Below are 144,179 nucleotides of genomic sequence, written 5' to 3' on the forward strand. Positions count from 1 at the left end.
TTATCTGGTTCCAAGAGAACAAAATTCATGGCCGTATATGCTCTTAAGAAGCCAGCACTAATTTATCTTTCAGCCGGGATTTGTCTCGGAAGCATTTTTTATCATGTTTACATCCTCTGTAACTTGTGCCCACAAAACAGTCCTTCCAGATAGAACTCATTAGAATTGGTATTTTACCCTGGAGTCCACTTTGCTATTTCCCTGGATAATTAATGTATTGTGGGCCCCATTAGCCTTGTTACATAGGTTCCAACTCTACCTGCTGGAGAAAAACGCGGTATTTCCTCACATGCTCTCTGCACTGTGGCAAGTTTTATGTTCAACTGATAACTACAGCCCGAGCCTACTAAATTTATCAAGTTAAAAGTTTTACGTAGGCTAAAAAGGGATAGTGGGACACAAGTCTGAAGAATGGATACTTGATGGTTAAAAACCTATTTCTCCAAAGACCTTTAAAAAAAAAATTAATTAAACTGTAGGCTATTCCTTGAAGTACTAATTTGTAACTATAGAGCTTAAGGGTAATTTTTAAAGATTTTACCAAAATCAACTAATATTAATTTTAAAGCATTCTCAGCTGCGCGCTGTGATCTGTTCTCCACTCTTCTGTATTTCGGCTTGTCTGGTTTTTGCATCTCACATTACTTTTCTCTAAGTCCTCTCAAAACCTGTTATTCAGGGGATAGCAGACAGATCTACTTGGGGGCTTAGGCCACCAGGGTTGGAAGAGAGAAATAATAAAGGGCAATGGAATATAAGATTACTGGTAGTTGCCAGTTGTTATCAGGGGTGGAACGAAGCAAAGAGCCAGGCAAATGTAGAAATGTATAGAATATTTTTTCCAACATAAAAATAGCTTTATTATTTTCTGGTAACAAAAACGATAAATGCTCACTATAAAAATTTCATATACGTAAAAGTCTAAAGAAACTAAAGATCAACCAGATACCATAGCCTGGAAAAAGACATCATTTTTGGCAAAGATCTCTGCATGAAACATATACTATTTTAGTACAGCCTGCTTTTTCATTCAATAATATTTCAAGAACAAATTTCCATAGCAATAAACAAGATCTAAATAATTTTTAATGACAGTCATATATGACTCAATGGTATATATGCACTAGAATTTATTTAACCCATTTTTCTACTAAAGGATATTTAGGCTGTTTCCAAAGTTTTCTGTTGTTGTTGTTGTTGTTGTTGTTGTTGTTTTAAGATGTATTTATTTATTTGAGAGAGAGAAAACAAGAAGGAGGGGCAAAGGGAGAGGGAGAGAGAATCTCAAGCGGACTCCACACTGAGAATGGCGCTTGACACAGGGATCAAACTCACAGCCCTGAGATCATGACTGCAGCCAAAATCAGGAGTCAGATGCTTAACCGACTGTGCCACCCAGGTGCTCCCCCCAAGTTTTAGTATCATAAACATCATATAGTACTTCTTTACCCTCATATTTACATACTTGTGCAATTTTTATTCATTAAGATAAAGTCTAAACAAACTGCTGGGTAAAAGTGTATCATTTAAAGTTTTGATACATATTGTCAAATTTGATACATATTGTCTTCTAGAAAAGTTGTATCAATTTTCACTCCTGCCAGGAATGAACAAGAATGCCCCTTTGCTCATATTCTTGTCAATTACTTTAATATTTGCCAACCTGGGAGGATACAATTAAAACAAATGAAATAATAAACACATATTTATTGCTATTTTTATTTTCAAATGGGGGATACCTTTAATTTTTAAGTCACCCCTTTTCAGAGCAGATATTTCCCTGGATTTGAATAAAAAGTTTTCAGTTTGCATCCTCATTCCAATATTGGTGTGACTCCGGAGAAGAGTCATTTTTTAAAAAAATATCATTTTCCTTGATCTTATAGTAACAGAACTTATAGTAATGCCGTATAGTAGGCATTCAAAGCATAAGTGATGAATGCATCTACCACACTATTAGACACCTCAGTGTTGACTGAGTTTGAATCTCCCACAAGTGGCTCTTTCCACCTGCTTACCCTCCATTGCAATCAGTGTTGCTCTACAGGAAATTTTAAAATTAAGGAGCCAATAAAACAAACTTTGGAAATATTCCCTTGCTATTTATAGAGATAACCGCAAACTTTTCAATGAGACAGATGACATCAATAAGAAGGCTCTGAAGTGAAGGTTTGGTAGGCAATGTAGATCTTTGGAGGAAAAATGTTTCCCAAGAAAATACTTGCATGTCAATTTCAATAGACCATCAAATATATATAAATAATATGACAGAAAGATGGAAACAAACTATTACAAATACCAGTTTATCCTCTGTCAAAATATTGGTTTACCATTGCTTAGAAATGGTTTGGGAATTTTTCCACCATGAGGCAAATTTATAAGCAATGTACACAATGTCTAATTCTTCTTTTCCAAGATATCTCAGACATTACTATTTGACATTAATAACTTTTTATCTGCGAATAGCAGGATGGAACCATCTAAGCTAATGAATGCTGGTAGTATGGGTATTAGAAAGATGCACTTTGGGGGCACCTGGGGGCTCAGTTGGTTAAGCAACTGCCTTCAACTCAGGTCATGATCCCAGGATCCTGGGATCAAGCTCCGAATTGGGCTCCCTGCTCAGCGGGAAGCCTGCTTCTCCCTCTCCCATTCCGCTGCTTGTGTTCCCTCTTTCACTGTGTGTGTCTCTCTCTGTCAAATAAATAAATAAAATCTTAAAAAAAAAAAAAGAAAGATGCACTTTGGATGAAAGGTAGATGACCATCTTGATATCTTGATGCCAATGATTTGAAGATGTTTTAAAGGACTGTTTGGTTCATTCATTTTACAACTTCTTAATTGAGTCATGTCATGTGCCAGGTACCATGCTAGTTGTTAGAGATACAAAAAGAAGCAGGATATAGCCCCTGCCTTCAAGGAAGTCTCAGTTTTGTGGAGAAGAGAGAAGTCAACAATTAACATGATGGGGTGATAGGGAGGCGAGGTACATGAAGGTACTTCAGAGTCCTTAAAAGAGGGCAGTGGAAGACGCCATTAGAAGCCAAATAAATATCCTGAAGAAACCCCACATCAGTAGAAGAATCAGGTCTGTTATGATTGCCACAAGGCACGAGTGTGCCTAGTGCACACTATTAGCAAAGCAGCCAGCTACCATGGAGACATCAGCTGTACGATAGGATAAGGAGGAACCTCTGTGAATACCTAGAAAGAGCTGGCGAAGAAGCCAGAGTCTAATTCCAGACAACACCTTGACAGAGCTCAGTGAGGCTGGTCTCCGAGAGCCACCAGTGAGCATTAGAACCAAAATTAAAACTCTCCCATGATAGTTTCCTTTCACGCATTCATTCATTTATTCACTGGGACATAAGCTCCCTGAGGGCAGGGATCTTTGTCGGGTGTGATCTTCACTGTGTCCCCAGCTCCCAGAACAGCCCTGACACAAAGGAAGCAGTCCATAAACATTCATTCAATCAATGAATGGTTGGATCAGTGAGTATATTTAGCTCACATCTAATGACTATAGATGTGGGTAACTTTAATAGAGGAGCAGGACAGTGAAAAAGGCCAAAGACCTGGCAAGACTTGTATGCTTATGAACACTGTGGAATCAACGAATGACTTTTCACATCCATCCCTTTTCGTCAGGGCTTCTTTGTACCATGTGGAGTATGAGAAAGAGTGTGGGCCGTGAAATCAGACAGATGTGCATTCAAATCGTGGCTCTTCCAGATCTGGGAGGACCTCAGTCACGTTCCTTAACCTAAGTCAGTCTTCTCCGCCCTAAAATGGGATTTGGACCTCCGGGGTGACTGTGAAGGATAAACAGGAAAAAAATACAGAAAGCTCTGGACCCAGCTTCCTCTGCCCTCACTATCCTTCCAGCCTCAGAGCTGTTGTTGTGCAGAACTCTGCAATAGCACTGGGCCCCCAATCCCCGGATGTCCACCCTGGGCCCCCTTTGTTATTTTTTCTCTTCCCTCTGTCTCTCCAGTAAGCTTCTCCAAAAGCCTTCCTTCCCCTCTTGAAAGTGCACAGTAACCGCCTCACCATTTTACTTTCAGTTCCATAGGTATGTGGTTCGAAAGACAGATGTCACCAAACTGTTGAGTGGGCCAGTTGCCTTCTCCTTCTTTGGTGTATCCCAGGAGCCAATACAGTGCCTTGATCTGGCCGATGTTTAATAGATGCTACTCGTGATAACCGTCACTTCCTACCCTCACCACACCTCAGGTCCTAAAAGCTGTTTTTACACAGGCTAACGTATCACCCCATGAAACTACGCCATTATGCCGTGAGTCACGGATCATTATAACAATTCTCAAGAAGTCAATAAAAGTGACTGTGCCAGAAATCCCATACCTATTTTCAAAAACAACAAAGTATTTTTCTCTATGCTTTGGGGCCTTATAAAATGGGACAAAAACCTAACAAGCAAATGGGATAGGCCTGGGGGATTGCCCATAGTACATTATAAGGATGAAAATGAGTGACATTCCTTATTAATTCATGTTTGCTGACCGAAGGGAACACTGGGAGTTCATTCTCAGTTTCTTCATGTACCTGAGTCTCCACCTCCTGAAGCCATGGGGGTACCTTCTTATTGCCCAAAGTGGGATGAAAGATTGAATTCCTATCAATTAACATTTATTGACACACCCACCAGAAGGCAAATCAAGGTCTAGATCACTCAAATTTTTCTAGATTTTTAGAGCTCCTCCTCCAATTAAGCAAAATATTTCTAGAGCTCCTCCTCCAATTAAACAAAATCCTAATAGGTTAAATACAAAAGAATTTTTAAAAATGATTACTCTCTCAAAAAACGTACACCTAAATGGAAAGGTAGAAGCTACTGATTTATAAAGATATGAGAACACTTTCAAGTGGTGTATCTCCAAGAGTATACACAACAGCAGCACGAGCAGCCGCTGGGAACTTGTCAGAAAGCCCAATTCCTAACCCCAGAACTCAAGTATCAGAAACGGGGCAGGCTCCAGCAATCTGTGTTCTTAACAAGGCTTCCACATCATTTGGATGCACACTAAAGTTTGAGAAACACTGCTTTAAGTCAAATAAGCACATTCAGATCAACATAATTCCAACAGCCTCCACATGGGCTGAGTCATGGGCGGGATTGTGTTCACCCCAGCTTCCTTTATGACCTCTCACGGAAGGTTCTGGGAGGCCCATATTCAAAGTGAAAAGCAGTTTAACATAAAGTCAATCCTTGATTGTCTTGATTACCACTTTTGTGTTATTAATGGCAACTGCACACAGTCCCAGGCTAATTCCCCAGTTCAGCCAAAAGACTTTCAGACTATATTTCTAAGATAAGCTAAATCAGTCTTGTAATGGCTTACATAAATAAAGCCAAACATCAAAGGCTTTTAGGTTTCCTTTCATTAACATGGATAATCAAGAGTTTCCAAACGAGGACAGGTCACAGGAATTGAAATCATCCAAAGTCTAGTCCAACCCTTTTGCCCCTGCTGGTTTGGGGACATGGGCAATTTGGGAGCATTGTTAAAGGGTGCCATGAACATATAAGAGCAAGGGGTAGTCAGGGTCCCTGAGGACCAGCCTGAGCATGACCTCTCCCAACTACTTACCTGGGTCTTTATGTGGCCCGCCAATCAGACTCAATCAGACTAAGGCTTATTGTGTTTCAACCTCACCATGAGGCCCTTTTTCCCAAATTGTAGCTTCATGTTTCTGACCTTGGTCTGTTCACTTGACCCTGATTCCTGATGACTTCCTTCTTTAATCATTTGTTCTTAAATCTGGACTCCAATCTATGATTAACCCAACCCTAATAACTCACAAAAAAAAAAAAAGGGAAAGAAAAAATGTGTGAGCCTATTCCTTTGATGCACAGAAGGCTACAGGTCTACCCTTTTATTATAAGTGTTCTAGACAGGGAAATTCCATTAACCCCGTGGCAATGGTTTTCTTGAAATGTTTCTATCCATCATCATAAAGACAGTTCTTATCCCCACTTCACTCAGCAATGTTTACTATGGCTGAATTTTTTAGTATGTGGGTTCTTAGAGATAATTTAATACAACCTCACTTGTAAGGAAACAACAGCTTGGTACAGACTCACATACTAGGCCTTGAAGAGTTGGCTCCTACACACTCGGGAAATCTAATAGAGTAATGCCCTCTCCCCTGCCACTTCTCCCGCCACCCCCCTTGCAAGATATCCATGTCCTAATCCCAGAAATCTGTGAATTATGTGATTAAATTAAGGGTCTTGAGAAGCAGAGATTTCTTTGGATTATCTGAGTGAACCCAACACAATCACAAAGATCTTTATGAGAGGCAGGAGAGCCAAACTAAGAGAAAGAGGTGATGAAGAAAAGGTCAAAGAGAGAAAGAAAGAGAAATCTAGATTCAGAGATGCCAAAATGCTGGATTTGAGGATGGAGAAAGACAACACAGGTAGTCTCTAGAAGCTAGAAAAGGCAAGGGAACGAATTCTCCCCTAGAGCCTCCAGAAAGAATGCCAAGGACTTCTGACCTCCAGAACTGTAAAATAACTAATATATATATATATATACATATATATACATATATATATGTATATATATATATCTTTAAAATATATACATATATATATTTTAAACTGTAAACTGTAAAATTATATATATTACTTAAAAATTATATATATTACTTAAAAATAATATATATATAATTATATATGTATATATAATATTGTATATAATATTATATATATATAATATTATATATACATATATAAATATATATATATATATTTTTAAGTAATCTCTACACTCAATGTGGGCCTCGAACTCATGACCCTGAGGTCAGGAGCTAGATGCTCTACTGAATGAACCAGTCAGGCACCCCAACTTACATTGTTTTAACCCACTAAGTTTGTCAAAATTTATTATAGCAACAATAGGACATGAGTACAGGTAGTTTATAATCTAGTAAGAGGGAGAAGGTGGCACAGGCAGCTTTGCTATAATTCAGAAAGTAACAAGTATAAAATAGAAACACAAAACCATGCTATGGGAATGCTGATGAAGTGTGTGTACTTCTGGCTGGAGAGATCAGCGAAGCTTCCTGGAGGAGGCAGTTCTGCTGGGCCTTGATGGACTGAGTAGGATTTCAATAGGGGGAGACCCAATAAACGGGAGGAGTAAAGGCACAGAGTTGGCAGATAGAGGATCAAACAAAAAGCTGATGCAGACCTTGTGACCAGCCATTTTTCTCAGAAACAAAAATTACTTGAGTAAGATTTCATACATTCTTCTCAGGATATAATAGGTCTCTCAGTTAGTTTAAAAAAAATGTAGTAATAGCCAACAACATATGATATGTGATAAACTATCCTAAGAATTTAAATACAGAAATCCAGATCTTGGGCAAGAATCCCCATTCTACGGCGAACATGTCATAGGCAAGAGCGAATCTGGCTCATTTTCAGGCAGGCAGGCTTGACAGGGATGAACAGAAAACATACTAAGAGTTAATTAGAACAAACCAAAAGGTAATTCTTCAAAAAGGCATCTGTTAACATTTACAAATTAGACACTTCCTAAACCTTATCAAGCAAGCTACACCAGACAATGGGATCTAACTGAACTGAACCCACTTAGCAGACTGTAGGCTCCGAGGGCTCATGGCGCTGATGATGAAGCAGCCAGTAGAACCCAGTCCCCTTTTGGTAGGTTTTGTTCGTCTGAAGTCAGAGCTCATGATCTGAAGTAATTTTGAATGGCTCTAATTTAGCCTAGGGATTGGGAAGAAAGGAATAGCATTGTCCAGACTGTTGATCTCCATCACCTAAACTCAGCATTGATGGTCCTCTTAGCATGACTTATGGTGACAATATTTTCCCAAGACGGCACCTGTACTCAGGTGCCTTAGCAATACTTGCTTCCTTCTTTATCTTCTGGTGAAATGGATTCCTTTTTGCATGGTTCATATTCGTTGCGGGAAAATTCACAGGAACTGCTGGTCTCCACGGGCCTGCTCCTGCACGAATGGCCTGCTGCTTCTGCCGAAGGTTCCATATCTGTAACATAGGTCTTTGGGTCCTGGGATGGAGCTGCTGTGTGCTTAGGAGACCAGCTTTCTGGACAAGAAGAACTGGGCCTGTTGCAAGCGTCCTCATTTCTCTTGCTGCCTGTCGTTCTGTCAAAGCCCAGAAACGTCACCTCAGACTGGCTACATTCAAATGGAACTCTCTGAGCCATTCCATCTTTTCTCAAACCTTTATCATGAGGCAATGAATGATTATTCTGGTTTTCATCATCTTCCACTGGGATACTCGGTACGTTCTCCAAGAACAGAGGAGAGGGACACCTGAAGGACTTCAGGGAGGTGGGCGGGTCCTCGGCAAAATACAAGCCAGCCTGAGCACTTTCAAGAGTGGTTAGCACCTAATTCACCAGGAAGCAAAGAAATATCTACGTTAAGCTTCCATAGCCTCTCCTTTTACCTTCTTTTCCCATCTACCTATTCCGGAATATTCTCTTATTTTCATGAATTAAGTTCAACTATAGAGTTCTGGATGGGAAGGTATTAAAAATAAGCTAAACCCTTTCAGTTTAATGAGTAAATTAAAAGATTTAAAGCCAAATCTAAAAGACACCCGCCTGAAGTAAATACCAAGAGACTTGAGTTGAGGCTCAGATTTGCCACCGACTAATGTGTGACCTGGGGTGAGTCTCTGTACGTTTTTTACTTCAACCTTAATATCTGGAGTACTGGAAAGGGTCTTGGTCCCCTGTAGTTGTCAAATGCCAGAATTACCTATAGGAGTCTTCTTAAAATACAGATGCCTTGGCCCCAACCTAAAGATCGTCACCAACAACATATGAAGATAGGGGCCCAGGAATCTGTATTTTAAAAGCTTCTCAGTTGATTTGGATGTGCAGCCCAAGTTGAGAAAACTGCTGACCTTGTCTGGAAGAACATGTAACATCTCTTCACACACACGTGTAATTTTTAAAAATACCTTTAGAGAACTTCACTACTTACAAAGTGATTCCATACATATCACCTCATTTAATCTGCACAAACAATATTATTGTTCCCATTTCACAGATAATAAAGCTAAGGCTCAGATAAAGGGAATGAGTATCACTGGCCAGTAAGGAGCAGATCTGTTGCTTGACCTCAGATCTGGCTCCCAATTCCATGTTTCTTTTACTATATATCTCATAGCTCTTTTGGGGCCCAACACAGTAAGGTCTCATAGCTCTTACTGGTGGTGCTAAGCCCAAAATGTAGCTCTGACTCCCAGGCCAGTGCTCCTTACATTTAGATTCTGTTGACCTCTTGTTTAAAACCCTTTCATAGCTCTACGATAGACTCAGGGTAAAACCCCAAATCCCGGAATGGAATTCATGTCCCTCTATCACCTGAAACTTTCTATCATTTTAAGCACCCCAGCTTTTCCGTCACCATATCCCATGTCCATGAACTGCCTGCCTCATCATCTCTGAGCTGGATTCTCCCTGACGAACATGTCTTTCTGTCCTTACTGTTGCCTAAATTCACCGTTCTTTAGACTAGAGCTCAGCCGTCACCTCCATCGACAGGCTTCCGTGACTTGGTATGTGTTCCGACTCTACGCTCTCATATTGACCTGGGCTTTCACCTACAATCACGCTTATCTCTCCATCCTGGAATGCCATGTTAAGTAAACTGACTCTCACTTTGGACTGTGAGTTTGAGGGCAGCAACTGTCTCTTGATTACTGTTGTACCCTCAGCACCCAGAACCAAGTCTGGCACATGTCAAGTAAGCACTAGCTAAATATTTGTTGAACAAATAAGCAAATCAATGAATGGATGATTAAATTGATGAGTAAATTTAAAAAATCAATAGAGGAAATATATAATGCGTTTTTAATGGACCAGATCTCTAAACAAGTGTTGAATAAAATTCTCTTCGGACTACTCACTTAAGTGTTTTCATTAAATTTTTGTGGTGCCCTGGTCTCACCCAGCAATGACCTCTGCCAGAGTACCAAATACTGTGACTTGGTGACTTGCAAAAACTATGAGGCTAGAATTCTCTGTTAGGGGCTGGATTTGCCCCATTGATAAAGAATTTATCGCAAATTGTGTCACTTAGACACAATTTATCCAGCTCAGATTTTCTATGGTTCTGTGGGCTTGGTTTTGAATAAAACCATGTGTACGCACTTCATCCATTGATGGTCTTAACTTTGCCCGCGAGAGAGCACACTGGCCTGCCAAAGAGAAGAGCTTGGCAGAGAAATTCCGAGGACAGGGATGCACTTTCTTATCTAGAAATGAAAGGCATGAATCGAGGCCTCTCTTCTCCATCAATTCCATAAGGAGGTCCCTCTAGGAAGAGAAGAAGACAACTTTATCTTTCAGAACTCTACCCCCGAAATGACGGGGAGATAGGAACAGAAATAAAGACAATTCTCACCAGCTGGATATGCTTTGGATCATCTAACACCACTTTACAACCTGTCAGGACTTCCATTATTACCTAGGGGAAACATATAATAAAATGAGTTACATATGTTAAACACCTCCATAGAGTCAGTTGCAGTGATTAACCTTGACAATAGATAACGTTCACTCTACTCAATGAATACGTTTTACTATTTGACTGATTACATAACATTAACATATAAGACAAGAGCAACAGGAAATCAATAGGTCTAAAAGTGAAAGCCCTTAAAAAAAAATTCTTAGAATTTAGAGCATTCCTGGCCGTCAGCTTTCCTCCTTGGTTGACTGGGAGCTGGTACTCACAATTCCAAAGCTGTAGATGTCCGTCTTAATGGAAAGTTTGCCCTGTCTGATGTACTCTTCAGGCATATACCACAGATGTTTACTGCTGCTGCTGGTCATGCTTATGGTCGAGCTCTGATGTTCCAGGTGGGGTCGGAAGTGTGCCATGCCAAAATCAGTTAGTTTGGGTTGGAACTGATCATCCAGAAGTATGTTTGCACTAAAATTGTAATCAAGGACCAACAAGACAAAAACATAAAGGCATTCTGGTGAAAAACAAAACGACAAGCTCAGTTAATTCCAAACGCCAACAACACAAAGACATACATAGTCTTCCATGAACTAGAGGATATTTTCTCATTTTTCTTAAAGTATAAATACAAGTATTATATGAGACTCTACAATGAAAACTGGGGCGCCTGGGGGTCTCCGTCAGTTGAGCGACCGACTCTTGATTTCAGCTTAGGTCGTGATCTCAGGGTCCTGGGATTGAGCCCCCTTGAACTCCATGCTCAGTGGGGCATCTGCTTGGGATTCTTTTTCCCTCCACCCCTTGCCCCATTTGTGCACACGCTGTCTCTCACTCTCTCTCTTTCAAATAAATCAATCAATCCTAAAAACATAAGGTAAGCTGGAAACCTGACTTAGGAACAGTGAGCTTTTCAAATTTATAGATACATATAGGGAATTGCTGGGTAAAGTTGATGCTTTGACAGCAAGAGAAACTAAAGTTAAACCAAAGCAGCTTTCCTTGCGCTCTTCTGATACACAACAAGGACATGAACTGGGTTTTAATCAGCTAATAATCAAGTACCTGTTAGGTGCCCAGAGCCGTGCTGCAGAATGCCCAGCCTATCAGCGGAGAGCCACTAACCTGCCATGAGGTGAGGAATCCTCCTGCCTTAAAGATAACCCTAGTCCACTGTCCCATCTCTACAGACTTTCTATGGAGTAAAGACAAAAATGTGTTTGAGACTTATTTAGAAGATAAACACCTGCAGAGGTAAAGGCGAAGTGTTTAGAGTCAGTTTTAGCTACCTGTCCCATAAAAACCTTAAGAATCACTTAACATCATGGATGACAGTAAAGTAAGCCTCAGCTGACTTTTACCCTCCAAGGACTGCCGTAGCAGGGATGGGAAAGGCTAAGCCCGTGCATTTCACACGGCCCACACCTGCTGGGAGACCCAGCTCTGCCCTTCCCTGGCTCCTTGACTGTGGCTGGCTTACTTCGCCCCATTCAAGTCAGTGTCGTTTTCCTTGCTAGTGAAATGAGGCGAACAAGGGGACTCACAGACCTGAATATAAACAGCCCACTACCCAGCATACAATAATGCCCAATAAATGGTAAAGAAGATGAAAATTAGTAACAAATCATAAGAGGGCAGATGGATGTTGATAAGGGGTGGGTGGGCCAAGAGAAAGTTTCTGTTTCTCCGTTTTGCTTGGGGAGGTCTTCAGAGTTTGCTTTTTGTTCCTGGAAACCAATGCTTCTAATACCAGGCCTGCCCATCTAAAACGACAAGTGGTATATTTACAGTGTTACACATTGTGATAAAAGTGGATGGGGCACCTGGGTGGCTCAGTGGGTTAAGCCTCTGCCTTCAGTTCAGGTCATGATCCCAGAGTCCTGGGATCAAGCCCCACATCGGGCTCTCTGTTTTCTGCTTATTTTTTTTAAATAAAATCTTAAAAAAAAAAAAAAAGGTGGTAACAGTGGGGCACCGGGGTGGCCCCATCAGTGAAGCATCCAACTCTTGATTTCAGCTCAAGCTGTGATCTCAGGGTCGTTGAGATCGAGCCTGGGCTCCACACTCAGTGCAGAATCCGCTTAAGATTCTCTCTTCCTCTCCCTCTGCTCCTCCCACTCCTGTCTCTGACTCTCTAAAATAAATAGATAAATCTTTTTTAAAAAATAGTATCAATAGCTATGGGAAAAGAACAAGAAATTCTTAATCCTGAAAAAATATTGCATCTTACAAAAGTTCTAGAAGTCCCCCACTGGCCCTGTACAGGTAGGCTGATAGGCAGAATCTAGTTTCATAAGTCTGAATTGCAGGTGTTCTAATAATCCAGAGTACTCAGAGTCCTAGTTCTGTTTCAAGGATTCAAAGCTGGGGTCTTTAAGAATTCCAGCCTGGGGACACCTGAGTGGCTCAGTCAGTTGGCTGGCCATCAGCCTTTGGCTCAGGTCATGGTCTCTGGTTCCTGGGATCGATCCCTGTGTCAGGCTCTCTGCTCAGTGGGGAGTCTGCTTCTCTCTCTCTCTCTCTCTCTCTCTCCCTCTGCCTCTTCCCACTGCTTGTTCTCTCTCTTTCTCTCATGTGAATGGATAAAATATTTAAAAAGAAGAAAAAAAAAGATTTCTAGCCTGGACTTTGTCTAGAACTGAGTTGCCAACAGACAGCATGAAGACATTCCACAGGACCCTTTAGGGATCCAGAAGAACACATTCTCAACTTGATGTCACTCTCTGTCCTTTAAGGGTGGCAGGAGAATTGCAAAATCCAAAGAGCCCATCTCATGTATCTGTCCCAGCACCCACACCTGTTGTGGGACCCAGGCATGTGTGAGAACGTTAGAGAGGGTCCAGCCCTCCAGACTTGGATCAGTCCTCAACTATATCAATCCCAGTCCTCATTTTTCTCCTGGCCTTGTCTCTTCTCTATATATGGCAAACCTGGCAGCTCCCAAGGGCAGCCTGGGTTACGTACATCTAGGTCACTCACCTTCTATCTCTTCTGGAAAACAGTGTTGACGATCCTGACAAACCTCTGAAGATGTGGGCCCCCTAGAGGCAGACACTACCTTCTCTCCAGCTCCAGATAAGAATAGACATAAGAATAGACATCGAAAAGACATAGAAAAGACATATGAAAAGACATAGAAAGAGAGAGAATAGACATTGGCCCCCTTCCATAGGTACATGTACACTTCAAGTGTTCCGATCAAGGAGGCAGCTTCTGGAGAGCTCTTGATCATTTCAGAGCACCAGGATATTTAATTTAGGAGTTTGCCACATGTGCCGGGAGGTGAGATGGGCAGAGAGGTTCATTAACTCCCATTACCAGGACCTCATCCTCTGCCCCCCAGCTTCTGCCGCACTGACAGCCTCGCTCTCTTCTGCACACATCCTCTCCCCCTGCACGCACACACTGGATTTCAGCACAGAGGGACAGCAAAGCTCTGAAGGCCAGAGTTTCAGTGTCAAACATCTCGCCCTCTTCCTCCTCATCTCCAGCTCTAAAGAAGGTATAATAAAATCATAACTTAAAATGCTAGACCCATGAGGATGCAAAAGCTGATTTTGTAAAACATTTAGAATTCCTGAAGAATGGGTCTTTTCTAAGCACAAGAGAAAAAAAAAAAAAACCAAGCATCAAAAACAAAATCGTAATCTAATCCCTTTGTTTGGCCCTCAGCAAAGCTAGTGGGAAGCTGTCAGCAACCGACTCATGCTTTCGACAGACTTTGGGAGAACGGGTAACCACAATGTGTGACACAACATCACCTACAGAGGACTTCAGGTCAGTGAGAGGCCGGCAGTAAGAGTGTGAAATTGTCCTAGGGCACCGCATTTACACTTTTAATGATGATATTTGTTGAAAAGACCAGCACACTTTTGAGTGTGTAACATGGATTTTGAGTGCAGTGATTTACTCCATTCTAAACAAGTCAGCAGGAGCTGAGGTAGAAGAATGTTCTGTTTTAAGAAAGTAGGAATTGCAAAAGACCCTTCAACAGTAAGTTCCATCCTAATTCTTTCCCTTACTGCAGCCTTGAATAGAACACGCTATGCCTTCAACTATCAAGTAGGTCAATGGAATATGGGGGTAATATATAATATATAATATCATATAATTATAATTATATATAATTATATATTATATAATAATATGGGGTAATATATAATATATAATATAGTAATAATATGGGGTAAAAACAGACTAATAAAAGAAAGACAACATAAACTAACTGCAATCATATAACCCTATGATTAATTGAACAAAAGGACAGCTTGCTAGCTATCATGCTTACCAAAGAGGCAAACGAGAAATACAGGTAATGGTCCACACCTTCAATTTTGTGTCTCCACAACCTGCTTCTCTATTCTTTCCCATAAAGCTACTTACTATAACACAGATCATCACCTCTCTAGATGATTCTCCTAGGACAAGGATCAGTGGTGGTACACTGAGGAGACAGGGAAAATCCTACACAAGACAGTCAATATGTATCTTCCCTCTGGGGAGTCACATACTTCATCTCTCTATTGCCGGGGATCTCCAGGACAATTCTTTCTGGGGGACTTGAACCTCCCAAAGGCTACAAGATTTGCTTTCTTTGCACACTAGTTTTTCTCCTGATTTAGTCGAAGCCATTGGGCCTAAAATCTAAAGCATGATGATACCTCTAGATTTTAATGCAGATTTTGAATGGAAGTGCAAATATACATTTGACAGGGAAGCACAAAACTGGTTTTTAAAAAGACGTATTTTTAAGGGATTTTAGGGGGAGTTATTGATACAAAGTAGCCCAGTCTCTGAGTGCCTGGCAATTCTCCAGAAAAGTCTGGACTCCCACGAATTGGTCCCAGAGATAAAGAGGACCCACTGCCCTCTTTGTGACAGCCTGAGGCAATAGGACATCTTGCTGTCTGTCACTGCTGTTATGACACCACCATACCCCTCACCATGAGGCAAGATCCAGCTTCTCAGGGAACCTACAGGTTACCGGAAAAGGGCACACACACCCTCTCCCCCACCACTTCAGCAAGCCATACATCTGTCGAAGCTGAAGCCCTTTCTTTCTCCTCCAATTGCACGACCTTCTCTTTCTTTTCCATTGAACCCAGGCAGAACTCAGAGACAGTATTAAAGGTGGTTATTGCTTTTTTGATGACTTAATGAGTCCTAGGCTCTCCATGTAAAGGCCCAGCCAGTGACACATATTCCTGACTTTAATGTGAAATTTTGTCTCTAACCAAACCAGCACAACTTCCCTAAGGCTGAGTTTCCTCCTGGATAAAAGATCTGAGTAGGCTTACCTCTCAGGGTTATTTCAAGGATTAAATGAGAAAATGTAATCAGAAGGCCTGCTACACAGGGAGGGCCCTGAAATATACTCTGAAGGATGTAGGCTTGCCTTTGTCCATCCTACACCCACCCTAAAATCCCAGGAAACTGGTTTGGTAGCTCTAGAAGTTCAAGGCAGCAGTCTGAAGTCACCGCAGTACAGAGGGATGCACGTGACCCTGGAGAGCTGAGGATCATCTGGTGAATTAGTGTCAGGGCATCTGTTGAGTTTCAGAAGAGTTCCAGAGAAGTTCTGACCTGACTAAAGTAACATTTCCAGATACTCTCAGATCGTGGAGAGAAAGAAGAATTGTTTGGCATAAATGCATGCATGCTCATCTGTACACATGTGTATAAGTAAGTGAATGTTGGGGTTTAGAGACAGTAATGGCAAACATAATTAATAGGGCAAATTTAAATTTATGTACTATTTAATTGTGCTGGCAGCCCTGAGAAAAAAATGCACCTATCTGGAAATTTTAGAAGAAGGGAGACACTCGGGGGAAATAGGGAAATCTGAGGAAAAGCAATTGTTTGTGTCTAAAATGGTTCTGAAAAACAAAAGTACGTCTTTGGGGGTGGGGGGAGAGGAGAGGGAGGAGACTCATTAATGAAACAATCAACCAAACAAATGGACTTTGCATTCCTGGCAGGTTTTACATCCCTACCAAATACGAGCTGAGCAGAGTCCTGGCCACACACATCAGGTCTGGGGGGTAAATGTAGGCGGAGCTTGGGTCCTCAGGCAAGGGTGTCATGGTTGTAGGAACGGGCCTATCTGTGGCTTCTGGCCTCCCACCCAGCCACTCGGTGTTTTCTAGTCCCTCACAAAGGGAATTCTCCACGCATTAACTACCACCATACATCTCTGATCATTTTCCCTTTTTAAAGAATTCATTTTTAAGCATATGGCTTTTCCCCTCCTTTCCTTCCTAAACCACCTCCCTGGTATGAAAGGCTGTTTCACTTGGCAGGAGACACATGGCAATAGAGACAGAGAACATGATCTTAGAGGAAACATTAGAAATGTTCACTGAGATTATCTTGGCTTTGGAAACATTAACAGGAATGAATGCCTGGGATGAAAAATGCCGAGGATAAAACGCATTTCACTTTAAAATCATTCATAAATGTGAAAACAATTAAGCCAGCTAAGGGATAGGATGGAAATAACAAGAAGGTTTACTGCTTTCAGATGCTTTTACGTGATTCTGTAAGTCAAAAACATCTTCGTTTCCCGGAGAACAGAGACTTTGCCAAGAACAGAGACTTCAACTCTGCAAGATTCTTTTCTTTAAATCCTTTTCCTCCTTAAATTCCACCATCTGGAAGTGAATTTTGTTTTTATAACATTCTCTTTGAAGAGTTCAAATTACTAAGACATTTTTGGGCTAACTAAACCACCAGACTTCTTGAAAATACCTTTGAAATGTGTGCTTGGCTTCCTCCTTGGGTGTTCTACAGCTATGTCCTCAGTGTCTCCTTAGAAGACTAGTTATTCTCATTGCTTGAACAAGATGAAGATTCCCAAAACAGACTTCCAGGCCTAATCTCCCCTAAAAGTCTGCTGCCTACTGCCATTTTCACTAGGCGCTCAATGTCAACATTTCCCAAGTTTGCACTCATGACAGTTTCTTCTCCTGCCCAGTTTCTCCGTCTGCCCAGAAAACCAACATGCTCCCAGGAATCCTGGCTCAGAACACTTAATTGCTTAATAAGACCGTGATTGTTGGACCCACACAAACCTGGAACCCTACCTCCTTCCCCATCTGAAGACATGGGATAGAGGCCAATTACAAAACTCTCTAAGTCCGCGTTCTCCTCTGTCACACTGAGATAAGACCAATGATACCCAAACTCAGGGCTGTTGGAAGGAGTAAGTTACTCAATGAACTTTTATGTCACGTCTAAAGTCAGGCTGACCTTCACCGAGTTCCTTAATCTGTCTGCAGTTGATCAGCCCCCCTGAATCCATTAGCACTCACCAAGGCAGTCTGCGTAGGCAGTGCTAAGTATTGTCCATCTGGGGACTTTCTTTATACTGTTCCCCTCACCTGCAAGGTACCTATTTTCATATTCATTCAAATGAAATTTTATTTTTCATTCAAATCCTCTTTGCAGCCCAAGATTCACTTCTTCCCTGAATTTTTCACTCTGCTACCCTGAATTCCAGTGGTGTTCCTTTCTCCAACTTCCCACTATGCCGCTCCAACAATACCATTTGGCACTTACTCAGAAACCAGCTTATTTTGTTTACATAAGCATAATGCTGAGTCCATAGGCGATATCAAGCAAACATGTGTTGATCTGATCAATTTGTTCATTAAGAGAATTTGAAACCATAAGCGGACCCACACCACTCCCTCTATGGCGAATAGATGGCCCAAATGTTGCCAAAGCATCTTCCAGGTTCCTTGGCAGACATCACTAATTGAGTTCAGAATGCACCCACCCCAGGTTCTTTTTCAACACTGCAGGTGGGAAGTCATTACCAATCCATCAATGATGGAATGTGGGATGAAACAGATTTGTCTTTTTGTGTGTGTGTGTGTGTGTGTGTGCAAAATAGCTTCTTAATGGCAGAGCCAGGACTAAAGCCTAACCCTCCTTTTTCCATTTGCTACTCTTTCAATTTACCATAGTTGGCTGAAAGAAACCTTTTTATTCAGCTATTCATAAAAGATAAGAAACTCTTGATTACTAAGCAAATGTAAAATGAAATTCATCTTGTGTTTCCTTGGAGTATATACAGATAATCATAGTGGCAGAACAACGGTTAATGGGCAAGTCACAGGAAGCCAGATTTTAGCTCAAAATAAATGAAGTTCCAGGGGTTAGAGCTGCATCCAAATGGAGTACTAATAACGTGCTGTGCAAGGGTCCAAGGACAGGCTGGACGAGATGCTTAGAGACAGTGTCTATGACGTGGGAGGAATGACAGCTTACTGCCAAGCCTGGCCCTGGGCTTCACACTCATTACCTCACTGCCTCCCCCTAACTCTAGGAAGAAATGCAGAAGTCACCTACCCATTTCCAGACAAGGAGTTTTACTTTATTATAACAGTAGAACATAATCCTTAATTTAAAAATTTTAAAACACGATAGAAAAGGAAAAAACAAACCATTCGTGAAAAAGCCATAGTCTCTCCATCTAAATTCATAGTGTGGTATGTTTTAATTTTTTTTTTTTTAAAGCTAGGCTCCACGCCCAGCACAGAGTCCAACACAGGGTTTGAATTCATGGCCCCGAGATCAAGACCCGAGAGCCAAGAGAAAGAGCCAGTGGCTTAACCTGCTGAGCCACCCAGGCACCCTTTATTCTTTTGAAAAATTCATGAATTTGTAGTTCTGCAAAGTCATAACTGTACACCGTATACTAGTTCAATTTGGCTTTTTAAATTTAATTTTACTTTGCGTGCATTGTTCCATGTTATTTCATACTATTAAAAACATTATTTAGTGATGTCAAATGATATACAGCAAACTCTCCTGCGACTTATCAATCTGAGGTCCAAATGAAGAAAAGAAAATAAAGGTAACAATATCTTCCTTTTCTTACTCCATCAAAAACAGAGCCCTGACTTAGTCTTAGAAAAGGTCACTGCCGAACACCTTTTGAGATGTCTTTTTTCGAGCCAATTATCAGGGCTGTGCAATAAAATGACAACTCTCCTAGAAGTGGCCTTTCCTTCCAAAGAATGAGAAAATGTATTTGACACGGGCAGAAGAATAGGAATCTCAGACCTTCCTCAAAGCACTAGCCTGGACCAACAGGGACCAAGAATCGAAGTTTAAAGCAAAGTGAAGAGTTCATTTGAAAGAATCAGGAGGGTAATCTGGGTCAACCAATCCACATCCGGTCAAGACTGCTAGAGGCTGAATGTTGTTACCATCAGATGTTCAGTGCCCCAAATGAAAGAAGTTGATCTCATTCCAGTTTCTAGAGAACAGGTGCACACAAGGAAAGGGGGAGGGGGAGGGTCTACCTATAGTTATAGTTGGTACTAATTAACATTCTCGCTGGCAGGCTCAGCAGAAAGGCCAAGAGTTCATAGGCAGTAGAAGGGACTGATTTGCTCTGGAACAGACAGCGACACACTGATGAGCCCTGTGAAACCACAATCTCAAAAAAATGCCCACAGCCCCGGAACGCCACACCCTGACACATGCCCGAGCGGGCATAATTGATAGATGGTTATGTCTGAGTGCTCGATCCCTTTGGAAAACCCAGAAAGGCAACAACCCTCAGCAGCCCCTTTACCATCTAAAAAACATAAAATATGCTGGTAGCGCATATCCAGTTTGAATCCTGCCTCCTCCATGAAATTCTCTTTCTCTGACCAGATCTCTTTTGTTTGCCTGTATCTGTAACACTGCTGGGCATCTGTCTAGCAGTGTTACTGAAATTATTTTACAGTTGACCACATCCAGACAAGTACCTGAGATACTGGCCAGGAAGAAATAGCCTCCTTCTAAGTGTGAGACATCATAAGAGACTCCAGAATCTTTCTGTTCCCACCTATAGTCCCAGAAACGTCTCAAGAGTCCCTTCAGCCTGCTTAGCATGCAACCCCATTGTCCCCCACATTCCTCATCCCTCCCGGGAGCTCTTTCCTTCTCTAGTCTCATCCCTTCCTCTCCAGTCAACCCATTTTTCTGGCTTTCATTAAACACTCTTTACTTGATCTTTCTGTTGAACAAATTATCGCCTCTGCTAGGAATATTATCTCTTGTTCTTTCAACCAATCCACTGCCATGACCCATCTCCTCAAAGGCTGGGCTTGGAACTCTGCAAGTACAATGACCCTTCCCAGACCAGGCAGGCATTGGGCTTCTCTAGTGTTGTAGCATATATTTTCTGTGTTGGTGTTATCCCTCTGCCCACCAGGTGGAACCTTCAAGGACAATACCATGACCACCAGCATCTACCCAACGTGGTCTAATACAAGGCTCTCCAAATAACAGATGTTCCCTAAATATTTGTAACCTAAAATAAACGTGATGTTCAAGATGTTCAATAAATATAAGTTGACACAGAAGTGGTTTTTCTTAAAACAGAGCTTGGTTTGTGGGTCCTACTTTCCAAACACAGTAAGTGGATGATGGAGGTGAATGCCACGCATAGAATGTTTGTGTTCCCCTCCAAATTCATAAGCTGAAATCCTAATCCCCAGTGTGGTATGTGGAGGTGAGACTTTCAGGAGGGGAGTAGGTCAAGAGGGCAGAGCCCTCATGACTGGGATAAGTAACCCTATAAAAGAAGGCCCGGAGAGATCCCTTGCCCCTTCCACCCTATGAGGACAGAGGAAAGAGGGGCATCTATGAGTCAGAAAGTGGATCTTCACAAGACACAGAATCAGCTGGTGCCATGATCTTGGACTTCAGCCTTCAGAACCGTGAGCAATAAGAGTGTGTTTAAGTCACCCACTTTCTAGTATTTTGATTATAGCATCCTGAACGGATTAAGAGTGGTAAGCAAAAGGACAGATTGGCCATCGTATCTCTTAGCCTTTGCCACCGGCTTCCTACCACATCTCCACCAATTATAAGAGAAGCCACCATTTGACCATTTGATAAGCACAGTCTCTTTGCCAAGCACCATATGTAGTTTATGTCACCTAATCCTAAGAGACAGATGCTGTTAGTCTTCTATTAGCATTTTGCAGAGAGAAACACTGAGGCTTACAGAAATTAAGCAATTTGCTCAGAATCACGTTAAGCAGAAAGTTGGTTTCTTAAATCAGATGTCTCTGAAACATTAGGGGATAGTGAGATAAGAGGAAAGGATGGGAAGAAGGTGGGTAGGAAGGGAAGCAGATGAAAAAGAAAAATCATCTGGGTCCATTCTGCAGAGCACGAGGCAGTCATCTCTCTCTCCAGGACGGCAGTGGCTGCAGGTGTGTGGCCCAGATCCCTCCTTCAGGACCCAGGGAGACAAACCCCAGCCAGGGAGAAGTGGCTGCTGACGGCGCACAGCTAAACCTCTACCTGGAACCTGCCGTTGGCTGAGGGGAGCTACCTTGCCCAAGTCAGAGTCCAAGTCACAGTCCCATGCAGGACTGATCAGATTCTACCACCATATCTCAGCTCAGCTTCTCCAACTGCCCAATTCGGCCTTCCTTCTTCCCTTCTTCAGCCCTGTTGTTCCTGAGAGCACTTGAAAACCCTCCTGCCGCCAAGTCATTCCTTTCTGAACCTACTTCCTGGGAACGTGCCTGAAGACACCTATCCACAATGAAAAAATGGGTGTCAGGACCACTGCCTGAGCTCTCACCTAATCCCTACGGAAAGAGGCTGCAGGACACATCCCCGGCTGCTGAAAACTTTGGCCATGGGCAGGGACTGGATGTGTAGCCCTCCATCCTGATGCTCCCTTTTTCCCGTTGGTGGCCTTCCCCGTCTCCCTCGTCTGTCAAGGACCAGAACCTTGACACTCTTATCTCTTTTCACCCTCTCTTCCATCAAGTTCCACATTCAGGAAAGGATGTGATGAGCTCAGTCACACAAAAGAAAAATTAATACCACTTGGGATGGAAAAGAAGCTAGGCTTACTTTAAGTTTAAACCAAAAGAATATATGCACAGCAATATTCCAGATATTTATTTATCAGGTAAAATACTGGGCTGAGTTGGTGGTGAGGTAGGTGGGTCGTTTCTGGTTGGGGGTGACCACCTCAGCCCTTTGGGACAGACCCCTGATTCCGTTGCTGTGCATCTCTGACCCAGGTCTCCTGAGGGAGCACCCACTCTGTGCTGATTCTCTGGGGTCAGCAGAGTTAATGAATTACTCCAGCACCATGGGAGCAGACACCCGTAAGTGGTTTCCGCACACACCCAGGACTCAGGAAAAATCTAGAGTCTTTTGATATGGAGTTCATTCTACCAGAAAAACAAAGAAGTAAGCAATCGATCCCTCTTTGCTCAACTCAAAAGCACACTAAAAGCTTTTTCAAGATACCGGGAGATGGTTCAGAAGAGGCAGAAGCCTTTTAAATTCAGTCATTCCCGCTACTCAGTCATGGTGTATTTACCTACTTTTGGACAGATTAGAGATGAAGGGCACACAGGAAAAATCCACCAGGGGGATTTTGCTACAGAGTATCTACTCTCTGTCTGAATGATTCTTTAGGTCTCCTGAAAAAAAAAAAGGTGGAAGATGTTGCTTCTAATTTTCTCGTGTCTCAAAAACGAACACCGGGAGTTGCTGCTTTGCTTGTCACAGATGAATACATAAAGCTAAGAGGCTTTAGGCTCAGTGGAATCAGAAAGACACTGGAGACTCAGGGACAGAGAATTTTAATTACCGTCTACTGTCTACTGCTGTTATCTTGCTTGGAATCTCTGTTTAAGTCACTTAACCTTTCCTTCAAACTCACTTAAAAGGAAAAAAGTGAGAGTAATAAGGTTCATTTCAAAGTTTAGTGTCAGGTATAATTACACAAATTACGCTGTTCATTAATAATTCCCAAAGATAAAATAAACTCTCCCTTTGGCCATATAAATGTGGCTTTTTAAATTGGGTAGATGTAATTTTCATTAATAAAAAAAATGTGAGTCACTGTAATGTACACCTGAAACAAATTGGGTACTATATGTCAATTATACTTCACTAAAAAAAAAGTAAGGTTGTAAATACTTAGATGAGAATTTTTTTTTTTTTAAGATTTTATTTATCTTGAGAGAGAGGTTGCACACGCACCCATGGAAGTGGGTGGGGGAGGGGCAGAGGGAGAAGGAGAGAGAGAATCCCAAGCAGACTCCACATGAGGGCAGAGCCTGACATAGGCTGATTCCACGACCCTAACCCACGACCCTGAGACCATCACCCAAACACCATGACCCAAGCCAAAACCACGAGTCAGATGCTTAACCGACGGAGCCACCCAGACACCCTTCTTAGATGAGAATTCTTAATCCTTACACACATACACATACCAGAGAAACTATAGGTAGAAAACAGGGTGAAGTCCGACTCACCCGTGATGATGAAAGAGGCTTTTGGGTGCCACCTAAATCTCTGGGATAATTTACCTTGATACACTGCCACAGATGACCAAGCACGGCTCCGTGTTGTGCAAGTACTGAATGGCTTTGGAGGTTCCGATTAAAACACTGATCCGAATGTGCCAAGGGAGTGGGGCCGTGTTACCCTAAAAAGACAGCAGTAGTTGGTATGGGAGTGAAACGTGTGTCTTCATTACATAGGAGTATGCCAGAAGAAAAGCAGATGATAAGGCGGGAAAAGGCGAGGCAATGAACACTTTGGTTTCCCACAACCTATTTGTAGTTCAAGATACATTTTCCTCTGCTGCCAACGGTACCAGGCCTTTTTATAGCCAATGGAAATACCCAATAATTTTAACATTAGCTTAATCAAAATATGGCCAGTAACTATGTTTAAAAGTTCACTAATAAGGGGCACGACATGGCTCAGTCAGTTAAGCATCTGACTCTTGATCTCAGCTCAGGTCTTGATCTCAGGGTCATGGGTTCAAGCCCCACATTGGGCTCCACACTGGGTGTGAAGCCTACTTTAAAAAAAAAAGTTCATTAAATAAGACTTAAAATTATTTGTGGCCTAATAGTGTGGGTTATCGAGAATAATGTTTTTATTCTTCTCCTAACTGAAATGTAACCTATTCAGAATGAATTTTTAAACTCATCTTTCAAAGACATGAGAAGTCAAGGCATGTATTCAACCTCTTTCTCTTTAAGGAGTCTGTATCACCTTTATGTCTATCCTTTATATTGAATGGTACTTTGTGTGAAGTTACGCGAATAAAAATTATCTAAGAAATAAGAGTAGTTGATGTAAACTCCTTTGAGATATGGAAGCGCTAAGGAGTAAGAACCCAGCAAATCTTTTGGCCACCGCGCTGCACAACACACCACAACTCGGGTATTTAGGCAGTCTTTTTTAAGTGTAAAATATTAATAGATGGAAAAGTCTTCCACTTCCTTGGGAAAGCCACTGGAGGCTATCCCTTCCTGTGAATCCGTGTTGGCCTCCTGGATCCCACAGGACGTTTCAGCAACTTCTTCAGGGCTTCAGGGGGTCAGAGGGCCAGGGAGAGTCACAGGCATGACTTACTATACACTGTAATCTGTCAAAAAGGGATCCATTTCTCATATATGGATAAACCAGGCAGAACTTCTCACTCTCTGTAAAATAGGCAGCCAACTCCAGTATGTTCGGATGATGAAACCTCGAAAGAAAAGATATTCAAATCCATCAGATTGTTTATGCAAATAGGAAATGAACAGCGCTGTGGTTTGGGGGTGATAAGGTGGGATGGGGAATAGGTCTAAAGCAAAACATAAATTTGGCCAAGGGAGAAGTAATCTCATTGGACACACGGCACAGATTTGTTTCCCAAATTGGTCTAAAGAGCTCTAACAAATACTAGCCATTCTGATTGACTGGGACCATGCAACTATAACTAAAATACCCAAATATAAGAGAAACTTTTAAAAAGTAATGATTTCTGAAGATTTGGCAGTCTTAGGAACTTTACAATAAATAGACAACACTATCTGATATTAAATTATGTTTATCAAAATTGTTTATCAATGTAACTTATTTATTAAGTAAAGAAATATGGTACAAATGAGATTATTTATTTCATTGTTTTAGGTACACTGTGTAAGTCACCAAAATAGAAGAGTACAGAAGACTGTTTTCATTCGTCCATTTAGTCATCCATTCTGTCAGATACTGTGCAAGGCACCAGTCACACCGCTAAAGGCTGTGACATCCAGTGTCTTCATAAAGCTGTACAGTTATCTAAAATTCATGTGATTAATAAAGTCTGATGTTGAAGAACATGTCACTGATTCTTAAATGCCAGAGTTCTGTCAGTGTAGCAGACATTTTCAGACTCCTTTCTTTTATAACTCTTTTTTTTTTTTTAAGATTTATTTATTTGAGAGAGAGCGAAAGTGACGGAGAGAGAGAGCATGCAAGAAGGGAAAGGGGTAGAGGGAGAGAGAGAATCTCAAGCAGACTCCCCACTGAGCATGGAGTCAGATGTGGGGCTCAATCTCACAACTCTGAGATCATGACTTGAGCAGAGCCCCAGAGACGGATGCTTAACCAATTGAGCTACTCAGGTGCCCCAAAACTCTATTTTTTAAAAAAGATTTTTATTTATTTATTTGAGACAGACATAGAGAGAACACAAGTAGGGAGCAGGATCAGAGAGAGAAGCATATTCCCCACTGAGCAGGGATCCGGACACAGGGCTTGATCCCATGACCTGAGCTGAGCCACTCAGGCACCAGCCCCCTCAACACTATTTCTTGAATGCCTGTATCATCACTGTGAAAACTAGTAGAACCCAGGTAACAACTATGAAATACAAAATGTGAAATTCACCCATACCGTGAACTCAGTTCAATTTAAGTATTTACTGGATGCCTACTATGTTCCAGACGTGCTCGGGGATATTAAAATAAAGCTTTTTTTTTTTAAAGATTCTATTTATAAACACTTATTATTAGTTTCTTCAATAGCAAAACTTTCCTATAAAACGCATATATGCACACATACACACACACAGCTCCAGATTTCTTTTATTCCTCCCTCCTTAAAAAGTGTGTGTGCGTGTATGTGTGTGTGTGTGTACATACACAAACACAGGCATATTTTTCTTTTAAATATGGCAAAAAAATGTCCGTGACCCAAAATTCCTACACCTACTACAATCCAGACCATCATTATACAATGAAAAGCAAGGGACTGAAAAGGAATTCAGCTGGTGTATTTGGCTGCTGAAACAATGGATCTGTATGACTCTCTGGGAGTCCTGCCCTTAAAATCATTCAAAGAGACAGAAATCTTTTTGGAAAGCAGATAGCAGACCTCATACAGACACAGCCACGGCCAGGTACTCTGCTCTCCTGCTCGCAGAGCAGAAATGACCATTTGCTTATTTTTAGATATTACCAATCCAGCAGAAAATTGGACACTGTACCAGTTAGTGAGGTATGGAAGGTGGGGCAGCCGTAGATTTCTGGCTTTGCATCTACAGACCCTTCTCACCCATCCTTTCACTGTAAGTTTTTAAGTTGATGTCATCTATGATGACATAGATGTGAAGGTCTGCAGATACAAAAGCTTTAAAATCATTTTGCCACACATTTGTGAGTGCCTGCTGCAGAGGAAACATGATGCAGGGCCCCACGGGGTGGGAGAGCAGGCACACTTGAATGACAGACAGACTGGGTTTGAATCTCTGGTCTTCTTTTCATCAGCTGTGAACTTGGCCAAGTGAGTTAGTGTCTGTGAGCCTGTATCTTTGCTGTGGTCGGAATTATGTCTCTCCCCCACATCCCTCCTCTCCTCTCCCACCCAGCTCTAACGTTGAAGCCCTAACCTCCAATGTAAAGGTGTTAGGAGAGGCTTTGGGGAGCTAGTCAGGGTTAGGATGGGATCCCTCATGATGGGATTACAGCCTTTATAAGAAGAAATACTGGAAAATCTGCTCCCTCTCTCTCCACCATGTCAGGACAGAATTAGAGGGCAGACATCTGCAAGAGAGCATCCTCATCCTCACCAGACCGGCCTTGATCTTGGACTTTTCAGCCTCCAGAAATGCGAGAAAATAAATTTTGTTCAAGTCACCCTGTCTCTTTTGTGACGGCAGCCCTAGCAGATGAACATTCTTCAACTTAAACAATAATTAAGACACCCCTTCCCAAGTTTCTTAATTAAATTAAATGAAAAGTTAAATATTTAGCCAAGTACCGGGTCCTCAAAAATTGTTAGCTCCTCCTCTCCCCTTGGGAAAGAAGCGCAAAAAGGAATCAGAAGCCACATCTCAAGGAGTTTACAATTCTGTCTAAGGGACAGGGGTTAAGCGATTCCCTTAATATTTAACTAAAAAAACTCACTTTCAGGTCTCGGCTTGGATGTGACTTTTTCCAAGAAGCCTATTCTATTTCCCAGCCCCCAGGTCACCATGTTCCCCTCCCTCAGCGCCCTCTATGTCTCCATCTTACCCCTTTGTTTACTGAAATTGCCTGTTGACTTATGTACTTCTCTCCTAACTCCACACCACGCAGCATGCTCTGAAAGGAGAGGGCTACACCTGATTTATTCATAAATAAATACCCTGAGAAGGAGACTGAAGCCGATTTAGGAAATGAGTTGGATCAAAAAGGTAGGATCTAATTCATCTTCCTCATCTCCAAAATAGGGATAAGGGCAGTATTTACTTCACAGGATTGTTGTGAGGATTAAAGAATTACTACATGTAATGTAATTGGTATAAAGCCTAAAACTAAATAAATATTAGCAATATAAATAATAATAATAGCACACCAAGAATATTCACCATCATAGAGTTGTTACTTCTCTCTAAAGTCATACATAAACACCTCATCAGAACAAATCCAAATGGATCAGATGTATACATGTAAAAAATGAAACCATAAAAAGACTTGAAAAAACCATGGTAGAATTATTTTATGATCTTTCACTGGGGAAGTTCTTTCAAACTGTGATATAAAATTCAGAATCTGAGGTGCCTGGGTGGCTTAGTCTAAGTGTCTGCCTTTGGCTCAGGTCATGATCTTGGGGTCCTGGGATCAGGCTCCTTGCCCAACGGGGAGCCTGCTTTTCCCTCTCTCTTTGCCTCCCTCTCCCTCTGCTTGCCACTCCCCCTGCTCTCTTGTTCTCTCTCTCTGTCAAATAAATGGGTAGAGTCTTAAAAAAAAAAAAATATATATATATATAAAATATATATATATGTGAAATAAAATCCAGAATCCATAAAAGAAAATATAGATTAAATTCACTACATTACTCTGAAACCAATACTACATTATATATTAATTAATTGAATTTAAATTTAAAAATTCACTACATTAAAACCATTTCCACATAGCAAACACTAGAAAAGGCAAAGACAAGTTGTCAATCTGATAAAAAAATAATTATTTGCATCTCAAAACAAGAATAATGTGAATTTTCTCTAATATGTAAAATGCTCCTACAAATCATTAAGAGAAATGCCAACAACCTAATTTTTTAAAAATATGGGCAAAGAATAGTATCAGATATTTCATAGAAAACAAAGGTCTCTCTTTTTTTTAAGATTTAAAAAATTTATTTATTTGACAGAGAGAGAGGGAGAGAAAGAGAGAACGAGTGCACATGAGCAGGGGCAGAGGGAGAGGGAGAAGCAGGCTCCCCGCTGAGTAAGAAGCCTGACGTGGGACTCGATCCCAGAATCCTGGGATCATGACCAGGGCCGAAGGCAACTGCTTAACCAACTGAGCCACCCAGGCATCGCGGAAGGTGTCTTAATATGTGAAAAGATTCACCCATAATAGAAAAAGAAATTTAAACCACACCATAGAAAAAATGAGAAACCATTTTCCCCGAGCACACTGGCAAAAATTAAAAGTTAAGAATAAACGCTATGTTGCCAAAAACATGGGAAGCCAGGAGCCCTTATATATGTAAATTGGTATGTCTTTTGGAGGACAGTTTGGTATTACGCAATGCATATAACCATTAGACCCTGCAATTGTATTATGGGAACTTAGATAAACTCAAACATGTACAAAATAACATATACGAGCTTTTCTTGTTGCAGCATCATTACTTTCTAATATTAAAAGATTAGAAAAAACCTTAAAAATCCATTGATATGAGAGTGGTTAATTAAATCAAGTACAGCACACCATGAAATACTAAAATAAGCAAAGTGAATAATATATTTGCCACCCCTGGTGTGAAAATAAGAAAACAAAATACATACATGCTTATGCATAAAGTATCTCTGGGAAGAGATGATACAGCAAAGGGGTAACTGTTGCCCTTGGGGAAATTGGTGGGGTGGTTAAAGATAATAGTGCGGAAAAAAAAAATCTGTTCTTGGTTTACCCTTTGGTGCTTTTGGAATTTTGAAATTGTCCAACTTATGACTTATTCATTAGCAAATAAATAAAGCTGAACTATAGAAACCCTCTGCTATTACAATTTGGGTCTTAGTTTTTGGTTGACTAAATAATGCGCATTAAATTTTTATGATCAGACTTTTAATGTGTTGATTTCTGGTCCTGGGGATAAAAGAAGGCTTTAGCACAAAGTCTCCTCCACCACCACCCACTTCACTTATTGCTTTAGAAAACATCTGAAAAGAACATTTTCTTTTCATAAAGGGTGATGAGTGAGCTCTATAGGGTTAAGGGCCTTCGCTGAGCAGATGCACAGCTGCAGATATGAATATATATGAAAATGAAGTCATTTTAGTTTGTCTCCGAGGACTCCCGGCTCATGAATGAATTCCCAGAAAATAATATGCACATCAAAAGCACTTGATTTCTTTGTCTAAACTCTCTTCCTGCAGAGAGTTATACGGATGAAACAGTTTCTGGACTAAAATGCCTCTAAGGAAGGGGGAAATGGTCAAATATATACAATTCTCATGTTCTAGGAGTTACTTGACCTTGAGCCACGTTAGTCACACATGATTTCACCCACTGCCTTGTGACAGTTTCTTGTTAAAATATGTTCAAGTGAATTACGTGAATGGTCTATTTTAAAATGTATTCTAAGGAAAAGACTAAAGCAGATGTCAAAAATGTACCCGGTGTTCTCACGGCCAACCCACATTTATTACATGCCGACCATGCCAAACATGGTGTTCTAGCATCAAAAATGCACAAAGCTGAAAAACAGGCACAGACGGAGAAATTCCAGACAAAATATACTCACAGTAGTAAAACTTCAAGCTCAGATAAAAACCTCTTCCATTGTTTCTTACACTGCATTTTTTTCTCCTAAATATCGTACAGAAAAATGAGAAAAAAAATTAAGGAAAGGTTCTCTATTTCTGGGATTCTTAACCCAGGGCCTATAGCTTTCCTGGAAATTAGCTGCCCTTTTTAATGAAAATGCATATAAATATTTCTCTGGGGAGAGGATCCCTAGCTTTCATCAGATTTTTATTTTATTTATTTATTTATTTTTGTGACAGAAATTCCCCACTTGGTCTCACAAAGAATCCAGTTTGTTGTTGCTGTATTCTGGTTAGAAGTGATTTCACTAATTTGCCATTTCTGGTTTGGGTCATCTGGAGATGGCAACTCCGTTTAGCTTTGTATTAATTTTGAAAAAAAATAAAGAAAGAAAGAAAGAAAGAAAGAAAGAGAGAAAGAAAGAAAGAGGTCTTACTAAGACATTCAGAAATATAACTTCAAAGGAGTTTCAGAAGCTAGCCTAGTATCTGACACATGACATTTATTGACCAGATTGATGAATTCAATATTACTGTATGAGCACCTACTCCCGGTACCGGACATTTTCCTTGATGGCTTACACCTGATGTCACTGCCATGTCTTCCCATCTCCAGTTCCTAACTTCTACCACGCAAGAGTTAAATATTCTTAGGCTCCATCAGCTGTAAGTTTCTAAGACAGGTCAGGGTTTTTAGAGCTCTGTTCTCAGGAAGAAAGGGAGAGAAATCCAACAGGAATTCTGGAAGCTGTTTTCCAAAAGTTAATCCAGGAAGTCAGAAACAATAAACTAGGCTAACAAATCATTTTCCAGGACCACTTTATGAGAATTTACATTTTAAGAAGCCATTGTCCCGGGAGCCAGGTGGATTGGGTCTTGGTCCTATTTCCAACACTCAATATTTGTGACTTTTTGTCACTTAACATCCTTGAGGTGGTTGTTTTCTTAATCTGAAAAATGAAGGGGTTAGTTTTTTTGCGTTCATGCTAATCTAGCACTCTTACGGCTCAAAGTTTGGTCTTCTGTGTGTGTGGAACATTGGCTTCCCTGGGAGCTGGTGAGAAATGCTGAAGCTCAGGTCCTGCCCAGGTGTGCTGAATCAGACTCCGCATTGTAGGATCTCCAGATGATCCGTACGCACCCATCTAACACATCTTGTACATTTCCCCACTTCTGTCCCTCGAAGACGGGTTACTGAAGTTAATGTCCCAATTTTACAAAACCACATTTCTTTAAAAACAAAAGCTCTGTGGCTAAGTGTTCATTACATTATCCCATCTTTCCTGATGTGTGTGTAGGACTTTGTGCAGTCTTTGGTAACTTTGTCAGCTCCTGTCGCTTTACACCTAGAGATTAGCCACTACATTCATGAAAAGGACATACATGCTTCATTCAATTCATCCTAATGAACATTTATTGAGCAACTTCCATGCAAAGATAAGTGAGACTCTTTCAAGAAAACCTTCAAGTTCATTGGGGGAGGTGGGTGAAGAGATTAATATTAGGAGATAATGCTATGATGCTGTGTGGGCACGTCGGAGGGTCACCAAAACTATACTGGAACTCAATCAAGGAAATGAGCATTGTGGGACAGGAATCCTGGGACAGGAAGCAAAGAAGACCTAAAGGCAATGACATTTCATTCTGAAGCCAGACTCCTTGAAGAAAAAAAACCAAAACCCCAAAACCTCCCAAAAGGGAGTGTGAGTTGGTGGCAGCCGCAGAGAGAAGAGGAAAGCAGATGGCTGGAGCCTTTGGGGAGGTGGCCTTGGGGCTCCACCCTGAAAGAACGTACAGATGGGGCGGGGACATGTGGCCCTAGGAAAGAGGCTTCAGTTAGGCCCCCTCTAGAGTAACCTCTTGAATGGTTTTACCAGTAGATGGTTTCATATCTTTTTTCTTTTTAATTTTTTTTTAAGTAAGCTCCATGTCCAACACAGGGATCCGAACTCAAGGCCCCAAGATCACGACCTGAGCTATAATCAAGAGTCAGACCCTCAACTGACTGAGCCACCCAGATGCCCCAATAGTTTCACTCCTTTATTGGTACATTCATCTCCTCAGGAATCTTGAGATGCCCATATAGAATTAGTGGGGTAAAATGCACTTTGGGGAACTGGAAAAATCAGGTTAATAATAAAAGAAAAAGGGGGGCCCATAATCCAAGCTGCAGAGAAGGAATGGCTCAGATCCATCCTCTCCCCTACTTCCCCAGCCCTATCTGACTGGTTATGAGATTTGGTCCATTTCACCTCAGCTCTTAGACATACCTTCTCCTTGCCTCTGCCCTGGCTCCCCAGCCCTGGGTCTCAACACTGGCTACACGTCTGAACCAAAGGAGGGGGAGCTTTTCACCAATGCTGATGCCTGCCACCGTCTCCAGGTCCCCAATACTCTGACCTAACCTGAGGCCGCTCACTTCAGAAAGCTCCCAAGGTGACTCTGCTATAGGGTTGAAGACATTGGCTTAAGCCCCGTTCGTGTCTTCATTACACATCTTAAAAACCCCTCTTTTCTTCATTTCATCTCCCATCCAGCCCTTGTCATCTTTCCTGCAACGCCTCTACCAACTTCCAGCCCATCATCTAACCTGAAATCTAAGTTTTATTTCAAAAACACAATACGTAGTCCTTTCACTCTCCCACTTAGAAGCAAACCACCCACACACTTGACCGGTCATTCCAGGAGCGCCTGCCGCAAGGTTCCCATCCCCCACGCCAAGATCTTCTCCACCGAATGATCTGTTATTCGTAAGACGTATGCCGCCACGCGCACACCTCCAGGCGGCTGCACCTGCTCTTTCTTCCACCCAGAAAGCACCTCCCATCCCTCGCTGCCTGCCAAAGCTCTAGTCATCTTTCAAACTCCAGCTGAAAGGTCACTTCCTTTCACCCACTTTCCCATGTGTGTGTTGCAGAAATGTTTACGGAGTAGTTCCTCTGGGCCAGCCCCTCTTCCAGGTGCTGGGTGCGCCCTGGGCTGGCTGTCTCTCCTGGGCTCCCATGACCTTCTCTACAAATCTCTGCTCAACTACTTCTCACGCTGCAGGCTCACCTTGTCTTTACCTGACCGGTTGTTTGCCCCAGAAGACTGAGCTCCCTGAGGACAGAATTATGCCTTAGCTCTCCCTGCCCAGCACCCAGCCCAGCAAGAGTTTAATAAAGGCTTACTGACCATTGACTAACAATGAGGATGAAGAGCAGCTCTCTGGGGTGTCTGTTTGCGCCCCTATCTCCTCTTGACTCCTGAGTTTGACTCCCCAGTACCCTTTCTGCTTTACTGCCAGTGGCCACTCAGCTTTCTCCTAAGTTCCTACTCTGATCATTGCCTTGCTCCTCCTACCTGAAGTCTCCTTCTTCCAGCCCTCCTGAACTGTGATACGTGACGGTTTATAAATACCAGCCTGTGCCTTAACCTGGGAAGCTACCAGGAGCAGACACCGCCCGTCCTAAAAAGAACAAGAGAACCGGAGCAGACCAGCATGAATGGCCAGCACGAAAGTCCCCCTCCTTTGACACATCTGGGGATGGGAAGAATTTCCCTTCCACATTCCTGTGAGACAGGCATTCATTTCACAGTCTTTTTTCCAGTCACCTGAGCTCATGTATCTTCTTTCCATTTATGAAACTTTATTTTCAAATATACCTCCTTTCAATGTTGATGAAGAGTGACACATTCTAGTATGAAATATGAGCAAATAAATGGAATGGATATCCTGGGATAGTAATTCTTTCCATACCTGTTTAAATAATTTAATGGCATAGGTTCGGTTTTGGATCTCTGCTCTGTAGACCTCAAAAATCTCCCCTTCTCCAATGAGGAAGTCTTTGTGGAAATTTTTGGTTCCATCATTGATGTCTTGAAAGCTGATGGAGGATTTAAACAATATTCCTTAGGAAGGAAAGGAGGGAGAAGAGGTTACTTTTTCTCTTCTTAAGAATCAATGCCTCCAGTAAAAAGAACCAGGACTTCCATACTAGAAATACATCAGAGCCCAACAGAGAGCCAGCAGAGCTAGGCCCAGGAACCAAAACTGAAGCCCACCATGTGCTCTCTGCCCATTTACTCGGGTCTGGCACCCACCATTCCAGAGAGCAAATGGATTTTTAGATATCTGAACAATAGCACTGTGATTCTCTCACCCCTCCAAAGAGGTCACCCAAAGAACTTAGCTGGGGAAAGTTTTCCAAAATTTGGTTTCTTTGTCATTAGATCAATGGGTTGCTTTTGATTCACTATGAACCCAAAACCATGAAGAAAAAAACCCAAAAATCATAGAAGTGGAAATTTTGTTATGACTAAACAATTTTCGCCAAGCATGACTGATGGAAACATTTTTCATGAGCCAAATCCTCTCGCTTCCTAACTTACTTCCTCAGAGTAAATTAGGAAGATGTTTCAGCTTTTCAAAAAATCCTCTAAAGTAGAGATTGGGAGAAAATATTTAAAAGGTAATCAAATACATATCTAAAGGGAAAATCTTAGCTAAATCCTTCCGGGCCCAATTTTGGCTCTATTTCCACATTTGACGTTTGATTTAGATCTTACTGTTAAATCTTAAAGGAGCAAAACCTTATCCAACTTTACTAATTCTCTTCTGAACCAAAGAATGGATGCAGATCTAGTGGTAAAAGAGGAGGCAAAGAGCCTTAACTAGCCATTAAAGTTTATCAGAATGATTCTCTTTGCTAATACAGTAATAAAGTTGATAAGGAAAATAACGGGATTTTCATAATGACCTTCAGCATTGCTCTACAGGCATCTCTAAAGATCTCTGCAAGGGCTATGGAAATTTCTAAAATTATATTAAACCCAGTATAATTTTTAAATGTTTTCCAATGACACATAAAAATGCAAATTTCACTAATGAAAAATATGAAACCCCTCTAAGGGAAGAGACAACCATTATGTTCCCCATTGGCCAATGGATTTTTAAAATATCACCATAATATATCATCCATCAGAGTTCTGTATCAGTCAAAACTGCAAGTATTTCAATATCCATGAAAACTTTACCCTAAACCTGCATATTAATGAATAGTCAATAGGTTTATTGGTTATTTCTCCCTGTAAGTTAACTTAAAGCAAAACATGATTTAAAGTAAAAAAAAAAAAAAAAAAAATTTTTTTTTTTTACCTTTTTCATTACTTTCAGGAATAAGAACATTATTCACTGTGACATGGGCTGTTTCCTAAGAGAGGAAATACATACTGAAGTAATTCCATTTCATAAATCTAGAAAGAACAGAATCTTAACAGAAATCCAAAGCTCCCCCTGGACTATACAGTGCAGTAGAGTAGAATCTAATTTAGAAGAAAGCTAGTGGAAAGAAAAGTTACTTTATTTAATCCAATAGTATTCATTGCCATATACAGTTAAGCCTTCCATACTACTGCAAAAACTCAATGTCATGGTTATAGTCAATTTTAAATGACTTCTAATGCTATAAAAAATGATTACTGCCAATTTATTTGCTCCAATAAAAACTAACAGGAACATGCAAAACGCCAACTAAAAGAGGAAAATTAAAAACTGAATTAAGACAAATGCATAGCTCACGGCACTCTGAATAGTTCCAAGCCTCATCTACGACAGATCACCATGAGGAGAAAGATTTTCACTCTTCAAACATTCACAAATCTCTAATTTCCTCAATCCCCAACCAAACAAAGAGTAATGAGAGAACTAAGGCTTTTCTGGCTTTAGAAAAGTACCTGCAAATCCAGCCTTTTTCTGCCTGACAATTTCATTTCCCATGCTCAATTATACATGCAACCGAGTTCAAGGTTCATTATCTATGCACATACACTCTACCTTGGGTAACATGTTTGGAAATCCATCTCCCTGATGCCTCTGTTCTGAAGGATTCAAGGCTGCTCCTGAAAGAGAAATAAGGAGAGCTAGATGCAGAAAAAATTTATGTCTCTAATAAGCAGGGTTTTTTTTTTTTTTCTGTCTTAGACGGTGAAAATAAATACCTTCCTAGTAATGTTAATTTCTAAAACTCCGTTTCATTCTCCTTGAATGGTAACAAGTATGCATATGTGAATAGCTTTCTAAGGATTAAATATGATACAAACATGCTTTTGTTCACTTAACACACAAAGACCTACCTTAAATTATTGTTAGACATCATTAAATATATTAGAGCATAAAGCAGAAAACAGAAAGGAAAAAGCAACACTGTATCACCTTTTTGCCCATATATTTTAAAGTTTTACAGTCATGGGATTTTATCTCCCAAGATTAGTTTATTTTTTAATCCCATTTTATGCCTTAAGGTGTTAGAGATGTGAGCGTGTGTGTGTGCGTGCACACATGCGTGTGTTCAATCACAAATACCTACCACTCCCTCCCGAATACACACTGTAACTTTTGTTTTGTTTGAATTGAGGCAGTCTATGTAGCTTCCTACGAAAGATGAAAACTCTGAACTACTTTGCTGTCACATCTGACATTTTTATTTAGACTTCAGAATAATTTTATTTCATCTAGTTTTTCTTAGATTGTATTCTAGTGTTTTCAAAATTATTTTGCTTAGAAGACTGACAATAAAATATAATCAGTTAATAACAGACTTCTTGAGCAAACTATAAACCAAATAGACCTGGCAGACATTCTCTAGAACATTCCATCCAGAAGAATATACACATATTTCACAACTGTACATTGAACAAGCCCCAGGATAGACTGTATCCTGTGCAATAAAATGAGCCTCAATAAATTTGGAAGGATCGAAATCATACAAAGCATATTCTCTGACCACGATGGACCTAAATAGAAATTCATAACAGAAGGAAATTTGGGAAATTCACAAATACATGAAAATTAAACAACAAATCCATAAGCAACCAATGAGTTCAGGAAGAAATCACAAGGGAAATTAGAAAATACTTTGAGATAAATGAAAATGAAAACAAAACATACCACAACTTATGGGACGCAGTAGAAGCAGTGCTTAAAGGGAAATTTATAGCTGTAAATGTCTACCTTAAAAAAGAAGAAAAATCTTAAATCAATAACCTGAATTTTCACCTTAAGGAACTAGAAAAGAAAGAGTAAGCTAAACCGAAGGAAGCAGAAGGAAAAAAAGGATTAAGATTACAGTGGAAATAAATGAAATAGACAACAAAAGCAAAAGAGAAAATCAATGCAACCAAAGTGGTTCTTTAGAATTACCACAAAATTGACAATCCTCTAGATAGACTAAACAAGAAAAAAAGAAGGAGATTCAACCTGCTCAAACCAAAAACAAAAGAGGAGACACAACTACCAACCTCATAGAAATAAAAAGAATTATAAGAGAAGGTGATGAATACCTGTACGTAAAAAATCAGATAATTGAAATGACAGATTCCTAGAAAGTCACAAACTGCCAAAACTAACTCAAGAAGATACAATCTGAATGGATGTATTGCAAGGAAAGAAATTGAATTAATAATCCATGATTTCCCACAAACAAAAGCACAGGTGAATCCTACCAAACATTTGAACAAAATTTAACATCGGTTCTTTACAAATTCTTCCAAAATAGAAGAGGAAGTTAACAACACGCAAATCATTCTATGAGACCAAGGACTAAAAATATGACTGGTTGAAAAAGCCCAAAGAATAAGGATGCTGATTCAAAAGAATTTTCAGCCTAAGAGCCCAGAGTCTGTAAGGTAAGACCCAAGATCACTCTTGTTGAAGTCAATAAATCTAAAGGGGAATAAACAGAACAGATGACATTAGAAAATTATTTTATTGGTAAAGATGAACGGAAAGAGCTTCATGAGCTTTACTTATCAGGTTGCTCTAAATGAAAGGCAAGACACAGCATCAGAAGCAGACAGGAGGGAAAGGTTAGGCCACTGTGAAATGGATAGCAGACAAGTATGGTAGAGTTAGAGGCCATGGCATAAACACAGCAGTAAAGATAAAAGATACATCCCAGAGTTAGTCTGCAGGTATCATTTGCACTAAAATACAGTGGGTGGGGTGGGGTGTTTGGGCATGTCTGCGTGGCTCGGTGGGGTAAGCTGCTGACTCTAAGTTTTGACTCAGGTCATGGTCTCAGGGTCCTGGGATGGAGCCCTGGGCCCTGTTCTGTGGGGAGTGGGCTCAAGGACTATCTCCCTCTTTCTCTGTCCCTCTCCCCCTTTGTACCTCGCACATATGTGTGTGTGTGTGTGAGTGCTCTTTCTCTCTCTCAAATGAATAAATAAATCTTCAAACAAAAACAGAATACAGGGAGGAGAACCCAATTATATTTTGACTTCTAATCATATGATAAAACTAATTATAAAAGTATATTTTACTCAAATATTGTGATTCTGGTAATGATTCAGATAGGTTCAGAGTTTTGGATGGAGAGCTGATTCTACATTTTAAAACATATAGTTTCTAAGTAAAAAAATTTAAAAAACTGAACAAGTGGTAGAAAGGAATGTGTTGTATAACTTAGGCAATAAGGAAAGAAAATATCACCAAAAAAAAAAAAAAAAGTAATAAAAGCCTTTGGAGAAAGCCTCAGGTAAGGAATCAAATGACACAACATGACCAGTCAATGTCTTGAATAAAAGGCAATATTTACACTTAAAAATTACATCGCGTATAAAATGGACTGAGAGCCACATGTAAGAATCAAAAATGTTTACCATGGTTCACAATCAAATGGATAGCTCGATGATGCCCCATCTCCTGGAGAATCTCTAAAAGGTCTCCGATGGTCTTGTTTTTCTGTGCCCAGGACCAAAGTAATTCTCTTGTTCCACTTTTACCTTGGTCTACATATTTTTCAATGTGACGAACATCCAGCCAGCTGTTTGAAAGTCGCTCCGCTGTGGAAATTGCAATGGGGAGAACCAAAAATAATAATAATAATAAATAATTATGTTTTACTTTGATTGGGATACTTGTTTGGGGGTATTTTATCTATTTATTTCATATTATTTATACTTTTGATTTTGAACTAATTTTAGCGTCTACTTCCCACCCAACTTCCCCCCATGTTACCATTTTACATTACCTAGTACTATGTTCAGAACCAGTCATAACTCAATTGCAGACCTTATTTTATGTTCACCAGTTCTTTCTACAAATGTCCTTTTCCTGTTCTATGATCCTCCCCAGTTTCCCACAGTGCCATTTGTTAGCACTTCTTAATCCTGATTCTCACGGACTTCAGTCTTTCCTTGTGTTTAAGGACAGCGAAATACTATTACATCTTCTTCAGTGCATAGTATCAAGAGGTTCACAGTGTCCATGTCCTATCACTAGAGATCCTGACTTGTTTGCTTAGTTAAGGTGGTATCTGCCACCTTAATAGGTTTCTCTACTATGACATTAACTTTCCCTGTAAAATTAATAACTATGTTGGGGGATATACTTTGAGACTATGGAAATATGCTGTTTCTCCTCACATTTTACCCATAAACACTTGCATCCACCAGTGGATCATGTATATCATAATAATTTTTGTGGTCTTTGCTTAATGGTGATCTTTTATTTCCCCTTCCTCCTCCTATGTTAACTATAATTCTTCTGCAAGAAAGTGCTCTTCACTCTCCCCCATTTAATTAACTTATTTAAATCAGTAGGGACTCATGAATGTTTATTTTATTCTATAGATTAAAATCCAGTATTATTATTATTAACTTTGGTGCCACAATTATTCCAGCTCTGTCCATTCCGTGGATCCCACATTCTTCTGATAACTGCATGGTTTCTGGAACACTTCCTTATTTTCTGACCCTATGAGATGCTCCAGGCTCATTTTGCATTTCCCCCACCCCAGCCCTGGAATTGATTTTCCTTTCCCAGGAGTCCTGGTTGCTTTTATTAGATAATGTATTTAGAGGACAAGATGCAGGTGCTAGATGCTTTCAATGCAATGAGTTCCATTGCTTCTAGGCCGTCCAAGCAGACAGAGCTAAGAAACTTAGGTACTTAGGTATGTACATGAGCCCACACACATATATTTCTCTGTCTGTACACATCTTGAAAACCATGATTGTATACGGTTACCTGTGATTCTAAATCAATACCACATGGCATATTTTAGCTCTTCCTCATTTGTAACTTTTTCCCAAACAGCAAGAAACTTTGCTCTCATTATTTACAGTGTCTTTACTTCTTTGTTCTTTGTCCCTCTGAGAAACACTTTAACTAAAATACATCATGTACATATCATTCTATTTGCCCTCAGCTTAAGAATATTCAGGTAAGAGCTTATTTTCCCAAAGTTACTAGGTTAGTTCTTTTCTTCATCACTCCCTTTGGTGTGGTTACTCATAGTTAGGTTCATGTGTTGCAGTTTTAATGGAATGCTGTTTTAAATTTTTGTTCAATACTCTCCCGCTGCTGAACATTTTGAGCAATTAAAAGTTAATATCTGGGTAGCATCGGGGGAAACGTTCTACTGGGATATTAGGATTTTAATTGCTCAAAAACAGCATATATGACTTATTTAAGGTGTGGTATAAATATCTTGAATCTGTACTTACTGAGAGTGTATGAGTTTGTATGACACCCCAAGTTAATGGGATTCTCTGCACAACTTCCAAATCTTGGAAGGCACAGGAGGGAGAAAGAAACCAAATGACAGATCAAATGGGTGTCTTTCTTGCCCCTGGGACAATGCTCCCAGATTAACCCAGTCATCTTGAGCACTAAAATTAGCAATGTGATTGGGAGTCGGTGATGGTGATGGCAGCATTCTCTCCTACCTTTATTCTCTGGAAAGTCTAAAAAAGTTAGGAAGTCAGATACACATCAATAGATAAAATCCTATCATCATCTGAGTGTGGTCATGGGGACCCCCAATGTATCACCGTAACTGGTCATGGAAATCAGCCGCACATAAATTTGGAAGCTCCTCTCCAGCAGTAACCAAGGTAACCTCACTGAAGGACGCACCTATTCATCAATGATATTCTCCAAATGTTGCTGTCCTTTTAAAAGATGAACAGGGGCTCAGATCGGAGACACGTAATAAACTCCCTAGGGAACTATCTATGATCTGTCTATTTCAGACTCTGAAGTTTAAAAACAATTTCTTAGGAAGCTACTACACCAGTTACAGTATCTCAATCAAGACATCAGAAAGGCAAACATCTTCTGATCCAATATAGCATCCCTTCTCCCCACATTTTCCATCCTTCCACCTTTTGCTGGGTCCTTCTATTTCCTCTAACTATATGTTTTTGCTGAGAGTATAAGTAAATCCTGAAAGTTGACAGAGATCACAATATGAAATCATAACTGCCCCTCTTTCTGTGAACCCCAAACTGATGTGGTAAGTATTACCAGTGCCCACCAACATTTCCCATCCTCTACCCCACCAGAGAGGAAGGATTAGGTCTTGGGTTAGTTAGCCTGGGTCCTGGCTTGGGTTAGTTATGCCTGTGTATCTCTTTCAGCCAGAAACACAGAAGAGCCAGGGCACAACTCACCAGGCTCCCATTCCTGCTACAGCAATGGCAGAAGCACATGCCAATATGGGAGAGCCTCACGATCAAAGCAGCCTGGAATGCTGGGCTAACACATGGAGGCCTGGACCCTTAGCCCTCTCCCCACGAGCAAAAGGCACACTTCTATCATGTCAACCACTGAGTGATTTTAGTGGTGATTTTCCTGCAGTCTCACTTGGGTCCACCCTCATTAATACAAACAACGTTTTATCTTGGGTGTTCTGTTGCTTCAGTCACGCAGAGAAGAGTGAAAGGAAGTGGCAGCTTTTGTGACTACATGTCAAAGGATGATTAAGTCGACATTCCATATGAATGGATGCTTAAGCTGCAGAGGGAAAAACAGCTACAATAAATTATCTGACATCATTAAGTTGGAATGACTTTGCATTTCTTCCATATTTTTAGTTCTGGCAAGAATATTTTTATTGTTTCTTTCTTAGAAGAGATGATGTCTCATCAAGAGACAAGGACTATCCAAATGTCCATATATATTTTAGATAGCTTATTACTAAAAAAAAAAAAAAAAAGGAAGGGGACCTTCAAAGCAAGAATATTTGGCAAGACATAGTAACTATTTTAATGCATTTCTTTGATGACGTAGTCTGCCTATTTGGTTGAGGCACAATTTTCATAAACACTTTATTTAACTATTTCTAGAAGCTCTTAGGGGAAATAGTGCAAATCATTATAGTTTGTTAAAAAGAAAGCCATGGGCCCCAAAGGGCGTCACGTAGGCCAAGTCACCAAACAGGGCTTAATATCTAATCTAACTGGAGTTTCAACCTCCCCAGAAATATAAATCGTAGTCAGTCAGAAATTTTCTAATCAGGGCCAATGAAGTAATCTGTTACGTGGGCCCTCTCTATCCCCAAAGGAAGATGAGATCATCTTCATGATAAGAAAGTTTGTTCTTCTCCTTAAGGGAAAGTGATCTTGCCAGGACCAATCCTTTTCTTTTGCTAATAACTTTCCTGACCCACCATCTTTCCTATAGAAACCTTCCATCTTGTACAACTCCCTGAACTTCCGTGTTTGCTAGATGGGATACAGACTGATTCATGAATCACTAAAGAAAGCCAATTAGATCTTCAGATTTACTTGGTTGAATTTCACTTTTTTTTTTTTTTTAACAAGTTGGAACATTGGTTTGATGTGCTAGCCGTACAGTAACTGCATACATCAAGTGTGAGTAGAGGGGCGCCTGGGTGGCTCAGTCAGTTGAGTGCCTGGCTCTTGATTTCAGTTCAGGTCACGATCTCAGGGTCATGAGATCATACCCCGTGTCGGGCTCCATGCTCAGTGTGGAGTCTGCTTGGGATTCTCTCTCTCCCTCTGTCCCTTCCCATGCTCATGCATTCTCTCTCTCTCTCAAATAAATAAGTAAATCTTAAAAAAGAAAAAGAAAAGAAAAAGACAAAGAAAGCATGTGTGAAGTAAGAAGAGGTTTCCCTAACTAAAGATGGAGTCATCCTGGGGGCACCTGGCTGGCTCTGTCAGTGGAACATGGGACTCTTGATCTTAGGGTGGTGTGTTCAAGCCTGACGTTCGGTGTAGATATTACTTAAGAATAAAATCTTATAAAGTCTTAGAAAGAAAAAAAAAAAGATGAGGCCATCATGGAAGGCTTCTTATAGGAGTGGTTTCTGGAGCATGAGCCAAGTTTAAAACTGTAAGTCTTTCTAAAGAGAGGCCAATTGTCAAGGAATTATTAGATGGAATATACTACACTGGGGAGGAAAAAGAAAATCACTGGACTTTCAATTGGAAAACAAGATAAAAGAATGAACTCTGAGGTTATACTGTCTTCAGAAGAGAAAAGTCACCAGTCAAGACCAAGGACCCTGTGGCCTCTGGATATATGCATGAAAATGTGGGTTTAGTGGTGGCTCTGCCATTGACCTATGGTGCAACTCCAGGCAAGTCACTGAGCAGTTTCAAACTTGTCATTAATAAATATCTTTTGAAATCCCTCCCAAAACAGACATTAAGTTTCTCTAGTCTGCTGTTTATAGGATGACCTTAAACTACCCCCAGTGTTTAGAACACTTCCCAGTCTCCAAATTAACATGCCAACAGGAGAACACTAAATATTAAATTTCAGCAAAGTGAAAGTTTAGGTTTCTATTTTTTCTATTAGTAAATTAATTGGCTAATATTTATAGAGTATTAGGCATAAAATAGGCATAATGATCTCTATCAGTTATTAATAATTATGCAACATACAATAGGCTTAAAAAAAAAAAACACAACAGCTTCCTCTGGGGGCACCTGGCTGGCTTGGTCAGAAGAGCAAGTGACATTTGAGCTCAGGATTTGTGAGTTCAAGCCCCACAATGGGTGTAGAGGTCACTAAAAAAAATAAATAAATAAACTTAAAAAAAAAAAACCAGGTCCCCCTCCACCTTGAATCTTTGGCATAAGACATGAAATGACTTTGGGATAGACAGGAGGAGAAAGGACACCCTTGTGTAGTCCCACAGTCAGGGAGGAGTGTGAGGGAGTGACATTGTCACCAGTTAGACCCCAAGACCTGGCCGTTACTGCCTGCCTCCCTGCTTGTACACTTTGTCTTATATTTTTCCCTAAGCTCTTTTTACCGGCTTTCCCCTTAACTCAGAGAAGTGAAACCCCAAAACCACTCCTCCAGGGATGGCTTCTGCCTTCACAAGACCTGCTGCTGGTCCAGACCACCCAGACCATTTGAGCTAAACCTGGCATGAGTCTGTGCATGTAGACCACAGAGTGGCCTCTGGAATGATCTACAGTTACCTTTACTTCATCATAATATGAAGATCTCTGCCCAAGGGGGAGCCTCAGCCTCATTAACATAGCACACAAGATCCATAGAGGATGTGACCTCTTGACTGAGGACAACACAGTTCCCTAGCTAAATATTCATCCTAACCCTAAACAAGAGGAACCAGTTCACCCTCTCTGTAGGAGTCCTGGCTTTGGAAACCATCCCCACTCCACCCCACCCATGTGATCTTCTTATTTGCTGCAGATGAAAGTTTTCTTTGTGGGACAACTGAACCTGGTGTCTGACTCACCGAGGCATGGCGGACTCATGTTGGTTCGGTTACAACATCCACTCCCTTTACAATGGGGATGGACTGAGGCAAGGTTTTAAGGGCTGAAAGAAGAGAGTCAATCAGGTGGGGAATTGTTCCAGAAGGGAAGGAAAGGGCCTGATAGGGCCAAGAGGAGGCGGGTAGGCTCAGAGCGGAGGCTTCATGTTAAAGAAAAGGAGAACAAGCCCCAGAGAGTCTCTGTGTTACCTTGGTACGAACGCACTTGACACATAGCAGACATTGGTGACATATTTGCTGAGCGACAGACAGAGGCCCTGAGTGATAGCATACAGACTGAAACTATCCTGAAAACGAACTTGAGGTCAGTGCAAGACTTCTGAGATGGTGGTGCCAAGAGAGAAGCTCCAGTTGTGGGACAATCCATCTGGTGGCAATACTAGCAGGCGTCTTACCAACAATATTCACACACAAAAAGGTAAAAACACTTTATGGCTCACAATTTTCACAGTAGGAAAAGAACAGCTTACAACTGCCAAGGAGATCTGGAGTTAACTTTTCAAGTCAGATTTCCCACATAATTCTATTCCCATTTTTAACTTTCTGAATTTCCCTTTTAAAAGGGCAACAGGCCACAATTCTGGGCCCTGTCATCCTGTTACTTGAGGCACCACCTATGCCAAGAGAGCTGAGGTTTGGGTTTCCTAACACTGACCAGGGTCAGAGGGTTCTGGGTTTGCCCCAGGTCTATATAAAGCAAGGTGTTTTTCTTTCTTTCTTCTTCTTCTTTTTTTTTTTTTTTTAAGATTTTATTTATTTATTTGACACAGAGAGAAATCACAACTAGGCAGAGAGGCAGGCAGAGAGAGAGGGGAAGCAGGCTCCCTGCTGAGCAGGGAGCCCAATGCGGGGCTTGATCCCAGGACCCTGAGATCATGACCTGAGCCAAAGGCAGAGGCTTAACCCACTGAGCCACCCAGGCGCCCCGCAAAGTGTTTTCCAATAGTACTAGTTCACCATGTAAAACTGATACAGGCTCAGTTGAAACGGATACTGCATGTATGGAGTTACCTCCAGGATGAGACACGAAATACATTTTCTCTTTCTCTAACTAGGGATTCACAGTGCAATCTTAATGGCTTTTCTTCAACGATGATGCATTCTGCACAGAAACACCACAAAACAGCATTATTTAGCATCCATAAAATGTATAGTTCATTTGGAACAGATTCTAGAAAACAAGAGCTTCAGAGTGATGGGACAGGAATGCAGTATTCATGGTTTTCTCTAATCTTCCTTGTTTTCTTCCAGAACACAGAACTTTGTTTATTCACAGTACTAAACAAAAAGTAAACTTCTCAACGACTAATTGCGTTGGTAAACTCGAGCATTCTAAAGGAAAAGATAAATTAAGAAAAATATGCTGCAGTTAAGCATTATTTAAAACATTGGGGTTTTTTTGTTTTTGTTTTTATTTAAAGATTTTATTTATTTATTTGACATACAGAAATCACAAGTAGGCAGAGAGGCAGGCAGAGAGAGAGAAAGGGAATCAGGCTCTCTGCTCAGCAGGGAGCCTAATGTGGGGTTCGATCCCAGGCCCCTGGGATCATGACCTGAGCCGAAGGTAGAGGCTTTAACCCCCTAAGCCACCCAGGCACCCCAAAACATTGTTTTTTTTGGAAGGCAAATCTTTCGTTTGAAAGGCATCTTGGCAGAACAGAAGCCAAAAAGTCCACCTGAAAAGTTCAGAGATTAGTTTAGCTGAAGACACTGATTGCTTAATAATCATTTAATGTTCAAAGTTCCTTTCGGGCTTTGTTTTGAGAGAGCAGAACTATCTAGGTGGTGCTAACCACTGGGGAATTCAACTGCAGAAATCACTCCATATGCAAATAGTTCTCTGAAGGGGTTTTTTTAGAATAAGGCAACACACACTTGTTTGGAATCTGTATTTGCATAAAACCCCATGCCAAAACCCCTAATAAGTTAAGACTGCACAGTTTGTTTTGAAATAACATGATGGGAAAAGGAAAAGATGCCTCTGTTCTTTCTTTCTACAAAGCACACAACACAGGCCTTCTATTTATTCATTCATTCATTTATTTATGATTTTATTTATTTGAGAGAGAGAGAGAGTGTGTCAAGCAGAGGGAGGAGCATAGGGAGAGGGAAAACAGACACCCCACCGAGCAGAGAGCCTGGCGCAGTGCTCAATGCAAGCTCAGTCTGCAGACTCCGGGATCATGACCTGAGCAGACACTTAACCCACTGAGCCACCCAGGCGCCCCAAGGCCTTCTTCTTTAAAACAACACACAACTGAAGATATTTTTAATTGCAAAAGAAGTCAAACAAAAGTCAAATGTGTAAGTTGGCTCAACTCCTCTTACCAGACTACCGCAATAACACCCACCAGCTAATAAATTTTATGAGAAGTAAATCTGAGCCATAGTTAAGCTTATGTTTACTTTTTATCCATACTTGAGCAGGACTCATTTTTCCATGGCAGGGCTGTGAGTGATTTCTCAGGTATCCTTCCATGTGCCCTGCTCCCTCAAGCCCAGATTCAGGTATGCACGTAACATTAACTACCTCTGGGAAACAATTTAAGAACAGTTCACCCTCAACACCAGCATTTCAGGCTAAAGCTCAGAAGCTGTGTGATTCCATACCTGGGTAATGATCGGTACTGTTTCCCCTCACTTTCTTCCTTTGTTCAACTTCTTTATAGAATCTGTATAGGCCTACTGCCTATACAAATTGGCAAAATCAAATTGGAAAATCTCGACAAGCAGGGACCACAACTTGTATCTAGTACAGTGCTTTGTTTAATACTCCTCCCCATGAGCTTTGGATGTTTAGCAGGCATCTGTTCATCATTCATTCAATCACATATATTTACGGAATGCCTACTCTGTGCTAGGTACAATTTTAGATGCTAGAGGAGTAATCAGGAAACAAGGCAAACAAAACATCTCTTGCCCCCTTGAAGCGTGTATCTAGATGGGCAAAAAACAAATGAAGAGAGATAAAGTGTTTGAGTGACAATAAATGATGTGAAGGCAAACGAAGCAGGAAAGGAGCATAAGGACCACAGGGGGTGTCAATTTTTATAAAGTGGTCAGAGTGGATAATAGTTAAAAGTACAAAGGAAGTGAAGAAATAAGCCTCAGGGTTACCTGCAGGGAAAATGTTCCTGGGCGTGTGCCAGGAGAGGCCAATGCATCTGGCATGGGGCAAACAAGAAGGAAGGGAGAAAAGCCATGTAGGGTTTACTGTGAGAAGGGAAGCTACTGAGCGGTTCTGAATAGGACAATGACCTTAGCTCACTGGCCGCTGGCTGAAAAGTAACTCCAGGAGGGCAAGGGCAGTAGCAGGGAGCCCAGTTAAGAGGCTGCTGAAAGGGGTGCCTGGGTGGCTCAGTCGGTCATTAAGCGTCTGCCTTCGGCTCAGGTCATGATCCTGGGATCCTGGGATGGAGCTCTGCATCTGGCTACTTGCTCAGCTGGGAGCCTGCTTCTCCCTCTGCTGTTCTCTCCCTCCTTCCTTCTCTCTCTCTCTGTGTCAAATAAATAAATAAATAAATAATCTTTAAAAGAGGCTCCTGACATTAATCAGTGGGACCTGATAGTGGTTTGGACCAGGCTGGTGGTGGCAGCAGTCCTAAGAAACAGTCGGATTATTAGACAGAGAGCCTGAAGGCAGAGTTAACAACATAGACTTAGAGACATGAATGTGGTTTGGCGAGAAAGCAAGAAGTCCAAGAAGACAGGATTTTCGGCCTGAACAAGTGAAGGATGGGGTTGCCATTAGCCAAGATGGGGAAAAACTTTGGTGGAGGGAAGCCTTTCTGGGCTGTTATGTTGGAGATGTCTGTCAAGTAAGCAAATAGAAGAGATGGTGCTGATGTCAGAGAGGGAGATGCAGGCTAGACACGGGGCAGTTATTAGCATATGGATGGAAACGGCAAGATCATGGGTATGGTAGATACATAGGTCTGTGGACTAATCCCACGGGTACTCGGGGAGGTCAGAGAGATAAAGAGGAACCTGCAAGATGAGAAGAAAATAAACAGTGTAAGTTCTAGAAGGAAAGAAAGTGCCTCAAGGAGGAAGGAAGTGTATCAAATAAGAGGAAACTGAGAACTGACCATTGGCTTTAGCCACTGTGACTTGGATGAGAGGTTTATTTTTTTTAAGTTTTTTTTTTTTTTTAAGATTTTATTTATTTATTTGATAGAGAGTGAGAGAGAGAATGACAGGGGAGAAGGTCAGAGGGAGAAGCAGACTCCTCATGGAGCTGGGAGCCTGATGCGGGACCCGATCCCGGGACTCTGGGATCACGAGCTGAGCCGAATGCAGTCGCTCAACCAACTGAGCCACCCAGGAACCGCAGGATGAGAGGTATTTTAATGGAAGAGTGGGGGTGAAAGCCAGATTGAAGCAGGTTCCAGGGAGAATGGAGGGCCTGGAATGTAAGTAGCTTTTTTACAGAATTTCTTTAATTTCTGTAAAATTTCTTTAATTTCTGTAAAATTTCTGTAAAAGTACCTTTTACAGAATTTCATCTTAAAGGGAACAGAGAAATGGGGTGGTAACTTAGACTAAAAGTAAGATCTAGAAAGAACACTGTAAGATGGGAGAAATTCCATGGTCGTCAAAAGAACACAGGCTCTACTCCACTTTCAAGGGGGTGGGGGGAGCATCACTCCTCATTCCTTAAGTGTAGGTTGCACTTAGTGACTTTCTTCCAAAGCGTATATGAAGAGGGGAAGAGAGAGAGTATCAGCAAAGCAAATCGATGGATATGACCTCAACTCTGGTTAATGTCAACAGGGGTAAGTCATGTAAATAGTGGGTATCCCTGATATGATGTCCTGAAAATGGCACTTTACCTCTGCAGTCTGCCTCTCAAAAATCTGTTTTTTAAATTTTTTTAAAAGATTCCACTCATACATTTGTCTCAGAAAGAGAGAGCGAGCGCGTGACCACAGAAGCAGAGGGGAGTGGCAGGCAGCGAAACAGGCTCCCCACTAAGCAGGGAGCCTGATTCTGGACTCGATCACAGGACCTTGGGAATCATGACCTGAGCCAATGGCAGACGCTTAGCTAATTGAGCCACCCACACGCCCCTGCCTTTCAGAAATCAGTAACCTCAGTCTAATCATGAGTAAAACATCAGTAAAATCTTGGTCAAAAGACATTCTACAAAATGGTAGGCCAGTCCTGACCAATACTCTTCAAAACCGTCAAGGTCATCAAAAACTAGAAAAGCCTGAGACACGATCACAGTGAAGAGGGGCCTGAGGATACATGATAACTAAATGTAATCTCGGATGGGATCCTGGGAGAGAGAAGGGGGATTAGGAAAAAAATGAAGGAAATCTGAATAAAATATTGACTTTGATAATAATAATATACTGATATTGTAACAATTGTGCCACACTAATGTAAGATGTTAATAACAGGGGAACTGGATGCAGAGTATATGTGGAAGATATAAAAGAGGAGAATTTTTTGTACAATCTCCTAATTTTTTTCTGTAAATTTAAAACTGTTCTAAATAATAAAATCTATCTAAGCTTTTTTTTTTTTTTTTTTTTAAGAACATAGGCTCTGGAGTCTGACCATCTGATTAGAATCCTAGTCTGCACTTTACTAGACCGTGACTTAAGTTACTTAAATTCTCTGAGAGTCAGTTTCCTTACCTATGAAGTGGAAATAGGAAAAATACCTACCTCACAAAATTTTCGTAACAAATGACATAATCCACATGAAGTGCTTAGCAGAGATTGTCTGGCAAAGAGCAAGCCCTGGATAGATGGCAGCTTTTATTATTATTATGACTATTATTTTGATTCTTTATTGAATATTCAAAGACACATTTAATGTGATTTTATACTTAGTTTGCTGTAAAGTGATTAATAATAATTTCTATGATAATTTCATTTCTTTTTTTCAGAGGGAAAAAAACTGAATACAACCCATTCCAGATGACCTGTAAAAGGGTTTCTTTCCCAGGGTATCACAAGTGTTGAAACGGGTCATGGTGTGCACTTCTCCAAACAATTTAATTCAAGTACTACCCTATGATAATGTAATGAAATGACTTGTCACCAGAGGCTCTATTACCACGTCTGGAAGGGAGTATAAGATCAGTAACATTTTCAGCTTGGGCTCCTCCTTTCATTACAAAGCCATAAAATCATCATCGACCAGAGAATGTATTACCTTGTGATTTCCTCTTCTTAATAACCATATGTGACAAAAGGGACTTGAGGAGCAATATGAAGAATATGTTTAAGGATAAAAAACAATTAAGTGGAGAAGTGAAAGAGTGTGGTAAAATAACTGGTATATTAAGATGCTACTAGAGTAGAGAATTTGGCCAGAGCAATGGCTCCCAAGCCAGGCTGTGCATCAGACTCACCTCTGCAAAAAACAGAAAGATGCTGGATCCTTAAAGCAAAGGTTGAATCAACAGCTCTGGGGGTGGGGCCTAGGCATTTCTATCTTATTTATTTATTTATTTGAGAGAGAGAGATAGAGAGGGAGCAAGAGAGCGTGCACGATCTGGAGTGGGGGGTGGTGGGAATGAGAAGCAGAGGGAGTGGGAGAGGCAGGCTCCATGCTGAGCAGTGAGCACGACACAGGGCTCGATCCCAGTACTCTGAGATCATGACCTGAGCTGCAGGCATATGCTTACCCCACTGAGCCACCCAGGCACTCTGGCATTTGTATCTTTAAAAGATTGCACAGATGATTCCGTTTGTGAACAACTAGGCTGCCATATGATCTATGGCAGAGCTGCCTTTGTAAATGTCATATATCTTTGTCATATATCTTTGTCAGAGCTACCTTTGTAAATGTCATCTGATATTCACCATCATCAAGCATCATGACCAGATCAGCCTGAGACAGTCTTAACTATTACATTGCATTGTTTTCTACACGGAATTTTGGATACTCTGTATCTTCAGGCTCTCTGCTGTCCTGAGCATAAAAGGGACTGTGTCCCTGATTCAGTCCTCCAGCACTCTCACCCTCACCCTCTAAGGTCAAGTTTTCCCTCCCTCTACCTCTTCCCGTCTTTCTCCTTTCCCCATGCCAATAGGGAAACTCAGCGTCTATTTAACATGGGCAGTGCCCTCAACCACCCTGAGCTGAGTCAGGCTTCCCTTCTGGTTGAGCCAATAATTCATGAAGCAGCTGCTCTGTACTAGGTCTCCTTTCGGAGCTACGTAGTCTAGCTATGTGCACAGTAAATTATAGCTAGAGAATCAAGGAATAGGCATTTTAGATTTTTCCCCTATGAAAGAATATACAAAGGAACAATGGCCAGACTCTATACAAAAATAGAATGGTGACTCACAACATGCGTTAACCAGTCCAGAATGCCAATCTACTATACACAGTAACTAGTCTGAGAAGTCATGTTAGCATCTGTAGCAGCTAGTCCAAGAAGCCAAATGATAATCTCTGTAGCAATCAGTCCCAAATAGTTACGACTCAATTAACAACTGTCAGCTTCCCTGATTTTCACCCCTGCTTCCAATTCAGGACCATCTTGAAAGAGCCAAATATACACCCTAAACAATTCTGCTAGTTAACCTGTCCATAGCTTTTCCATGCCAACTCCTCCAATAGTGGAAGACCTGAAGCCTTCTCTTTTTTCTACCATAAAGCTTTTCCACTCCTTGCTTGCCTTTGGGTCTCTGTCAAATGCAAGTTATGGTGGCTAACTCTCTTGCTTTGAATAAATAGCCTTTGCTTGTTCTCATTTGGGTGGTCTTCACTCATTTCCACAACTAGAAAAATGGGGCTGCATGTTTGAAATGGCTCACTGAATTGTTCTTTCACGGCTGAAATGAGTGTACTTTAGAAAGGCTATTTTAGAGAGTGTACTTTAGAGCAGAAAGAGCAGAGCAGTCAGTACTTGAGAACTTGAGGAAGTCATGGTCTGGAAGAGTAGTGTGGCTGTGGGTAAGGGCACAGGCAGTGGATCCAAACTGCCATGGTTCAAATCCTGGCTCTGCTACTCCTTAGCTGTGTCAGTTTGGGCAAGTGTCATTTAATGAATGTGTACCACGGTTTCCTCATCTGTTAACACATTGGTGATGATAATAGCACCTGCCTCAAAGGGCAACTGTTAAGCGCTTTATGAGACAACCCATGTAAAATGTGAATGTCTGGATTTGAATGCAGAGAGAGAGAGAGAGAGAGAGATAGCGGGAATGCAGCAATACTGGGCTGGACTTCCTGAAAAGCATCAGTGACGTGGGACTGAGAACTAATCACCCCTCCTAGATGGGACATACACTCTTCCATGTTCAGTCTTCATCCTGCTTTACTCATTTATGACAGCTACCTGGCCCCACTGACTACCTGTGGACTGCAACAAAAACATTCTTCTCTCGTGAATGTAGTCATTCTAGGAAACCAGTGGGTCCTAAAACTGTCCATGTCATCCATTTCCAAAAGATCTGGTGTGGGAAGGATCTTATCCCCCAAATGCATACTCTACGTTTTCCAGAAGTCAAAGAGTCAAGTATTATCTTTTCTGATATTTTTACATAAGGGTCATACTTTAAAATTATAGAGCTTATAATAATTATAATATATAATATATAATGTATATAATATATAATATATAATGGTTTTAGTTTTTTTTCACTTTTTAATTTAAATGCAATTAATTAACATAGAATGTATTGTTGGCATCTGAGGTAGAGGTCAGTGATTAATCAGTTTTATATAATACCCAGTGCTCATCACATCACGTTCCCTCCTTAATGTGTTATCACCCAGTTGCCCCATCCCCCCACCTCCCTCACCCCCACAGCAACCCTGTTTATTTCCTATGATTAAGAGTCTCTTATGGTTTGTCTTCTTCCCTGATTCCGTCTTATTTTTTTTCCTTTCCCTATGATCCTGTTTTGCTTCTTAAATATACCTAGAAGCCCACAGCCACGTTCCACAAAGTGTGACCATATTGTTCATAAACAACAAAACTTTTTTTCTCATAGGTCTTTTGCTAGTCTTGCTTTTTTTAAAAAAAGAAGGTGTTTCAGAGAATAAAAGCTAAGTTGTTTTGACATGATTGTGCTTATTTTCAACTAACATTAAATGTGTCACCATGGAAGATCAAATCTAACAAAAGTGCCTGTACTTAACAAAGATTTTTTTTCCTGAATTATTTCCAGTGATCACACTCAAGACTTCCAAAAGGCAGTTGCTCAACTTCCCAATGACTGCATAGAATGGTTTTAAAGCCAACTTTCCAGATGGATATAAAAAGACATCATCTAGCATAAACCTTCATGCCACAGACTAGATAAATAAGCAAGAAATATTAAGAAAACTGGGAGCCACATTGATGACAAATAGTATTTTACGTTACCCTTTCACCTGGAATTTAATTAAGATGGGCACTTGCAAGTGCCCTGAAAACACCAAAGAATAAATTTAAAGGGATAAATATGTTTTAGTATGAAAATTATATTCTAGGGTAATTTTGCCATAAGAAGACATCACATGGGCGATTTAACTTAAAATACTCTGAACCAAGCAAGGCGGGAACAGTTGATAAACATTGGATGGTTTCAGGAGGGTAGCTGCCGCTTAATCCCGCCAAGGGACCCAAAGCGTCTTTGAAAGAGAAGGGGGAGCTCGTCTTCGGGTCTCAGGAAGTATTGTGTAGTTCCCTGGGCGAGGAACGCGCACTTTGCCCGTGGGAAGCCCCCGCAGACCCGCGGTCTACGCGGTGCGGGACCGGTGGGGTTGGCCTGCCGCAAGCGCGGCAGGTCGGACTGAGCATGCGCGCCGCGACCCAGCGCCCCCCCCCCCCCCACCCGCCCCCGCCTGCCGTCCGCCGCTGCCTCTGAGGGCCGCCCTCACCGAGGCCGCGCCAGCCCAGCGCGCCGTCGCAGCTGTCCAGCACCGCGCAGAGCTCGCCCAGCAGCGTTGGCGGCAGGTCGAACAGGAGCGTGTGCGCCGTGAGCGCGCCGCGAGCCCCGCAGCTCCTCGCCGCAGCCGCCGCCGTCCAGGCCATGGCTCGGCCGCCGGACACCAGGGGCCGGTCGGAGGACGGATGCGGAGCCCAGGCCTCTCCGCGCCCGGGAGGTGCGATTACACAACCGCGGAAATCCTGCTTCCACGGCGGCGGCTAAGGCGGTAGAACTTGCCGAGCCCCGCAAGGGGCGGGCCCCACATGACGCACAGCGCTGCCCGGCAGCGATGCCCCGAGGGCGGCCGCGGGGTCTCCCTGTCTCGGCGAGGCCCTTGTCACAGGCCGTAAGTTTTGGCCAGCCCTTTCGTTGCTCTGGGTTTGGGGCGCGACAGGAGAGAGAAAGCCGAGAGCGAGAGCTGGGGAAAGACCCGGAGGGCAGAACTCACGGGGCGGGGGGGGGGGGGTCTATCACCCCCTCTGCCGGCCCTGGCATGGGCCGGCTCCTGGCGGGATGGACAGAGACCTGACACGACTTCTTTGAAAAATGCATTTTGATTTACCCTGCCAGGAAGCAACACATGTTTATTGAGGAACAGTTGGAAAACCCAGAAGAACCGAAAGAAGAAAACACTTAGCTGAAGACAACCATTCAAAAGGTTTGGCACATTCTTCCTCCCAACTTTTACTGAAGTTGAACAGATAAATGTGCATATATGAAGTGATTGTTGGGAAAGACAAAACAACAACAAAACAACAACAGGAAAAAAAGAACAAAACAGAAGAAAATTGTGTTCATTTTCTTCATGAGGCTGCCCATTGCTGTTTGGTTTTACTACATCCTTTTCTCCCTGGCCTTTCTTTCTTTCTTTCTTTTTTAAGATTTTATTTATTTATTTGACAGAGAGAGAGAGAGAACACAAGCAGGGGGAGTAGGGGAGGGAGAAGCAGGCACCCTGCTGAGTAGGCAGCCCCAGGACCCCGGGATCATGACCTGAGCTGAAAGCAGAGGGTTAACGACTGAGTCACCCAGGCACCCCCTTCCTGGCCTTTCTTGATAGAACATTGTTCCACTACTTTTTCCTTCTTCAAAGTGTTTGATGGAGTCATTTGCTTCCAACAAGGAGTTTAAGTAAAATTGACTATTGTTTTTAAAATATTCTATCGTGTGTGCTGTAATAGCCCATCACAGGCATGATACAAATGTTACTGATGAAAAGAGGAGATGCTTTGAAAGTGGTGAGAAAAAAAATCCCAACCTTAATGACTGTAGAGTGGACAATTGTTATCAACTGAAAAATAGCAACCCTATTTGAAAGCTTTCAGATTTGTACTCTTTGGCAATGGTGCCCCCTAGAGACCAACGTTGATGCTACTTTATCATTTCGTACCCCTACCCCTCTCTGAATTCCCAGGTCGTTCTCAGCCAGAGTATACCACAAAATACACTTGAAAATTGATAAATACAATACTTTTTGGGCAAAAGTTTCTATATCCCTTTGTTTAAATAGCTAAACTTTTATTGTCGATCTGAACACACTTAAGAAGCCCTATACCTCTAGGGCACCTGGGTGGCTCAGTGGGTTAAGGCGCTGCCTTCGGCTCAGGTCATGATCTCAGGGTCCTAGGATTGAGTCCCGCATCGGGCTCTCTGCTCAGCAGGGAGCCTGCTTCCCTTCCTCTCTCTCTGCCTGCCTCTCTGCCTACCTCTCTCTGTCAAATAAATAAAATCTTAAAAAAAAAAAAAAAAAGAAGAAGAAGCCCTATACCTCTCAAAGGGACTACCTGAGTAAACTGAGCAAGAGAGGCAGGGTCCAGGTCCAAGTATTTGACAGCTCTTGAGTTGGTGAACTGGTAGAACAGGGGACCCAAACTTAACCTCTCCCACGCAGAGGAGCCAGGAATCACGGTCGCTGAGTGAAGCAGTCAACATGGCCCGCTTTTCCAGATCTCCTGACTTAAAGAGAAGCAAGAATTTTATGTGAAAGCCAGATTATGTGAAATCTATATGGATTATGTGAAAATTCTTGTATTTTTCAGTGTTGGCACCTAGTATCAGACCATGCTCCCTCCCTATTCCTTAAAACTGCCTTTGACTTTTGAATTTTAAATCATCAGGTTGTATCACTCACGGCTTCACTGTTGCTGTCATCCACTGCTCTCCCCCACCTTAATTCTGCCCTCTCCGTTTTAGGCTATATAGCTCCTGCTCCCTGCAGTCCTCTCCAATACTAATCCTATCTTAATCTTTGGTGATTTGAAATATTTGTTGGGCAAAAGATGATCTTTCCAGTACCCCGTCCTCCCAGTTCTTTGACTCTCCTCTCCTCCAGTAATCCTATTTTCCACCCTATTTCAGCCAGTCATTTCCATGATAAATCCCTAGATCTTGTCGTTATCAATGACCACCCCTTCTGTAATTTCTATTTCATGAATCCACTCTCTGACCACACCTCCTGTCCTTTTAGCGCATTCGTTCTAGTACTCTGACCCCAACAATCCTTCCCCCTTACCAGGATACCAAATCCAAAATCTTGCTACCTCTTCTCTGGCTCTACCCTCTTGATGCCCTTGCTTTTCTCTTTACCCATGAAGTCCACAGTCGATTTTTATAATCCCTCTCTTGCATATGCTTTCCATTCTCTTGCTCCTCTCTGGCTTTGTTGAGCTCTCTTAAATCTACCATCCTGATTAGATACAAGTTTCTAATTTTGGGCTGCACACCTGTATACCAGAATGTAGCTGGGAATGGGGTGGGGAATAAAAACCTGCTGATTGGACTTAATTTAAAATCAAAGCCATGACTTTCAAATGGGTCCTTTATGTTGCCGGGCTGTCTATGTCTATGACTATGTGCCTTTAGTACATTTACTCTGCTGGTCCCCTTGACAACTGTTTTATGCCTTCTCTTTTCTCAATGCCCATTACCCTCTCCTCCATCCTTGTGCTCAGCTGATGATTTTGAGAATATTTATTAAGAGTGCTGATGTATCAGGAAAAAAAATAAACCTTCCACAGAATCTCAGCATCACATCTCTCTACCTACCAGTATCCGAACAGACATACATGCCTCCCTCCTTTTCTATAGGTAGATTATGTAGGTTCCTATGTGAATCTAATCCCTTCACCCGTGCACTAGATCTGATCTCACTCCTGCCTCCTCCTCAGACATCAAGGGCAGTGTTTTTCAGTTTCAGCTACATCATCAATTTCTCACTCTTTACCGTATCAATTCTATTGGCATACAAATACGATGTTATTTTTTCCACCTTAATACAAACCAAAAAACTATTTGATGCCATTTCCCCTACTTCGATGCCATAATTATTACCCCCCCCATTTCTTTGCTCCTTTCCATAGTAAAGGGTTGAATATTCTCACGGTCTCCCAACTTTTCTTCTGTTATCTTCTCTTAGGCCAACTCTAGAGCCACCCCTCCTACTTTATTCCACTGAAACTGATCTCAGGGTCATCTATGTCCACATCATTGCTGAATATAACAGTTTTTAGGTCTCATCTTATTTGAACTCTCAGTAGTTTTTGACACAGGTGATCACCCCCCTCCTTCTGTGACGCTGTCTTCCAAATTGTCTTACATTTTAACTTATTTCACTGGTCACCTTCCCTTGCTGTCCTTTCTCTTCTCCCTTAACTTAATGCTGGAGTGCCTCAGGGTTCAGTTCATAGTTCTCTCTGTGTACACCCACTCCCTTGATGATCTCAACCAGTTTCAAGGCTTTAAATACCATCCACCTACCGAGGACTGCCAAATGCATATGGTTAGCTCAGACTTCTCCCTTCAACTTCAGACTCATCTCCAAAAGTAAACCCTTGATCATGCCTCCTGAACCTGCTCTTCGACATTCTTCCCCATCCAAGTCACTCTTGCTTCCAGTTGCTTGAACCAAAATCTAGAGTCATTCTAGGCTCCTCTATTTTTTTTCCCAGCCCATGTTCAATCCACCACCAAACCCTGTTGACTCTTCAAAATATATTTAAAATCATACTTTTCTCCATCTCCGCTACTGCCACCCTGATTTGAGCCATCATCGTATCTTGCCTGCTTTGCTACAGTTATCTTAGAACTAAAGCAGCTTCCACTGTTGCTTCCTATAGGCTTTCCTCAACACTGCAGCCAGAGTCATCCTTTTAAATCAAATCTGATTATGTCTCTCATCTGTTTAGAAGCCAACAATGGCTTCTAATTTCAGTCAGAATAAAAGTCAAACTCTTTATCTGATGTGCATTCACTCTCTCTCTCCCCCTCCGCTGTTACCCTCTGATCTTGTTTCCTTGTTCATCCTGCATAACCACACTGCCTCCTTGCTGGTCCTTGAATGCACCAGGCAGAGTCCCACATTAAAGCCTTTGCACTTGCTGTTCCCTTGCCTGGGATGCTCTTCCCATCTTGCTACAGTCTACCCTGACCTCCATATTTAAAACTGCAGTGGTCCATGCACTGAGAGTCAGGCTGGCATGTGACTGAACTGGCAATAATATATGGCTTGGGGGACCAAATATCACTGAGATTTCTCCTTCTCTCTGAATCTGAATAAGAACGTGCAGCAGCTTTGGTCATCTCTGGAACCATTTTGTAACCACATGGATATAAATAATAGAATGAAGTGAGCCCTGGGGATGGTCTCATGAGAGAGAAAACCAGATCCTTCATAATGGCATTAAGCAGCTCTTTTGTTCTATGCCTAGAGAATGTCCTGCTTCTGGACTTAAAACTATATCACACAAATTCCTTAGTAAGTCGATTTTTAAAATGGGAATCTTGTAATTCACAGACAAATGCATCCTAATGGATACACCAAACAGATATGTGGTGATAGTTCTTGGTTTGCTGATGGCCTGTAAGAGAATGGGAAGGAAACTAACCTCTGTCCAAAACTGGAGTTCAGACCTATACAGTTCTATCTCTGGAATGTCAGATGGGTATGGAAACTGCATTGTAGAGACAGCTGGGTCTCTTGGAAAAAGTAAGTGTTAGTAGGGAATGGTCCTGGCAGCATGGATGGAAGCAGTATAAAGTTCTGGAGGTGTGTGAGACTGCACTGAAAATCCATGCAGAACCAGACCAGCCCTGCACGCCATGCACCCACTTCAAGCATACATGCTTCTGGCAAGGACGTGGCTGTGGTTAACCCTCAAACACTTTCACTAGGTTTTTTACCCTCCTAACCCCACCCCAAATGTCAGATGGTAGAAAGAGAAAGAGTTTCCATCCCAGCTGGAGGCAAGAGAGTAATGAACTGCAGAGAGTCACAAATGGAGATGCTGAGGGAACCCTGAAGGCCAGGGCACAGATGGCATAATGGCACAGATACACATTATTATCAAAGTCCCAGCTAAGCGCAGGCATTGAATCCTAAGAAATAAAAAATCAGGTGAGTCAGGTAACAGCACTTTGTGTATATGAAAAACTATCAGCTATTTACCCAGCATCCCTAAGGATGGATGCTCAAAGGACAACCAACTGTGGGACATAGATTTTTTTTGTTTGGGAAATAATTTCCAAAATAAAGATCACTAGCCTATGCCATCTTTGAGCCTTATCCCATCCCTGGGCTTTAGAAGGTCCTAGGTGCACTGGGGTTTGGGGTGAGATAAAGATCAGTATGGGGTAAGAATGTTTGTGGGGCAGATTACTTGGTAATTTTAAGAAGTAAGAGTTGGACGGTTTTAGGCTTTCATTAAAATGACCTAATAAGGGGCACCTGGGTGGCTCAGTTGGTTAAGCAACTGGCTTTGGCTTGGGTCATGATCCCAAGGTCTTGGGATCGAGCCCCACATTGGGCTCCCTGCTCAGTGCAGAGCCTGCTTCTCCTTCTCCCTCTGTTGCTCTGCCTGCTTGTGCTCTCTCACTCTCTGTCAAATAAATAATTTTTTTTAAAAAACAACTTTATTTTTAAAATGACCTAATAATACTGTTGGTGGGAATGCAAACTGGTGCAGTCACTCTGGAAAATGGTGTGGAGGTTCCTCAAAAAGTTAAAAATAGAGCTACCCTATGACCCAGCAATTGCACTACTGGGTATTTACCCAAATGATACAAACACAGTGATTCAAAGGGCACATGTACCCCAATGTTTATAGCAGGAATGTCTACAATAACTAAAATATGGAAAGAACCCAGATATCCATCTACAGATGAATGGATAAAGAAGATGTGAGATAGATAGATAGATATATATATAGATATATATCTATATATATATATATATATATATATATGGTGGAATGCTACTCAGCCATCAAAATATATGAAATCTTGCCATTTGCAATGACGTGGATAGAACTAAAGGGTTTTATGCTAAGCAAAATAAGCCAGTCAGAGAAAGAGAAAGAGAAATACCATAGGATTTCACTCATATGTGGACTTTAAGAAGCAAAGCAGATGGACGTAAGGGAAGGGAAAAAAAAAAAATAACACAAAAACAGGGAGGCAAACCATAAGAGACTCTTAACTCTTGGAAACAAACTGAGAGTTGCTGGAAGCGGGGGTAAGTGGGAGGATGGGATAATTGGGTGATAGTCATTAAGGAGTGCACTTGAAGTAATGAGCACTGGGTGTTGTATGCAACTGCCGAATCACTGAATTCTACCTCTGAACTATTAACAAAGTATGTGTTAATTAAATTTAATTTAAATAAAAGATTTAAAAAAGAGAAAGATGACCTAATAAAATAACATGCAATAGTTATTCCTTCAGTTTATTGCATGTGTATTTTTAAAGATTTATTTGAGCGGGGTAAGGGGCAGAGGGAGAGGGTCACAAACAGACTCTCAGCTGAGCATGGATCCTGACGCTGGGTGATCTTGGGACCCATGAGATCGGGACCCATCAGTTCACAACCTGAGCTAAAACTAGGAGTCAGATGCTTAACCGACTGAACACAGGCACAGGCACCCCTGATGTGTGTGTATGTGTGTGTATTTGTAAAGAACATTAGGCTTCCATTGTCTTGTAACTCAACTTTTCCCCATCGAAGATATCAAAAACATTGTTCTAAAAACCTATTATTTTGGTGCGCATGGGTAGCTCAGTGGTTTAAAGCCTCTGCCTTCTGCTCAGGTCATGATCCCTTGGTCCTGGTATCCAGCCCCGCATCGGGGTCTCTGCTCAGCAGGGAGCCTGCTTCCTCCTCTCTCTCTCTCTCTGCCTGCCTCTCTGCCTACATGTGATCTCTGTCTGTCAAATAAATAAATAAAATCTTTAAAAAAAGATCCTTTAAAAAAAAACCAATTATTTTATAACATGATCTATACTATGATTTTAACAATTATTCTTTTAGGGTTGATGGAATGTTTACTGGTGATTTTATTTTCTTACTTTGTGTTTCCCACACTTTCTAAAGTTAACATGTATTGTCTCAACTAGAAAACCCTCAACTATAGAAAATAATTTCTTTCAACATTTTCATGCCTCATCCTGTTTCACCATTTTTTTAAAAAATCATTTTCAAAGTATTTTTCACCCTAGAGTGTGTTGCTATAATAACTTTTGCCTAGTCACCACTAACTTCTAAAATCTGATTTTTATAATTGAAGAGATTTCAGTCAAGGGCTTTTCACGATAATTTCAATACTAGCTAAAGTTCTATTTTTGACACAATCATTTATTTATCTCTAGAAGTACCCCAAACATGTGACATAAATCTGAGATTATGGCACAATTTTTTTCTTTTGGAGTCAAGACTCTACTCAGACTATTTGCAATTTGATAATGGAAAATGGCTTAGGGATATTAATCCAACTACTGCATTTTACAGATAGCAAAACTGCTGTGGGCTATGTGAAGTCTGGATGCAGTGTTTGTTGGAGAAACACACACACAAAATCTCACTCGGGATTTCCAAATTTCCTTGTCAAGCTGTCATGTCAAGTTATCAGCACAAATCGTGTGCCTTTTCCCTCTCAAGGATTTGGCTTTCTTTTCCTTGTTATTTAGTAAATCCCCCCAATAAATCCTGTATTAGTTTGTTCAGGCTGGCATTAAAAATACCACAGATTGCATGGTTTCAGTAAGAGAAATTTATTTTTTCACAGGGCTGGAGGCTACAAATCCCAAGATCAAGGTGTCCACAAGGTTCAGTTTCTGGTAAAAGCTCTCCTTCGGGCTTGTAGATGGCCTTTTCTGGGTATACGCGTACACACACACACACACACACACACACACACACACATCCAAAGAGAGAATGAGCAAGAGAGAGAGAGCATACCAGCATTCTGGTGTCTCTTTTTATAAGGATACTGATTCCATCTGATCAGGGCCTACCTTTATAACCTCACTTAACAAGCCCCTTTGCAGATTCGACCACAAGGGGAGTTAGGGCTTCAGCATATACATGGGGGCACACATTCAGTCCATAACAAACTCTCTGCACAGAAGCTCAAGAAATAATGTCACATCATTGGGTTTCATAGTACACGTTCTCACAACACTTGGTAATTAGTTATCCAGATCTTCTGGCCTTTCATAGTGGTCATAGTTCCTCTTGTTCTGTACAGAATTTGTTTCATTGTTCATTTGTTTTTTTGAAAGAAAAACAAAAGCTTGGATATCCAATCTGGTGCCTTGATAATGAAAGTAATACGTCTGTATATGGAAGTATCCAGCATATTTGGATCTAAAAATATTAGTAACTTCTGATCAAATGGTCTTTCTTCAGGGCTTATTCTGACAGTTTCACAGCATTAGTCCCTCATCACACCATCTTTTGTGAATTTTGGTCTTTTTTTTTTTTTTTTTTTTGGTCTCTTCAGACAATACTCAGTGTTTTCCACCTACGTTATGGATTGTTTCTTCTGTTTTTCCAACTAACTCTTCCTTTGGCTTGTACTGTGCACCCATAGGCTGAATTCTATTGATCTTTTTATTCCAGGTCTTGGAAGATTTCATATAATCTCACTCTTTTTTTTTAAATTTATTTATTTATTTTTTTAATTTATTATTTTTTTTAATCTCACTCTTCATCTATTATCTCTATGTGGGCCACTCTTGTATATGTGTCCTTAGCCCTAACCTGCCCTGTAGGTTCCTTCTCACTCCTGCCTCCAATGTTTACTGCACAATTGCATTTTGATTTCTTTCTTTCATCTCAATTCAGCATGCCCCAATCTGATCATTTCCTAGAAAATCAGCTTCTTTTTGTCTGGTCGCAGGAGCCAAAAGAACTCCGTACTTTTGTTCAACTGATTGATCGATTGATATAGTTAGGATTTACTGAGCACCTGCTATGTCAGACATTATGCTTGCTGATGCTTATATACAATTAATCACCAAATGTTATTCTTCTGTAAAGTCTTTCATGAGTGTCTGGGTCTTTTCCAATTTGAACTAGTTGTTTCATGTTTGGGTTTTTTCAGCATCTCCTACCTAATGAGCCCCTAATTATCTTTCAAGATCCTATTGAAAAGTCACCACCTCTGTGATATAGGTTGACTTGTGGGCTCCCATGATATACATTTAGGGCTTAACCACTGATGCCTTTTGACCGTGACCTCAATTGGAAATATAGGCATACATGGAACATATTGCACATTCAATTCCAGACCAGTGCAATAAAGCAAATACTGTAATAAAGTGAGTCAAATAAATTTTTGGTCTCCAAAGCATATAAAAGTTTATACTATATTACACTATACTGTATTACCCTCTACTGTAGTGTATTAAGTGTTCAATAGCATCATTTCTAGAGAAAAAGTATATCTCTTAATTTAAAAATATTGCTAAAAAATGCTAACCATCATATGAGCTTTCACAGGGTAGTACTCACTGTGCAGATCACCATAAAAAACATTATAATAGTGAAAAAGTTTGAAATATTATGAAAATTACCCAAATGTGACAGATACATGAGAAGTGAGCAAATGCTATTGGAAAAATGATGCCAATAGACTTACTCAATGCAGGGTTGCCATAAACCTTCCATTTGTAAAAAACACGGTATCTTCAAAGTGCAAAAAACTGAAGTACAATAATATGAGGTATGCCTGTAAAATCTCTGCAGATGTAATCGAGTTAAGATGAGGCCACACTGGAATAGGACTGGTGTCCTTATAAGAAGAGGGTAATTTGGACACAGAAACACAGAAGAAAGAAGGCCTGGTGAAGATGATGGCAGACATTGGAGTGATGCAACCACAAGCCAAGGAAATCCAAGGACTGCCAACACCAGAAGAGAGGCATGGGACAGATTATCTGTGAGAACCTCCATAAGGAACTAACCCCGCTGACAACTTCATTTCAGACTTGTGCCCTCCAGAACTGTAAATGAAGACATTTCTGTTGTCTTAAGCCACCAGTTTGTGCTAATTTATTACAGCAGTCCTAGCAAACTAAAACACTGTGAAGCCATTTATAATCTTCCCAAAGCTCTCATTTCTTTTGCAGTCTCCTCATTTACCATGATTTTTTTTAACTTGCTACTTAATGTCGCTTAAGTGAAGGAAAAATGTCATTTAAAATTATTAGCACAGGGTGCCTGGGTGGCTCAGTCGTTAAGCGTCTGCCTTTGGCTCAGGTCATGATCCCAGGGTCCTGGGATCAAGCCCCACAATGGGGGGGGGGCGGGGACCCTGCTCAGCAGGAAGCCTGCGTCTCCCTCTCCCACTCCCCTTGCTTGTATTCCGTCTCTCGCTGTGTGTCTCTCTGTCAAATTCGTAAATAAAATCTTTAAAAAATTATTAGCACTAATTTTATCATTGATCCTTATATGGTATAATACCAGTTTTAAAGGCAAGCTCATAAGGATCACCAAAATTACAGTTTGTATTTCCTAGCCTGTATATACATAAGCATTTCATTCTTACTAGAACTGTGGAACAGCTATATACAAACTCAAAATATTTTTATCATACTTCTTGAGATGTACACATTCTACTAACACTCTTTACCTTCAGCTTACTAGCAAGGATGTACAGGAAAAGAAATTATGGTTGGCCCTCTTTTCCTTTCCTTCAATAGCTTCATTTTAGTATTAGTAATTGGCTAATATTGGGAAGGGACACAAGTAAAAAAGGATATGCTAGGATTGCTTGGACATTCACGCTTCTTAGAACACCACCGCCTTATTTTTGCATTCATAGTAAGTACCGATTGGTAAGGAGAGATTGGTAAAACAGTCCTTCGCACTGTCTGTGCCCTCCCATCCCTTCCTTTACTATCCAGTCTCATTCTTTGTCACCCGTATCTTACCCTAAGCTTCGCCCCTCATCTGAACCTATCCGCATCACTTCAGTCTTCTCTGGTTGGCCCTTGTCTTCTTGTGCTCATTCGGAAAGCCTGGCTAATAGGAAGTGCTCAAGAAATTTAGGGAATATTATTAATACTAAAAATAATAAGTGTATCTCCCGTGTGATTATTGAAGGACCAAGTGAATGAGCTGAGTATTTGTTGAGAGAACAGATGGATGGGACCTCGCTTCTATAACTTTCAGCAACTCTCCAGGTCAGAGGATTTAAAAAAAGCTTGTCGAGGGAAAATCTGAGAAAAGCTGCATTTTAGATGACGCCAAGAACGTAATTCATTTTTTCTCTCCCGCCCCAAGCTGAAGCAACCTCCTTCCTCTCAGCCTTACCGCAGCGCCGCGGGTGAGCGCATCGATGAGCGCGGGGTGCGCTCGGCTAGTTGGGGCTGGAGCGCTTCATCCCGGAAGTGGCTTGAAGGCCGTTGAGTCCGCGTCGTTTCCCTAGCTCGGCGGGGTCGCTGGGGTGCTGCTGCCGACATGGCCGACCCCGACCCCCGCTACCCCTGTTCCTCCATCGAGGATGATTTCAACTATGGCAGCTGCGTGGCCTCGGCCAGTGTGCACATCCGAATGGGTACGTCCTCCCTCCCGCCTCGTCCCTTCCCGTTCCCCTCCCCCCTCCCCTTCCCCCACCCCGGTCCCTGCGGGCGGCTCCGCGCCGAGCCTGCTGCGCTTTCGGCCTCTAGGGGTGGCTTTAGGCTTCCGCCGGCAGCTCCTCCCGGGGCCGGGCTCGCTGGCTGAGCGCGGCTCCCTTGGGGTTCAGAGGAAAGCCTGGCTTGTGGCTCCCCGCCCCGCGCCCGGGACTCCGCGGAAGAGCGCCCTCCCCCGGAGTCGGGAGGAAGCGCTCCCAGGGAGGGCGCGGCCCCGAGGAGGCGCGGTGGTCGGGTAGTTGCGGGCTCCCTTCGGGAACTGGAGCTGAAGCCCATCCCGCTTTAATCCTGCCTTCCTCCCCGTACAAAGGGACATGAAAACCTCGGCAGCCTTTATTTGGCATCTTGATATTAAAAGAAATTCAGGGTTGCTTTTTAAGGTGAAAATATTAGGTGGTTATTGTGACGTGCACCTGAATGCAGTTATTTGCTTACATGTTTTTGGTTTAGGGGTGTGATCGCGTTTCAGGTTTCTGTATACTCGGGTGTGTCCTTTGCTGGGTTGTAGGATGTGTGGGGACAGGGACCATCTCTGTTCTTCTTCACTATTTAGTGTCTGCAAGACCTGGAACTCAACATAAGTTTGAGATTTAATTGAGGCAGTTGCTGGAAATGGAAGCTTTAGAGGCCAATCAAAATGCAGTATTAGTTTTAAGTTATTATACAGTATTTGCTGAATTTAAAATGCTTAAAAAATATAAAATGCTTAGTTTCACGTAAGTGGAGTTCATTGTCCGTTCTAGTTCAGCCAGTTGATTACAGAGGTTGTCCTATATTTTCATTCTGTCCCCGTGGCTGGAACTTATTCTGGAAAAAGAATTAGGACGATCTGATGCGCTAAGAATCTTGATCCCTGACATCTATGATATTTCTGGAATTGAATTTTGGAATGATTTTGGCAAATGAGCATAGTTTTTTTCAATTAAACTTTTAATTGTGGTGAAACACATTTCATTAAAAATGTACGTTCTTAACCATATTTAAATGTACAGTTCAGTAGGTATTCACCTTGTTGTATAACCAGTCTCCAGGACTTTTTAATCTTGTAAAACTGAAATTCAGTGTCATCAAAGAACTCGCTGTTTTCCCCTCTCCCAGTGCCTGGCAATGATCATTCTACACTCTGCTTTATGAATTTGGCTCCACTAGATACCTCATATAAGTGGAACCATACAGTGTGCATCTTTTTGTGACTGGTTTATTTCAGTTAGCATGTTTTTAGGTTGTATCCATTTTTTTTTTTTTAAGAGAGGGAGGTGGGGAGGGGCAGAGGGAGAGGGAGAGAATATTAAGCAGGCTGCATGCCCCTGGCAGAGCCCATCTTGGGGCTGGATTTCACAACTCTTGAGAACTGACCAAGGCCAAACTCAAAAGAGTCCAACACTTAACAGCTGAGCCACCCAGATGTCCCAGGGTGTATCCATTTTGTAGCATGTGTCACACTTTGCTTTTTAAAGCTGAATAATTTTCTATTGTGTGACAAAATCACATTTTGTTTTTCTGTTTAGCCACTTGTAGACACCTGGATAGCTTCCACCTCACTACAAATCACTGCTATAAACATGTGTGCACAATACCCACTTGGGATCCTGCTTTCAGTTGTTTTGTCTGTATACCCAGAAGTGGAATTGCTGGATCATATGTGTTTTAGTGAAAAACCCATTTTTTTTCCCACCCGAGTAGGGAAAGAACCAGTTCTTCCTCCTGTGTTTCTCCTTTATTACCCACACAGAACACTTCAGTTTTGATACTTGTGGTCACCAAAAGTGTGTCCCCCCCTCATAATCAGGCAGTTTCTCCATGACACCCGCTCTGTGTCATAAACTCATGACACATGAGTTCATGAGACTCATGAGACATGAGTCTGAACTCAATTCTGATGCTCTCTCTGAGTGGATAGTATCAGATCCCCCAGGTTAAGGTCTCAGTCCCATTTAAGACTGCTCTCACCCCACTTCAGATGCTGGTTGCAAGTAATAGGTCCCCAGGTTACCCATAACTTGTCAGACTTGGCTATACATTGAAGGTTCCCATGACTCCCTTTTTGGTTTTGATGAATTTACCAGAGCAGCTCACAGAACTCAAGGAAACATTTATATTTACCAGTTTATTAAAAGATACAGGTAAACAGCCAGATGAAGAGAGATACAGTGGGAGGCACAGGTGCTTCTGTCCCCACAGAGTTGAGTTGTGTCACCCTTCCAGCATGTGGATGCGTTCACCAACCTGGAAGCTCTCCAAACCCCATACTCGTCATGTTTTATGGAGGCTTCCTCACTTAGGGATATCAATTATTAGCTCCATATTCAACCTTTGCCCTTCTCCCCACTTCGGCAGGGCTGAAAATTCTGCACTTGCTTATGGCTTGTTCTTTCTGGTGACCAGCCCTCATCCAAGAGCTCATGTGGGATCACCTCAGTAGAACAAAAGACACACCTATTACACAGAAAATTATAAGGGTTTCAGGAACACTGTGTCAGCAACTGTGGTGAAAGACCAAATGTTAGAACAAAAGATGCTCCTAGTGCTCTTATCAGTTAGGAAGTTACAAGGGTTCCAAGAACTCCATGCCAGGAAGCTGGGGCAGAAACCAAAATATATATTTTTATATCATCTCACAGTATGGTAATTGTATTTTTAGCATTTTAGGGAATCACAATACTGTTTTACATCGCGACAACACCATTTTCTATTCTAACCAACATTGCGTGAGTGTTGCAGTTTCTCTACATTCTCACTGACACTTGTTCTTTTCCCTGTTTCTCTGAAGGTAGCCATCCACATGGGTATGAGGTGATATCTCATTGTGGTTTTGCTTTGCATTTCCCTAATAATTAGTAATGTTCAGCATCTTTTCATATACTTATGGGCCATTTGTATCTTCTTTGTAAAAATGTTATTTAAATACTTTGCCCTTTTTTAAGATGGACTTAATTTTTTTAAGCAGTTTAGGTTCACAGCAAACAGAGTGGGAAGTACAGAGTTCCTACATAACCTGTTCCTACTCATACATAACCTTTCCCACTTTGTTATAATCCATGAGCCTAAGCTGACACATTATCACCCAGAGTCCATAGTTTATATTAGAGTTCACTCTCACTATTGTACATCCTATGGGTTTTGACAAATACGTAAAGACAAAGATCCCCCATTATAGTATTATATGGGATAGTTTCATTGTCTTAAAACCCCTCTACGCTCTGCCTGTTCATCCTTCCCTCCCACCAGCCCCTATAACCACTGATCTTTTTATTGCCTCCATAGTTTTACCTTTTCCAGAATCTTGTATAGTTGGAATCATACAGTATATAGCCTTTTCAGATTGATTTCTTTAACTTAGTAATATGCATTCAAGATTCCTCCATATCTTTTCATGGCTTGATGGCTTATTTCTCTTTAGCGCTGGATGATAGTTCATTGTCCGCATGTACTTCAGTTTACCCATTCCCCTACTGAAGGACATCTTGGTTGCCTCCAAGTTTTGGCAGTTATGGCTAAAGTTACTATATAAACCTCCATGTGTAGATTTTTTTGTAGTCATAAGTTTTCAGCTCATTTGGATAAATGCCAAGGAGTATGATTGCTGGATTGTATGATGAGAGTATGTTTAGTTCTGTAAGACACTGCTAGAGCACAGTTGCTGGATCGTGTTAAGAGTGTGATTAGTTTTGTAAGAAACTGTCAAACCATCCTCCAAAATAGCTATACCACTTTGCATTCCAGCAGCAATGAATGAGAGTTCCTGTTGCTAGACATTCTAGTCAGCATTTGGTGGTGTCAGGTTTTGGATTTCAGCCATTCTAATAGGTGTGTAGTGTTTTAATTTGCATTTCCTTGATGACATATGATGTTGAGCATCTTTCCATATGTTATTTGCTATCTGTATATTTTGTTCAGTGAGGTGTCTGTTCAGGTCTTTTGCCTGCTTTTTCAGTGAGTTGTTCATTTTCTTATGGTTGAGTTTGAAGAGTTCTTTGTATATTTTGGATAATAGTAGTTTTATCGATGCATCTTTGCAAATGTTTTCTGTTAGTCTGTGGCATCTTATTCTCTTGACTTTGCCCATATTTTAATTGGGTTATTTATTTTTTTGTTATTGAATTGTAAGAATTCCTTATATATTCTAGATATTAACCTCTTATATATAATGACTTAAAATTCTCTCCCATTCTGTAGGTTACCTTTTTACTATGTTGATTACATCCTTTGATGTACAGAGTTTTAAATTTTGATGTAGGACAATTTATCTATTTTTACTTTTGTTGCCTGTGCTTTTAGTGTCATATTCAAGAAATCATTGCCAAACCCAGTGTCATGAAGCTTTTCCCCTATGTTTTTTTCCTAGGGTTTTTACAGTTTTAGGTCTGATGTTTAGGCCTTGAAGTTATTTTGAGTTAATTTTTGTATATGACGTAAGGTAAGGGTTCAACTTAATTCTTTCACATGTGGCTATCCAGTTTTCCTAGCACTGTTTATTGAAGAGACAGTGCTTTCCTTCATTGAATGGTGTTGGCATTCTTGTTGAAAATCACTTGACCATATATGCACAGGTTTACTTCTGGTCTTCTGTTCCATTGTTCTATATGTCTGTCTTGGTAGTATTTGTTGATAAGTTTCAAGTCAGTATCCACCAAGGATACTGGTTTGTAGTTTTCTTTTCTTCTAGTGTCTTTGGCTTTGATATTGGGGTAAAGCTGGTTTATAGAATGAATTTGGGAGTATTCTTTCCTCTTCAGCTTTTTGGGATAGTTTGTGGAAAATTGGTTTTCAAACTCAGCTTTTTACTATATGTTTGCTTAAACCAGTAAGGCAGTGTCAGATTCCATTCATCTGTAAAGTGGACAGTGATGATGTGACGATGCAATACATTAGAGTAATTAAGAACTGTTACTGCAAGAACACCTAGTGGATTAGAACTCCTGGCTATGGCATAGATAGATACCAGAGGGAAAATGAGGGTCTCTGCTGATCCCAAAGGTGATAAAGAAAGAGAATCAGTTACTTCAGGGAAGGACAGGGATAGACAATGGCAGCTAGTGCGGCAAATTACATTTCTGTGGAGGTGGTATCAGATGTATGAATAGAAGGCAGTTATTAGAGAAATCTTAGTGAGTTAGGATACTGCCATTTAGGAAAATTTTGAATCATTAATATTCATTTAATAGATACACTACATTTTTTTAAAACTACATTTTATTGAATGTAAAGGAAGTGAGGAAATAAAAGTTTTGGAAGTCTCAGTTGCTGTCCTTAAGGCATTAGTTGGGTTGGCCAGTGGTCAAACTAATCTGTGATAGCAACTTAATGAAATTCTAAAGTGCCAAGTCTGGAGGGAATTTAGGGAAGGAAATGAGAGTGTGTGAACCAGAATAATCTAGGCAAGCTTCAAGGAGGAAGTAGAATCCCAGTGGAGGGCTGGTTTGGATATATAAATGCTGAAAAAATTTTGTAATAACAATATTGTTATTTTCTCTGGAATTACAGTCCCTAACGTAATGTACACATATGTTTTACAGAAAACTAAGTTTCCAAACACTTGTCTAAAATAGCATAGTTCTTTGCAGTGAGGCTGGGGGACTAGAAACCAGGTTTCATAATCCCTAGGTGAATGCTCTTTCCACATGTCTGCATATGTAGATTGTTTTTAAAGAAGTAATTAGCCTTATACTTGATTTACCTCCATAGGTCTCAGGTCACTATAACAATGCTGATCAAATACCAGAAACTCAATAATTCATGAATATTTAAATAATGCAAAAGCATTTTACTTAGGAGCTCTGATAATTGAGCTGGTAATTAAGCTGACTACGTCTGTATTAAAAAACTGGTTCTCATCTGTCTCTGGTTCTTTACTAAATAAGTGGTAAAACAAAGTGAACCCTCCCCCTGACTTTTAAAGCAAATTAAGTTTTGTTTTTTTAAAGCAGGATAAGTTAGCTGACCTAATGCCTTAAGGAGAACAACTGTGACTTCAAAACTTTTACTTCCTCACTGCCTTTAGATGCAGTAAAAAGAGGTTCCTTTAAAAATGTAATAGGTATGTTTTCCGGGAAATACTTTTGGAACATCATATCTAAAATGTCATTACTCATTGGTGGAAAGCACAAATTGTGAAGCTACAGGAAAGTTATGTGAGAATGAATTTCTGAGTAAGTGTCTTGAGCTCTTTACAGTACCAATTAACCTAGTTTATGTAACTAGTTGTAATATATATGTAACATAGTAGTCTATTAAGCTAGTCTGTTTTAGCTATGTGTATATTTGTGAAACACTAAAACATACTATTTTATAGACTCAGAAGCACAACATTATAATCTTTGGGATGATATTATATGTTACTACAACTTCTTTTCATTTACAATTTTTTTTTATTTAAAAAAAGGAGTACATGTAGCTTTATCAGTCTCCAAAGAGATTGTACCTGTTGACTCCTGACAAACAATATATGAGGGTACTTTTTTGCACCCTCACCAATTCGGAGTATCATCAGACTCTTTTCTTATTTGGCAGTCTGTTCGATCAGGGGTTGGCAAACATGTTCTACAAATTGCCAAATGGTGAGTATTTTCAGCTTTGTGGGGCCATGAGGCCTCTGTTGAAACTAGTCAGCTCTACCTTTGTGCAGAAGCAGTTGGAGATGATACATACACGATATATACATGGGAGCACTAGTCTTGCCCAAGAAAATTTTACTTAAAAAATCCAGTGGTGGGCTCCAGTTAGCCCAGAAGCCTTAGTCTGCTGACTCTCCTGGTAGGTAAAAATATTGCCTTGTTTTAATTTGCATTTCTTTAGCTCTGTAAGTAAAGATGAGCATTTTCCTTTATTTACAAAACTGTTGGGCCTTGTACTGATATTAAGGATATAGCAGTGACCAGACAACATTTCAGTCTTTATGAATTGTAGTTTGGCAGCAGTTTAAGGAAGGAATGGTCAGGGAACGTGCGCTTTTTTTTTTTTTTTAAGATTTTATTTATTTGTCAGAGAGAGAGAGAGCAAGAGTGAGCACAGGCAGATAGAATGGCAGGCAGAGGCAGAGGGAGAAGCAGGCTCCCTGCTGAGCAAGGAGCCCGATGCGGGACTCGATCCCAGGACGCTGGGATCATGACCTGAGCCGAAGGCAGCCGCTTAACCAACTGAGCCACCCAGGCGTCCCAGGGAACACACTCTTAAAGGAGGTGGCAGTTGTGATAAGAAGCAGCTAGCTACATTTATTAGTGATCTGTTGCTTTATAAAAAATTACCCTCAAACTTAGTAACGTAGAACAGCACATAGTTATTGTCTCACAGTTTCTGAGGGCCAGGATTCTGGGAGAGGTTTGACTTGGTTCTGGCTCAAGGTGTCTCATGAGATTCTAGCCAAGATGGGGACTTTGGCTGTAGTCAGCTGAAGGCATGAGTGGACTGGAGGATCTTCCCGAAAATCTTCCTCATGTGGATGTTGACAGAAGGGCCCTCAGTTCTTTGCCACATGACCTTCTTCATAGGCCCCTGTGTGTCCTTATGGCATGGAACGTAGCTTCCCCCAGAGCATGTGATCCATTAGAGAGCAACGAGGAAGCCACAGTGTCTTTAATGAACTAGTCATGGTACACATCTCCCTTCTTGTATTCATTTGAAGCAAGTTACTAAGTCCAGTCCACACTCCAGGGGAGGGGATTTAGGCCCCACCTTTAGAAGGTAAGTGTCAAATAATTGGTGGGCCTGTTTTAAACTACCACAGCCTTTCCTCTGGTTACAGATTTTTGTTTTCCACTTGAAAGGCTAATACCCTCTATAAGTCTTATTCCAGTATAGCCTCAATGCAAGATCCAGAATTTTTGTCATCTAAATAAATTTCAGATGTGAATGAGGCCTCTTGGGTGTAGTTTCTTAAGTATATCCTTTGAGTATATTTCCTTTTGAAGACTTTGGAACTAAAGAGACAAATTGATCTGTACCCACATACCCAGTATCTGGTGGTTTGACAGGTATAATGTGGTGGTATTTTTTCCAATAAAATTCTTCAGAACCTTTTTGGGTTTCCTCTGGTTCTTCTTTTATCTGGTAGATAAAAGCCACACTGAGAAATGTCTTGGAGTCAGCTTAGAGGAGTGATGGCTTCCTCAAGCTTCTCAGAAGCCCTGTTGTTTGAATGGTTTTTCTGAGGTGCAAAATTAGATATTTGTGAGTTTTAACAAAGGATTTTACAATCACATCCTCTGTCTCTGCTCTTGTATTTTAGTATAAGCAGCAAGAGGCCAGCAAGTACCTTTAGTACTTTGTCTGGAAATCTTTAGTTTGAACACACACTTCGTTAGTACATTTTCTACTTTCTGTGTTCCCATAGGTGACAGTGTTGCTAATTTTTTTTTTGCCAGTACAAAACAAGGATTCTCTTACTTATCTCCAGTTTCCAATAAGGTTTTCCTCACTTTACTTTAAGCTGTGACTCCCAGCTTCCTCAAAGGTATCATCCTTCTATAAACAGTTTTTTTCAAGATTTTTTGAGCTTTTACCTCAAAGACCTGCCATCTTCTATCCACTGCCTGATTCCAGAGCCTCTTCCATATTTTAGATTTTTGGTGTGGCAGCACCCTACTTTCAGGTACCAAGGTCTAAGTGAGTTTTCTATTGCTGTGTGACAAATTACCACAAAATATAGTGGCTTGAATAAATATCTTTTTTATCAGTTTTTAAGAGCCAGGCATCTTACTTATTCTAGATTAGGATTTGTCATAAGTTCTAGTCAAAATGTAGGCTGGGGCTGAAGTCAGCTGAATGATATACTTCCAAGAATTCTCACTCACATCACTATTAGCAACAGACTTTCTTCTCACTGGCTGTTGGCAGGAGACCTCACTTTCCCACTTGGTGGATCTTTCCATAGTACTACTTGAGGTTCCTCACAACATTGGCAGCTGGCTTCTCCTGTAGAATTCATTCTCAGTGGTGCCAATAATGGCTGCCAAGAGGGTAAAAACTGGTTCTTGAGGTGGAGAGCAAAAAACCTTCAGATTTTACAATGGTTTGTAGCCTTCTGAAGAACCATGATACATAAACAGATGTACAGTATGTTTGTGCCATTAAAATTTTATTGGAGGACTATTAGGAAAATAATGTCCAGAAGGCTTCTTAGGTACACAGTGAAAAAGGTTGAGAAACAATACCATAGAGTGAGTCTTCTAAGAAGACTCTTATATTATAATATAATATGATAGTAATAAAATAATAAAAAATAATTACTTTTTTCTTTTAACTGAGGTATAAAAATTGCCATTTATGACTTAGTATTAGAAATAATACACATTGTCACTTCTGCCTTATTCTTTTTGTTGGAAGCGAGTCCCTTGAAGGGAGTGTCAAAAACTGTGGATGTTTTAAACTACCATTCCATGTAAAGAAGGACACAGGCATTCCAGGCAGGGGAAACAGCAAGGGCAAAGGCCCAGACAAAGAAGGAGTTGGCATGCTTGCTGAACAGAGAGGTAGTTAGTGTGGGTAAAGCTAGTGAGGAAAGGAAGGAGTGGTTGGTGTGAGATGAGGTTGGAAAAGTTGTATATCAGGTAGGGCCTTGTAGACCTCAGTGCTTTTAATTTTATTCTAAGTGTTTAAGCAGGGAGTCACATGACATTGTTCATTTTATAAAAAGATCACTCTGACCACTGTGTGAAGGATGTGGGACAGGAATGGAAGCATGGAGACCAATAAGAGGACAACTTTGGTAGTACGTGACAGCTCCTACAGCTTGTAGCTAGAGAGGTAGCAGAGACCAATGAGGAGCACCTGTTGTACTTTATGAGTGAAGGCTCCAGTAGTTGTGGATAGTTGGAAGAAGGGAGGCAAATCAGAGATGATGCTCCCACATTTTTGGTGTGGGGGATGTTGGTGCTGGTTACTGATAAGAAGACTGGGAGAAGGATAGATCTGGGTAGAAATGAAGAGTTGCCGTTCTGGCCATGTTAAGTTTGAGTAGAAGAAAAGGGGCAATAAAAGTAGCATGGGGAGAGATCAGGAGTAAAAAAAAAATTGAAAGATAATTGCTGTTTGGTTTATATTCTTTACCTCTTGGGTTTTTTATTTTGCTCTGTGAGCTAAGTATGTATAGCCTGTGCCACGTTTTGTATTTATTATTCAAAATGGGTGTCCCATGTTGCTTTTCCTTTGGATCTGATTAAAGGTCCTTTTAAATTTTTATTTTATTTTTTAAAGATTTGTTTGTTTTAGGAAGAGAGTGCACATGCCCACGTACACGTGGGGGAAGGGACAGAGGGAGAGGGAGAATCTCAAGCGTACTCTTCACTGAGTGCAGAGCCTGATGGGCTCGATCTCACAACGCTGAGATCGTGACCTGAGCTGAAATCAAGAGTCAGAAGCTTAACCAACTGAGCCACTTAGGTGCTGCTAAGGTCCTTTTTAAAAAGTATCTAGAAATCTGGAATATTGGCATAAGGATTATTTTTATGAGTATGAATTTATTGGCTTAGCACAGGTTTCTTTAATTTTTTAATTTTTAAAAAGATTCTATTTATTTGACACAGAGAGAGAGCGTGCACAAGCAGGGGGAGTAGCAGGCAGAGGGAGCGGGAATAGCCGGCTCACCACCAAGCACGGAGCCCGATGCAAGACTCAATTCCAGGACTCCAGGACCATGCTGAACCAAAGGCACATGCTCAACGTCCGAGCCACCCAGGCACCCTTCTTTAATAAAAAAAAAAAAAAAAAAAAAAAAAAAGATTTTAAGTAATCTGTATACCCAGTGTGGGGCTTGAAATTACAACCCCAAGATCAAGAGTCACATTCTCTTGACCTACCAGCCAGGTGCCCCAGCTTAGCACAGGTTTCTTTAAAATGTTTTTCTATTGCAAAAGTAATAAATATTTACTGGTGATATATAAAAAACACAGATTAGCAAAGAACTGAACATGCAAATCATCTTCAGTCATGTTGCTTAGAGAAAACCATTATTAATACCTTAGTGTATATTCTTCCACACTTTCATTACATATGCACTTGTGTGCACACACCCATATCCAAATAAACATTAAATATACTATTTTGAACTATGGAACAGTTCCACGAAATGGTAAAAAATAACATTAACTTTCACTGCTTAATTGAGAAAATATATGGAATAGGTTTGAGTTATGTGAGGTACATAATATGGTATCAAAATTAAATGTATAATTTTTTTGGCTGTCTGGAAAATCCCTTGAGGGAATAATAAATTGGCCTTTAGTTTAGTAATTAAATTTGCGGAAAGATAGCCCAAATAACATTGTCCATGACAGTAATATGTGCTTTTCTCTGCTCTTGTGAGAAAGGTGGAAATGACCTTCCATAGCATGCAGACATCAGGGACTTTTTAAGAAAGAAAGTTATAGATCTATGGTGGAAATTAGCTCTATTTGTCTCCTTTCCGTTGAAGTCATATACCTACATGTAGGCCAGAATACACATGATAATCAGTGTTACTGTGAGTCATTGGTTAACTTATATGCTCAGTAAAACCTGTTTAAGACATCAGGAAAAATTCACTATATATTTTGGAAAAGGTACCAGAAGGAAACATTAATTAAGATTTAATTTGGGGTCATTTTAAGGATTAAATCTTTGGTGTTTTGGAAAATTCCTTTATTCTCATAGAATATTTATTACTTGATATTTAGCTGACCTGCCATCAAAGTACTTCATCCTCACTTGGGAAGCCGGGTCTAGTACGGATTCTTTTCAAAGAGAACATTTATTGTATGGGCGTTGTCAAGACAAGCAAGAAACGATGTTTCATCTGGTTTGTTGGGTGAAAGTCATTTAACAATTTTTTTTTTAAGATTTTATTTATTTATTTGACAGAGAAAGAGCACAAGTAGGCAGAGTGGCAGGGAGAATCAGGCTCTCTGCTGAGCAAGGAGCCCGATGTGGGGCTCCATCCCAGGACCCCCGGATCATGGCTCAAGCTGAAGGCAGCTGCTTAACCGACTGAGCCACCTGGGCACCCCCATTCAACAATGTTTTTACTGCCTCTCTAAGCACAGTCAGTGCTCTACAAAAGTTACGTGGCTCCACTATTGTTCTAGAGTAACACAGTCGAGTGGCAAAATTTACCTTTCATAAATTCAATACAAATTATTTAAAAGCAAATAAAATGTACTGAGCATTATGTGCCATCCACTTGGCTGGGTGTTTGGGGTACAAAAATGAGTGAGATGTGTTCCCTGTTATTAGGGAGGTTTTTAGTCTTTAGAGTTTAATGAGAGTTAATGGCCAGTAGGCTTATTAATTATAAAATGAAGCAATTAGATGTATGTTCAGGGTCTCTTGGGAACAGAAGGAGCATTTAATTCAGACTGGGGAAATGAGAAAGGCTGAATGTTGAAAGATTAGCAGCTAAGGGGGTGAGGGGAAAAGGATGTTATTATCAGTATGTGTACATAGGGGAGGTGGAAACAATGTCTTTTTTTCTGAAATTGGTGGTGAGTTGGGTGTTCACCGTATTTATGTCATCTGTATGGCAGATGACTTTACGAAGTTTTTTAATCGTTAGGCCTTAGAGTTGATTTACGGATGTTAATAATAAAATATACTGAAAGTAAGAATTCTTTTGTGTAGAAGAAACTAGAGGCACTATATGTGAGAAATAAAAGGAGGTGAGTAAAAGTAAGTTTATATATTATTTGCCTTTTAGGGATAAGTTTTCATTTTGAGGAAGCATTTGTACTGCTTGGAAATTTGGATTTCTTTTTAAAATTTATGTCTAATCATATATCTTCTTCCTGGTTTTCAGTCTCAAGATAGATTTGTTATTTAGAAATGTTCTATTTTTAATCTTTTTGCTTTGTTGTATGCTGCTGTGTACAAATATTTGTTTTATACTTTTTATTTCGATGAAAACATTTTCTTTTCTTTCTTTCTTTCTTTCTTTCTTTCTTTCTTTCTTTCTTTCTTTCTTTCTTTCTTTCTTTTTTTTAAAGTAAGCTCTGCATCCAACAGGGGGTTTGAACAACAACCCCAAGTACAAGAGTCATATGCTCTACTGACTGAGTCAGCCAGGTGCCCCATTGCAGAAAACATTTTCATTATGGGCTATTAATTTTTTTTTAAGATTTTACTTATTTATTTGATAGAGAGCACAAGCAGGAGGAACAGTAGGCAGAGGGAGTGGGAGAAGCAGGCTTCCTGCTGAGTGGGGAACCTGATGCAGGGCTCTATCTCAGGACCTTGGGATCATGACTTGAGCTGAAGGCAGATGCTTAACCCACTGAGCCATCCAGGGGTCCCAGGGCTATTAATTTTTTTAAAACTCACGATTATTTACAATTTGTGATTTCTTTGGAAGTGTTTTTCTTGTTTTTTTTTTTTGGTTGTTGTTTAGTTTAAGTTTTAGACTACATTATTTGGATTAAGATTTAAAGATTATATATAAAAGTTTAATGTTTCTAAGAGGAGATTTGATCTTGCTGTTCTATGATTAATGCTTAAGAAAATAATCATGTATAATTATTTTTCTTTTTCAGCCTTTCTAAGAAAAGTATACAGCATCCTTTCTCTGCAAGTTCTCTTAACTACAGTGACAGCTGCTTTTTTTTTATACTTTGAGTCTATACGGACAGTTGTACATGAAAAGTAAGCTGATGATTCTGAAACCTTTCCAGCTGCTGCTTATTATCGAAAGGCCATATTATAAGCAAAGTTCTTTTCTTTTTTCTATTAACTCCTGAGGTTAAAATGTAAAAAACATTCATTACTATTAATATTATTATATTATATATAATATTATATATTATATATAATATTATTAATATTAAAAAACATTCTCTTACACAGAAGACTAGTTTTGAGGAAATGTTCTTGCAACATGGTATTTACCTCTGAACTTTTTAGCTTACAGTTTTGTAGGTTTAAACCTTCATCTCCTCAGGTAGTAGTAAGAATTTTTACTGTATGCAACTATTTGAAGTTTTATTTATTTATTTGTTTTTTGCTTTTATTACACCTATGCCTAGTCCCCCAAGCCTAAGACTGCTTGAAAAATAAAGGTACTTAATAAATGTATATGTAATTTTTCTTAATGTTGGCTCATGACTAAGATAATTTCACTGAGAAAAAGGAGCTTTGTATCCCTAATTTGTTTAGGATCTGACCTCCAAAATGATGATTTCCATGGCTAAAAGTTATATAGATTTTGTATATTAAAGGAAAAATAAGGAGTGAATATTTTCCTGGAAGTAGACAATTTCTATCATCCCTCCCCCTACAAAAAAAATGAGTTTGCTCTTTGGGCTCAAGTTCTTTAATTTAGATTACAGCTATATAGTAAATGTATATAAAATTTACTTACTGTTTAATAGTTATTCTTTATTGTATTTCTGTTAAAAACAGTATGGTAATTGTAAAAATTACTCAAATACAAAAGAAGTTCATGAAGTAAAAAGGAAAAGTCTTCCTCATTCATTGTGGGCTCTTTTCTTTGTCTTGCTTTCCTGCCCAGCTCACAGTCCTCACATTTCCTGAATGGAAAAATCATTTATTTGGACAGTTTGGTGTCATTCCTTCCAGATTTCCTTTTTTTACCTTCACAAACAAATAAAACATTTTATTAAATTGGTTATTACTATTTTATTAAATTGGTCAATTTTATTAAATTGGTCAATACTATTTATACTATTTTTAAAGTTATTTATTAATTATTAATTTATATTATTTATTTATATTATAATATATAAATATATTTATTTATATTATCTTATTTATTTATTATTTATTATTTATTTATTTGACACAGAGAGAGAGAGAGATCACTAGTAGGCAGAGAGACAGGCAGAGAGAGAGAGAAGGGGAAGCAGATTCTCCACTGAGCAGAGAGCCCAATGCGGGGCTTGTGCCCAGAACCCTGAGATCATGACCTGAGCTGAAGGCAGAGGCTTAACCCACTGAGCCACTCAGGCTGTTTTTAAACTTAAAAATGTTTTCAATTTTGTCTTTCAGTCCTGCCTTAATTTTGGTGTTTGCCTTTGGATCTTTGAGTTTGATTTTAGTATTGACTGTAAACAGACATAAGCATCCCCTTAACCTGTACCTGCTTTTTGGATTTGTGAGTATTTTGACAATATCTTTTACTTTAACGTTTATTTCTGTGTTTTAACTTTATTTATTTAATTGAATGCAAATACATACATAATAGCAGAACAAAATTAATGTTTTTAATAAACATATTTTAGGAAATTATAATTAATTTTGGAATTTTTAACATTTGTCAGTTTCAGAGTTTTTTTTCTGTGAATAATGGTATAGTAGAAAAAAGTAGTGAAGTGGGATCTCATGACCTGGCTTTGCCACTTCTGGTTATGTGACGTTTGGCAGGGTGTTTAGCCTTTCTGTACCTAAGTCTGCTTGTATGTACAGTGGACACATTAAAGTGGATTATCTCTGTGATACTTTGAACCCCTAATATTCTGTGATTTTCTTGGGAAAAAATTATAACCTTAATTTCATAGACCTTAAAGTAAAATCTTTATGATTAATTCCTCAGTGTTATTTTTTATCTTAGTACTCTGTTCTTTTAAAGAACCTCTTTGCTCAATCGATGTGCTCTACTAATATGTTTTAAAATCATGAGTGGGGAACTTCACTTTAGGTCATGTCTATGTAGATATTTGTGAAAATGAAAACCCAGACCACTGTGTATAAAAACCCAATCTTGTAATATGACCAGAATAAGTTGGTAAAGCTCAAGTTATATGTTTTTTAAATTATTTTTCTTGTTCTCTTATCCAGTATGACTTTGGGTTCTAACCAAAAATTTACTTCAAAATATTTCAAACTAATATTAATAATATTTATAGTCAAGAGTGAAAATGCTATTTACTAGATTCATTTGCTTTAATCTTAAGAAAGTTTATGAATTCTGGTAACAAGTTTATATTAATATGATGAAAGAAAAGCTCATGATTTTAGAAATTTCAATTATAGGAAAGATTATTCATTTAAATCTTAGGTTCTTTTGTTTCCTGAGTACTGTTTTGGGGTGGTGGTATGTTTTCCTAGTATTACCTTTTCTCCTGTTCATCCTCTCCTGTTTCTTTTGGATACTTGAGTATGGGGTAGGGTTTCTTACCTACATCATGTCACAAATGCCAAGAATGAGGTTTAATTTTATTTTTCCAGAAAAAAAAAATTTCTGTCGTCTTTTGCTACCACTTCCTTGACACTGTCAACGACATCATGACAAAATATTGCCTCCACATCCATGTACAATTTCTAATCCCATTTTTGCTCTAGTTCTGATAGGTTTCTTGATTTCAGGTAGGGAAAGTTAGGAGGAGTGCTTCTACCAAGAGTATGAGTACATAGCCACTGATGTTACTTCTGGCTTTGCCTTTATGATATGGTCTCTCAGGTAGTTGGTAAAATCTAACTAGAGTAAACATTTATTAATTTTTTTTTGAGAGAGAGAATGTGTGAGAGCCGGGTGGGGGGCAGAAGGAGAGGGAGAGAATCTCAGGCAGACTCCATGCTCAGCATGGAGCCTGAAGTGAGGCTTGATCTCTGGACCCTGAGTTCATGACCTGAGCTGAAATCAAGACTTGGACGCTTAACTGACTTAGCTACCCAGGTATCCCTAGAATAAGCATTTAAAACAAAATAAAGGTATGTAGTTAAGGAGACAGAGAAGCTAGAGGATAAAAATTCAACATTCCTAAATCTTTTATTTGGGATATGAGTTCAGCTACATATGACATGGGTGAAACAAGATGGTTTGCTTCTCTTTCGTGTAAAAATCTGCATGATTGTGTAGTGAAGTTGTTAGGGGTTCAGGTACCTGCTATGGTTCAAGGACTCCTGAAGCAGTGTATGGCATAAGATAGCTCACCACCATAGCCATATGCCATCCAGTTATTTTTAAAAATTAGAAGAGAAAAGGGAGAGCAAGCCCCTTTGCTTTTTTTTTTTTTTTAAGATTTTATTTATTTATTTGACAGAGATCACAAGTAGGCAGAGAGGCAGGTAGAGAGAGGGAGGGGGAAGCAGGCTCCCTGCGGAGCAGAGACCCCAAGTTGGGGCTCCATCCCAGGACCCTGGGATCATGACCTGAGCTGATGGCAGAGAATTTAACTCACTGAGCCACCCAGGCGCCCCAGCCACTTTGCTTTTAGTACTTGTACCCCTCCCCACGCACATTCTGTTGGCTAGAATAAAGTCCTATGACCAGAGGTAGCTAAAAGGAAGGCTGAGAAATGTAATGTTTAATCTGAATAGCTATGTGTCCAGGTAAAAGTTCTGTTACTAGGGAAGAAAGAGAATGAACACTGGGAGGCGGTTTCAGGACTGCCACACTAAAGTGCTACATAAATATTTTATTCTTCCTATGTTTATGTGTGAAATTGGAGTTTTATGAACATGCATATCATTTGCAGTTTCATTATTTGCTTACACAGAGTGAGAAAAATAGAATTTCCCATACTATTTCTGTATCTTCCTGCTACAAATATAAAAAATCTAGTTAGGGTTTAAAGAGTGATAGGATCACTCTTAGAATCTAAGTCTTCTCACTCCATACACTTGAGGTCTCATTTTCATTACGGTAGGCGTATCATGTGTCCCATATAATTCACAAGGCTGCTTTGAAGCTAAAGAGAGATCATACATATGGAATCACATGGAACTCTTAGAAATTAGAACATGGGGGCGCCTGGGTGGCTCAGTGGGTTAAAGCCTCTGCCTTCGGCTCGGGTCATGATCCCAGGAGCTTGGGATCAAGCCCCACGTCAGGTTCTCTGCTCAGCAGGGAGCCTGCTTCCTCCTCTCTCTCTCTCTGCCTGCCTCTCAGCCTACTTGTGATCTCTGTCTGTCAAATAAATAAATAAAATCTTAAAAAAAAAATTAGAACATGTATATGACATAGTGTAAACGTTATGTGCATTTATGTAATTTTAGTTTCTTTTTTTTAGACGCTATTCGAAGCTCTGACTGTGGCCTTTGTTGGTAAGTCATAATTGTGCTTCTGAATGTTACAGTAACGTTTCAGTGTAGATAAATCTTGAGTTGAAAGGTGTTCGGGACTAAAGCTTAATATCCTGGGATATTACATTTCAAATACATAGCATAAGATGAAGAATTCATAAAATATACGCAAAATTAAATGTTTATACTTAGTTCAACTAAGCTTAGAGGAAGTGGAAAAGAACTAGGAAAATAATGAGAATAATATTCATGTGTGTTTATCCATTTATAAAAAAACAAGACAACTGTAGCTAATCTTTTCTCCCTAATTTAGAGGGATCTCAAAGGAACTGATAAAATATATTTTGAGCCATGTATCATCAGTACAGAGCCCAGCCTCTCAAATTGCTGCACTGAACTGTGCTTTATTATATATTCTCATATTTCATCAGATGGCCCCATAAGAGACTTGGTAATTTCTACTGTATATTTTATGTTAAATTTGTATTTGAAAGGAAGTGTGTGTTACAGTTGTTTGATGTACCATATGTAATGTCTCAAGTAAAAAATTTCATGCTTTATTAACAATAAAGATTCAGATTGTCTCAAAATGATTAACCTGGGGTACAAAAAAGGTTAGCATGAACTGTTAACTGTCAATAACAGTAAATTGCATATATTTCAGTTTCATATATTTATCTTTTCCTTTTGTCATTACTGCTTTTAACCTTTCTATGCCAGTTTTATTAAATCTGTATATTGTTTGGTAATTCACTTATTCCTTTTGTAAAGGAACTGTAATATAAGTAATAATAACTATTAAATAGAACTGAAATTTTTCAGTATAGAAAGGAAGTGTTATTAATATTTACTTATTAAATGTTACTATCTATTAATGTTATCATCAAGTCCATCTCTGTCCTCCTTGGTTCCCACCATTTGTAAGATAAAGGAGAGAGATCTATTTCAGAGTTATTAGAATTGGGGGTAGAAATATATAGATGGGGTAATCTGAGAACATTATTTTCCTCATTAATTATAATATCCCTTCCACCTAATCCTACACTTAAATTGTTGACAAGCAAAATAATCTCTTGTTTTTTCATTTCTGCATTCACTTTCCTAATCCTGTCCAGGAATATAGTATTTAGGAATAGAGATTAAACCTTGACAGATTAAAAATTATTTAAATGGTTTTGGGTTCAAAGCACTTAACTTCCTTTAAAGGGGTTAGGATGTAGCCTTTTTTTAAAATGCTAAGCAGGTGTATTATAATTAAAATAGACACAGTCAATCTAGATATTCATTCTAAAAATTGAGAAGGGAATTTGTTATGTATTCGAGAAACCCCCAATTATGTATTCATCGTATGCATTTTGGGATGTAAAGCAATTAGTGGTTGGTTCCTGTTCTCTGCAGGGTTGGTGAATGGCAACCTTGCCTAGTTTCTTTGATTGGACTGATGAATTGGGTATGCAGTTAACCAGATGATTGCTAAAATTGCTGCTACTGCCCAGAAATTCCCAGCCAGTCACAGGACTCAGAGTCATCCCTATTGATATTTAAGTCATAAAGAACAGTCACCACAAATGGTAACAGAGATAGATGAGAGTCATTCTGCCATATCCCTCAAACTCCAAACCTGCTGGCTTTGTCCTCCCTCTCCAGTCATTTCTTTAGCTTCATAATAATGTGACTACCTTATTTTGTGTGAATGACTGTTTATTGCAGTATGAGTGTAGTTTTTACTGTATCAGTATTAAAGTCTGAATAAGGAATATTTTCATAATTGATTTTATTCACAAGTAGTACAGGAGCAAGTATAACATTTCTGTTAAATGCCAGGAAAAAAGCCGTTTTAAATAGAGTATGTTTAAATGCATTTTTAATCAGTGTTTTTTTAATTTTACAGTTACTTTCTATGATGTATATATTGTTCTGCAAGCGTTTATACTGACTACTGCTGTATTTCTTGGTTTGACTGTGTATACTCTGCAATCTAAGAGAGATTTCAGCAAATTTGGAGCAGGGTAAGTTATATCTTCATAGCTATGATAGATAAATATCTTTAACATTATATTATAGGTCATCCTAAGAGAAGGGCTGTACCTTTAGCTTTGGATATTGTCTTTTAAAATGGAAGGTGATGAGGGGCATCTGGGTGGCTTAGTTGGTTAAGTGCACAACTCCTGATTTTTGCTCAGGTCATGATCTCATGGGTTTTGAGATGAATGCCTGGGAGTGGGGCTCTGTGCTCAGTAGGAAGTCTGCTTGGGATTCCCTCTCTCCCTCTCCCTTGGCCCCGCCCCCCACTCGCATTTCTCTCTCTCGTGCATGTGCACTCTCAAATAAGTAAATCTTTAAAAAAATAAATAAATAAAAATAAAATGGAGGGTGATGAGAGGACATCTCTCTGAGTACTAACTAAAGCCAGGCTCTATACTTTGAGAACATACAAGGAGATGGAAGGTGGCTTTGAGTCATTTGCTTCCGCTCTATATTGAAAAGGAAGGGAATGCCCAAAAAAATCTCCCCAGTTTTCTAGAGAGGCTAGGCTTGTATGCTCTATGAATGCTATGGAACTTGTCTACATTATGTAGGTCTTTGTCTTAACATAAATATTACCAAGACCATCCACTTCTTCGGCAGAAACAGGGTAAATGATCACCAGGTGATGGTGATATCTGCATGATCTTTAAAAACTTCTTGACCTATGTAGATTATTAACCTGTATCCTTCTTCAAACTAGTAAATATACAGGGTGAAGCTTTTTATGTTAGGATAATGATACAGTGTTGCCCTCACCTGGTAAGAATGTGTATATTCCTTTCTAAGCTCAACAATGGCTTCCTGTTGACGCTTAGTTAACATCTTCTGTTTTTTTTTTTCCTGTTACAACACTAAAAATTTACAAAAGCTCTTGCAAAACATTTTTTCATCCCCCTTTCCCCCTGGTAATCCAGATTACCAGAAATCTCTATTGTGATAAAATATAAGTGGTCAGCCAACACTAACAATTGTGTAAGACGCTTAACTAGTTGTATTAGAATGAAGTGTGATGTCAGGAGAGTCAGTTTTTTTACTTCTTGCTTTTCGTGTTTTGGAGGGGATACACATTCATATGGTATATATGATGGAAGATTTGCTGTTTGCTTCTTCCCATCCATTCTAGTATAGTCTCTAGAAATCCCATTCTAGTAAACAATCTTGCCTGTATTTCAGTATCTTCATAATAATATTCTTTTTTCTTGGGGCACCTGGGTGGCCCAGTGGGTTAAGCCTCTGCCTTCGGCTCAGGTTACGATCTCAGGGTCCTGGGATTGCGCCCTGCATCGGGCTCTCTGATCAGCAGGGAGCCTGCTTCCCTCTCTCTCTGCCTGCCTCTCTGCCTATTTGTGATCTCTCTCTGTCAAATAAATAAAATCTTAATAATAGTAATAATATTCTTTCTTCTTATTTCAGCTGAAACTTGATTCCTCCTTGAGAACACTGTTTTCTAGCTGCTCATTCTCCCACACCCTGTGTAGTTTCGAGTGGGGGGTTAGTATTGAAAACTGCGCCAGTCTCCTTGTGCTTTCATTATTTCCTTAGCATGCTGGAAATTCAATGCTTTAAGGCTTATGTTTTAACATTTGAGTATCTGAGTACACATTTCCCAATCTTCCCCATTACTGCCACTGATTCCCTTTGTTCAAGCCTCCCTCTTTTTCTTTTTTTTTTTAATTTTAATTTTAAGTAACCTCTGCACCCAGTATGGGGTTCAAACTCTCAACCCAAGATCAAGAGTCTCAGGCTTTTCCACTGAGCCAGCCAGGCGCCCTAGCCCATCCTCATTCTTTAAAGACTTTAGCATTGAACTACATGTGAGGCCCATCTGTCACCTTGGCTTCTCAGTGTGTCTGGAGCTCTTCTTTTTTTTTTTTTTTTTGAACTGGAGCTCTTCTTGAGCAACTTTTCATTTCCCTGCCATGGCTGCATTGTGAAGCTTGTTACCACTAGAGATTGTTGTGCTGAAGAAATCTTAAATGCCAGTGACTGACTTTCTTTCTTACACCTTCTACTAGCTCTCTCATTTCTTTGTGTCCACAATACCTCTCTGTTGTGCTTGTTCATTAAGAGCTGCTATTGCTGTGATCGACTTCTTCCTCAGACCCAGTGTTCCCCTGTCTTGTGCAGGCATCCAGAGAGTAGGGTAAAACCTCAGATACATTATAGTTCCTAGTACCACCTTCCCCACACTCCTTGGTGCAGTTTAAGTATGAAAAAGTAAGTCCTGTAAGTAAGTCAGTCCAAGTAAGTCCTGAGTCCATTTTAATCCTGAAGGACGTATACTATGTGGTGGCATGATACTTCATTCTAAGTAGGTATTCCACATGTATCCAGAGAAATTCTGTGGGTGTTCCAGCATGAGAATTGACAGCTGGAACCTCACCATGCCCTCAGTTCACCGCGTGCGACTACAATACTATGTATACTTAATTTCTGATTTTATTTTTGTGTTGTTAAATAACATATTTTGCTTGTTATCAGTCCCATAACATTTAGTGTGAGGTTCATTTTGTGGTACTTGGTAAATGTTTTTTGAAGAGAATCATCTATTGTGCTGCTGTTGGACGAGTGATGAATGTCAATCACGTCAAGTTGGTTGATAGTATTGTTTAAGTGTCCTGCACAGTTCGTAATCCCTGCACGCTCATTGTGTCAGTTAATGTCAAAGCAATACTGAAATTTCCAACTACAATTACGGATTTAGAGTATGATTCTCTTACCATTTCTGTAAGTTTTGCTTCATGTTATTTTGAAGTTCTGTTTTTAGATGCATAAACAGTTAGGATTGTTATGTCCTTTTGATGACTCCTTTGTCATTTTGAAGTAGTTGTCTCTGGTAATATTTTTGCCCTGAAACTTAAGTTATTAATATAGCTACTCCAGCTTTCTTTTGATTGCATTAACATGGTATATCATTTTCCACCCTTTTATTTTTAGCTTCTTTGTAGCTTTATAGTTAAAATAGTTTTCTTATAGGGAGCGTATGGTTGGCTCTTGCTTTTTTTTTTTTTTTTTTCTTATCCAGTCTGATCATCTCTGCTCTTAGAATGTTTTGACCACTGACATTTAATGTTATTATTGATCTGGTTGGATTTAAGCCTCCGATCTTGCCGTTAGGTTTCTTTCTGTATGTCCCATCTGTTCTTTGTACCTCTTTCCCTCTCTTTGGATTTTTTGATTTGATTTATCTCCTTTATTAGTTATTAGCTATAGCTCTTTTAAATAAGCATTACTCTAGATTATACTGTGTACTGTAAACAGCATACTGCTTGCTTGCCTGCCTGTCTGCCTACCTGCCTGCCTTCCTTCCTTTCTTCTTCTTCTTACTCCAGATTTTTTAAGTTTTTTTATTGAAATGATCTCTACAACATGGGGCTCGAACCTATAAGTTGCATGCTCGATGGACTGAGGCAGCCAGCTGCCCCTACAGGGTGTGTGTGTGTGTGTGTATATATATATATATGGCACCTGAGTGGCTCAGTCATTAAGCATCTGCCTTTGGTTCACTCAGGTCATGGTCACAGGGTCCTGGGATTGAGCCCCGTGTTGGGTTCCCTGCTCAGTGGGAAGACTGCTTCTCCCTCTCCCACTCCCCCTGCTTGTGTTCCCTCTCTTTCTGTGTCTGTCTCTCTCAAATAAATAAAATCTTAAAAAAATACATATATAAATGTAAGATTTTATTTATCTGTCAGAGAGAGAGAGCGAGCATAAGTAGAGGGACATGCAGGCAGAGGGAGAAGTGGGCTCCATGCTGAGCAAGGAACCAGTTGCAGAACTCTATCCCAAGACCTTAGGATCATAACCTGAGCCAAAGGCACATGCTTAATCAACTAAGCCACCCAGGCATCCCTATATATCTTTAGATCACCATAGTCTACCTGTAAATAATATATACCATTTCCTGTAGAGCATAGTTACATCTCCTCTCCCCTACCTTTGTGCTATTGTGGCTATGACTTTTAGTTTCACATATATTATACACCTCATAATATTATTTTTGTTCTAAACATTAAATTACCTTTTTTTTATTTTTAAAGATTTTATTTATTTATTTGATAGACCGAGATCACAAGTAGGCAGAGAGATAGGCAGAGAGAGATGGGGGGAGCAGGTTCCCTGCTGAGCAGAGAGCCTGGTGCGGGGCTTGATCTTAGGACCCTGGGATCGTGACCTGAGCCGAAGGCAGAGGCTTTAACCCACTGAGCCACACAGGTGCCCACATTAAATTATCTTCTAAAGAGATTTAAAAATAGTTGAAGTCTTTTATGTTCACCCACTACTTTGTCATTTCTGTTCTCCATTTCTTTGTGTCAATCCACATTTCCATCTTATATTTCCTTCTGCTCGAACGATTTCCTTTTAATGTTTATTTTATTTTGAAAAGATTTTACTTATGTATTTATTTTAAAGGGGGGTGGAGCACACATGCACATAAGGGGGGGGGGTGGGAGGGGCAGAGGAGGAGGGAAAGAGAGAATCTTAAGCAGGCTCCGTCCCCGTGAGGAGCCTGATGGGAAGCTTGATCTCATAACCCTGAGGTCATCACAACATCAGCTGAAACCAAGAGTCAGATGCTTAACAACTAAGCCACCCAGGTGCCCCCTTTTAATATTTCTTATAGTGCTGGGTGGTGTCTTGATCTCAGCTTTTGCATGTCCGAAAAAAATATTTATTTCAACTTTGTTTTTGCATATGTTATTTTTGCTGAATGTAGGATTCTAGGTCTTTTTTTTTTTTTTTAATCTGTTTTCAGTATTTTAAAGATGCCATTCCTTAGTATTCTGGTTTATATATTTTCTGACAAGAAGTCTTTTTTCTTTATCTTTGTTCTTTGTACATCGTGTCTTTTATCCTCCAGCCACCTTTCATATTTTCTGTTATTTGATTAACATTTTTAGTAATTTGATTATCCTATTCCTCGGTGTGGTTTTTTTCATGTTTCTTCTGGCCCTTGGATTTATCAGTTTAAAGTTTTCACCAAACTTGGAACATTTTTAGGAATTGTTTCTTCAAACATTTTTATGTACCCCTTCATTTCCTCTCTATTGAGACTTCAACATATATGTTAGATTTCTTGATGTTGTCCTGTGGTTCATGGGATGCTCAGTTTATCCCCCCCCCCCCCCCCCCCCCCCGCACCGTTTTCTCTCTGGGATTCAAAACAGCCTGTTGCTGTTTTCAGTTTGATAATCTTTTCTTTTTCAGTGTCTATAAGTCCAACCAGAATATTTTTCATTTGATATATTTTTCATTTGTGGAAATTTAATTTGTGTCTTTTAAAAATATATGTCTTCCATTTTTCTTCTCATGATGCTTTCCTCTACCTTCCTGAATATACGGAATATATTTTTTTTTAAATCATTGTTTACTAATTCTATCATTGTGTCATTTCTGAATTTGTTTCTATTGACTAATTTTTCTCATAGGTCATATTTCCTCGTTCTTTTGCATGCCTTACGATTTTTTATTAGATACTGGTCATTGTAAATTTTATATTGTTGGGTAGTGAGTTTTTTTGTTTTCCTTTAAATATGTTGGTTTTACTCTTCTAGAAAGCTGTTACATTCCTTGGAAACTGTTTGAACCTTTTGACGCTTGCTTTTACACACTTGTTAGGTGGGTCCAGGACAACATTTAGGTGAGGGCGAATCTGGCCTCTCTATTGAGACATAACTTTCTAAGAATTATTCAAAGCCCCACATCTTAGGAAGTCTTTCCACTTTGGCTGGGGTGAACATGAACTATTTCTGGCCCTGTATGGGCTTTGAGGATTGTTCTGCCTGCTTCTCCATGGTGTTTCTTCCCGCAGGCTTTGTCACTTCTTCATATGTATGCATTGATCTGTGCTCAGCTAACGACTTGAAGGGAATTCTCTGCATATCACCAGAGCTAGCTAGCTCTCTTTATAGCTTTCCCCTTTCTGGGACTTTGCTCCACAAATTCTAGTTCCCATGGCCTCTCTGACCTCTGAATTCTCACCATCTCAATTCAGGGAGACTGTGGGGCTTCATATGGGTTCTCATGGTCTGGAAACACTTTGTAGGTACAGAGCTTACCTTCCTTGCTTCCCTTATCTCAGGAATTACTGTACTGTGCTGCCTGCTGTTCAGTCATATGTTTTGTGTGGTTTTTATATAAGGAGGGAGGGTAAATTTGACCCCAGTACTTCCTTGTGGTCTGAAGCAGCAGGTGTGTGGGCTTGTAAGACATATTTGATAACAAAGGACTGATTGCTTAGGTGTCCTTTGTCATATATTTATGCTTTATATTATAATAACTATACATTATATATAATATATATGAGTGGTAACTCATTATACCAGTGGCAAATTTATTATTTGTGTATATTAATTTCTATAATACATTAAAATAAAATAGGGAGTACATCGGGGACTTTAACAGATATGCATGTTCACAGACTAATTTGCTGTTGTTATTTGGTTTAAAAATGCAGTTATCTTTCATTTGTTCATGTATATATTTTCTAGAAGTCTTCTAGGTCCTTGTCTTAAAATGTTTCTAGTGATATTTCTGCTTATAACAATATTTTCTTTGTATTCCAGTCAAAAACTTTAAAAATGGTACTTTCAATTAGTTTTGTTCACCATAAAAACAAATGTTGAGCGGATGGCTGTTTTTTCAGTTTCTGAGTATTTGTAGTATTCATTGTATGTTTATGAATTCTTATATTTTACTTATTCTTTGGCAAATACCAGGATGGATTTATTTCTTCAGTAAATGTTACATCCATTTACATAGCTTGTAAAGGAACAATATTCTAAATTACTAATATTTTGTTTTTATAGACTGTTTGCTGTTTTATGGATTTTGTGCTTGTCAGGAATCTTGAAGGTAAGTTGTTTTAAATTGGTAACTTGAACTATAATTCTGGCCATGTCACTATAACTAATCTCAAAAACTGTAAGAGGTACTCTTAAGCTAGGACATCTAGTTATAATTATCTGGAACATTTTTATATAGAATTGTGAAAAATAATCTTAAAAACATCAAAATCTTATGTTAATATTATTGATTGAGAGAAAGATGAACGTGTGACTTAAGTTACAGAGAAAGAGGCCCTCACTTGTAATTACTAACCTCCCAGTGGCACATACAATTCTGAAAAAGAAATATATTTTTAAATAATTTATATTTGGAATGCTGCTGTTCAAAGTTGTGGGTAATGGCATAGAAAGGATGTAACGAATTCATCCATTCATCTTTACATCCAACAGAAATGAGGATGAACCAGCCTTGTCTTTTTCTACTTTTAACATTTGCATTTCAAACTGTAAAGCATTATTAAATATGTATATAGCTATATGTAACTCAAGAGCAAGTAACTTAAGTATTCTTAATAGGGTTCTTAAATATAAACTTATTAATTTCTTGCCTATAGTTATTTTTCTATAGTCAAACAATGGAGTTGGTCTTGGCTGCCATGGGAGCCCTTCTTTTCTGTGGATTCATCATCTATGACACACACTCATTGATGCATAGGCTGTCACCTGAAGAGTATGTATTAGCTGCCATCAGCCTCTACTTGGATGTCATCAACCTCTTCATGCATGTGTTGCGGTTTTTGGAAGCAATTAATAAAAAGTGATTGAAAGCAGTATGTGGAAACTGATTCATTAATAAGGTTGAGATAAAATTAACTATGAAATACTTCTGTGACTTTTTTTGTATGCTGTGTACTTCTGAGCTATTATATAGTATAATAGTATCTGTATTACTATTGTATAAAAGGGATTATAATAATTCTGATTATGTGTAATATATTAAATATGTGATACAATTACTAGATTATATACTAATAATATAAATCTTACTATTATTTATGGTGTCTCATTTCTAAATCCTTGATTTGGATTTTCAGGAGATACCAAAATTCTGTTTTTCAGTTTTTTCCATCCTAAATTTGCCATATGTAGATTATTTATCTGCAATTGAAAAATAATTTCCTGGGTAGATTAGAATGTCAGTTTATCTGTGTCTAGTGATTTTATCTAAATTTTTCCTTAATTAATGTTAGATTTCATTTTGATTTAAAAGTACTGGTGTTCTTACCATTAGAAAGTTTATGGGTGGCTCAGTGGGTTAAGTCTCTGCCTTTGGTCAGGTCATGGTCTCAGGGTCCTGGGATTGAGCTCCGCATCGGGCTCTCTGCTCAGCGGGGAGCCTGCTTCCCCCTTTCTCTTTGCCTGCCTCTCTGCCTTGTTGTGATGTCTCTCTCTGTCAAATAAATAAATAAAATCCTTAAAAAAATTATAAATTTCTTTCTACTGAAGATTTTGATCTTATTTATTATTTAGGGAGGAAAACGTATAAAAGATAAATTCCATTGACTTATTCAGCATTATATTAAAATGTGATTGACATTTCATTATAAAATGATGTATTAAAAGTACAACGTCTTCTTGAAAGTCAGATATTTTGACATAAAATTGACTTTATTAGTTTTTTTAAACTATAGGTTCTGTATAGAAATTATAGCAGTGTACCAGTGGCCAAGCAAACTTTCACAAATTCCTTCACTGTATTAGTTTGCTAGGCTGCCATTAACAAAGTACTACAGACTGGGTGGCTTCAACAGAAATTTATTTCCTCACAGTTCTAGAGGCTAGAAGTGTGAGATCATGGTTTGGTTTCTTCTGAGATCTCTCTTGGCTGGTAGATGGTCATCTTCTCCATGTGTTTTTATATGGTTTTCTCTCTGTACTTGTCTGTGTCCAAATTTCCTCTTCTTAAAAGGACACAAGTCATTTTAGTTTAGGCCCTACCCTAATGACATCATTTTACCTTAATTACTTATTTAAATACCCTGTCTCCAAAAATGGACACATTCTGAGATACTAGAGGTTAGGACCTTGTAACAGTCTGAATGTTTGTTGTCTCTTCCCCTGCCCCCTTGCCAGTTCACATTTGAAACTTAATGACAGTATAGTAGTATGAGAAGGTGGGTCTTCTGGGTCATGCCTAGGTCTTGAGGATGGAGCTTTCATGAAAGGGATTTGTGTTCATACAGAAGTGACCCCACAGAGATCCCTCACCCTTTCTGTCACATGAGGTAACAGTGAAAAGACACAGTCCTCAAACCAGGGAAAGGGCCTTTAGTCACTGAATCTGCCAGCACCTTGATCTTGGACTTCCTAGCCTCCAGAACTGTGAGAAATAAATTTCTGCTGTTTATAACTAGCTCTAGTATTTTGTTGTGGCAGCCCAAATGACTAAGACAGACTTCATTGTCTGAATTTTGGGGAGCACAACTTGGCCCATAACACACACTAAGCATCATTCTCTATTAAGTTGAAATAAATTAATAATATAGATATAGCCTTTGATGAATTTTAGATGCAAATTTGACTCCATCATTATCAATTGTTGAATCCTCAGTTGCATGGTGTTATACTCAAGTTTAACATAGCATAGTGGGTGAGAACATTTAAATTGGAATCCTTAATGTGCAACCAACTGGTGATGTGACTTTTGGCAAGTTACTTATCCTTTCTTAGGTCTTTTGCCTCATCTTTATAATGAGAATCATAATACCTACCTTACTGGACTACTGTAAGAAATAATGAGATGGATGTGTCATATAAACTAAGTGCTTAGTTAATGTCAGCTACTGTTATTTCTTATAGGCAGTCCAAAAGCAGAATGCATTGAATCCTGACTAAAGATAGTAAATAAGCAAATGCATATTTGACATTTAAAAAATGTAAAACAATGCCATTCTTTGTCATTAATTTTTTTTTTTTGGTTTGGAAAATAGGTTTTTTTTTAAACAAAAATAATATAGACATGTAATTCAGTTATCTTTTTTAAAGGAGTTAAATTTTAAAAAATTGTTTCAATTTCTGATGTGACAAATGATGAATTTCTAAGATTGTAAAGAGATCACAAGACCAAGAAGTTTGAAAACCACTGATGCAGACTATTCTGTCAGTGAACCATAATTATTCGTACTTTCTCCTGTTGAAGAATTTTATAGAGTTCCTTCTTTTTTACTATCAAAATCAGTGCTGCTGTGTTTGTCCCTATGTGTCCCAGTGTGCACAGATACCTGGGAGCGGAATTGCTGGATAAAGGGTACATACAACTTCAATTTCTAATAAAAAGTAAAGGTGAAAATATGCAGACTCCAGAAATATATTAAAAAGTGGAATTAGCAGGACTCAGACAGAGTGATCAACTCCACATGCAAGGTACAAAGTATAGCCAGAAGTAGGAGGAAAACAGAGAAAGCAGTATCTGAGAACTGTTTGTACGGAATGTAATTTTTGCGAAAGGTGCAGTGGACTCTGCCTGCCTGCCTACATTTTTTCCTGCAGGCCTCCCCACACCACGCTTTGATCCACTTGATGCACTTTGGGAGATTTGCAGTGTCAGCAGCCAGCTGTGGGCCTTTTTGGAACAGTTGGGAATTTTGCTTATTTTTTTTTTTTATATTATAGATTTTATTTTCATTGAAACATATTTACAATATACCTTTTACATTAATTTTTTGAGGGAAAGCAGGACAAAATCTAGGATTTAGAGCAATCAAGATCAGTGAGAGGCTGCTTATGTGTATTTCCAGCAGTATCATGAAGTTAGAGGGGTAACTGCTTAAAAGGGCTGTGTATGGAGTGACATCAATGGTTTCAAATGTTACACATAGTGAAAATAAGGATATTTTAGTCCATTAAAATTTACTGGCTGTTTTTGAAGAGCAGTTTCCATGTCATGGTAGAAGATTCCAGATTGCAATGAATAAACAACTGGATCCAAAATAAAGGAGAAAATGTGTACACAATATATTCAGTAAAATGGATTATGAAGAAAATGGGGGGGAATATAGGTAATTAGTAAAAAGTGGAATACAGGGAATACTCTAGAGTTTTTGTTTTCAAATTTTTTTGTTCTGGTTTTTTTTTTGTTTTGTTTTTCTGTTTTATTATATAAAGGAATTGAATGTGTTTGGAGAAGAAATCAGTGGAGACAACTGAAGAAATTGATAGATGCAGAAAGAGCAGTGATGAAATACCCAAAAGAGAAGGAATGGGGTGACATGTAGACCAAAGAGTCATAAACTTCAACCTGGATCCCTGGGTTGTCTTATTAAAATGTATTCAGTAAGTCTGGAGTGCAACCTGACATTCTGCATTTCTAACAAGCTCCCAAGTGGTGCTGATACCACTATTCTGTAGACCTCAGATTAGCAAGAATCTAGACTGCTGGTTCTCAAACTTGTTGGACACTGGAATCACCTGTAGAACTTTAAAAAATCCCTTAAGCTTCACCCACAGATACTTGATTTCATTACTTTGGGTGAGTTCATACAGTTGGATTTTTTAAAATGGCTCAAGTGATTACAAAGTGAAGCAGAGTCTGAGAACTACTGATCTAGGCCACAGATAATGAGACAGGAAAACACTACTTTCTCTGTGAGAAGAAAAAGGTAAGACCAGTCCAGATACCGGTACCAGTGAGTACAGGAGGGAAGAGCAGGTTGATGACAGAGTGTGTTTTTTATCAAAGTAATAAACATATACAATTAGAAAAAAAAGTGCTATGCCCTCTATAATAATATAGGCCCTCACATACCACCCATCCCCAATTCTCTTTTCCCAGAGGTATGTTCATCTTTGTAGAGCTTTGCCTTGAAGTCCCCACCACCTATATGTCCACCACCTAGACATCATGGGGTCACCAGCTGAATCCCAGAAAGCCTTTGTAGTCCTCACTGAGTGATTATTCAGATTGGGCGTTCCATGGGAGAGGCCCTACTGGCTGGTGCTTGTTGTGTAGCAACCAGTGTGCTTCCAGTCAGGCTCCCCACTGTACCTGGGGTCCCAGGGGATTCTTCCGGCTGGATCTCTGAGTGACTCTTAAGCCTCGACCCTCCCTCAGGAGCCAGTTTCCTGAAGCCCGTAGTTTAGTTTCAGTCATCTTTGTATAACCAACACAGAGCCTATCACAGAATGCATACTTATGTAGCAATGAGGAAATAAAGATTTTTAAATATACTAACTGTGGTTTTGGAATGTAGGTGAGGTTTGGTGGGGTGGAGTCGGGAGCCGAGGACCAAGAAAGAATTATTGAGACGTCTTTGATATAAAACGGTGGTTTTATTAAAGCACGGGCACAGGACCTGTGTGAAGAAAGAGCTGCTGCAGCACACACTGTCTTGAGGAGCGTATATACATACTCCCGACCTGGGGGTAGTAAGGAAAAGGGAGGTTTCAAAGGATCTTTGATATGCTAAAGAGGACGGACCTCCAAAGTACTTACAAGATAACAGAGGTCTTGACATTGTCCAGGTAAGGTTCTCTTCCCTCTAGCAAGGTATTAACACTAATGTTACTGTTAATAACAGTTGGGAAATTCCTGGAAGAATGTCACACGTTTCCCATCTAGGAGTGGAGGTGAGATTGGAGGGTGTCATCTTATACTTTATCCCCAGATTGCCCTCTGTTTCCTGATCAGTTTTGACAAATGGTACATTCCTGAGATCATCACCCCAGATGGGAAAATTTAAGCAAAAAAGATTTCAATAACGCTTCTCACAGAACACGTGATCTGACGCAGGACCTGCGCAGTGAAGGTCGGCTCTGAGCTCACTCTTTGGCAGGCAGGGTCACCTGGCCGGGAACGCTGTTGCGGTCGGAGATAACCCGCTCACGCCCAGCCTCCACCGCTATTTTACGCATTGTCCAAATACCCGCAGGAAACCCACAAGGGAGGAGCCAAGCTCCAGAGTCGCCCGCCCATCAAAGGAAGTACGCGAGCGCCGGACTCGGGAGACTCCGCCTCTTGAGGCTTTCCGGGGCATCTTGGCTCCCGGCGTGCCGTGCGCCCGCCCGGGACTCCCTGCGGTTTGTGGAAGGGGCTGCCGGAAGGCGGAAGTGCGGAGGCTTCCGGTCAGCGTGCTTCTGAGTGTAGTCGGTGAGTTTCCCGGTGAGTTCTCTGCTTTCTCGGTGTAGTGGGCTGTGGAACTTGTCGCTGGATCCCGTCGCCCCTAGAGAATCTAGTCTCAAGCCCGATCCGTCTCTGGGCAAGACTGAGTCCGGGGGAGACGCAGACCTGTTTCAAGGACGAGGGTCTCCCGTGGTCTTGGTAGTGCCCCCCGGCTTCCCTGTGCTCTTTGCGAGGAGGAGCCCTCCTTCTTCGGTGGTCTGGCTTAGGTTAATCTGGGCCCTCAAGGCCGTTTACCGCAACCTTCTATACCTGCCCCTCGAAGTTTAGGGTTGTAGACGGGAACAGAGTGAGTTGTGATTGCTGACGTCCAAAAACTGGTACTCCATTGGTTAGCCATTCAACAAATGGGCACTGCTTTGGGGGATCCAACGGTGAGCAAGGTCTATTTAGTTAGCCTCTGCCTTCGTGGAACCCACAGTCCACCGGGAATGACAGAAAATAAAGTATATAACTCCAGATTCCATTTAAAAGGAAAGAAAATGATGATGTGGTGGAGAATAAAAGGAGGGGAGTCTATAGGGGTAGGGGTCAGAGAAGCTGTCTCTGAGGTACTTAAGTGAAGGTGCAAGCGTTGGGAAGATCACTCCCAGGCATAGGGGCAGCACATTGGAAAGGTGCTAAAGTGGACCTGGTTGGGACTTGTAAATTTTTCTTTCTTTTTTTCCAAAATCATGTCTTAATGTTTTATTTAATTGCTTGATTGTGTATAATAAATTACACATGTTTAAAGTGTATAATACAAGTTTTGCTATATGTATACAAACATCCATCAGCACAATCAAGATAATGTTGCAAATCACTCCCAGAAGCCTTCCTCCAAACCCTCTGTGATACCCATAGTTCCTTCCTTCCCCACACTGTCCCTAGGTTTTCATTGAGTTAACTCTTTGCAGGTGTAATTGGTACTTGGGGATGGGATGGAGCTTGGATCATGAGGTGAGAAAAGAGTTGAAGGAGGCAGGGCTAGGTCAAAATAATCTTGTAGATCATGAATATGAGGTGGGATATCAGTAAAGAATCCCATGAAAGAATGAAAAGCTCAGGGGCATCTGGGTGGCTCAGTGGGTTAAAGCCTCTAACTTCGGCTCAGGTCATGATCCCAGGGTCCTGGGATGGAGCCCCACATGGCTCTCTGCTCAGCAGGGAGCCTGCTTCCTCCTCTCTCTCTGCCTGCCTTTCTGACTACTTGTGATCTCTGTCGTCAAATAAATAAAATCTTAAAAAAACAAAAAAAGAAAGAAAAGCTCAAAGTTTAAGGCTTACACTAGGAGCACCTGGGTGCTCAGTTGGGTCAGTGTCCCAACTCTTGATTTCATCTCAGATCATGATCTCAGGGTTGTGAACTTGGAGCCTGTTAAGATTCTGTATGTCCCTCTCCCTCTGCCCCTACCCCTGCTGGCACTCTTAGTCTCTCTCTTTAAAAAAAAAAAAAAGCTCATATTAACTGCTTTGTGGAGGATTCAGGGCTGAGGCTGAGGGGTGAAGAACAGCAGGAGTGGAAATAGACAAGCTTGAAATAGCTACTTTGAATTGAGGGGAGGATAATGAGGAAGACAGGTGGGATGCCCTATAGGCTTGGAGGAAATCAGGTTTAAAAATATTTATAAAGACATTTTGGGGGCACCTGGGAGGCTCAGTCAGGTAAGTCAGACTCTTGATCTTAGCTCAGATCTTGATCTCAGGGTGCTGAGTTCAAGCTGCACATGGAGCCTACTTTAAAATTACACAACCCTCTCCCTCCCCCCAAAAAACATTTTGTAATTAGTAAGTTGTATAAATATAAGTTGATGATGCTCTTTGTATTTGGGGGGGGAATTAAATTTTTGCATCTTGTATGGAAATTCCAGTTTTCAGAAATTGGCTTGACTTAGAGCTTGCCAGCGGCCACAGGGAGTTTAATTTGGTGCTCTTTTTATTTAATGGCTATATATAACATGTTGACCCTCACGTAATTCATTATGCCATCATAAATCATGAACAGAGTGAGGAGTTTTACCTTCAATTTGTTCATGTTCTGTAGAGATACCTTTTGACTTGGTTTTCCAAGGATTTGCCCTTCTTTCTTTAATAGCGAATTTTTGCTTTTGTATTTGTGTTTCTGTTAGCTTTCCAGGTAAAGTATGGCTAAAAGCTTACGGAGTAAGTGGAAGAGGAAGATGCGTGCAGAAAAGAGAAAAAAGAATGCCCCAAAGGAACTCAGCCGACTGAAAAGTATTCTTAAAATAGATAGTGATGTTTTAATGAAAGATGTTCAAGAGATAGCAACTGTGGTGGTACCCAAACATTGTCAAGAGAAAACTCAGTGTGTGGTACAAGATGAAAAAGGTGAGTTTATGTGCTTCATTTTACAAATAGTAATTCTATCAGTTTTCTTTTGTGACTTTTTCCCTCTTTGACCGCCCTCCGTTCTTTGCTGCACATGCTTGGTACAAGCCTCCTGCCATGCCCGTGTAATTTTTTGAAGACTTATAATGCTGCTAAGTAGTTTCTGCTGAACTATTTTAAAGCTGGTTCATGTGAATAGGCGTGCTTTGGATTATTCATATTGTGCCTCGGGTACTTATACAGTAGCCTGAGTGTCTCAGTTGTACAAAGTACAACAGGAGTAGACAGACGTAGACGCATCCTCGTTGGAGGGGTACACTGTTCAGTCAGGGACTAGGCAAGGTGGGAGATCTTTATTCATTTTATCCTTTGCAACATCTGGTTCCCATTCCAAGAATCCTTGTACACCATTATGTCCTTTTCCTGAAAAAATCGGGATTTTTCAAAATCTGTATTCGATTCTGACAGATTCTAGGTACCTCTCTCTTAATCGTAGTCTGCAGAAGGATGCTGTGTATATCAGCATATTAGTTTCAGCAAGGGAAAAGACTCATTGGTTTTCGCATGCTGTAACAATTTGGCAACAAACTGAAATAAGCGTGCATGATAATCAGGCTCTTAAAATAGAATTATTTTATGTGGTGTCCAAGGAAGGGAGCAGTGATCCTCAGCCCTCCAGTCAGAGACGTTTTCCCGCTTGCTGATACTCTCTTAAAGGCCAATTTCTCTATTTGTGTTCTGAATCCTCTCCATTCTCAAAGGCTGTCCGCATGCATCCTGCTTATCAATCTCTCTTCTCTCTTGGGTTGTTTCTTCAACCATTGTGTTCTGGAATGTTCTTCTAAAAAAAAAAAAAATCCTCCCCTTGATCTCACATTTCTCAGTCTTTTGCTTTATTCAGCTCTCCTTGAAGCTTCTTAACACTCGTGTTTCCTCATATGTACACTGCCTCTACCCATTGGCTCTCTGGTCATTGAGGTAAAAGTCACATAACGTAACATTAACCATTTTAAAATATATAGTAAGTAGTATTTAGTACATTGATGATGTTGGCCAACTATCACCTCTTTCCAAAACATTTTCATCACCTTAAAAGGAAACCCTGTACAGTTTGTACCTTTTCTTCCTTCCTTCCCGTAGTCTCTGGCAACCACTAATGTGTTTTCTGTATCTATGGATTTACCTGTTCTGGCTATTTCGTATAAAAGAAATCATATAACGTGTGACCTTTTGTGTCTGACTTCTTTCACCTACCGTAAGTTATGGATTCCCTTGCTTAAAACATCTCATTGTCTTTCCATGTGCTCATCAGAGCTTACCGGGTCCTACGTAATCTGGTTCTGGTACTTTTTTTTTTTTTTAAATCCACTTAACACAGGCTACAGTTTGCTTTGTTATACTCCCTTCAACAGAACATCGTAAGCTCCATGACAGCATGTTTGGACCATTGTATCCCCAGAACCTAGAGCAGTATGTAAAATAATCATTCAACAACTAGTTATTGAATGGCTGATCTGTAGCAGGCACTATTCTAGGCACTGAGGAAACATGATAAATACAAGGGAACTGGCCTCCATCCTGATGTGATTTACATTATATCGGAGGAGACCTAAAGTGAACCAGATAAATGAATTAATGTTATGTCAGGCAGTGGAGATCCTGAAAGACCCTTTATACCCTGGGAAGTTCCCAGAGAGGGACGTTCTGGGCAAACCATTCACAGCAGATAAGGCTGGTGATAGATGTACCGTAGTGTGGCCGCACCGGGCTTCCTGCCAGGTCTTCTGTTCAGTGGAGCTGTATCTCTGCGTGTTTTCTGGGTAAGAAAGAGGCGCAGCCCAGTGTATATCCAGGTCTTCCTTTCTTTCCTTTCTTTTCTTTCTTTCTCTTTGTCCCTTCCTTCCCTTTCTTTCCTGTCTTTTCTTTCATATAATTTTGTTTTTAAGTAAATTCTACCCCCAGTGTGGGGCTCAGACTCATGACCCCAAGATGAAGAATCACTTGTTCTACCAACTGAGCCAGCCAGGCGCCCGTATATCCAGGTTTTCTTTTTCTTTCTTTCTTTTAAGTTTTTATTTATTTAAGTAACCTCTACACTCAGGATCCTGAGGTCAGGAGTCACATGCTCCTCTGACTGAGCCAGCCAAGCCCCCCGATCCAGATTTTTCTTTGTCATCTGCCCATCTCTGTCATCACAGTCTTGTTGCTTACTACCCCACTCCTTCCAAGTACACTTCTCTGGAAGTGGCCAGCCGTTCCTGATAGTTCATTTGCATCTAAGGCCTGTCCATTAAAAGCGTGGTTGCTCTTAATAGGTTCAGCTGTCTTATTTAGCTCAGGAAAGCACTGAGAAATGTTCTTCTAACGCACATACACTCACAGCCATACACTTACCTTTCATGCAGTGACACAAACCTACACAACCTAAATGCATGTTTCCTGTTTAACTTTTCTATTCCAAAGATGGACACTCATGACACATTCTTCAGAAAGTTTCTTAGTGACTAAATGACATCTCTAGTTCCTTATAAGTACTTTTCATGTCTTTCACAGTTGTAGGAATACATCGGAGGATGTCCGAGTCCATTGAATGTGCTGTGAAAAGTTTTCATTGTTAGTCAAAGAGTGCTCCACAGAAAAGGATTTTTTTTTCTTTTGTAGTTTCAGACCACTTTCAAGTCTCATGTTCTTATTGCCTTAACACCCTTTTTCATAAGATTATTTCTTCATTGATGAGTATTAATAGTTTTCTGTCTCTTATTCAGATGACATGAAAATGGAGACTGAAATTAAGAGAAACAAAAAGAGTCTTCTAGACCAGCACGGACAGTACCCCATATGGATGAACCAGAGACAAAGGAAAAGGCTGAAGGCAAAGCGAGAAAAAGGGAAGGGGAAAAGCAAAGCAAAAGCAGCAAAGGTGGCCAAGGGTTTGGCCTGGTAGACTCTTAAAAACTTGAAAACCCCTACATGGGACAGGTCTTAGATTAGAATGTATACATGGATTTCAACTTCCACCAAGCGAAAACTTTGTTTCCAGATTTAACTTGACCTTGTTCTTCAATTCAAACCCACCTTAACTCCTCAACTTTGTTTTGGGATCTTGAATAAAATATTCTCATTGATAAATGAGAGCTATGCTGGTACTTTAATTGGATGCCGTCCAGTGAGAAGGGATTCTCAGATATGACAGTTTTCTCAAGTGTTACTGTGGTTGTAACTATTTGGTCTCAGTAAAGATGAAGAAAAAAAGACCTACTGACAAATTTGAGGTGATTCAGGTTTAAAGAAAACTTTTATACAATTTAAAATACAATGTGAGTAGAAGCATTTCTTGTTTGGAGTTTTGCTTTTGTTTAATTCAGAGTAAAAGATATTTTGTCAAGATCTTGAAGAACTTTTTCTTTCACCTGTGCTTCAAGTTTTCTAGTAGTAGAGAAGACCACCTTCAATTAAATTGTTTAAAAAAATACTGAAGTGTTTGGGTAGAGTATTAACATCTACAATTTGTATGCTCCATCTGTTCAGGAGGTAGAATATCCTGGAAACTAGTTTAATGGTCTTCAGTTTTTATATTATGTAGCCTAATATAACACAGCATTCCCCAGAGTATGTTTCTCAGACGCAGTTTTTCTGAATGCATGGTGAGAAACACATTTGATGATCACATCAGTTTGGGAAATGCAACATACTTGAAGATTCACAGAAAGTATTAGTATAGTATTCCAGAGATCTAACAGTCGAGAAAACTCTTCAACTTTGACTTTCAAACTAGTGTTCTGAAGGATAGAATATGCTGTCAGAAATGCAGGTAAAATGAGATGACTTGTTAAGTCATGTCTTGCTACAGTTTAATAATTTCACCCTTATTTAAATTTATTTTTAGTTAAGGAATTTAAACTTTTTATTCCCTCTAAAATGTTCCTGTAGTCCTTTTAACCATCCTTACATGTTCACTGGAATAACACTGATTGAATGCCTACTATGTGCTAGGGACTTTTCCACATGTTCAGGACACAGGGAAGGAGACCGAGGAGGTTTTGGGCATCTACTCAGAAGACGCTGTTAGCTTAGAGGATAACCAAGTTATAAGTGTGACTTATTAGAATAAAGTCATTTAGTCATCAAGACACAGATTCATGCCAGGCACGCTGCTAGGTTATGACACCGTCATAGGAATAGGAGGACATGACCAAAGTCTTTGAGGAGATTTGAATTGATAAAATTCAGTGCCAGTAAAATCTTACATAGTAGATTATATTATATAGATTATCTTATATAATAGACACTTCTCAATTTACTCAGTGACTAGTTCACCAAAAGGTTAGTGGATAGTTTTTAAATATTCAAAATAGATTTTTCTCAAAGCTAATAGAAAAAAGCTGGGAAGAAAATGTTACCCATGGCCTTTTTTTGCCTTTTGGTATAGTTGTGCACAACAAAGAGTTTATGAGGAAAAAGTAAATACATGTGTATCCATGAAATAAAGTTGCTAACAATATCTAAGCCAATGGCAATATCGGCCTAAATATACTAGCCGAGTTATTTATTTGTTACGCCATCATAGGAATTGGCCGTATTAACGTAGGACCCTTAAGAATAAAGCAACAAAGAAAAGAACACTTGATGCTTACTTAAAATTTAGCAGCGTTGTCTGGTATTTTTTGGCTGGATTTTCTTTTTCTTTCTTTTTTTTTTCTTAACATTTTATTTATTTATTTGACAGAGAGACCAGTGAGCGAGGGAACACAAGCAAGGGGAGTGGGAGAGGGAGAAGCAGGCTTCCTGCAGCGAAGGCTCAATCCCAGGACCGTGTTGTCATGACCTGAGCTGAAGGCAGGCACTTAACCACTGAGCCACCCAGGTGCCCCTGGATTTTCTTGAAGTTGACATCAGAGGCCAATGCCAGGGATATGTTCATGTGTTCTGTGGTGGGTAACTTCTAATTTGACTCCAGTGGCAACAACTTTGAGCTCTCATCCAGGGCCTCTCAATAAGGACATTCACTGATGTTTGTCCAATGACAAAATGTGTCTGTTCGGGATTTCACCTAAGATGATAAATCAAAAACTCACTCTTGGAAAATGTACTTGGGAAACATGCTTTCAGATATCCTAGGACTTCTCGACAGGTGGGTCTGAGAGAGAAGTTGTCTTGCACGAGGCTGTGACTGGGGCCTCTGAGGTGTCCTGAACTGGATGGCCAGCAAGATCCTTCCCACCTCCAAAGCTTGGCAGGAAATTTAGACTGACATTCCAAAATGTCAGTACTGTACGGAGGTACAGTCCACAAAAGTTCTTTTCTTTGTTGCTTTATTCTTAAGGGTCCTACGTTAAGTACAGCATCGTCCTTTTGTCTTTTACACAATTAGCTTAGCTGTTTAAAATTGTTCATTTATTTGACTCCTGTGTTCCAGAGAATTGCTGTAAAACCACCAGATGGAGCTCAAGCTAAGCACCATATCACTTTTTGGAAGTAGAGGGGCCTAAATCACCATAGGACTTGAATAGAACATTCCATTTTTGTTTTTAAGAAATTAAAATAAGGGGACTCAACATTGATTTCATTTATTTGTTATCTGTTAAGCCTTGTCTATATTACTTAATCCTAAACTCTTCAGTCAAAGTATTAACTCACTTAATCCTCCCAGCAACACCTCTGTTGGGTTCAATCCATTTTGCAGGCTCACGATTTATAGACCTTTTCTCAAATTTCAGTCTAACCCAGACCGGAGCTCCATAGGTAGTACTCCTGTAGAATGGGCTGCCCCAAATCTAAAGGTGTGGGCCCGAGTCAGTGGTGCAGGACCGCCCAGAGAGTCATGTGAACCGCAGTTGAAGCTCTAGGCTGAGTCAAGCAGTGGCTTTGAGTACATCTTTTTTTTTTCCCTATTGTCACACTGATGTAGATATGTTTGTTCCATGGAATATATTTGCTCATTAGGAAATTTGGGTATTTTCAAAATTCGGATTTCTGTATCTGGGATATGATTTTGGGGAGTTGGAAAATTCAAAATAACTGGCTATAAATACCTTGGATTGTTTGTGACTGTGAGGGTTAGGGGCGTATAGTTTAAATCAGCACAGACCTGGCCACACCATAAATGGGCATCATCTGAAGAGATGTGGAGGAATTCCCAAGTTTATAAGTATCGCACTCGAGAAGCAGATGCGGGGCTCTGAAGCTGCCTGCTAGCCAAGTGACCAACTTCTGATGCCACCTGGCGGAGTGACTGAAGTCCGTGCTGGCCACAAGATAGGATCCTTTTTCCCTAAAATGCCCCTGCAGCACACACTAATTTTACAAGGAAATGCTGGGTAGGGAGGGGTGTGCGTGGAGAACTGTTGGGGACTCAGGCCAGGTCAAAGGCCACTTGACTGTTTCTGGAGCCTCATGAGGCAGCAGGAGAGCCAGGGCCAGATTTGTGTCTGCTTACAGAAAACCCTAAATTTCATGTCGTTGAATGCCAAGAGTCGTCACCTATTTCAGAGCAAGAGAAAAATACGTGATGTCAAATAAGACTCATTTGGCAGAATAATAGTAATGATCACAACCAACATTTAGAGCATGTTGTGTTAAATGCTTTACCTATATTATTTCATTTAATCCTTAAAATGATGCTGAGGCATCATTGCTGAGGATCAATACTCTTGTCCCGATTTTCGGAAGAGGAAATACCTTTGAAGAGGTCAGTATACGTGCCTCAAGTTATGCACCTATTAAGATGTGAGCAAGGCTGCCCTAGACTGTGGAATGAATGCCCGGATGGTGGGTTCAGAGGGACAGACTTTGATTCAGTCTAAGGAAGAACCTTCTAACTGATACGGAAAATGGAACAGGCAGCCTTCGGGGCCCTATCCTATCAAACTTGGGTGGGGGGTTGGAGAGCCACTTGGCTGAACACAGCAGAGTGGAGTCAAACGTGGTACTTGGAAATTGGGTTGAAACCTGCGAAAGTCCTTTTTGGCTAAGAAATGCCTGGCTGGAAGTTGTCACGTCTGAAACGTGTTGTGCTTATTTTACTCTTTACAATCTGTTGGTGCCCCATGATTACAGGCTTAAGTCTCTTTTGGGTGGAAATAACAAAATCTGAGATCTTAAATTTGTTAATGTTGTTAAGTCTGGTATTTATTCCTTTAAGTTCCACTTATGTAAAGGAAGGAAAATCTTTGTAAACATCTGCTTTAAACAATGAATGGAGTAAAGTTGTTTGCATTTCAATTTTGAGAATGGCATAGTTCTATAATACATTGTTTATAATATGCAGAATGCATTTAATTTCCTAAAGCGATGACTTGTCTTGGCATTATGCTATCTTATGAAACACTTTCTCACTCTCACATTGTTCCTTTATAAGTTTTCAGTATCGGCAAAACCTTTAAAGGGTCTTAGTTTGGTGTTGTGTATCATTGTACAGTAACTGCTAGTACATATGGTATTTCTGATCTGTGTAATAAAGTACATTTGTCATGTGTCTTGTGATCTGCATACCTTTCAGCTGTTACTTCATAAATCTGTTCTATCGGAGAACTGCTTTGCACAGCAACAGTTGAAGCTGCTTTTAATAAACTAATATTTTGTGTCTTTTATATGTAATCAACAGGGAGTATTATAGACTTGTGCCTCTGTGGAGAAACATTCCACTCAAGTTCTTTTCTCTTGACAATAATGGAAAAAAATAGCTTGGGAAAAGCCCAGATGTTCAAGAACATGTGTCGTTTGCTCCTAAGGGTCAGCTGAAGATCTTTTGTCTTGCTCCAGGGTTTTTTTTGTTTGTTTGTTTTGTTTGTTAATCCTATAGAGAAGAAATAGTTTGAGGTATATGATGGTGGGGTGAGGAGTAGAGTTACAAATTTAAGTGAGAGACCAACATTGGGTGCCATTTGTCAAAATTCTAAAATGCCTTGCCTTACGCAAAGAGGCGATATTCTTGACCAGAGCTGTAGGCAGTTGGCCAAAGATTGGTCATTCCCACATGCTTCCCTACTCAGCCATAGGCATTCTGCCCTAGTTTTAGTCTTTGTTTTGTCCCAAACCTCAAACTGACAGTATCTTCACAAAAGCAGAAATATTTAGAATTCAGGTAAGCCCTTGAGTAATTGGAGAGCAGCTGTTGTCTTTCTTTAGCTCTAGAAATTCACTCCATGAGTCAGCTCTTCGCAAACTAAGGAACTGGTTATCAGTAACTGTATAGGAAAATATTCTTGGAAAATGCTAAGGAAAAGGAAGCTCTGTGCCTTAGGTGTAGTTGGTATGGACATTCTGCATAAGCCTATGAATCTTGAAGAAGAGTTGCCATAAAGAGAATGGGAACCAGCTGTTCCGAATCTCCACTGATGGAACGGGTTTTAACCGTAGCAGAAGGGATTTGGGTTAAATGTAAAGAAGAACTTCCTGAATGTGAGTGTGATTGAAAGCCAAGCACGGGTTGCAAAGAGGCTGTCTGAGTTGTCTCTGGAGGAGAGAGAGCATGCTAGAGAAAGAAATGGAAGGGGGCCGAAGGGTGGGAGGTACCCCCCTTAATCAAGATGGTTTAAGTGTAATTCTGCCCAATAGATATGAGGGCTTCATTCTCTTTCCTCACACTCCCATCTCAGGTTATGAGGCTTAGAAGGTCAGACCTGAAGAACAGACAGACTTCAGTCATTAGAACTAAAATGCCAGGGGACCCCTAGGTCTGGGTGTCCTTTTGGTATATTTTGTAATTGGAAGGAAACACTAAGGTGTGACCAGTTTATGAGGAAGTGGACCCGGGGTTAATTTTCCACCCTTATCATTAAAGACCAGCGTACACACTGAGTTCGTGGTGTGCCAGTGGGGAATTGGACACTGAGCCATTTCTGGAAGGACAAGTGGTTGGTAGGCTGAGACCGCTGGGCTCGGGATGGGTTGGGAGGCCTGGGGAGCAGGTACAGCTACCATGTCCTGGCGGGGCCTGTTCCAGCAGAATATTTTTCCCAGGAGGTCTCCAGCAAGACCAGAGGTTTCAGATCTAACTTGGCACTTTGAATTCCGGAGAACAAAGACCAAGGTCAGGGAAAATTGACCTTTTTTTTTCTTCCCTGCCAGTGGTCACCACCCTGCCCCTGTCCCTACTTGGCACTCCCTTCCGTACATCCCTTTTCTTTGCATGTCTTCGCTTTTAGTCTTTCTCCTTCAGTCTGTGTTTCTTGCAAATTATTTTTTTAAATTGTTTTATTTAATAAAAGTTTAAAGCTGTAAGTCAGACTTTTTTTTTTTTAATTTACCTCTTAGGGAAAAAAAATTCTGCTAAGTTTAGTTCTATGTGTTTCTTATTTATAAATGATGCAGGGCATTTTTCTCTGTGGCCCAGTGACCACGGTAGCAATGGATTTCCAGCTTCTGTGCTGCTTCTCTTCATCACTTTGTCTTTCTCTCTTCCTCTGTTTTCCCTCTTTTTTTTTTTTTTTCTCCCTATTTCTACACTGTCCTCTTCTGTGTGGGTATTACTTAATATCCTCTCCAGGCTCAAATCACTACCCTCCTGGCATGCTCTGACTCCCTTCCCCTTGGTTCTTCCCCTTTCACCTGTCTTCCTGCTCCTTACGTTTTTCTTCCTCTTTCTTTTCACCCTTCTTGCCTCACCTTAACTGGATGCATGACTAGGAAATACGCTTTATAACAGGGAAAGACAAACAGGCTAGCCATTTGTTTTTATAAATAAAGTTTTATTGGAACATAGCAACTACACTCACTTGTTCATATATTGTCTATGACTGCTTTTGTGTTACAGAGACAGAGTTGAGTAGTCATGAATGAGACCGTCTTCTGGCCTGCAAAGCCATATTTTTACCATCTAACTTTTCAAGAGGTTTGCTGAATCTTGCTTTAAGATATTTTTGTATTAAGTGAAGGCTTTGTTCTTTATTTGGAAATTCAGGTGATTTGGATTGGTTTTAGATCTCCCATCCCTACTTAATGAAATTAAGTCGCCGTTTGTATTTTCATGTTCCCCTAAATTTCTTACTTGAAGACAATGGTATCTAAAAGAAAAAAGACAAGCTCATCCTATCAAACAAGGTGGGTAACACCGAAGGGTTGTTGTTTGTGGTGTGTTTGTGTTGACATGTGTTTCCCACTTTCCACCTCTGACTGGACTGTTTTTAGTCTTTGGGGAAAGAAATTCCATTGTAAATGTAAAAAAAAAAAAAAAATCTAACAACTAACTTTTCTTTTACATCTACGATCTGTTTTTGGAAATGTTAGAAGCTAGAGAAAGGACTCTGTTTTAATTTAGGATGGCACCCAGAATAGGGACACATAGAAAAACATTCCAATTCAGTTTGATTTGGTGGGTGGTCTCATTGAGAATTTTGTATACACATTCATTTATCGGTTGGTTTGTCATGAAATTAATATGGATTTACATAGCCATAGGATTTAAGGATGGAAAATGTTTTAGAGATCACTTATTTTAGCACTGTGCTTTTCAAAGGATAAGGAAAACTGAGGTTCTGATTTTCCCAAGATATTAGTTTAGCACAGAGTCCAGGAGCCCAAGTCTCTTTATTCTCACACCAGATTTTTCCTAAACCATAATGCAGTGACACCTAGCTGTGCAAGTGTAACATTCTGACTAATGTTACAATTAATTCTGTTCCTTTCCTTTTGCTAAAGAGAGGGGCCACTAAAACAAAACAAAAACAAAAACAAAAACAAAAACAAAAACAAAAACAAAAACAAAGAGAAGGGATGCCTGGGTGTTTCGTCGGTTAAGCTTCTGCTTTTGGCTCAGGTCATGATCCCCGAGTCCCGGGATCAATCCCCACATCAGGCTCCCTGCTTGGTGGGGAGCCTGCTTCTCCCTCTCCCACTTCCCCTGCTTGTGTTTCCTCTCTTCCTGTGTCTCTCTCTGTCAAATACGTTAATAAAATCTTTAAAAAAAGAAGAATATACAGGAAAGGGGGCACCTGGGTGGCTCAGTCGGTTAAGCATCTGACTTCAACTCAGGTCCTAATCCCAGGGTCCTGGGAGCGAGTCCCGCTTTGGGTTCACTGCTCAGCAAGGACCCTGATTCACCCTCTGCCTGATGCTCCCTCTGTTTGTGTACTCTTTCTCTCCCTCTAACAATAAGTCAAATAAACAAATAAATAAATAAATAAATAAAGTCTTTAAAAAAAATAAAGACAGGGTGGCTAAATGCAGTGAGGGTGTGTGACTGGTGGTCTTTCCCACAGGTCTGCTTCTGTGGTTGATAACCGAGCCCTTCCCATTGGTGGCCGTGCCCCTTGCTGATATGTGGTGTCATATGTTTTATTTTATTTTATTTTTTTATTTTTATTTTATTTTTTTAGAGTTTCTAGAGATTTAAAGATTTTTATTTATTTATTTGATACATATATAGAGAGAGCGAGAGAGGGAACACAAGCAGGGGGAGTGGGAGAGGGAGAAGCCTGCTTCCCAATGAGCAGGGAGCCTGATGCAGGGCTTGATCCCCAGACCCTGGGATCATGACCTGAGCCAAAGGCAGACACTTAATGACTGAGCCACCCAGGTGCCCCACGTTACATGTTTTAGTTGAAACAGAACAACGACAAACCATCCTCTTCCACGGTGCCCCCCAGAAAAGGCTGTATTTTTTTTTTTTTTGGCTTCTATTCTTGTAATTTAACCTGTGTGGTTGTCAATTTTATTTTCTTTTTATGACTTTTATTCTTTTATATAACTTCCATGGCTTATTGTAATTTTTACTAATTTTTTCATATACATGAAAGTAACATATATCTGTTGTAGAAAATTAGAAAACCCAGGAAAGTCTCGATGAAATACAATCATTCGTAATCCAAACACCCAGAGAATATATGTATGTGTGTATATTTTCATAAATGCCTTAACCCTGTATAAATTTATATTCTGCTTTCTTCAGTTCGTATCAGGAGGATTTTTCCCATGCCACTGGAAATTCTTCAAAACTGTTTTTGAGGGATGGCTGGGTGGCTCGGTTGGACGACTGCCTTCGGCTCAGGTCATGATCCCGGGGTCCCGGGATCAAGTCCCACATCGGGCTCCCAGCTCCATGGGGAGTCTGCTTCTCCCTCTGACCTTTTCCTCGCTCATGCTCTCTCTCACTCTCTCTCAAATAAATAAATAAAATATTAAAAAAAAAAACTGTTTTTGAAAATTTCCCTTATGTTCTATCTTGTGGGGAAATTGAAAATATTCTTGTGTGTCTATTTTGGGGTACTTAAAAATTTTTTCAGAAAAATATTTTTTTGATGAAAATATTTTCCAGTAATATTAATGTTATTACTAATCCTTACCTGATTATATTCTTTTAGGAGTTCTAGAGAACAAACTTTTCTTTTTCTTTCTTTCTTTTTTTTTTGAGAATTAATTTTCTTACCAAGACTCCCAATCCATATTGCCAAACCACTTTCCCAAAAGGCTGAAACAATGAATAATTCTTCCAGGAGTGTGTAACCGCTCGTCTGAGGCAGAGCTGTGAATTAAGCCTTCTAAAACATTCCTTTCAATATGTCACTCTCCAGCTAGGAAACTTCCTGTGGCTGCAAGGTCAAATCTAAATTTCTTAGTGAAACTCTTCCTTTTCTTCACTTGCAACTGATTCCTCAACCACCGAGGTCTGGCATCTGCCCCCATCTGTCTGCCTGGAGGCCTCAGAGAAACAGTCCTGGACTGGACAAAGTGTCAGGAAGTTAGGGTTCAAAACCCAGCCCCGACACTCCGTAGTATGTGACCTTGGGCAAGTAAGTTAATTTCTCTGAGTCCTTTTCCTCAGCTTTAAAATAGAAATAATAAAATAGACCTTGATTTGTGGGACATGCATGAGATAATATATGCAAGAAATGTTTTTAATCTGTAAATGTTAGGGGATATATTGTTATGGAGACTACTCTTGAGGGTAATGTGGTAGTTATTAGTGCTATTCACCAAATATTTCTAATTTCATTTAGGTTTATGGTAGAATTTCACTTCCCTGCCCCCCCCCTTAATTTGGATGTGGCCCCATGACTGACTTTGGCCAACACAATAGAAATGGAAGTGACAGGTGCACATATAGGCAAAACGTCGTAAGAGCTAGCCCTTCAGCAGCTGCTCTCCTGTCCTCTTGCCCAGGGCAAAGGGCAATTCTGAAGGTTGTCACTCCATGAGCCTGGCTCCTGGACAGAGATCATCAATGTGAAGAAGCATCCCCAGCCGCCCAGTGATGGATGTGTACCTTGAACGAGAGTTAGACTTGGCTTTTCTAAAGCCTGAGGGTTTAGAGGGGTTGTTTGCGATTATGTCTGATCTGGCTGTATGAGGCTATGCTTGGTCCTTCTTCCTCTGTAGAATTTGATATCTCTGAGGTTCTTGAAGCCCTTTTTTCTTTTGTCTTGTGCCATTAACACTCTTGGTGTTTTCCTCCATCTCTAACCTATCCTCAGTCTCCAACGCATCCTCATCCCTCGTTTTCCACCTAAGTGTGGATATGAGATGAGCTTCTGACCTCCTCATCATCGGCCAACTTTATTTATGCTCCCAGCTTTCAATATCATGTCTCTTTCAACACTGTATGCTTGAAACAGTTTTCCAGTTTGAGAATCTCTGGTCTACTCTATTTTAATTTAATTTAATTTTTTAATGTTTTGAGGGCTGGGACTCTACACTGGAACCAGATAGCCAGCTGGCTCTTCCACTTACCTACCTGGGAAAGACTTAACCTCTCTGTGCCTCTGTTTCTACATTTATCACATGGGGGATAATTGTAGTTCCTACCTCCTAGGTGGTTGTGTGGATTAAATAAAACACAGGTAAAACACTTCCAGTGCTTACCAAGTACACAGTCAGCTTACTATACATGCTGGTGGTTGTTTTGTTGCTGTATCTGATCTCCCTCTGTCACTCCTCAAATTCTCCCTCCGGTTTCTGGTAAGATGTCCTTAGAAGTAGAAGCCCTATAACAAAATATCTATTGTAGGTCTAACATCACATACATGTCTAACATCCAGAGTGAGAAATTGGTACCCTTGCCCTAAAGACACTTTGATCAGTGTTTACTTGGTTTTTAGTTGAATTATTGCCTTTAGATGGGTCAGACACTTCTAGGTGTTTGTTTTTACTTTTTTTTTTTTTTTTTTTTTTGACAGACGGAGATCACAAGTAGGCAGAGAGGCAGGCAGAGAAAGAGGAAGGGAAACAGGCTCCTTGCTGAGCAGAGAGCCCGATGCGGGGCTTGATCCCAGGACCCTGGGATCATGACCTGAGCCCAAGGCAGAGGCTTTAACCCACTGAGCCACCCAGGCGCCCCTGTTTTTACTTTTTTAAACGATTTTATTTATTTATTTGAAAAAGAGAGCATGTGGAGAGGGAGGGGCAGGGGGAGAGGGAGAGACTCTCAAGCAGACTCCCCACTGAGCAGGGAGCCCAACACAGGGCTCGACCTCACGACCCTGAGATCAAGACCTGAGCCGAAACCAAGAGTGAGACACTTAACAGACTGAACCACCCAGGTGCCCCCAGGTACTTGTAAGATCTTGTAGTAGTCCCTACTCCATACTGTTTTGTACACAGTTAATTGACTGACCCTGCGAGGAAGTCTGCCTTCAGCAAACCTTCTCTGCTAGTCCTCACTAGTCTTCCCCTTGCAGTCTTCAGATCTGTCACTGTCAGCGCACCTTGGTTTCCACTGGCTTTTCTCCTATGTACTTAAAACTTTTTTTTTAATTTTAATTTTAACTTTTTCTTATAAAGATTTTATTTATTTACTTGAGAGAGAGGGAGAGTGAGTGAGCGAGAGAGCATGCAAGCATGAGCAGGATGAGGGGTAGATGGAGAGGGAGGAGACTCCCTACTGAGCAGGGAGCACGAGGCAGCACTCGATCCCAGGACCCCACGATCATGACCTGAGCTGAAGGCAGACGCTTAACTAACTAAACCACCCAGGTGCCCAGAAAAAAATTTTTGTTATTGTGGTAAAATGCACAAAACATAAAATTTACCATTGTAACCATTGCTAAGTATACAATTCAGTGGCGTTAAGTACACTCACAGTGTTGTGTGACCATCACCCCTATGAGTTTCCAGAACGTTTTCACCATCTCAAAGAGAAACTTTGTCCCATTAAACAATAACTCCCCATCCCATCCTCCCTTCAACCTACAGCAACCATTATTCTGTTTTGTCTCTAAGAATTTAACTCCCCACACACAAGGGGAATTATACTACATTTGTCCTTTTGCATCTGGCTTCTTTCATTTGGCATAATGTTCTCAAGGTTCATCTGTATTGTGACATGTGTCAGAAGTTCATTCATCTTAATGGCTGAATAATATTCTCTTGTACGGATATACCACTTGTGTTTCTCCATTAAAACATCAGTGGACACTTGGGTTTATCTATGGAGAATATCTTGAGTCTCATTATGGTGCTGGCTGAGCCAGGTTCTCCACTCTCAGACAAACTTCTCTTCTTGAAATTCCTTTGTCTGAACTCCTTCGCCTCAAACTCTTTTACTGAGTGACGAAAATAATGGGGAAGACCACCAGGAAGGAGCAGAGGGAGAGTTCACAGATTATATAAATCTAAGAGTGAGAGATTTTTATTTCTTTTTACAAAAAAAGTGTGATTTAGAAAACTACTTGTGATTAACAATCATAATCATGCTGTAAGTTCTACATTTTTGGTAGCTGATTTTATTTATTTATTTTTTTTCCCAATCCTTTTTGACTGCTACGAATAGCTTTTGCTTGTTTGCTTAGAAAGTCAGTGGTGGGAGATACACAGAGCCTCTCAATGCTGTAGTTAATACTGACTTGTGACATTTATTATTTTGTCCGCTAATTTAACTTCTGAATTTGGGGGGGTTGTATATCTCAGGTTTTTGATGCTATGTTTTAAGTTTCTCCAGGGAGGAGACCATTCTATAGTTTCGCATATCCGGAGAAAGAACATACATCTCTTAAATGACTTGATCCGTATTTGTCTCTCCTTAAAACATTTCCTTTTACTTTCTGTTTCTTCCAGCAACATCCAAAACAATAGTATGCAGCTAGTAGGCATGCCATAGTATGCTACTTAACACATTGGTTAATCTATTGATTCCTGCTTTTTGGAATACCTGTTTTTCTTTTTATTTGACACTAGAGTATTTGAAATATTCATCTTCTATTACAAGCACCGATGTTCTTTTTTTTTTTAAGATTTTATTTATTTACTTATTTGTCAGAGAGAGAGGAGAGAGAGAGTGCGCACAAGCAGACAGAGAGGCAGGCAGAGGCAGAGAGAAGCAGGCTCCCTGCTGAGCAAGGAGCCCGATGCAGGACTCGATTCCAGGACCTTGGGATCAAGACCCAAGCCAAAGGCTGCGGCTTAACCAACTGAGCCACCCAGGCACCCCACCACTGATGTTCTTATTAGGATACAATTCAGTACTGGTCCTGAGCTGTAATACAAAGTTATCAGTTTATATCAGCTCTACCAACGGAAAAAAAAACTTCAGGGGCAGAGGATGAAGTTTTTCCTTGCTCAATTTTATCTTTCTTTGTGGGCCTGTGTTAGTTAGCATCCCTGGTTTATGTAGTAAAATATTTTAGTGCTTGTTATAGTATCTTAACTCCCTCAGATTTACCAAGGACAAATGTGACCTTAGTATTATATTGTATTTCATTTCACAGGTTTGTTTCATAACCTCAGTAGTTATTTCTATTTGCAATTCTGTTTCCTTTCTAAATGTGTTAATAAAATGCTTGCATTAAGATTGGCTTGACTCCAGAATCTGATATGGTCATTCTTCAAGTAAGTGATAAAACTTGTGACAGTGTAGGACTTGGAGATCTTTGGATACAAGTGGGGAAACTCTTAGTTCCTTATAGAGTTAAATTAAGGTCAGACCTGGTTTCCGACACGAAGTTCAGATGTATTGGCAGATCCCCATGCTTGCATTTATTATACTGTAATTTGGGGCTTAAAGAGTTATATCCAGTCCATCCCCAACATCTGGATAGTGTTTATAACGATCACATTTGATCCTAATGTAATTTTGTTGGGGAATTCACTAGAATTCCTCTGTTGGCTACATTACAACTGAACATGAGATCTGCTAAAATATTACCCAAAACTAGTGAATATCCATAGAGAATACAAAAATAGATAGATTTCACCCCCCATCCCACCCCTTGCCCCTGCATCGTGTTCATCTCTCTGGGCTTCCTTGGCTCCATTGATAAAAATAGGGGTGATGCTTTAACAGCAGCCAACATTTGTCAAGGGTTTTGAACCTTGAGAAGCAGAGCAGGCACAAAAATCTTTCAAGGATGATTATTGTACACATGCAACCACAATGGCAGCGTCCTAGTCTCAACAGATACGGATGACATGGGCTTGATGGGGATTTTTCCTTTCATTTTCATTTTGATTTAGATGCTATTCCTCAGGGTTAGGAAAACATCCTTTGGAAAGTATAGCCAAAGGGTTGGTTTTAACCACCCTGCCCCATCCCCCATCCTCCCATCAATGGAAGCCCCAAATGAATCCAGTTGGGCCTTTTAAGGGCTGTAAAGGGAGCCTTCAACTATGTGAGGGGGACATAGGGGAGGGTACATGGGAAGTTTGGCCCTGCAGCTTCAGGACCTCCCAGCCCCGCCAGCAGGAAGATTATTAGCATATTTCTTGTAATTCGTGCATTGCTATGTGTCCTTCCCATGAAATAATTTTAACATTAAAAAAGAGACAGATGGGAAAAGAAAAAGACAGATAGGGAAGGACAGAAACTGTAACAGTCTTTAGAGAGGGAAAATTATTTCATTAAATCTAAACAGCATATGCTTTTCTGATGTATAGCATATGCAAGTCTATGCAAATTATTTAATAGCAGTGGGCTCAGAGTAATTTCCATTTCCTCCCTCGCTTGTGACGGGAATATTCCTTTTAATCAGATTAGATGACATCCTCTGCAAACTTTTGGGGGTTTCAACTTAATTTACCATGCTAAGTAGTTAGGGTAATTTGAAATAAAGCAATCAGTGGGCTGAAAGGAAGCCAAACCTCATTTATGTCTTTGAGATGAGGAGCTGGCTGGCTGTGTCCGCCCCGCAGGACTTCTTCCCCCTCCTCCCCTCTCCCAACTCCCCAGCACCCGAGACCTCAGCAGAGTTTCCAATGGCCAGTTGCCTTGTTTTGATGACACCTAGTCAGATCTGTTTCCTATCCTCGGAGCCTGCATGCGATGCTGCATTCCATTCGACCTCCCCTGGCTGCCACAATTTATGGTGCGGCCTCGAGCAATGATGGAAAGATGAATTCACGCGCCTTAAAACCTTTTTCACCTGGGGAGGTCATGGACTCCTGAAGGGGTTTTAGAAATGGTCTGGAGGGGACCCACAGATAGTCCATTCGAGAGGTTTTAGGGAGAGGGAGGAGCAATGCAGTCCAGTACCATGGATGGGCAAGGAGAGTCCTTTTGGGCAAGAATTCCCGCGGGGCACACCTCGGAGGGTGACAGCTATATAACCAAGGTGCCTGTGCAGCTGGAGTAGTGCCAGCCCTTGGCAAAACCGTGAAGCTTGTTTGGGGACATTGTTTCTGATTGTGCACGCTTTCTGTTGCACAGTTCTTATGGGTGCCAAGGTCTCACAGTCGCAGGGGCATCTGTTTAGTTGATACCCACAGTTCTCCAGCAGGTGGCGGTAAAGGGTCTTGGGGAGAAGGTTACTTCTAAAATCTCAGCAAGTTGGTTTGGACCAGATGGGAGGCTGGGTGGTGGGCCTCGCCTTTCATAAGTCCTCTTTTATGGGTAGGTGGTGATGTTTGGAGAAGGGAATGATTTTAATTGCTTAAACTAATTCCTGGGAAAGTGTTAGCAGATGAGGTTTAAATATCATCTATACTAAGGCTGCTAGGGATTTGCTAGCTACCAAGATATAAAAGGGAGATATTTAATGGTGAAGTTTCATGTACCAAGACAGTAGTAAAAAGTTTCTCTCTCTCTTTTTTCTCCAAACGCATCTTCCCCTCAAGGCAATGGGATCTTGGTTTTGAGGCACCGAGAACAGTCCCTGGGGCAGAGTCAGGAGCTTCTTAATAAAGTTTTGTCTCTTTGGATGAGACAGATGGAAAAGAACAGGCGGCAACCAATTAACTCTTTAAAGTTAACAAAGGGAATGCCTGGGTGGCTCAGTAGGTTGGGCGACCGACTCTTGGTTTCAGCTCAGGTCGCGATCCCTTGGGTCAAGGGGTTGAGCCCCCACGTGGGACTCTGTGCTCCATGGGGAGTCTGCTCAAAGATTCTCTCCCTCTGTCTGTCCCCCCGCCACTCTCTCTCTCAAATAAATAAATCTTTAAAAAAAAATTAGACTTGTGAAGGACATCATGTAGGCAGAGCCGGCCCCTTCCTACATACAGAGCAGAAATCCAGGCTACGAATTTGAGTGCCTACTGTGTTCTTCCATTCATTGCTTTTGCTCCTGCAGGAGGTAGTCCTTTACAGCAGTTAACATTCTTCAGGCAAGTTCAGCCACCGGCAGCAAGTCTCACAGTTAGCAGGTGGATTCCGATCTTAACCTGCCTGACCCCAAAGCCTAGCTTCATGTCAGTAGAGAGCTCTAACACATGACTCCTAAAAATCGGGCCAATGGAAACTTCTTTCTGCGATTTTGCTTTTTTGTTGAATAGGTAAAATATATGCATAATAAATTCAAGTACACAGACACAAAGAAGTCTCTGTCCTTCCTTTCTCCTCCCCCAGTTACGCTCACACTGGCAGCTACAGTTAATTTTTTCCTGTGTATTCTTTCGGACATATTTTGAGCTTTTAGAAACACGTACATATGTATTCTTTCCTCCCCTTATGTAAATGGTAGTGCACTCAACACACTGTTGCATCTTTTTTTTTTTCACTTTCTAATGAATCCTGGAGGTGAGCTAGATAGTTATTTTTAACAGGTGGAGAGTGGGAAATACTTCCCATTGTAGGTAAAAACCATAATTTTTATTTAGTTGAACTGATTTATGTAATCGAGTTTGATGAATCTAATGGAAAGTATATTGTCCCATGACTATACTCCTGTCAATGTAGCCAAGCTTTAAGAATTCTTAAGGAACAAATGAGTCAAGACTAGAAAGAGCATATGAACAGCAGAGTAACCCTTCACAGCAGGTAAGTTTGCCAAGAAAGGTTTTTTTGTGTCTTAAAAATATAGTGTCGCCTCTAATAGGTGTGCTCACACACATGCACACACACAGACACACCACTGGAGGTAGAATGGAAGATTCACGAAGAAAGATACTAAAGATGAGCAAGAAAAGTTATCAGGGCTTGTAGGATCCTTATGCTTCTTTCGAAGTGGTTGAACAATGAAACATAGTCTGTGGTCTGTCTAACCTTCGACACTTTCTTCGGGATAGGATGAGATGGATCAGGAAGAAAAACGTAGGAATAGATTAGCTCTCCAGGAAAGAAAGAGAAGGGAATAACAAAAGAAGGAATTCTAAAATCTCTAAACATAAGGAAGGAAATCCCTTTAGAATGCGGTAAAATTTCAGTGTCTTTGGGTAGAAAAAAATTCTTTTGGAGCTGATGTAAATACTGGTCTGCTTTTCATGTTGACACCTTATTAAGATGAATAACAACTTTAAAAGTACTTGAGAGTTCCCCCAAAGGTGGACTTTATCTCCCATCAGTTGTGTATGCTCTCTAGAAGTCACAGGGAGCTTATTTAAAGAGAGAGAGAGAGAATGAGAGAGAGAGTGAGCACAACTTTTTCTTTCCCCCCTCCCCAATATCCACCTACATTTAAGGTCAGGTCCTGTCTGGGAATTTCCACTGTATCATCAGAACATCTGTGATGGTGAGACTTTCAAATACCCCACATAGTTTCATTTTTCTTCCTAGGTTTTCTGTTCCAATGGCAAATCTACTAAGAATCTGTTAAGTGTTAATATTGGTCCAATATTGCTACTATGGTACTTTTATTTCCACATTTGTGCTATTAAAGGAATTTTGCCTATTTCCCAGACCCCTCCCAGTCTATTGTAAGCAGTCATTTGATGTCCGGGGATCTGGAAGCTGGTATCCTCGAGACTTATAGTCTCTATGGCTCCCCTCCACACCACGCGGGAGCCACACTGCCTTCTACCCCATCCCCATGCTCATCTCCTCCCTCATCTACAGGCTGTGTATTTGCTGGTTGCAGAGGACCTCAGAAGTAATGGTACTTTTAAAGCCTATGGGTGGACAGTGACCAACATTTGACTTAAAGCAGAAGCTACTAGAATAGAGGAGCTACATGTGACACGGTGAACAAAATGGAATGAGCTAGAACGTAGAATCATGAGGTTTTAGGGGCGCTGAGGCATTTTTAGGATGGCTGAGCCATTGGATGGTTGCCTTCGGCTTGGGTCATGATGCCGGGGTTCTGGGATGGAGTTCCTTGCTCTGGCTCCTTGCTTGGTGGGACGCCTGCTTCTCCCTCTCCCTCTCCCCATGCTTGTGTTCCCTCTCTCGCTGTTCACTGTGTCTCTCTGTCAAATAAATAAATACAATCTTAAAAAAAAAAGAATCATGAAGTTTTAGATTTGGAAGCAACCTTAGAGGTCATCTAGTCTAGTGGTTTCTGTGGCTGATCCTAAGCATCACCTGAGAAATCACACACACGTGCGCATGCGCGCGCACACACACACCCCCCCCCACACACTGGCAGGAACGAATTTATACCACATCATGCAGGTGCAAGAAATATCACATCATTGATCTAAATCAGATGCAGGCAGTTATGATCAAGGAAGAGGGACTCCCTTTCTCTTTGGGTTGTGTAAATGTTCCTGGGGACGTAGGTGTGATCATAATCGTCAGCTAACCCTGCCATGATGTTGTATCCCAAGCTCAGTGGCTCATAACAATACATTTATTTCTCACGCTCACAGGGATACAAGTTAGAGGGGGCAGATCTGCTTAGGATCTAGATTGGATTCAGGTGTACCCCATGAGGCTTTCATTTCCCTTCAACCAACAGCTACTCAGAACATGTTCTTCTCATGGAAAATGCCAGGAATGCAAAAGATCAGGCAAACCACGCAAGTCCACTTCAAGCCTCTGCTGTAGTCACACCCCCCAAGTTATTCGCATGCCCAAGCCCCGTGGAAGCGGGGAAGTATCCCACCTCCATGGGAGGGTGCTCCAGAGTGACCCAGCGAATGGTTTGGATGTATAGTCCTGTTAGAGGCAAGTGAGGAATTGGACCAAGGATTCCTACCTTCATCTGACTTCCCAGACGTTGTACTCCTGCTTTTTGGCCTGCTGCACTGGGTATTTCTGCTAAGTTTCTTTTGTGGATCCTTCTTTTCCCAAGCAGTCAACACTGGACATTATTTTGCATTCTTTTCTATTTGCTTGTGTCCCCTTCTTCATCACACTGTAGTCTCATGGCTATAAACACTTAGGACATCCACAGTTCTTTCTCCACCAGTTCAGAGGCCCAGAATATATCCTTCTGGATGCCTAACGGACATCTCAAACTCCGTATGTACGTCCCACTCCTCCACCTCCAGCCTTCTCTCTTTCAATGGTTGGACAATCCATCTCCCAGTCATCCAGTCCAACAACCTTGAATTCATCATTGAATCTTATCTTTGTCTCACACTGTTATCTGATCTTTAGGCATATGCAATTGGTTTTACCTTCAAAATGGAACCAGAATCTTTTTTCTTACCAACCTCATTGACCATCCTCTGTCTGAACCAGTCATTTCTCATGTAGACTACTAAGGTAGCCTCCCAACCCATCTCCCTACTTCTGCTTTTGCCACCTACAATTTATTCAAAGTAATCCTTTCCAAATGTTACTCACATCAAGTTACTCTTTTGCTCAAAACCCCATTCCACCCAAACTAAAAGCCCAAATCTTTGCAACGCCCTACAGTATCTAATACGTCATTGATCCCACACCCTTGTTCCATCTCCTACCATTCCCTTCCTCACTCTGCTCCAGCCATTCTGGCCTTTTTATTGTTCCTTGAATGCACCAGGCATACCTGCCTTGGTGACTTGGCTTTCTCTTCCTCAAATACTTTTCCGCCAGATATCTGCTTCTCTCAGACATCTGCCTCAGGCATCTCCCTTACCTCTGTTTGGTCTTTGCTTAAATGTTACCTTTCCATGGAACCTACTCTGGTCAATATATTTAATATTGAACCTGATGCTTTTCCCCAATCCTGATTCAGTATTCCTGATTACCCTTCACTTGCTCTACTTTTTCTCTTTCCAAAATACTTATCACCTTCTAACAGTATATCATTTCTCAATTTGTTATGCTTATTATTTATAGTAGGATAATTTGTCTGACAGATGGAGGTAAGATGTCTTGAGGACAGGACATCTTTTTTGTATTAATACAAGGGGTCTCCATTCACCAGCAGTAACCTTCTCTTGGTACCAATTCATAAATTACTTATAGGATCCACTTCTTTTTCTCATTAGCCCATGATAATAAAAGTAGGACTATTTGATTTCTAAGCAATTATAAACACCATTGTAAATCTGGGCTCTGAAATTGCAAAAACAATCGCAAATATGGACACTAAAGTCACTCAATTGAAAATGATTATGCTGATAAGATTGTATTGATTTTTATTTGAGTTTAAATGAAAACACACAAAACTTGCTTCAGAAAACTCTCTGGACCTCCCAGAATAGATCTGTGGACCCCGATTTTGGAATCACAGCCCTACAGAATGATAATTTTTTAGCAGATGTTAAGGTCACTCAAAGAAAAGCAGTGAGCTTGGAGCTTGTGAAATGTTTCTTCTGATGTTACGTTGAACATTCACCTTGTGAAGCAAAGCATAAATCATGTTGTTCCTTCCGACCCCTCTCCCCACCAATAGGTCAAGTTCAAAGTATTAATAAGCAGGTTGAATAGGAAAAGGAACCAGTATTTACTGAGCCCCTAATAAGCACTGTTTTTGTGTGTACCATCTCATTTATTGTCCCATCAGAACTACTGAATTATTTCCCCATTTTTACAGAACAAAAAACAAACTCAGGGAATTTTGATGGCTTGCCCAAAGTCACATAAAAGCGGTTGAATTCTTTAAAAAAATTCTTTATTTGACAAATTTCAGACTTAAAGAAAAGTTGCAAGAATAGCACAAGGAAATATACATTCTTCACCCAGACACCTCACTTAAAATTGTCCAATTCTCCCACTTACGTCCTTTACAGTGGAGAGTCTAATCTAAGGACACATGCTGCACTCAGTTGAGTTTCCAGTCTCTTTATCCTGAAACAGATCCTCAGTCTTTTCATGACTTACATTTTTGATGTGTAGAATGTCCCTCAGTTGGTGTTTTTTTCTGATACTTTTTTCATGATCTTTTTTGTTGCATCTTATCAAGAGGCATGTGTCTGTTTGTCCTGTTCCTGGGAGTGTTAACTTTGAGCTCTTGATTAAGATTGCGGCGTGTGCCTTTGTCTCTCTGTTATAGAGTTATTTTCTCCCTTGTTACTAACAAATACTTTGTGGGGAGATACTTTGAGACTATAAAATCTCATTCCCTGAGGCACCTGAGTGGCTCAGTCGTTAAGCATTTTCCTTCGGCTCAGGTCATGATCACAGCGTCCAGGGATTGAGCCCCCCATCGGGCGCTCTGCTCAGTGGGAAGCCTGCGTCTTCCTCTCCAGTTCCCCCTGCTTGTGTTCCCTCTCTTGCTGTCTCTCTCTGTTGAATAAATAAATAAAATCTTAAAAAAAAAAATAAAATCTCATTCCCTACTCCACATTCACCCACTACTTTTGACATCCATTGATGTTTTTTGCAAGAGTTAATTACTATGGTAATTGCCACTATGGTGGTCTTCCAATTCCATCATTCTTTCTTTATTTATTGTCTGCCTTTCTGCTTTAAGGAAGAGCTTTCTCCTTCCTTCCTTCCTTCCTTCCTTCCTTCCTTCTTTCATACATTCATTGATATCAGTGTGGGCACATGAATTCTTACTTACTAAGTGGATTACAATCCTTTACTGTCATTATTTATTTTGATGCTCAAATTGTCTCAGATTTAGACAGCGGGAGCCCCTTCAAGTTGGTTTCAAATCCATGTCTTCTAGATCTGGAGCTTCTTTCATTATACCCTTTACGTTACATTAAATAGAGATAGAGCAAAATTAAAAATGCAAAATTAGAAAAGCAATGAAGTAGGAATGGTGCATGGCACAGGTTAAAGAGTCAGACTTGAAATCACCAAAATCTTGGGTAAAATCCTGGCTTAGTCTTGCCTTAGTTGAGTGATATTGGGCAAGTTCTTGGCCCTGCTATGTCTTCATTTACTTATTTGTAAAGTGGAGATGATAAAAATTTGTGCTACTAGGTTACTAGGTTGTAAGAATAAAAAAAATAATGTGTTGTATTAAGAGGTGTGACACAGGTGTGCCTGGGTGGCTCAGTCATTAAGTGTCCTTCCGCTCAGGTCATTATCGCAGAGTCCTGGGATGGAGCCCTGTCTGCATCGGGCTCCCTGCTCAGTGGGAAGCCTGCTTCTCCCTCTCCAGCTCCCCCTGCTTAAGTTTCCTCTCTTGTTCTCTCTCTTTGTCAAATAAATAAATAATAAAATCTTAAAAAAAGGGGGGGGGGTGACACAGTGCAGACACAATTGGTATGCAGTACACGGTAGTAATTATAAATAATTATGAGCCACACTCTTCTCCCCTTTAAAAACTGGAATGGGACAAAAATCTATCTCACACAATCATTAAGAAGATATGAAGCAGCATATGTAAAGCCATCTAGCACATGTAAGTATTAAAACATGTAACTCTGAGGATTGGTATTATTATTTTCTGAGCTTCCATTTCCTCATCTTTAAGAGGGCAACACTATCCACATCCCAGATTTGTTGTGAAGATGAAGTGAAGCTACATATGGAAAATTTCCAACCCAGTGCTGGGTACTTAGAATGCATGCCATAAATAAGAAGAGTGGTTATTGCAAAGCAGATTTAAGGACATCTGGAGAAGTTTTAGAGAAGGAAAATGACCACTTCACCTGACGAAAATCATGCATGCTCTCGTGTGTGTGTGTCTGTGTGTGTGTGTGTCTGTGTGTGTGCGTGTCTTTGTGTGAAAGAGAGAGAGAGAGAGAGATAAGCCAAGCCAAGCCAGGAACTACCACTTACCACACTGTGAATTCGAGTCTCTCTTTTCCTGGATCACTGCTCACTCCTCTGGATTGAAGGAGAAGGCATATTTACATGTAATTGATTTGGGCACGTGCAGTGATTTAAAGATGCACTCACATTCCCTAATCTCATTTTTATCCACTTGCCTCTAGCAAGGATTCTAATCAGTCTCCCAACTGATTTACTTCACTTCCTGTCATGAAAGAGCCCTCAGAAGAGACATGAAAGCCACGGAGGCCGTCACTGAGGGCTCAGCACCTCAGCTGAGATGGGTACAAGGAAGGCTCTCTAAATAGGAAAAGCCACAGATCAGCACTAACGTTTGTTCGTAAATAAGCCCTGCCTTAGTTTAAATTTTCTGTTTTCATTCAAAACAAATAGCATTCAGTAGGTCTGCAGGCAAGCACGTCAGACGTCAAATGAAGTTTATCCCTCATAACCAAGACTGGTGACATCAGAAATTTGGGTCCTCCAAAATAGGTCAGGGGTGCTTGGAACACCTCACCAAGCGGTGGCCTCGGAGAGACAGCCTAGGACTCTCCTTCCTCCTTCATTCATAATTGAATGAAATTATTAATGAATGAAAGGCATTTCAGAATCAAGTATTTTACCCAGAAGAAAGGCAGTCGGTTCAATGCTTTAAACATGGCTGGGGGTGGGGGGCGGGCAATGACGCTTGGAGGGCTCAACAGGGAATCCAAATCCATTTGTATTCGTTGAGTGTGCGGGGCATCGCGGCCCACACAGGACATGGATTATTTTATTTCATTTGCACCTCAGTATTGGGCGGTAAATACTATTCTTATCTCAAGTTACTGACTAGGAGACCGAGGTCAAGAAAACCCTTTTCCAAAGTCTCGGGGCAGTGGCTTTGTGAGGATTCACACGGAGGCAGCCTGACCTTGGAGATCAAGCTCGCATCCTCCTCTAAACACCAGAGGGACTGGAGTTTTGTTAGAACTGCTCTTCTGTTTTTGATACTTCTCTTTGACAGTAGAGCTGCCACTTGCCCTGGGAATTCACTAGGAGCAGAGTAATGACATCAGACAACACCGAACTCTCTCAGGACATGCCTGTGCTACCCCTTGCCCTGGGCCCTGTCCCGTGTCACCAACCAGCTGGCCCACCACCTGCCCAAGGCGCCGGGCTGCGGGCACACGGTGGCAGAAACGTCGAGTGCTCCTTTGTCCTGTTTCTATGACTTTTTCCACCAGCGATATCTAGCTGTGTGACTTCCGTCCAGTTATTTAACTTGCTGGCCTCTATTTCTGAATCTGTGCTCTGGACAGTTGGAGGAGATGTTCCATAATATTCCCTCCAGCTGGGACCTGCTGCTCTTCTGAATGGCTGGGTGACTACTTTCTTACCTCTCTTGCTCAACCTCTCCAAGAATCCAACCCCACAAGAGCCTTTCTTTGGCTTTTTAATCCCCCCACCCTTGTAATTTTGTCTCCCTTCTTCTCTCTTCTTCTACCCTTTCTCTCCTGTTTTACCCCCGCCCTTTTCTCAGCTTTCTTGGGGTGCCCGCCTGCCCACGCCCACCTTCTTTCCTTCCTCTCTCCCTTGATTTCTTTCTCTGGCTCTTTCACTCTCTTGCTGTGTCCCTGCTCATCCCCTCTTATCTCTTGGTCTCTCCTCCCTCTCTCTTTATAGTATCTCTCTTTTCTCTGAGTATTCTCTTCTCTCGTGCTCTTCCTCACACTTTTCTTTTTCTTTCTTTCAACCTACCTTATTTTCCCTTTGCAACACCGTTTAGATACAAGTATTGGAAAATACCAGAAGGATTGATCAAAGGAAGCGGAATGGGTGGTATGTTTCTTTCAAAAAAAGAATGAACACTTAGGGTATTTAGAAGTTTGGGCATGAAAATAAGTTATCTTCTGGCACCTGGATGGTTCACTTGGTTGAACATCTGCCTTCAGCTCAGGTCATGATCCCAGGGTCCTGGGATCAAGTCCCACACTGGGCTCCCTGCTCCGTGGGGAGTCCGCTTCTCCCTGTGCCCTTCACCCCACTCTCATGCTCTCTCTCACTATCTCTCTCTCAAATAAATAAATAAATAAATAATTTTTTTAAAAAAGAAAATATGTTATCTTAGTTTCTCTGTGCTGATAATCTCATCATTGTCATTGCAAATATGACTGAAATTTTAGTTCAGCAGGAACATTTTCTCCTTGGGAGCTGTGCATTTTTGGTGCCTTTCTGGAATAACCTGGGTTCTTTCCTAGAGTAAACATGGCACTTACAAACTGGTAGTTTTCTTTAGAGAACTTGAAACAAAAGAATGATCCTCGAGAGACCCAGACCGAAACTTACACTTCCTGGCATATCAGATTGGAAATACACAAATTAGGGACGCCTGCATGGTTCAGTCAGTAGACAGACAGCCTTCAGCTCCTGTCATGATCCAAGGGTCCTGGGATCAAGCCCCACATCAGGCTCCCTGCTCAATTGGGAGCCCACTGCTCCATCTTCCTCTGCCGCTCCCCCTTCTTGTGTTCTCTCTCTCTCTCTCTCAAATAAATGAACAAAATCTTTTTTTTTTTTAAAGAAAGAAAAGTCACAAATTATATTAGCTGACTGGATGCAGTCAGTGATGTCAGTATTTTACCTTCTATTTTTTCTCTGTGCTTCACAAATCTATTTTGTATCCTTTCATTTTTAGTTAAATTATTAAGGACTTATCCTTCTCTAAGAGGCTTCTTATGTAGCCCAGATATCCTGGGTAGAAAAACTGCTGTTTTGTTTCTCCTAACAAATCCTTTCCATTAACCCCACCGTTACATGGGCATCAGTTGCATTTTAGCAAGGTTTTCAGAGCTCTATGATCATTCAGGAGACAACGATTTTTCTTCTAGGCCTCTTTTCCATGCCAACTAAATTGAGACAGGCTTTTAAAAATAAAACAATGTTTAGGAACAACCTTTATTTTAAAATCACTCATGCCTATAAAACCTGTTGTTTAAAATACGTGCTTTGGTCCAGGACTTGATACTCTTTGCTCTTGTAAACACTTAGATCCTTTCAATGTTTCCAACTCTTATTTCTCAGGAGGAGAAGATAATTGCTAAAATCATCAATATGCTTCCAATATTGCTGTGTAAGCCTTACCAGCATTTTTAAAGACAGCAGATAGACCTGGGTTTGCTGTGAAGGGAGGAAGGAATTGTCTTGATTCCTAATTTCTACGAAATATTTCACTACATCTTTTCTTAGAGACCACAGATCGTCATTGATTTGGAAGGGGGTAGGTTGATATTTGGTTCAGGAGGGACTCTACCCTCCTCTCAGAAACTTGGACTCTAGCCTCAAAATATACATCAGGTTTGGAATTTAATTTAATTCTTGGAAAATAGTTTCTTCGTAGATTTTTTTTTTAATAAAAAGGAGATTTCAGAAGTCTGTTCAGGTGGTCTCCACGCAGAAACCTATAGACCACTTCCTGATTTGCACGTGACCTCTTATGTAAGAGGGAACATGGCTGCTCAGTCAACCCGCTTAACCGACAGCTGGGGTGGCTCTGAAGGCCTCCTGCTGTGGCTGAGGTGGGCTTACATTTGAAAGCATCCAGGCCCATGGGAGCTCCAAACTTAGAGTATCTCCCCAGGAGTTCACGCGGGATAATCCATGAGCTCATTAGTGATGTGCAGAATCTCCATAAAGGCCTTTTGCACTGAGACCCAGAAAATATTAAAGATGAGAACAAGCTTAACTTCTGAAAGGCAAATGGAAGTCGAAAGATACCACAGAAAGAGCACACATTCAATGGGGAGGTAATGAAGGAAGAAGACATTGGATCTGCTCTCCAGGAATGGACCTCAAGAGAGAACCTGGAGAAGGTGAGCCATCTCCTGCCGCCTGCCGTAATCTCATGACTTCCAAGGGGGGTTGGGCGGTGAGGGGACAAGGTCTCTCAACTCTTGTCTTTACAGAGGAATGATCACTTTAGACCAACACCCAACACTGCCATTCTTGCCCAGCTTCACCCTCCTGGGAACGTTCTATGCGCCTAAGATAGTATTTCCATGGAGACACAGTTGGCCACAGGTGTGCTGCCTCTCCTCATTCTGGGGCTTGGGCAGAGCCAGACATCGCAGTGCAGTTAGTTTTTTTATCTGTGGTTCTTACCACACAAGATAGATGCATTGCTGTTCAGAAACGAGATGCCTCATAATTCTGAAAACACTCAAGAATTTGGATATCCTTTTATAAAAAAGAAAATCAACACAGGTGACATTACCTTAAAATTGGACTACCAGTGGAGCTGTGCCTATGGGGTACCATGGAGTTTGCTCTGTGTTGAAAACAACTTTCTGAATGTCTCTCAACCGAGAGTCATGTAACCAACAGCCAGTAGATGGCACCATGAGCACCTGCTATCACGTCCAAGGCTGAGACCATTTATCTTCTCAAAGCTCTTCTCAAAATATTAAGCAAAACTTTGACTGAAACGCAACCGTATTTGGACAAGCAGGTTTATTTTACTTTAGTGCTTTGTTATTAGAAACATATATATGTGTGTGTATATATTTTACTATCAAACCCTACAGTTATGGAAAATGCCCTTGATGGTTAGGATGGACTGTAAACTTTTACAGTATTATTTGCAGGCAGATTTTTCAATTTCTTATTTAAGCTCACTTTTTCCTAATATGAGGTTTAGTGGTTACGTGTCATACCATTGCCCAGTAAAACTCAGGAGACTATTTTTCATGATCTAAGTACCCCTGTAAAAGAAACTCATTCCTATCGGAAGAAGCTGAAATGCACAGTAACACACTGTGTGTGTGTTTTTTAAAGACCAGCATAACAACTGTCTTTATTCCCATGAGTGCGCCTGTTTGGAGATGTGTACAGAAACAATAACTCCTGATCGAACCGACAAATAAGTGATACGGTTTTTGCAGAGGATGCCGTCCCTCTTTCAGACTCCTCTCCACTTCCAAACCTGAAGATTTCATGGTAGGAAATGATTCTTTGCGATCAGTGGTAGATACGGCAATTGGAAGAGAAGCTACCTCTTAACGAAACAAGCCATTGCCTTGTGTGGAAGTCCGAACAAAACGTTCAGCTATCTCTTTGATGACATTCTCCCTGCTGAGTGAGCAGTCAAACAAGATTTGGTAGATATGAAGCAAAAAGTATAAGGCAGAGCGGAGGGTGAAAGACTTAAGTCTAACGCCATAAGTGTATTTGGAATAGAAACAAAGTCAGGGACAATTATCAGAAGGGTGTTAATGAGAGACACCCAAGTCCCAAAGGTACATGTAAAAGGAGAAACTGTGGGAGTATTCAAGACTCCAGATGAAGAATGCACACACATGATGACAAGCATTTGTAAGCAGGAGTACAAAGTTAGCTTCCTGCGGTGAACTCTGGTTATAAGTTTATTCCTTTGGAAGATGCGAGATCTGCCTTCAAGGATGTCTCCTTGCCCTTCTTGATGGCACTCCTTTTTTTTTTTTTAATTTTGGTAGACTTACTGATCTCTTTTTAATCCCCAATATTGACTTTTTTCATTAATTCCTAGTCCATTTATTTTCTAGCTTTGGCACAGAATTATATCTTTTTTATTAATTATTTTTATTAACACATGATGTATTATTTGCTCCAGGGGTACAGGTGGAATTATATCTTCTAGAAAATACAATAATTATTCTTTGAGGTAACCTGGTAACAAAGGGGAGTTGGAGTTTTGGGGATGTCCAGAGAGGGTGAGCTAGTGTTGGGTTTTTGTAGGAATTTCGATCATGTGCGTTGCAAGTCGGTTTGAGGAAATCCCTCAGGAAGTTGAGTGGGGCAAGAGGGCAGAGGAACTGCCGAAAGAGAGAAATCCTGATCAATGGCACCCATGTCCAAGACCTGATGTCAGTGGTCATAAAGTCTGAAATGTCCCCAGGAGTGCTGCTTTATTGGGAGAAAATGCATGTGGCGTTTGGAAGCAGATTCAAACGCAATTGGCTGTAAGGGTCTTCATATCACCCTTCCCCAAAGCAACTGCATTTAAGAGCTCATTGACCTTGATGCACAAGGATGTAACAGTAAAAGGAAGGCCAAGAGCAAAGCTCTGTTGACTTCGGTTGAATTTGAAACATGCGGAGAGACAAATCATTGGAGTTTATCAAATGGAAACAGAGACTGGTCTGTGGGAAAAGCAGTTTTACTTTCAGTCTTCCAAGTAGATATCTCAAATGGCAAACCATAAAAAGTAAATATGAAGACTATTGAGGAATTGCCTGAAACACACAAAAAGGGACGGGGCCATTGTTTCAGCAAACAGGTAATCACAAGAGCAATATTGCTTTAGTGTCCATAGGAATGTTTCAGATTTTCAAGGGAAGAGAGCACAGAGAGCAAGTATACCTAATTGCTTCTAAATGGCTAAGAGAAGCTAAGTCTGGTGCTTTCTACTTCACAGGGAGGCTAGTGATGTTGGCAAGTGTGGGAGTTTATTCAGCTCATTCAACAAAGGAGTATTATCGTACAGTTTGTACAGTTCTAGTCTTGGTAACAGACCTGGTTTTAGAGTAGATGCTCTAACACATACTAATGTGTGATTGTCAGCTAGTTTCTTAACTTCTCTGAGTTAAGACAATCTTATCTACTTCAAAGACTAAATGAAAACACGCTACAATGAATATAGAAATATCATTCGCATTGATAGTTACTGAATGCCTACTATATTCTAAACACGGATGCTCAATAAAATTTTTTTTGCATAAATAGTTATGCCCTAGATGCTGGTTTAGGACTTTGTGTCATGGGGAAGAAGCTGTTTCCCCCAAAGACTGAGAAAGTCAAAATGTAGGAGCTAATTAGCAAGGCCCTCTGAAAATAGAGCTTATTCTTTCCTTCACAAAAACATGGGAAAGGAAAGGATTATTACTCTCATTTTAAAAAGAAAGAAACAAAGATGTATTATCAGATTTCCCTGGTGTCTTCATTGTTATTCTTTCTAAGTTTTCTTCTGAACTTATTTCCGCTATATTCTGAAATACAATGTTTTATAGACACAAATAGTGGGGACTCTGGCCCAACATCTTACAACAGACCTGCTTCTTAAAATGACTATGTATTTGGAGATTCTACATTTGCCAGCAACTACCTCAAATCATAGGTCAGATCAGAGTTGTGGGCTTGGCTTTCTACCCTAGTCAACAGAAATAATTCAGTCTTTAAATGAAAGAGAGAGAGAGGGAGAGGTGGGAGGAGAGAAATGCAAACTACAGTAAGCTAAGGTGCTCCTCTTCAACAGAATTCACCCCGTATTTGCACATAGGCCATTCTTCTCTCATGGACTTGGCTGTGCACCAACTATTAGTGATAGCTTAGAAGAATTAAATGGGTTCTCTTAACTGCAAGAATTATTGCTGCAGAAGTTTGTTAATCTGGAGTAAGAGTAGTACCATAATCTGTCCTGCATTTGATACAGATAGTTCCTTAGGTTTGTCTACTACCTTGATTTCTGTCTATTTTTCCCATTGTGTTCCTCATATGTAGAATTTTTTTTTTTTTAATTCATTTGAGAGAGAGAGAGAGCACAAGCAGTGGGGAACAGCAGACAGAGGGAGAGGGAGAAGCAGACTCCTCGCCGAGCAGGGAGCCCGATGTGGGGCTCAATCCCAGGACCTTGGAATCCTGACCAGAGCTGAATGCAGACACTTAACCATCTGAGCCACCCAGGTGCCCCTCATATGTAGAATTTTTATTTGGTTCCGTTTTAGTCTGCTCTATCACTTTTTATAGTTTCCAGTTCTCCAGGGAAGTTTTCAGGCTTCACTTTTCTGGGTAAAATGTAAGCGTATCTGTTCTGTAGTCTTCATCTGATCGTTTCAATCCCTCAAGTGCTTATGTGTCCATTGTTATTTCTTCCAGTTGTCACGTGAAGTGTCTTGCTCTCTCGTCTGCCTGATTATTTTTGTCTGTGTGTTGGACACTGCATTTACAACTATTCTGAGGCCTAAAAACTTGTCTTCTTCTAATTCATATTATTTGACTTCAACCAGGAGCCTGGGAACACTACCAATCTGGGATTATCTTAATCTCCTTTAAGGCTTAAAGTTTCCTGAACAAGCCAGATGATGCTAGATGTAAAACCATGTGAAGACTGGGTTATTTTCAGTTCATCCTTCTACCGATCTTAAGAAAGAGTTTACCAGAGTCTTTGCCTTTGGCAAGTCCTAGGCTTTTACCTTCATCCTTTTGATCCTTTGAAGCCCGCTCAAAGTACAGCTAAGTTTCAAAATTGTTTCTTACACATCAGCAAATGCCCTAAGGCCCGAGCAGCTTTGAATCCTGGGCTTACCTCTCTGGGGTCTTGCCTTCACCTGGATTTTGGGCCAGCAGTTCTTTGCTATTTTGTTAGTTCTTTGATGCTTTTAAGAGGACATGTCTACTCTTTGGTTTTCTTCAGTAGGAAGCCATTTAGATTTAGTTCGGCCATCTTTGCAGGACGGCTAATGCTCTGGTTTATCCATAATGGGTTTCTGAAATGGGTATGTGCGCAATTCAGAAAAAGATATTTGTAAAATGAAAACTAAATACAGGTGTAAAGTGATATAAGTATAAGAGCAGAAGGGAGTGTGAAGCCTTATTTGCCTGTATATAACTTCTCAACAGTGTGGAATTTTAGGTCTGTTTTTTCTTAATAGAATTTAGAAACACTGTATTTAAAAAATCCATAAGTCCATCATTCTACTGGGCAGCAACTAGCCACAGTACATCAGCAGCTGACGGTGATAAGCAGGTAACTCTTGCACGGGTCTATGTGTTGTCTAGGGTGTAGGTGGAATTCATGTCTTATTCCAGCACCCAGGCAGGAGGAACAGCAGTTAACTGGGGGATGTTCTTCCCATGGCAGAAGTCAGAAGGTCCCAGGGGAATGAGGGGATACAAGCAATGACTTTTAAGGCCCTGCTAGGAATTCTTCCCCGGTCACTTCTGCCCACATTCCACTGACCAAGGCAAATCATATATCTGAGCCCAACATTGGTGAGATGAAGAGGGAATCTGAAAAATAATCTAATCTGCCATAGGTAGGTGTTCCAATGAACTGCCAGATGCTATGAAGTAGTGGTGTTTACAAATTAGCAAGTGTTTGGTACAGATCTGGTGATATGAAGTCGTGCTTCCAAGAACTAAAATTCAATGAACTTGTTTCTGTAAGTTTTCTTAAAGCCTTCCATACTGATGGCAATTTGACATTCAGAACTTTTCCACATTCACTCCTACTTGCTAGTGAGTATCTAAAAACAACTAGATATCATTTAATAAAAATTTTAAAAGTATTTCATATTCTTTTTTAAAAAATATTTTATTTATTTTTTTATTTAACAGAGAGAAACACAGCCAGAGAGGGAACACAAGCATGGGGAGTGGGAGAGGGAGAAGCAGACTCCCCACTGAGCAGGGAGCCCAATGCGGGGCTCAATCCCAGGACCCTGGGATCATGACCTGAGCCGAAGGCAGACGCTTAACGACTCAGCCAGACAGGCGCCCCTAAGTCTCTGAATACTCTATGTACTTCTTTTTTAAAAAAGTAAATTCCTATTCTTGTGTCATGAATGTTTTATCTTTCTTTGGATATCAATGACTATCTTTGACATTTTATTTTTCTGGCAGTAGTCATTTACTCTATTGTCTTTTCCTCTTTGTTGGATTGGACCCCTTTCTTTTAAATAAGAAGATTTCTTCAAATGCCTGGTGATCATTATTGTCTGCTCATATTTAATATTTGAGCTGTAAAAAGATGATTGGAACTTTGTACTTGTGGGAGGGGCTTGGTATATGTGGATGGTTAGCTGTCCAGGCTGTTTGATTAAGGATTTTCCTCTTAGGCTAATCACATGACCTAGAGAAGACTTTGAATCTTCTGCCGGGATATCAGGATTCTGGAAGCTCTATGGGGAAGAAGATTCAGTGGTCTCAACATAAAGAATGTCACTTCTCACTTCATCATTATGTTTTCAGCATGATACCTTTGTCTTCAACTAAGCTTGGTATCCCCACTCTGAATACCTTCCATTTCCTTGTCTGTGGAGACTGAGCCTCCTGTCTTCTGTTGGGGTGGAAGGAGGGCAGTTAACCAACAGCACGGAGTCAGCTAGAGGGATCTGGTGAGGAGTTAATGATTTCACCTGCCGACTTCCAACAGATCTTTCTGTTTTGAGTCCATCTCACTCCTACAACCAGAGAGATATTGTACCATGAATATTTTAGCCTTTGTGAGTCGCAGGTGTAATTCAGGTTGCTTGTCAATATTCTTAGGTGTTGGCTTAGGATTTAGCTCTCAGCTCCGCTAAATGCATTTGCATTTGTCCATGAGCTCTTTAGTTTTCAAAGTGTTGTTGTGTTCTCTCTCTTTTTCTTTATTCTTGTGGGTATACGCTTTAAAAATGTTTTCTTTACTCTTGCTTTAATTGGGTTTTGGGAGACAGCAGAGGCTATGGCCATCTTTAACCACAAGCCTACTTTATTTTTCTAGATAAAGTTTATTCTGCTTCATCCCATTACCTGTTTGAGCAGCCATGGATCTGTTGTCATTGAGGAAGCTCCTTTCATGTTATGTTATCAGGCAAGAATCCTGGTCTTAAGTAAAAAAAAAGGTGGAACTTGGCAGTAGTCTGGGACCACTCTGGCTTTCCTCTCATGCCCTGTGCTGCCCATTGCAGTTGGTTTGTCCTAGCCTCTGCCCTCTGTCTCTTCAGCTCCGTGTTCAGGCCAGGCTTAGAGATGCTTCTCCCAATAATCTTCCCCTGATTACAGAATCAGCATCTCAGAGCTATCCCTCTCTATAAGGCCATGCTTCCTTTGCTACTTTGTCTTCCATCTGTTCCCCAGTCTCAAAGAAACTCTAACTCCCCACTTTGGGATTCAACTCCATCACTTTTACCTCAAAGGCTACTCAGATTAATCTTCAGTGTGCATAATCTACACAAACTACTACTTATTCCCCATCCTGAGTAAGGGCCGGTGGTAGTAATGATGGGGGATGGGTGTCAGTGTTTTAAGGCTTATTGATGAGCTTAGAGACTCAATCTAGATTTCTCTTTCTGGGATGATGATGGGCAAGGAAGATGCTAAGGCTACCTATTTTTTTTCCTTAATAATTTGTACCATTACACTTGGTTTAGAGACCCTCTGCCCCCCTCTTCCCATGGGCTACTTTTCTCCCACTTCCTCTTTATTCCATTGGGTTTTTAATTTACAAAATCCTGTCCTCTGTCTTACCTGGGCTCAAAACACTGACTCTACGTGAAGAGAGGCCCCCTGAGATTGGGGCCATCCATGGTCCTGTGTGGTTGTAGTCCATTTCTGTCACTGGGTCAGGCAAGAAATGGGAAAATCAATCAATCTGTCACCAAGTGTTAATGAGCTTTCAGTCTCCCACTGTACCACATCACCATCCTCTCCATCACTGTGGTGCCTAATCACTTGCTTGCTTTCACAGCAGCTACAGGGGTCAGGTATAGGATTAAGCCTCTATACCTATGAGAATTAGAACAAGTATGTCGTTGAGGTTCCATTTGAGGGGGATTTCTCTGCTCATACCCCTACCTCATAGCCTGTTTCTTAGTCCTCTAACCTTGTAGACAGGGCAATCTCATATTCATAGGTAGAAAAATAAGGCTGATACAGTTGTGGGTATTGGTATATTGAACTTTTAATACAATTAAATGTATACGTTTATTTACATTGCTGATTCTTAATTGAAAGAGATAAATCACCTGAGAGATTTATTCAAACCATCTCTTTTCTAATTCTAGTATAACTTCCAAAGGATATGGTCTCCAGATGGAAAAACTCTGCCATAAAATGTCACTGTTATTGATGAAGTACATTATATCCCTCAGGTATTTTACGCTGGAAAAATCTTAAGAACCACTAATTGTAAGTGGCTCATTTATTGAGACTGAGGTGATGGTGTCCTTTTAGTTGAGAATAACTTGGTGTTAAAATATAAGGAGGAAGTTTATTTAAGTTATCATAAAACTTCCAATTTAAAATAGCCTTGTAGTACCAATTTAAGTTGGTAAGCTATAGGATTTACAAATATGTTTTGCAAATGTATTAAAACTGGGTAAACTTCTGTGCAGATTAATAAATTTTTTAAGGAAACAATATGATACTGTATCATCAAGAGATTTAGGATGATAATTCCAATATTAATTATAATGTTGGATGTGTGTGCCATACATTGTGCTACTTTACACAAATTATTCCATATGATCCTCTCAACAACCCTAAAACAATAGTTATCTTCATCCTTACTTAACAGGTAAGAAGGGGAAATTCACAAAGGCTGGGTGGTTGTCTTGGGTCACATACTAAGTGACAGAGCTGGCATTTGAACTCAAGGATATCTGATTTCAAATCCCATGTTTTTAACCCTCTTTGCATACTTAAACATTTTGTCACAGTAATGTTACCCTGGGATATGTAACTTAAGGAATCGATTCTTTAAAAAAAAAAGAAAACAAGGAAAGCTCATTGCATATGCACAGATGTTTGTTGCAGTGGGTTGTATCATAACAAATATTGGAAACCACCTACCTTTCTCACAATAGGAGAATGGCTAAGGAAACTGGAAGAGATTTGCTCCATGGAGTATTAGGCAATTGCTGAATCAGATCATTAGGTTATTTGGTGAAAATACAGAAACATATTTATAATTATCTAACTTTAAAAATGAATGCAAAATGTTGCTTACCACCAACGTTTCTATGAATACACATGCATAAAAACAAGGACCCAAAGTTACAAAAAAAAGAGAATAGTTTCCAGACATGGGGTTACGTGTATTTCCCCCCCCCGCAAATAAAACAATCTCTTATTATTGAATTGGAGACAAACCAGTTTTAGTTTTTCTGCCTCAAAGAGCAGCAATTTATAAAAATGGCAGTGAAGTAAAATAAACTCATCATTATCACACAGATGTATTTCTTTGGGAAATATTAAGAACTGCAAAGTTTCACAAGATTGGTCATCACCTATTCCTACGTATAGCTCCCTCACAAGATTTTGGCTTTTGGAGCAAGGGAAGTCAATCTTTGTAGTGGACATCTGTTTCTGTTTCACACCCTCCACACACACTCCCCCTTTTCTTGATAACAGCACCTCCATTCTTACTCCATGTAGACTATGGGGAGCTGACTTCACTCTTGGCTTCAGGGAAGGGCCAGTGGAGGCGGCCTAACCAATCAGAACATCGCACACCTTGGGTCAGAGTGAATACTGTGCATGGGGGCATGGCACCCAAGCAGATCCATAAACCTCAGTTTCAGAATTTTTACCAAAGCAGCTAAAGAGAAAAATCTCTTAAAGCTGAGAAAAGATGAGGCTTTTCTGGAGTATGGACAGCCATCCTACCTCCCCAGGGCAGAGTTTGCATAAGAGTAGAGATAACTCGGAGCCCCTGGGTGGCTCAGTCCCACTCTGTTTTCAGCTCGGGTCATGATCTTCTCAACAGGACTGAGCCTGGGTCGGATTGGTGCTCCCTGATCAGAGGGGAGTCTGCTTCCCCTGTGCGTCCCTTCCATGCTCTCTCCCAAATCAATCAATCAATCAATCAATCAATCCATCTTAATAAAAATAGAGGTAAATCTGAGGAAAACAGAGTCGAAAGATAGAACAAGTCCTAATGATATGATCAGAGTTCCTCCACTCAAGTATGTCTTTCTGGTAATAGAACACTCACTTATATGAGCCAACTGAATGTCTTGTCTTTTTCTTAAGCTAATTTGAGGGAGTTTCTGCCTTTCTCACCTCAGAGATTGTACAATATTATCTGTCATATTTTCTTGCAGGGAAAAAGGGGAAAGTGCAAGATGAGGAAAGGTGGAGCAGAGGCTGAGGTAGGATGTAATCGTGAGGCTGGAAAGGTATATTGGGGTCACACCCTGGAGTGGTTTGAAGGTCAAGCTGTGGCTAATGTATCTGGCATCAAAGGGCCAACAAAGTGAGGTTTCAAAGGCTTAGCCTTTCCATCAGGTTCACCGCAAACTAAGCCAGGGAAAACCCAGGACCTTGGGCTATCCTTAGCAAAGCTGTCAACCTAAGAGAGCTCTCTTGGAACCAAAGTTTACCAGGGTCCCAATAGTTTTGTTCTTTTAGAACTTGCCCTACACTTGAATTAAATGGTTAATCAATGATGCACTAACACAATGCATAAAATTCATACTTAAAAAAATCTGAGCTTCATAGGTTTTGCACAGACGGTGTGAGAATTGTAGCCCGTCACAACCCAACCTTGTCGGGGGCAAAGCAGGGGCATCCATGGTGGCAAGGCGAGAGTGGAAGAGGGTTTCTCCAGGCCGGGAAATGGAAGGTGAAGACATGTCCCATCTGGGGTACATTCTGGTACACCATTTCCTCAGCATTTAGAGAACTTCGGTTTCTTTTTCTCTAAGGCAAATTGGTTTTATCCTTCTCCTCTACGAATTTTGTCTTTTGAGGGTACAGCCACTGGGTACTAGTGGCAATCTGGATGCTGCAGTAACAATGGCTCAGATACTTCTGAAGGAATTTGAACGCATTCAATGTTGAATTTAAACCCAAGATTTATTGAATACTTGCCTCAAACTCATCTGTAAGGCATTTTCTTCCCTCTGCTCTCACCCCTCAAATCATGCTTCACGCGTGTGAGCGTATCTACAGAATAAAATCCTGGAAGTGAAATTGTTGTGTCCGAAAATAGGTATAGCAATTCCAACAGCAGTGTTTTATTTTTACGTTCGTCCTTTAGAAACGATCTGTGTGAGTGGATAAATTAATTAAATCATCTGAATTTCACTTACTCTGTCAGAAACCCTCTAACTTTTTCTAAGGAAAATGTCATTTATGTCCAAGGCAGTAATAATAATAGTGTTGAGTACAAACTTTGAAATTCATTTTCTTTCTGGAGGACCCAACTGGAAACATTATGGAAATATTTTTGATGTTGAAAAAATATATATCCTTTAAGGACAGTTGATTGGGATTTCAATAAAATAAATCAGCAAGAATTCTGTTACCATATGTTAGCTGGGAAACAAAGAGGTCATGAGGTGAGGCCTTCCTGCTTTATGCCTCCCCTCGGCAATGCCAGGACTACGTGGGAGGACTATGTTTATATTAGTGGCCGGATATATGCATGTGTGGGAAGCACGAAATGCTTGGAGCATTCATTATCAATTTCGGTAGTTTTGTGCTGTTCCTACTTGCAACTAGTATCAATATATGTAGATTCTATAATAAAATCTGTTTTTTTCCCCCTCCCTTTTTAGGAAAAGGCTAACTAATGATTTGCATTACCAGATGGAAACACACCTTAATGCTAGGATCGTATTTCTAGTTAGGGAGGCAAGGGTTCCTAAATCTTTGTTTATTTCAAATCCCAATTATGAGGCTAAATTGCAAGTTCTATAGTGTCTAATCCATAATTAGTACCCAAGAAGTATTTGTTAAAAGAATGAATGGGTGTATTAATTACAGAACTCTTTGCGGCGTATCTTTTCATTAGAAACAATTTGTATCACTTTGAAGAAAATATTCCTTGCCATTGCCTTTGTGTTCACAATTTTAAAAAAAGATAGCCTCCAGGAACAAGTGTAGGAAAACTTTCAGAATTTCTGGGTTCAACTTCTTTTCTAAAAATAGCAGAAGATACCTCAGCTGTTTTTTGAATGAAATGTTGCTGCAGCTCCATTTTTAAGTGAAATGAATTCTCTTTGGTATGGCTGAATGAGTGAAGAAAGAGCCTTGATCCAGCAAGGGGAAAGTGGGATCAAATGGATTCCCTTTTGTCCACCTTTCCCTCATCCCTGGATCTTATTTAGAGGTCACTGTTTTTGGAGAAGGGTTTCTTTTTTACTTTACTTTACTACTACTACTACTACTACTACTACTACTAC

The 144,179-nt window shown here is 40.4% G+C and overlaps 3 protein-coding genes and 1 long non-coding RNA gene across 5 annotated transcripts; 3 read left to right on the forward strand and 1 right to left on the reverse strand.

Moving 5' to 3' along the window:
• Positions 1–7,759: 7,759 nt before the first annotated feature.
• IRAK3 (interleukin 1 receptor associated kinase 3) lies at positions 7,760–55,121 on the reverse strand. Its single transcript, XM_032854889.1, has 12 exons — positions 54,949–55,121; positions 39,209–39,391; positions 36,384–36,448; positions 35,706–35,760; positions 34,308–34,459; positions 30,547–30,611; positions 24,913–25,027; positions 23,853–23,971; positions 10,770–10,968; positions 10,438–10,500; positions 10,185–10,349; positions 7,760–8,411 (listed from the first exon to the last, which is right to left on the reverse strand). The coding sequence occupies exons 1-12, from the start codon at positions 55,100–55,102 to the stop codon at positions 7,893–7,895; spliced, it is 1,854 nt and encodes a 617-aa protein (XP_032710780.1). The 5' UTR covers positions 55,103–55,121; the 3' UTR covers positions 7,760–7,892.
• A 138-nt stretch (positions 55,122–55,259) lies between these two features.
• On the forward strand, positions 55,260–65,504 carry LOC116866154. Its single transcript, XR_004382349.1, has 3 exons — positions 55,260–55,344; positions 55,569–55,656; positions 65,017–65,504. It is a non-coding gene; the product is annotated as an uncharacterized LOC116866154 (long non-coding RNA).
• Positions 65,505–66,632: 1,128 nt separating this feature from the next.
• TMBIM4 (transmembrane BAX inhibitor motif containing 4) lies at positions 66,633–94,531 on the forward strand. The gene is made up of 7 exons (XM_032854891.1): positions 66,633–66,829; positions 80,399–80,507; positions 81,870–81,975; positions 84,833–84,866; positions 86,737–86,854; positions 93,680–93,725; positions 94,273–94,531. Exons 1-7 carry the CDS (start codon positions 66,733–66,735, stop codon positions 94,477–94,479), a joined length of 717 nt encoding a protein of 238 aa, XP_032710782.1. The 5' UTR covers positions 66,633–66,732; the 3' UTR covers positions 94,480–94,531.
• Positions 94,532–99,696: 5,165 nt separating this feature from the next.
• LLPH (LLP homolog, long-term synaptic facilitation factor) lies at positions 99,697–105,489 on the forward strand. 2 transcript variants are annotated; one of them, XM_032854892.1, is made up of 3 exons: positions 99,697–99,815; positions 101,942–102,161; positions 104,927–105,489. In XM_032854892.1, exons 2-3 carry the CDS (start codon positions 101,957–101,959, stop codon positions 105,103–105,105), a joined length of 384 nt encoding a protein of 127 aa, XP_032710783.1. In that variant the 5' UTR covers positions 99,697–99,815; positions 101,942–101,956; the 3' UTR covers positions 105,106–105,489. The 2 variants fall into 2 exon arrangements, with proteins under 2 accessions (XP_032710783.1, XP_032710784.1); XM_032854893.1 differs by having other exon boundaries at positions 99,723–99,803.
• Positions 105,490–144,179: the final 38,690 nt, after the last annotated feature.

This window comes from Lontra canadensis, unplaced genomic scaffold (assembly GCF_010015895.1).
Source record: "Lontra canadensis isolate GAN:19392208 unplaced genomic scaffold, GSC_riverotter_1.0 scaffold9, whole genome shotgun sequence".
Classification (NCBI taxonomy): Eukaryota; Metazoa; Chordata; class Mammalia; order Carnivora; family Mustelidae; genus Lontra; species Lontra canadensis.

Bases quoted from the DNA above. Each gene is read 5' to 3' on its own strand.
- IRAK3 (XM_032854889.1), bottom strand. From the start codon at position 55,102: ATGGCCTGGACGGCGGCGGCTGCGGCGAGGAGCTGCGGGGCTCGCGGC. The intron at 36,449-39,208 runs GTAAACATTTTT...TTTCTCTTTCAG, and splicing joins CCATTTGATTGTGAACCATG to GAGCAGCCTTGAATCCTTCA. The intron at 10,350-10,437 runs GTGAGAATTGTC...TTCTCTTCCTAG, and splicing joins ATCCAAAGCATATCCAGCTG to AGGGACCTCCTTATGGAATT.
- TMBIM4 (XM_032854891.1), top strand. From the start codon at position 66,733: ATGGCCGACCCCGACCCCCGCTACCCCTGTTCCTCCATCGAGGATGAT. The intron at 66,830-80,398 runs GTACGTCCTCCC...TTTCTTTTTCAG, and splicing joins CAGTGTGCACATCCGAATGG to CCTTTCTAAGAAAAGTATAC. The intron at 84,867-86,736 runs GTAAGTCATAAT...TTAATTTTACAG, and splicing joins TCTGACTGTGGCCTTTGTTG to TTACTTTCTATGATGTATAT.
- LLPH (XM_032854892.1), top strand. From the start codon at position 101,957: ATGGCTAAAAGCTTACGGAGTAAGTGGAAGAGGAAGATGCGTGCAGAA. The intron at 102,162-104,926 runs GTGAGTTTATGT...TCTCTTATTCAG, and splicing joins TGTGGTACAAGATGAAAAAG to ATGACATGAAAATGGAGACT.